A 104,039-nucleotide genomic window follows, 5' to 3' on the forward strand; every position below is an offset into this window, starting at 1 on the left:
TACAAGTCTGGACGCAGGGAATCGGATGCATTCTTACCAAAGAAGAAGAGAGCAATGCTACAGCTTACTCGGACACGTCTGGTTCGAGTGGCTCACAGCTGAAAGGCGGCAGGGGTGTCAGTTGATTGGAGGGTCGGATGACAATCCTTGGCGTCTACTTCTTCTGTTGTCTAAATAGCTTTTTTCTGCTTGGTGAGCAGGGCTTAATACTCCACTTACCAGTGGTGGCGGGAAATTCAGTTCACAATTTGCGTCATGCACATGGTGCTGCATGTGCGCGGAACGATACCAGGGCCTTAACCTAACCCTAAAACCAGGTCTTAACCTTGAAAAATCACTTGAAAGGTGTTGTATTATACCCTATTTCTCCAAGTTAACCTAGTTCCCTGGTGTCCTAATGAACATGTCTGTGAAATGCTTTGGTCAAAATATCATAAGGATGAAGTACCACAGCAGTTCAATCACCCTGTCATAACAGCCCTGTACAGGACGCTTGGTTTAGTAGTATCTCTTTAGGTCCACCTTAAAAAAAAAAGGTAAAACGAAACTCAAGGGACAGGAAATGACATCAGCCACAGAGGCTACTGGGAGCTAACAGCAGTTAGCATTTGGAAAAGTGATCATTTGCAGACTCTAGCGGCCACATTGCCGTCATATATAACATGTATCCACTGGACAGATAAATCCTCTGAGGCTGGAAGTTTGTGTAGAACTCTGTGCTGCACTGTGGAGCCAAGAATAGAACTTTTTGCGGACTTCCGGTTTTCGGATTCCGTTGCCCTGGCCTGCACTCTCGCGTGTTTTATAGGACCTCAAGAGTCCCAATTATAAGGATTTAAATGATTAAACATTTGATTTTGCATAATATGTCACAAAGATACCATGGGATATGAGCAAGGGAAAAAAAACAACATCTTTTTCGCATTTGCTACCGTGACCAAACTCTTCTCCAGACACGTCACATGATAACGATCTTACTGTCAGTTACTGCTTGCCGACTCACTGTTACACGCCACACACGCAGCTCCTGGAGCAGGTCAGCAGACAGAGGTCAGAGGTCGCTCTGTGTACCTAATGAGACACAAAGACGGATAGAGTTACCACAGCAGAGTGAGATAATCTGTATGACATGAAGTTTTGAACATTGATCATCTGAAAGTCAGATTCAAAGTGTGATTTATTGCGTTTGGACTTTTTTAAGTCTAATCAAGTATATTCCGTCTTCCGTTGGACAGTCTCTTAGTGAAAAAGGGGCCCACACAGCGAGAAGACGGATGCATCCAGTGCTGACATGCAGTTTGCACTGTTGACATCATGGAAGAAGTTGGATTCAGTTTGAGGAAATGTCACGCATTAGGCTGATGAAATTTCAAGAGCTACCTCAATAACACGGGTGTGGACAGAAGAGTCGTGACAGAGTCGAGCCTGAGAAAGAGGACGAGAGAGATGTGAGAGGATAAACAGATGTGAGCGCGAAAAGGTGCTCAATTTAAAAGTGGAGAGGAGGAGAAGACAAAGGAACGTGGGGGAAATCAGTCAAGTGAAGTGATTTCACTTCGTGTGGCTGAAGCCACGGTGCGACATTTAAATGAATGCCGTGAAAATGTTTTCCACCATTCGAAAGCTGACTTTATGGCTTTGTATAATATTGAATTTCCAAACTTTTTTTTTTTCCGCTGCTCACAAACGACTTCATGTTTTTCACATCAGATATATTCATTGTAGCTATGGAAACATCATCATCATCCGCAGTTTTTCCCCCATTGTTGATTTAGAGGCAAATGACTGAACGTCAATAAAACAAATGTATGCAGTTGCAGTGTTTTTTCAGCCCTTAGCAAAGTGCCACCCACTGGTGACAGTGATAACTGTGAGTGCATGGTATTCAGTCACATGACTGACAAGACTTCAGGAAAAAAGCACTCTTGCTTGATTAGTTTCTGAAATGTTCTGAATGATTGTTGTGCAGATGAGTCCGGAACAATATCCAGGGGCACCATAAGGCTCACATGTTTTGTTATAGGTGACATTTCTCACTAGTTATTAATGTCCGGTACAAATGATTATGAATCCTGTAATCTGCTATTTTGCACAAGCATCTGATAAAAGATCAAGTAACTGAAGAAAGTCAATCAGTGCATTTTCATGCATGTTAAAAGTCCGATTTTAGTCGTTAATCTAAGCTAGTTCGACTAAAATCGTGCTAGTCTTAGTCGGACTTACATACCTGGATAATATGATTCATAGTCTGATTATTCCTGCATGTATACACATGCTTAGTCGACTTGGCATTCTGTGCATGTACCAACATTTCCTCCCTCCCTGGTCTCCCGGAAGTAGAAGGAGCTAGCGTATAATCTGCGGCGGCGAAAACGCCACAAAAGCAACGCTCGGACTAATTTGTATCGCAAATAACGTGTACCACAGCACGATCTATCCCACCGTAAAGGTCAACCAGAAACTGATTCAATACGCACTAGCTTATAGAGAGATACAGCGCCACCTACGGAGGCGGAGCCAGATGTTTACTCAGACTCTGTAAGTAGTCCAATTGTCTTAGTCGGACTACGGCCTTAGCTTGATTAAAGTGGGCATGTCATGAGGAAATGTGAGCGCGCTTCCTGTACTAGTGGGAAACTCAACATCCTCCACAGTAAAAGTGAGCATAAACATCTAACGCTAGTAGAGTAAATCATCTTAGCCAAAGCTTGTCATTATGTGCTCACTCTTTAAAATCCGAACCATCACGCCAAAGCACTGCATGTGCTCATGAAAAAAGGTGTTTGTCATGTTGTTTTTGGCTATTTGATGGGCTAAAACCGTCAAAGTAAGAGGCTAACTTACTAGCCTAGCCTCGAGACTTTCCTTCCACAGGTACAGTAGGATAAAAGGCAAAGGAGTCCTGACATGGATCTTCTGCACCTGAACAGCTGTCCATGTTCAGTTCTTGTTCGCTTTTGTACAACTGACATCCGACAAAGTTTAAATTCTTAAAATCGGGTCAAAACAGGCTAAAATCGTACCGCGTATGCCCAATATCGTCAGGTTTTCATCAGGATCGTCACGGCACGCCGACATCCCCATTTACGCACATGGCCCAGCCACACAGTCTCTGTAGGACTCTTTAGATTTGTTTTTCTTAATCTTGCTTCAGCGTCTTTTTAATAATGTTTGCGTCCGTTTCTGTAAAAAAGTCAGAAATAAATCTTGTGTAAAAGTTAACTGCTCATGACAAATGAAAGCATTTCTTTATTCCACAAATGCTGCTTGGATTTATCCTCTGGCTGGAAAATACTGTAGAATTCCTCTTTACTAAAATTAAAAGAGACGGAAATAATTTTTTCCCCCTTGACAATTTCTATGGAAAGATAGATTATTTTTTCCTAAACACATTTGGTTTGCATTTATTTAAACCCCAACCAACAGAAACCAACTTAATTTAGACTTATAGGCACGGTGTGTATAAATAAGTGGACATTTTTCCTCGTTTTTCTGTCCTTGTGAAGACCATCAGTCGTCATAAGTGATGACCAAACACTACACGTGCACGATGAGAGCGCAAAAAAGGGGGGAAGATTAATCTGATTTATCACAGTTGAACGTTTGAAGTTGAAAAGCTGAGAAAGGGGAAACATTTTCATTAAGCACAACCATTAACATTAACAACAATATCAGTCGTTCTTCGGCGCGCAGTCCCGCTGCTTCATGGGTATTGTGTTCGCCAAAGAAATAATATTCAGTGTCTCACTTTGCGGTGGATTTATGACGTTGGAAGGAAATCGTTTTTTTTTGTTTTTTTTGGTTCACCAGGATATGAGGGGGAGTGCGTATCACATACGGTCGTCTACGCAAATATATACATACACTTGGGCCTCTTTTGGGGAGATCCCTGCAGTGTGTCTGTCATAAAGGAATGAGCTCAGACTGATGAAAGAGGAAGAGAAGGTCACATTAGACGGCTTATCGTTATATCACCGGAGAGAAGACGAGCAGTCGCTGAGAGAAAGTGAGGGGGAAAACACCGGAGGGCATCGAGAGGTGAGACTGAAAAGGCCACGGGGCATTCCTTCAACATTTATCAACGCACCAACTTATGATTCATGGTATTGCCATTAAGAATTTCTCCTCCCCCCCCCCAACTTTAAATGAAACCCCCCCAAGATACTGACAGTTAGACGAGCCAAAACCAGTCTCCCTCTATCTGTCTGTCTGTCTGTCTGCTGTCATGGAAGATGCTTGACAGACAGAAATGGGTTGAAGGAGGGGAAACAAAACAGAGTGGCAGACGGTTTCACGGCTGTACCGACAAAGCTGATCGACGGGGAGCAAGAAGGTTTAAAATGATAACTGTCAAGAGAGTGCAAAAACGTCTTCTCATGAACAGCACATGTGTGGTTGTTTGTCAAAAACTTACTAGTATTTTACGAAAAGCTAATGGGTGTTCTGTGTTGTTGCAGTATGGAGTCTCCATTTGATGGAACTTTAAAGTTGGATTTGTTTTGCAATTGCAAAAAAAATTGCAACAAAACTTAAGGGACAGGAAATGACATCAGCCGCAGAGGCTACTGGGAGATAACAACAGTTAGCATTTGGAAAAGTGATAATTTGCAGGCACATTGCCGTCATATATAACATGTATCCAATGGACAGATAAATCCTCTGAGGCTGGAAGTTTGTGTAGAACTCTTTGCTGCACTGTGGAGCCAAGAATAGAACTTTTCGCAGACTTACGGTTTTCGGATGCCGGTGCCCTCGCCAGCACTCTCCCGTGTTTTACGGACAAGAATTTAGCGCATTGTGACGTCCCAATGAGTGCGGAAGTCAACATCGCGTGTTATATCTCCTATACTTAGACTGAGGAGGACCACAAAAACATGAGTGAGTCATCTTTTTTTCACACCTAAGGGCCTCCAGAGTCGCAAATATAAGGATTTAAATGATTAAAAAGTTGATTTTGCATAATATGTCCCCTTTTAAACCCCCCTCAGCATTTATACATAAGAAGCAACATTGTTCTATCGCACCAATAGTGTTTGAAATATTTGAAAAAGTGTACAGGGTCAAATACACGGCAGCCCATGGTGAAGAAAGGAAAGGAATTGGGCTCATAAACTGAAGGTTGCTGGTCCAAATCTTGGGGAGAACCAAGGGCTAGGCACCCAATTTCTTGATTGTCCCCCAGGCATAGATACGTGATGCCCGCTTGTGTGTGTTCACTATAGCCTACCTGTGTATGGAGTGTGTCTTTGGAGTGTTGTTTTCTTCTTTTGCCAGAGGATTCTGTTCATGACTTGGAGATGGTTCAGTTCTACACCTCACACATTGGTTGTGTCTTTGCGTTGACGAGTTGTGCGCACTCCATAAAAGGTGAGAATCGACATTCTCCGAGGAAGAGCTGGACTGGAGAATTTGCAGCAGATGATCCTCAATTTAGTTTTGAAAACAAAACCTTTAATAAATCTTTGAAACACTCACACACAAAAGGGAAACAAAATCTGAATGTATGAAAATAAAAAGAAGATTCTTGTGAACGCCTGCCAGTTTCTTCATTATGCCTTACTTTTTATTTAAGAAATCTGTGTATCCGTGTATAAATATTTAAATCCTAACCGTCTCCCCGATGCTCTCGTCCAAAGTGATCTACAGTGAGCGCATCAAAGAAGTGAGCGTCATTTCTCAGCCAGGAAGTCCATAGAATAAATATTTCCTTTTATTTTTTTGGGCCTAACCCTAACCAGTGATCAAAGCGATCACAGCTGAGTACGAAACAAGTCCAGTGGACGACGACTCCAAGCAAGAGACACTAAAAAAAAATGGTGATTGTGGCGCAAAAAGCAAAGAAAGAAACACAAGAAGGGGAAAGTTAAGCCACAGTCAACACAACCATGTTGAAATGATCAGATAGAGCTCGCAGCAGACATCTTATCAATCAGGGACAGAAGACCACAGAGTGTGTGTGTGTGGCTGAGAGAGAGAGAGAGAGACCATGTGATGTGATCTGCCAAGAGATGTTTGTCTTAAGGCTGAGTACAAAGAAATGCTAACAAATGCTGTGGCAGAGGTCCGAGTTGAGTGAACACAGACCGAGGTTTCAACACACACACAAATGTTTGCGCAGCAATCGTAGCGAGGACACTCATCACGCATTCCCTAGCCCCTTACCCTAACCTTAACCGGGACAGCTAAATGCCTAAGCCTAACCCTAACCCTCAAACAATCCCTTTTTCCAAGGGGACAATGTGAGCAGCCAAAAGCTCACAAAGACACCGAGTTGAGTGAACACAGACCAAGTTTCAACACACACATACATGTTTGCACAGCATTCGTAGCGAGGGCACTCATCACGCATTCCCTAGCCCCTTACCCTAACATTAACCAGGATAGCTATACGCCTAACCCTAACCATAACCTAACCCTAACCCTCAAACAATCCTTTTTTACCAAGGTGACAGAACGTGAGCATCCAAAAGCTCACAAAGACACCGAGTTTCAACACACACATACATGTTTGCACAGCATTCGTAGTGAGGACACTCATCACGCATTCCCTAGCCCCTTACCCTAACATTAACCAGGATAGCTAAATGCCTAACCCTAACCCAACCCTAACCCTAACCCTCAAACAATCCCTTTTAACAGGGTGGCAGAACGTGAGGAGCAACCATAAATGTCCTGTTGTAGTCGTTCGGAGCTCGCAAAGACACCCATACAAGAACACACACACAAGCAGTCACAGTCACACTGCGAAATTGCCCTCTGAAGTCGGTAAATTTGATAGAGATCTTGCAGATTCAGGGCACTTAGCCTTGGCAACTGAACAGAGATGTGTATTTGTGTGTGTGTGTGTGTGTGTGTGAGAGAGAGATTTTCTTGTATTTGTTGTCTCTTTAGGACCTTTTCTGGCATAAACACTGGCCTCGACGGGATCAGTAGAGCTTGTGTGGACCAGAACTGGTCCGAATAGGGCTAATGGAAGTCAATGCAGTGTCCTAAGAAGCATTCTTTCAAGAAAACGATGCTCCAAATGATCTCAGTACTCAATATCTAGAGCCAAGGATTTAAGTTCTCCAATTTAGCGCCAACGTCTCTACCCATACATCACTCAGTGAGGTGAGCACAAGGATTTGTCGTCTGCCAGATCCAGCCGAATGCTCTCTACCACTTTGGGAATCAATCACTCTGACGCAAGCAAGAGGAGAGATATTTAATCCACGGGATTTGGGGTTTTTTAAACTCACAATCCGTGGCTTTAATTTAGTGCGGAGCCACACTTGGCCAGCCTCTCAACAAGGAGTCCATTCTTCACGGATACAGGAATAGTTTGTGTATAATAGAGTGGACGTCTGCGATGTGCTTGAAACTCATCCACCGACATTTCATCGCTCAAACAAAGATCTCGTCTGGCGATTTAAGAGCCATTGTTCAAACATTGTAATCCTCCTGGAAACATTTTTGAAGTTGTTTAAGCAGGTGAACATGTTTCGGATTGTAAAGCAGACACGGCAACGTCGTGTTGCAAGAGGATCTTTGTTTGCGTTAAACCACTTGGAGTCGGCGTGTGTAGCGACAGATTTACTCGACATGTCAATTAATATTTGTTTGCTGAAATGTTGCCAGTAACTGTAGAGCGAGTTCTTATTCTGATATTTATTGCATTTCTGCTTTTTGTTTGAAGGAAATCACTAAGCCTGTGCTGCTTAAAAATATGGCCTTTTTAAAAAAAAAAAATTCCGTCAACATCGGGAGAGGTTTTGGCAAGAATTGGGAAACACTAACAACTGTCAAAGTTGCGGCAGTTCTGCAAACATTCTGTAAATGTGAACATAATCTGTGTAATTCAGTCACATTTCCTTCACCGAAGAATGACAGACGGCCTGGAAACCCTCTGCCTACTTTTTATAAAGTTATATTCCAAAAGTTTTGGCGAGCCTGAGACTGCAGTGAACCAATTTCGCACACAAAATCCAAGTTTTTTTTTTGCACATAAGAATTGAAGATTTTCAAAAATCAGACCTTAACTCTTCAGCTTCAGTGACACAAATTGGTGCCAGATTGAGCCAAGGTTGACAAACTACATGGTTTCATGTGGAATGAGTTTATATACATTCATATCATATATACTCAAATTCAAGAAAGTATAAAGCATATTTTTTTGGGGTCATTTTGCTTCAGTTATGTTCGTCTGGAATTCTATTTGGTATTTGGTAAAATTGGTGCCAGATTGAGACAAGGTTGACCAACTATATATGGTTGCCATTTAATGTGCAATATGACAATATGAGTTTATGAAAGTATGGAAATACCCTTGGATTGCTCATACATGAAGTTTATATACACTCGTATCATACATACTCAAATTCAAGAAGGTATAAAGCATATTTTTGGGGGTAATTTTTGAAAGTAAATTCACAGCGAACACATTGACGTGTCAAGTCAAGAGAAGCACAGGTGCAACTGATGAAGTGGCTCTGCAGAGAGGAACAGAGCTGTCGGTCATGGTCATCAGGAACACCTGCGTAAAACGTCTCTGTTGTGTGTATTTGTGTAAACCATGGCTGCTTATATGAAATTATGACTTATTTTGAACAAATACAAAGGGTTCATGAATTGATATAAAATGCTGAAACATCAACATGATGAAATATGTTTCAATGGTTCGGTGAACCTGAGAATGCATTAAAGTTTTTTTCTCATGAGAATTGAAGACCTCAACTTTTCGAGGCCAAGGTTGACAAACTTGCATGATTACAGTCCACATGGAATGTTAAAAAATATGAGTTTAATAAAGTAGATCCCTACTTATGAAGCAGTGAATCACAGTATAAATGACAGCTATGATTAAAGACATTGGCCCTCTCTTAGACACAAACACACCCATATCATATATACTCAATTTTAAGAGACTATAAAGCATCTTTTTTGCTAGTTTTCCTTCATGCTTTTTGTTTATTTCTGCTCGACAGAACAGAGCCAACATTAATGGTTATCAGGAATGATCTCACACATAATCCATGGCTTACATAATTTGTTTAATTTCCTTTTTTCTACACATTTCTACACATAAGGTAAATTCACACAGAGGTGGAAAAAGTACTAAAATATTGTACTCAAGTAAAAGTACCAATACTTTGATGAAATATTACTCAAGTAGAAGTAAAAAGTAGTTCATTTGAAACTTTTTTTTATTCAGTAACGGATATGATTTATAAAGCAAAAGAAAAAAAGATTCAAAATACACAAAAAAAAGTATTCAATACAGTAACTAAAGTAAATGTATTTCGTTACTTTCCACCTCTGAATTCACAGCAGACAAAGCGTGTCACGGTAAGAAAAGCACAGGTGCAGCTGATGAAGTGAATCAGTGGCTCTGCTCAGAAGAAACAAACAAATCCTCTCAGAGAGATTCTGATCAAATACAAAAGGACCCATGCACTGATATCAAATGCCAAAACAGGGCAAAAAATAGAAAAAAACATATTTATTGTGAGCCTTGTTTTTTGTGCAAATACTGTATTTGTGTATGCATACAACTATTGTGTAAGTCTGATTTGTTTTGACATGAAAACATTACAAAGACCACAAGCGAGTGTACCATAAATAATGTTGTGACAATGTGTTCTACATCTTTAAAAAGTCTCTTTATTCACATTTTTCCCCTGAGGACTTTGTCCACTTAACGTCTTCATTAAAAACACCTTGTGCCTCTCACCAGCCTCCTCCTGATTGGCTGCTTCTCTTTCCATGACAGCTTACTTCAGTGTGGAGAGCCAGTTTGTCTGTAAGCTTCGCCGAGGCTGGTTCTCTGTGTCTTGAGCAGCTCACGACCTTTACTCGCTCTAATTTTAGCATCTGAAAACAAATGAGTCTTCTGTTATTGTGGGGAAAATGTCTCTTAATTCTTAAGGGAAGCGGCTGTTTTCACCTCAGTTAAACAGATCTGATACCGCTTTCTGGGACAAGGGCAAACATTTCCGTTTTCAATGAACGAATGAATGCAGAACATTTGTGTGCATTCACTGCAGCACCAAGCTTTTATTTATCATCAAACTGCTGAAATGTGTGGGTTTTCTTTTGAGAAAATGTATCACTTCCTGTGTGCACTGTAAGAAAATCACCAGGGCAACACGAGATTCTAAACACCACATACGGATTGTGGAGCCTTAATCCCATTTGACAAAGGTTTCAATGCAACAGACATTTATTTATTTATATTAAAGACTTTTACTTTTCAAATATTGCTATAGTAGTATTTTCTAATCTGTATAATCCCCTACCAGATTAAACCCCCCATTAAGAGTGTTTAGCTTGATGATTTGTTCATTTGACATGTCGGGCTAATTAAAACAATTTTCTCTCGCTCAGCATATTTTGTCTGCATGTTGGACCATGTCCTGTTTCCAATTTCTTTGTACGTTCGCTGTCATCATGGCATCCATATTAAGTAGATGGACTTAAATATATGATATTGCCAACTTTCTGCATCAAAGTAGCTAAATACAATGAGGTACTCTCATGCCATTAGTTGAGTAGTCTTTAAATCCATCAAATTCTGTATTCTGATTCAAGATAACGGACTATTTAATTTTGGTCACCTTTTAATGATGCCGTCCGCTTTATCTGTCGCTAATATAACTTCTGGGGAACATTTGGTACTACTTTTTGTGTGTGTATTTGTCTGGAAAGGAGCCAAAGGGGCGGTGTTCTATCCAGATTTCATAATACATCCATGATTCCCACACATGACAGTCAACCATGGTGCCATTGAACCAGTAGAGTTTAGGGTTAGGACCAAACTAACCCTAACCCAGACATCTTTCACCAATAATGACATATATAAAAAGTTTCAATATGGTTTTAAACCTTTTCCATATCATCGAAACAACCACACTTTTTCTACAGTTCTGCCTGAAAGAGTGCCTGTATTGAAGGTGTTGCCCTGAAATGGTTCCAATCTTACCTGGTGTACCCCAGGGCTCCGTTTTAGGTCCCATCCTATTTTCTCTGAACATGCTGCCTCTGAGATCAATATTTAAGAAAATATCGAGGCCACACGGTTGCCGTAGTGGTTAGCGCTCTTGCCTTTGCTGCAAGAAGACCTGGGTTCAAGCCCCGGTTGGAACAAATGCCGTTCTGCATGGAGTTTGCAAAAACATGCAGATTTGGGGATTGGGTGAATTGACCCTAGGTGTGAGAGTGTGAGAGAATAGTTGTTTGTCTCCATGTGTGGCGCTGCGATGGACTGGTGAACTATCCAGGGTGTACCCCGCCTATCGCCCTATGTCAGCTAAGATAGGCAGACCAACTCCCGCGACCCTCCGGTGGAGGATAAAGCGGTAGATGGATGGATGGTGCAAATGTATCTGCCACAAATGCAGGAACAGGGACTCTCCAGCCCTTACTACAATGAACTAAACAAGGCAAAAATTCCCATGATTCCACCCTGGTTTCCTGATGTCTTGTTGTTTTTTATAAAGACACCCCTCATAGCAGAAATGACATACTGTGCACGGTATGTTCCTCAATTTGGAGACAGTTAGCCATTAAGGAGGAATGGAATGAGACTTGACCTTAAAGAAAAACTTACAAGGACGCAAACACAGACAAAAAAAAAACAACAACAACATTTCTCTGTTTGCAATGTTCTTAGCTAGAAATGTTTGAACTCCAGCCAGGATGCCACATTTTACTGAGGCCCAAGCGGTTGACGAGATGCAGATCAGACCATCCTTATTTACCAGCACTCATGTGGATCCAGCGATTCTCCACACAGCTAAATGCACTCTTATGGCAAGAAAAAAAGGGAAAACCCCACCACACTGTCTCACCCCCTCCTTCCCTGTCTGCGTTGCTTGTTCCCCTACATTTTAGAAATTGCAGCCACATGTCTGAGCCGGGGACCCCAAGTTCAAACGCGCACCTTGAGAAAAACACTATTATCTGCAATTGACTTTAAAGTTTGGAGAGGGAGCAATCTCTCGGGGATAGGAGAGGTGACGGAGGGTGGAAGGAGATAGAGAGATTAAAAAAAAAGAGAGACGGACGAGGTTAAGAGGGGTGATCTTTGCATGTGTGTTTATGTGTGTGTGTTAGCCCCCTCTCGCAGTCGTCCAAATCCTGGGGAAGATTGATTGCCTTCCAAGGATAATCTGTCCCAGACACTTGAAAGCAGCCCCCTCCTCCTTTTTTCCTCCCCACCTCCCATCCAATCCATACTCTCACTGTCGTCTACCTTCCCTGCCCTTTGCTCCCCCAGTTTCTCTAACCTCTCCATGCTGTCTGAGCACCCCCAAACCTCCTGATCTCCATGTAATACTTATCTCGCCTCCCTTAATTTCTTCTTTTGCACAAACGCACAGATGAGTGTGGATCTACCTCTCTGCGTTTCCTCAACTTGGTCTATTTCGCTGTCTCACAGCAAATGATCTCTCTCTTTCCATGGCCGGTGTCTTCGCTAACTGTCAGTTTCCTTCTTTCCATGCCCAACTCGGAACCTATGTCTGAAGAATTTGTACGACAGGCTGCCTGTAACAAAGCTCTTCCATCTGGATGTAAGACAGAGAATGAATAAAACATCTGACAGACAGAGAGGCACCTTGACGCCTCCGTGTCCTCTTCACCCTGCCGCCAATAAAGAAATAAAGACGAGGCAACGCGGCATAAATGCATACATTCAAGGGAGTGACTAAATCTCTGGGGAGAACAACACTCGTTCTCCGTCGACGCTTGACACTTTCAAATGTCTGGAGTCTTGGAAAAAAGAAATTGAATGTGATTTGTTGGTCACAAATCTGATTGCAGTATGCTTTCAAATAATCAGAGTCCATCCCTCAAGAAGAAAGATGAAGCCCCAAATGTATATATTTATATTCGTACAGTTTTTGAAAACTGTCACCAAATCGTTTCGATCCATGCTCCAACGAAACATTTCAGTCATCGAGTATGACCACAAACCTCCAGCCGCCTTTCAGATGCCAGTTTACTTTGCATCATTCGGATTGGTAGTGTCAGCTTGTTTATTTGTATTTATGTATGTGCCATTTTGTTGTTTTGATAATCACTGAGTGGACAGTGGGAGCGGAGGAAATCAAGGTGGTCTATGCGTCACATGAAACCTTCAAGGAAGTTGGAGGAGGAGCAGCCTTACCAAGGAAGCCCTCTCCTCAGCCACTTCTGTCAGCCCCTCCAGGGGGATCCTGAGGTGTTCCCAGGTCAGCCAAGAGATATAATCCCTCCAGCGTGTCCTGAGTCAGCCCTAAGGTCGCCGTCTGGTAGGACATGCCTGAAAAACCTCCCCAGGGAAGCATCTTAACCAGATGCCTTAACCGCCTCAGCTGGCTCCTCTCGACGTGGAGGAGCAGCGGTTCCGGAATCGCCCGGAATGGGCAAATTCACCCCGAGAGGAACCATGGCCATAGATTTGTAGGTGCCGATCCTCATCCCAACCGCTCCACGCTCGGCTGCAAACATCCCCAGCAAGAGCTGAAGGGCGTAGTTCGACCACATCTGCAAAAAAGAGACCAGATCTCCTCCCGCCACCAAAATTCGACAACGCTCCACAGGGTATAAATGGCTTCAGTTATTGTCATCACCCACGCAGGCTGGTTACCCATCAGGGATCAAATGGTCTGTGGCTTGCAAATGATAGTATGTTTATATTTAATTGAGGCTGTTTTTTCTTGTTGCTTAAATAAGACGGACGACGACCACACTGTCCTACTGTCCCCAGTCTGGAAAAGGATATCTGTATTAAGGGTGTTGCACTGAAATGGTTCCAGTCCTACCTGGCAGATCAGAGCTTCTGTGTTCCCCCTTACTTGTGGTGTACCCCAGGGCTCCGTTTTAGGTCCCATTCTATTTTCTTCTAAATGCGGCCTCTGGGATCTATATTTCAAAAAAAATATGGTGCATCCTTCCATTGCTTTTGCTGATGATGTGCAAATGTATCTGCCACTGAAACGGGGGACTCACTCTCTCCAGCATTTGAACATGGACGAGAATAAAACAGAAGTCGTAGTTTTTTGTCACCCTGATCAAGTGAATGTGGGTCTCTATCTCCAGAAATCTCACTCTTCTGTTAAAAGCCTCGGTGTTGATGGTGGTGATAAGCGAATCTAGACAGTTAAGTTCAGCTTCTTTCAACTCAGGCTCATCGCCAAGGTGAAGGCCTATCTCCCTCTCAAAGTTGTAGACACTGATCCTTGCTTTTAAAACATCTCGGCTGGATTATTGTAATTATGTGTATGTGGGATTAGACCAGTCACCTATCCAACGATTCCAATGATTTTAGGACTGATTTTAACATTTTATATTTGTTTTTTTAAAGCTCTTAATGGTTTGGCACCATCTTACCTCTCTGAATTCCTTCTTCTTCACGCCCCATCCCGAGCTCTGAGGTCTAATAACAGGTTGATTTTTAGATGTACCTAAAACCCCAGGTCGATCAAGCACTATGGAACACTTGTTTTTATGTTCAATACCTTGTTGTTATGCCTTTTACTTTATTAAGCTTGTTTGTCAACCATTGTTGTTTTTAAATGTGCTCTAGAAATAAAGCGGAGTTGGAAGAGGTTGACTATAGAAAAGATGACAGGGTATGTATTAGTATTACTTCTGATACAAAGTACTCTTTGGAAAAATAAATAGTATGGGTGAAGCCTAGTTTAGGGCGTTAACGTGCTAGCTCCTGCAAATTTGCACCGAACACAAAGTACTGATGAAGTTACATCATTACATTTTAGCCTCTGGGAACCATGGATGTCTGCACAAAATTACATAGCAATCAATTCGACTGTATTCAGAGATTCCCATTATGCATCACCAACCATTTTACTGCCCAGGCATCGCCAGGATGAAAGCGAAATGATGAAAGTGTCCTTGAATCTGCGATATAATTAAATGGCATAATTTCTGCATGCAAACACCCTACTTATCAACTCTTGACACAATCAAGCACATACAGACATGTAAGCGCACCCATCACCTGAGGTGCGACTCCGACACAGAAACTAAAAAAAAATGGAACAGGAACTGGTCAAACCAGATCTGATTCTGGCCTAATGGAGCTAATAAACTCAAGAGTTCATCGCGGCAAAGGCCCTTCAGCAGTTAATAACGAAAAGGATGCCCCTTCTTCCCCTGAACTACGCGTGAACCTGCTCGTAGCTATCGAATGATGCCCTCATGTTTATGAGCCTTGCGTGGAAATAACTCCCCAGTTGTCCTTGGGAAAACTGCAGGGCTGGCTCCACAAGTGGAGCGCGAGCGCGCATATGGCTATCGGCTGCAGAGGCGTCTTGCGGGGGAGATTAAAAATAAGCACATTGTTGCCATTAGTGTGCGACTCTGACTTGAACAAACGGCTGATCTGTTGTGACACGCTCTTCCTTTCCCCCTGTAGTTGTGTGACATCAGCGATGCAGCGATGGGCCGCTGTTGGCTCGGCACGGCAAGCCACAAACTTGCATGTTTCAGCTGTGGGGTGACAGGAATCCAGCCAATAATATCCACTTGCCTTTAAACAATGGCATTTTAGATGCCAACAATTGTCATATTTTGAAGTAAAATGAAGATACATCTGTGAGTTGTCCTTTATAAAGTCAATGTTTTTGCATATATGTATGATGTGCGTACATACATAAACTCTTTTGCTCTTGGTGCATTGAACTCCACATGCCAGGTGTGCACGATATGACGCATGGAATTTATCTGCTGTTGATTTAGCTCTGAGATGTAAAAAAAAAATATCTATCACTTGGAAAAAAGAGGTGACGGCTGCTCTGAGAAACTGATTTATACCAAAGCACAAAATGAAAGCACACTGAGGTGACTGGAGTGGGTAAACCAGGAGTCTGTTATAGACCAATGATAAACTCATTGACAAAGGTTTCCTTCACGGGAATCTTTTAGCGTACACGTGTGTTTCCAATCTCAAAGGACGTGTAGGACGTTAACGTTAAATTTAATTACGCTGATGGATGTTTCCGTCCTTATCTCATGCGTCAGGTGCCTTCAACTGCACAGTCGGCTAATTCTATTACAGCTCTATAACGGCTTTAATTCCCCGCAAAGCATTTTCAAGTCTAAGTGTCACTGCTGTCAGATGAAGGATATCCTGTGGTATGTTGGCATGAGCCTGGGTTTTGTCTAAAGTTATAGCTTCGAGCCCGGGAGTCGGATCTCAAGATAAAGCTTTGTTTTGGCGTCGGGAGGAGAAGCCTCCAGATGCACTGTAAAAAAAATGAGTGTTTCTTCAATTTATCCAATTCGTGACTTTTACACCTTTATGTGATGACAGTGTTTTTGGCAATATCATTTCTTATGTTGGTTTTCTTGAAGAACACAATTAAGTGTACTTGATTTCATTGCTTACTGCACCTGTGAAACCACTTTATAGAACTACAATTTATTTGATTTTGATACCAATGTTAATGTTTTTTGAAGGGAGACTGTATTTCCTTTTTTTTTTCTTGTGCAACGTAAAAAAATGGCAGGAATATTTGACTGTATTTACTGAAACTTAAAGGTGCCATATGTAAGAATGTGGCAAAAAACAGTTACTACATTCACATTCAAAATACAGAGGTCTTTTAGGTTTCGTTTTCTGACGTAACTGGCAACCCGTGGTTGCTCGGGAAGCTGAGACTCTACTGACTGAAATGATTGGTAGATGGCAGTAGGTGGCGCCGAATTTACTGAATTTACTGAAACTTAAATGTGCCATATGTAAGAATGTGGCCAAAAACGGTTACTACATTCAAATTCAAAATACCAAGGTCTTTTAGGTTTCGTTTTCTAACGTAACTGGCAACCCGTGGTTGCTCGGGAAGCTGAGACTCTAATGACTGAAATGATTGGTAGACGGTAGGTGGCGCCACATGCCAAAACATGATATCAAAACATTAAACATGATTTGCAGTCTGCAAAATGTTTTTTTTTAATGCAAAAATGTTGGCTGTATTGTTGTTGTTGGTGAGTTCAGTTTGTTATATGAACATTATTCCTGAGTCTCTGTGACATATTAGTAGGATTTTATGGCCAGTTGTTTTAGATTTATCACATAATGCACCTTTAATGGTATGATAATCAGTATTTCATGTTAGTGAAGGCTATAACAACTTTATATGAATCGTTAGTTCTTAATGATGAACACTACCGTGAAACTCAGTGGTTCCCGCTTTCTTAAAATACTCGAAAACAAATGTGAGATACCTTTAAGGCAGGTATACAGCGACAGGCATTTGCACATCCCACATCTCTAACACATGACAGAGCTTGGCAACGAATTCTCATATTACTGAACAATAACATCCATTAGTGACGGAACTATTAACATGATCCAGTTTGGATTGGCTGGCTGTGCCTTTCACATGGCCTAGGAATAAAAAGTCAGAGGCATTAAGGCACTACCACACGCTAATTTAGACACATTTCACTAAATCCTGTCGTATGGAGTTTAGTCTGGGACATTGCTCAGGCTCTTTAAGGAGATTTAATCCACGCTGAGAGTGATGGCCTGTGACACTAATAACAAGCCACCCAGTGACATGGACCACTTAATTTGAAGAAAATGTCCTTTTACCACTCTTTACTTTTAAAAAAAAAAATCCAGACTGGATTTAATGTTTTTGCCAGAGAATGAGATCATTTTGTTTTTCACTCTCAAACAGTGGTTATCCTCAGTGGACACGAGGTTAATCGCAATTTAAGACCACCATCTGACTGTCGCGGTCCTGCTGGATTGACCTAAAAAGAATATTTTCCAAAAGTTTCCGTCACATTTATCCCCCATGTTGAAGGTGCAGTATATGTTTTAGATTCCTCGCCTCAGGACAATACAGCCAAAGATGTATCAGTGACATACAAAATAACAAGCTACTTCCCCACACACACACACACACACACAAAAACCACCACCTTTGAGCTATTTAACAACTGTGCAGTTGCTCTTTTTTTCCCCCCCTCAAGTCTGCTCTATTGTTACAACCAGATCCGTCTATAATCAACACTGCTCCGATGGGGTCGTTCGACAGTAACTTTTCATGATGAAACTGTAATGTAAAAAAAAAAAAACCCAACTAAGAACCCTCAAGCCAGAAACAATAAACATCACAAACATGTCTGTTTACTCGCCAGCCATCGCCGAACATGTGGATGCGGTGTCGTAAAAAACCGGTGGTACCGAGATGTAAGGGGGGGGGGGGGGTCTTGATGCTTGTGGGAAATGGATTACATACAGATTTAGTGAAAGTCCTCTCTCTCTCTCACACACACACACACACACACACTCAGACACACATGCAGTGAATAGAAGTCTCTAAAAAATCTGCCCTCAAAGGCATGTGTGATGCCATTCTTTCCGACTGTAAAACGTCCTTTGTCAGTCCGTTCACATGACGGGGTCGAACTCTTTAACGCCCATTTCTCGCCCTTTTCTGTCGACCTGTGGAATAAGAGTCTCATGGGGCTGTTGTAAAAGCACAAGGAGGTTTTTTTTTTTTTCAAACAAAGGTCGCATTAACGTCACAGACCATTCACAAAAACCTGAGGAACTTCACAGCGCTGGACGTTAAGTGGCAGAATTTGAAAGTTGAGCACTTGCACAACTTTAGCGTTAAAGTCTTAAGAACTTTGTTTTGACAGAATAGTTTTGGACAAGTTGGGAAATATATTTTCTTTCTCGCCAACGCTGACTGAAATAGATATCGTGCTCAAGGCTATGAAGTTGCGGTTTAGGCTCCCTTTCAGTGACTAACATCACTGAAAAAAAACTAAAACAAAGACAAATGGATTTCTTGCACCACAAATCTAACACCAGTTTTGCTGCTTCGTCAAAAAATATCAAATCGTCTGTTGTTAGGGCCAATTCCAATTCCTATCTTAACCCTCAAGCTCAACCCTTAATCTTAACTGGCCCTCAAAACCAAGTGTTGAGGGTTATTTTGTCACTTAGAAATGGGACACCCCTTAAATGCAGATGCGTCTTCAGACTGTGGGGGGCAGAATAACGCGAAAGCTGCGTCAAGTCTGTCAACTCCAAAAAAGAGGAAGAAGAAGAAGAACACATTTACGTCCCGATTATTTATTGCGATCCGTTTGTCAGTCACTTTATAAGTTGTCAGTTAGTTATAAGATGATACTCATACAAATACCACAACCACGGACATATTCAGCTGACAGTTACCACACACCACGACTTATTGAGAAGTAAACGATAGCAAACGACCGCTTGTCCGCACCGGCCGGCTATTGACAAAAGATCGTAAAATAAAATAATTAATTTTACGCAACAATGACGTCAGTAATCCATAATATGGGCCTAAACTAAGATAATACAATGGTTTTCATAATTTTTTATATCTCTATTAACAAAGAAAATACTTAATTTGTAGCGTACTCGTTTCACTGCTTTCGGCGCCATCTTTGTTATGTCAAAACACGCAATGGATTCTGGGTAGCCCTTGCTCCCAAGGGTGGTCTCGGAAAATCTCAATATTGAGGGCGATACAGCCCTTAAACTTGGCCCTCAAATTAATTTTTCTGAGAATCGGGACAGCACTTGCACTAGAGGGAGCACGCATTTTTGAGATTGAGGGTTAAGATTGAGGGTTAAGCAAGGAATTGGAATTCACCCTTAATGTGTTAGTTTGACTGGACTAAATGGAACATCTCAAAGGGTCACAGGGCAGAGCAGCGGGCTGGGATTCTTGCCTCACGACAAGAAAGGTTACAGGTCAAACCGGACCGGGTATCCATGCTCTAGTATTGGCCAGCCGCTAGCATAAGTCGTTTTTGTCTGGGACATAATATATATCAAGTAGAAAGGTGACATATCGCAATTGAAAGTCTCTTCAATTTCTTTTTTGTGTGGAAAACGTTTGGCCCTCTGCCTCGCGAGGATCTGCAGAGCATCTCGACCAAGTCGTCAGTCTGAGCTTGTCTCCTTCTGTCTTATCGTTTTTGCACAATGAGATGCACCTTTTTCTTTTTTTTCTTTTTTTTTACATGCTGCATACTCTTACAGTTTGCACACACACACACACACACACACTTGTGTGCGCGGACATCTCTGTGGATAATCTGTATAGGTGTCTGCGCCCCTATCTATGTGGGCCAGTTCTGACAGAGGCAGCATAGCCACGTGAGGCCAGATTGGTGCCATCTCATCCACCCCACTCTCCCACGCCCGAATGGGAGTGCGAGAATGTGTCATCCGATACTATAATTCCTGCAGGACCTGTGTGGACAGGGAAGGTAATGCAGCAGGGGGGGGGGGTAGAGGGTACGTGTGTGTGTGTTAATCTAATCTGATCAACACATCAGCGCAGATGCTGGAGGAGTCATATTTTATAGGATGCTACTACAGTTTACCTCGTGATGCAACGTATTTGTCGGTCATAACCCCTTAACGCGAAGTCGGGTCTTGTTTTGACAAGCTGAAACAAAAGATCCCCAGCAGATGAAGGCACTTGGACTCATTTAAATTCTTTTAAGAGGGGGGGAGTCGACAGCTGCTCGGGCGCTGCAAAGCTGCCTCTCCAGCCACTGCGGAAAAAACGCAATGCGTAAGTTTTCCAAAGAACCTCAAAAGCAAAGGACTGGGGATCATTTAAATCAGTGTCACTTTAGAAAAGAATCAAAGAATGCTGATTTGGCAGGTTTGCACGGCCCTGCACTCCCATGTGTAGGTGTTTTCTTGAATTTCCTTTGGCTCTGATCACACCATTATAGTTTGATGATATGCATGTGTTTATATATGTATATAACCATCATAAACCAGCACACGTAGTGAATGGATGTCATTGTACATCCTCAAAAAACGAGGAATGAGGCACAACAGGATGGGACATCCAGTTCCTGCAGACTCGGCCGAAAGCTCGCGCTTTCTTTCAAGTTTGATCTGGATGAAGTCAAACTTTCCCTTCTTTAAAGGAGAAAATAATATCCACTTTAACACAGATGTTTGACAACACCGCTTCCCTGACCATCGCACACTGTCCAAACCACAGAGGCCTGGCTTTATTCAAAGTCAATTTAGTCGCTCACTTAGCAGAGGAGACGAGGAAGAAGAACACAAGAGCAAAAACGAAGTGTGACGGGACGCAGGGGTGAAGTGAAATGAAAGTGTGAAGTTACACAATCCAAATCGCAAATGAGCTGTTCACAGAACAGAAGAGGCGCGTTGTGCAATCGCTCATCAGCTCATTGTTTTCCTTTTCCAAGTCATACCGGCCCGCATCACTGAGGTAATGTTTCTTTAACCGTTGCGTCTAAATATAACCAATTTAGGGCAATTTCCTCTGCTCCCAGTGGAGCTGCAGGGAAAAGGCATGAAATGGGTTTGACGCAATAACCTAGATGTGACAGCGGCGGATAAAAACGTGGATGTCGACCCCCCGTGCAAGACGTTCGCTTATAGTCGCCGTCGATTAATCCCACGCGAGGCTCTGAAAGATTAAAAGCATTATTATGACACAAACTGAATCCTCAGATGAGAAGTCCTGCACAAACTCAACACGACTATGTCGTCCGCAGTTATCCAGCCCCCCCCCTTATCTTGACAAATCGCAGGCTCGAAAAACCTAAAGTGAGCATCAAACTCGAGCGCTTCAGTCTTGAGTAATTCCTGCAAAGATCGCATGAGCGGCTTTTTCCACCGCTTACATTTGATTAAAAAAAGTAGGAGAATCTCAAAACCGTAAAAAAGTTGAACGTTCTGTTTTGCTCCGTTGCTGTGCAGCCATTTAGTTCGTCACATTATCGCGTGTACATAACCTGTTTGGAGTTATAGAATAATATAATATAAATAATACATTTCACATCCTGGTCTTCTGCCACATCTACGACAATCAAAAGGTCAAATACCGGATGACCTGAAGTCAAATGACTCCACCCTCTGGAGATCATAAAGTAGTCGTATAGTGGAGGTTAATTACCATTGTTAAACGGAAAAACAATGAAATTACAGAAGAAGCTACTCGGTGCACGTTTCACAAAGGGGCTATGTCATTTAAAAGTACCTTTGTTAAGTTTAAAATGTGTAGAAATCTATTAAGAGTACAAAAAAAACTGCTAATGAAGGGAGTTTTATATAAATATGTGTGATTCTCTAGTTGGGATACTTCACTCTGCACCAAAATGGTGGAATGACTGCATTTGTGTCCAGTAAATTCCTTTTTTAACTATCTTACCGACATTTTTCATGTCGAAAATGTTCCTTCACTCGGAGGACACTTATCCGGGCAATAAGTCAAGCTCGCGTTTATTTTACGGGGCTGTGTGAGAAACGTCCTCAATTTTTTATCTGCAGTTTTTGCGGGGGCTGCGGGTGAAAGTAGTAAAAGTTAAAACAAGTAAAAGTGCATCGTGATTCACGGTCAAACGCGCAGTCAACAGACGACGCTTCTTTGCGCTGATGAGGGAGATGGATGTATTGAGGAGAAATTGGCTGAGACGGATGTTCTCGCGTCTTCTGTGAATGTGTTGAACCCTGCGAAGACGATCGCTGAGACGTGCAGCCTTTGTGCTTCATCAAAGGACCATGACAGTGAATAAAAAAGGCCATGGCGGTCCATTGAGCCTGTGTATTTACACAAATTACGCAAAAAGAGCTGATAAGAGAGTTCAGCAATACGGGGGGGGGGGGGAAATGGCTACGGTGTTACATAGTGGCCATGTTGTTTTATCATCATCTGCATCTACAAGCGCTTTCGCATCTCTCTCTCTTCCTGTGTGGTCGTAACTGTTTTTCTGCGCGGATCGCACCGTCTGCCGTGCTCACTTGTTTCTACTCGACGTTGAGCCACATATTTAAATGTGTTCACGTCCATTTACGATGACAAATGCCTTCCCTCTTTCTTTTTTTTTTCTTTTTCTCCCCTCTCCTAAACGCACACCAAATCTATTTCCTCTGCAGCGGAACAATGAGTTTTTTCGAGGAACCGCACGCAACACATGCATGTCAGCTTTTTCCAGATGCCCCCCAAAAAACAATGTCTCCATTCTTGGTCCCGTTCCACTCACTGTAAATTTAATTAGACAACGAACCAACATGTACTTTCTGTACTTTCTGTTCTTGCTCCTCGGGGCCTTTTCTTATTTGCTGTGTCTTCCCTCGGCCACTGCTATCTTCTCTGGTAGTCCATTTGCATTTTTACACCAAGTGATACTCAGATTGTCTGGACTGAGTACACATTTGTCCATTTTCGTGAGTGGTGGCTAGCTATGAATGTAGCCTAGCTGTTAAGCGGTGATGACACTTCTACAACTGCGTAATGCAGTATACAACTGCGTAACCACGGAGACCCCTCATAGTTCTCCGTCGCGGTGCCGGATACGCAATGCAATTTCCCGGTTGATCGGTAGGGGTCGCTACGCAAGACTGGCCTATTCCCATGACGCCAATGGTCGGTAACGTCGTTGGGTGTTGTGCTTCCGGCTACAGTGAGCAATGGTGTCTGAGAGAGAAAGACTGTTGTTGTTGTTGTTGAAGCTGAAGGTATTTACTCACTTCTTCAGCTAGGCGTTCTTCAATTGGATTCATCTCGAATTCGTCTTCGTGCTAGTTGTCTGTGTTTTGAAAAAATGGCGCTACCAGTGTTTACGTTGTGATAGTAGTCGAACCGGAAAAGTAATTCCCGTAAAATGATGTTTTTAGAGGACCAATCGCAGCCCTTGCCGTCCCTTGACGGAGTGACGGACACTTAAAAAATATTTTAGGCACTCCGACAGGCTCTCCGGCAACGTAGAGCACTTCATGCAGGAGTAAAAATTGGCCACCAGGGTTGCAAGAAGACCTCTGTAAGCCTAAATTGTAAGCTAAATTTTGAACCGTCATATTCTGGATTGTGAGGACGAGTGGGAAGTAGAGGAAGTATGGAGAAAAAGTGCCGGTGCTGCGTTTACTTCGGTCTGAGTAACGCGGAATAACTTCCTCCCACTTTGGTTCCTCTTAAACTGGTGCGAACACGTGGGCTGGTCCTAGCACCAATCTTCTGAGGTCGCTTTCAGACCTATGGTTCGATTGCTTTGGTCCGCACCAGTCAGAAAAATGTTACAATATAGCAACGCCGTAACGCGCCCGGTTGGGATTGGCGCCGGGCAGAGGACGTTGGTGGAAATCTGGGGTAATCCCGTATCTCATCTGGTACCCATAATGCTTTAAACTATACCGTTTCGTCCCATTTGGCTTGGTTGCTTTCCACACCAGAGGAACCGTACCAAAGTCGGGCAGATAAAGCGGTCCGGTTGATTTGGTGCACACCAAAGTGCTGAGACTACATTCACACCAACGCAAACGAATCGACCGGGGGACCAAACACGTTTTGGGGCGCACCAAATCCTGTAGGTGTGAGCACCCTGAGACTCCACAACAGTCAGTTTTGTAAATGTTTATAGAAAAATGGATCGTCCAATACGTGCCTGACAACTGTAAACCAAAAGACTATGTCTAAGACAAAGACACACACAAAAATAGCGCTCTGAATGTCTTGTCTGGTGGAATATCTCTGTAATGTTTTACAATGTGGATCACATGTTTGGACGGGGAGTGCTCGGGTCCATCTTGAATAAATCACCGAAAGGAAAAATAGTGGCTGTCTGGATGACACCATATTAAATCACACTCCCCCCGAAACAATTTTTTTCTGAAAACGAGCTTAAGAATTTCACCTTCCAGCAGTGTTGGCTTTCGTTTTTTGTGACACTATTCTAAACAACGTTGGTGCGTTTCAGTTCCTGGGAGGTAGAACTTGAAGACACATGAGACTCGATATCTGAGAGAGTCCAAAGGCATAAATATTATTCAACGGTAATTGCATTTGAAATGTTTTACCAAATAAATGTATCGCGTTACCAAAAGCGCACAGGGCAAGAGACAAATATATTGGATTATTAGAGGACTGCATAAGATCTGCTCTGTTCCTTAGGCAGCATTCAGATTAATTTTCCAGTAACAGTACATCAGCACCCGCTTGCATTTAGACACCCGTGTCTAAAACAAAAATAATAAAGATGATTTAATGTTCATTTCGTGATGGATTCCTGATGTCAAATTTGTGCAAGTTCATACCTTTCTTTAAATGAGCTTAAACCAATGTTTGCCTGGAAGGTAGGAAGTCAACTTAAAACCTTTTGGTATGCTTTGGCAGTCGTACAAAACACACACACACACGCTTTGTGGTTAATGGGCTAAAAGAAGCTCGTGGCACTTAAGGTATGGTTCTCAAATGTAAAGTAATACTTTTTTTTTTTTGTTGCTTATTTTATTAGACACCAAGTCGAAGTTTTAATTGTTTCTCGACTAAATATTTGGACATTTTTAGGAGTGTTGCCAACTCACTTTATAGCACGAGTTTGCAAATGATTTTCCCAAAAAACGCAGAGGAATGCTTTATGACTTTGTTATAGAGCAGATGTGTGTGTGGGGGGGTGGGGGGGGGGAAGAGAGAATGAAAACAGAGGATAAAACTTACAGTACAAAGAGAAGGCAAACATCGCTGTAGACACACACAGAGAATAACAGCAGTAAGTACGCGCCAAAGCCAATTTTAGCCTACATCTATGATAAATATTGTTTTTACTCTCCTCTGCACATTATCTAATGGTCTAAGCATGGCTGGATGTGAGATACTGTGTAGATAATGTGGTGTATGGAGATATCAGCAGGCCATATGTAAACAGTATCTGTCATTCCCTTGTAAAACAAGAGGGGGAGAGTGAGGGAAACGGGGGGAAAGTGGAAAAAAAACATTGCAGGGGCCGTATCGGATTGGGGGTATTTTAGAGCATCAGGAAATAACGATGGTCCCTCAGAGGTCCTCAATAACCTCCACCAGGGCAGGAAGCTGCTTCATCAGTCACCATGAGGACACATACACACCGGTGCAGCTGCTCCAAAGTGGCCTGCCTCCTATTTTCATTCCTATCTGTCGATGAACACACACACACACACACACACACACACACACAGAGAGAGAGAGAGCGAGGATTTTGTCAACAAGGTAATTACAGTGCTGCAGTCGTTGGACAACCAAACCCCGGCTACAACGCTGAGACACTGACGGATGTAGAGGATGCCAAACCTCAGCAATGTGTGCACCTCTTGAGGTGTGTATTTGTTTGGAGGATATGGAGATGGAGCCTGAAAAAGAGCAGGAACAAAACAAACAAAAAAAAACACTACTTATTTAAAGCTGCAGCACATAACTTTTTGTTGTTGGTCTGCCTTGTGTATATACGGCAGGTTTTTTTTGAGAAGTAGAGGCCACTTCTGATACTTTTTGTCTGCACTTCATTGTGTTTTCAGTGATATTTGCAGCCATCTTGCTTTACTAGCGCAATGCTGCTGTTGCCTCCATCTGTCTTGACCTGCAAGCCTGGGAATGTCACCAGGGGATATACGATCTAAATCAAACCTGGTCATGATATGATAGAGCTTAGATCGGGCCAAAAGAATCAAGCCCGACCTGAGCTTGTTGTACCTGCTACCACAGTCTAATTTACAACAATGACAGAGCCGCTGAGATCCGCTTCCATGAACGCATAATATGTCGCTAATGGCGATACACTTCCTGGTTTTTTAAATGATGTGTTCACGGCCGCAGGTTTTTACACCTTCACACAATACGACGCGCTATAACAAAACCACGCGAAACATGACGAGGGAGAAAAAACCCAAACGCTCGATCAAGGGCCTGACCCGGCCCGGCCCGAGGATAGTGGCGGCAACTATCGACCTGACCCAGCCCGCGGCTCAGGCTCAGGCAGAGAATCTAAACTTTGGCCTTGGCCATTCCTGATCGAACCTCGTAAGGGTGATCATGCATACTTACATTTTGAAGCCAACTTTTTCCTTTCAATTTATGTACATACAGTATGTGTACTTACGTCTGTATGTACTTGGCGGTGTAAAGAAGATGCTCCTCAAAGATGTTAAAAAAAAAAGGGTAAAAGAAGAAAGCCATGTGTTTAAGATAACTATTGTTACTATTGTTTTGGGAAATTTGGATTGAATGAACAGTATACTGTTGGTGTTTTGGAGCTGATGTGAACTCCTTGACACACTGACTTAACACCCGCTAACATCTGATCGTTGTCTCCAATGTGAGAAGGCGCAATCAGCATTCATCCCCGGGTCAAATGACTCAGCGGTTGTCATCGGCACTCATAAAGGAGGAGATTAAAGCGCCCTCAAGGATCCAGAATGGAATACTGTGGTCAGTAATAACAGTTTTATGACGCATGTCACACTTGTGTGAGAGAGCTGGTCATCTGCTGAACCCGGGAAACACAACAGTCATTATGTCCAGCAGGGGGGGGGGGGGAACAAAGTCACCATGACTCGCGAGGCAGTTTATTTTTAATCAGATTTGAAGGATGTGACTGCAGTTTTGAAGTTTTGCTGTGGCCACTGAAAGTTCAGCCCGGCTCTCTCTCTCTTACCCAATATAGAAATGACTGTCTTACAGGTGTGCGCCTGGCTCGGTTCAAAGCGTTCGAATAAATGAGTGGAGCGGACTGACTCACACGAGCCTGGCACTGAAGAGTAGAGATATGGCAGTGGTATTAATCTTGGAATGAAAGCAAATGGGGGGAAAAAATTGTACATTTTTTGCAGATATGCATCAGAGGTTCTTGAGGCCTCCTCTCAAACCTCAAAGCCTTCCACCTAAATGGTTTTGTAAGTCTGGTTTTGTAAGACTACACTTTGACAAAACACCTTAAGTACTTGTCTCCAGGTGAACCGGGGAATGTCGGCTGCACATTCTCTAACTTTATCTCCATGACTTGGTAGCTAGCAACATTGGCGCTAACGGAGCTCTTAGCGAGCCACAGCACCTGTTTTATCACCAGTGCGGTTGCCATGAGATAGCTTTGCAGCAGCCTGTTTTGAATTAGCATTTTTGATTTGAGCTTCAAAGCAGTGTGTTAGAAATACAGAAAATTATTGAAAAAGAAGGTAGGATGGGCAATGGAAACAGTTTTTAAAATAAATATATAAAATAAATGAGTACTTTTAGAATTCACATGACTTAAACTTCCTCCCACCTCTGCATTCCTGCTGTGGAAAACACATTGGAAATGGCGACGAGAGGAACGTGTGGACGGATGATAAAAACGCATCATTTCTCAACTTCTTAAAAAGATTGCAAGAAGCAGATATTGCTGCAGCAAAGAATTGAAGCGGAAATGAAGCATGACAATGTATTAACAGCTACTGGCCCTATTTAATGACACCATCAAGTTGTGGTGTCACGGACTCCCACTATTTTAACCCACTCATTTCACGGCAGTTGACAGAAATGCAGATAAATGTGAATTTACCTTTATCCAAATCTGTGAAAATTGATGGAATTCATGGAAATTTAGCCATAGAGCTAATGAACCACCATCATGGCAGCCTAAGGTGTAGCAAAAATCAGCCTGTCAGAGTTCACAGCTGGAGAGGACATTATTCCAGACCTGCAGTAATCTGGACATCTTCAACTTCCTTATTCATTTTAGCCCCATAAAGTCACTGAAAGTTTACAAGAGCCTGGAGGGGGTGAAACAAATTCAATCTGGCTTGGTGACAAACATTCACGAGCCGTGTTGTCACTGCACATTTAAGACGGAGACGGCCTTTTTCGTCCGTCATGGTACCATTACGATTCCGCCAACTTTTTGAATACGTGGCCTTATTTGCGGGTTACCGTGGCGGCTCCAGCTTTATTTATTGACTGACGGCTATCATAACATGACGATTTTACCAAATAAGCTACAGTTGTTTGAGAAACAAGCGACTGAATCTGAATGGGTTTTCATTTGACAGCATGCGTCTCACGCTTGCATTCGCTTTGACAATGTCTCAGTGTTGTAGCCTGGAGCTATAACTAAGAAAGTATAAAGATTCATCTCTCTCTCGCTCGCTCGCTCTCCTCCTCTCTCTCTCGATCAGCACAGAGACGCCATTAAAAATAATGAGCTTTTCCTTTACCTCCCTCTGCTTTTGCAGCCAGTCAACAGATTCCTACATTCGGGCACAGAGTGCTCACTGTACCCATGCAGAGGTTTAACAGGTTTTTTTTCTCTCTCTCTCTCTCTCTCTCTCTCTCTCTCTCTCTCTCTCTCAACATTTACAGTGTGAGAAAATTTCCCCAAGTACAGTGAGGAACCCATTAACGGCTCACATGCATGCAGTTTACCTGGTGTCCTGCTTTTCAGCATGTGCAAAATGTCGGGGTTGTTCGTCGGGGTCACAAACGGAGCAGGAAATGAACTTTTTATTCCCCCCCCGTTGACTGGTGACTATGGTGACCAAAGTTCCACAGCCAATTTTTTTTATTATATTTTAGCACCCATATGTTTTATGACACCTACATTTTAGTTTGTCTGTTACGGCCGACAAGGTTTTATTTTCGTTGCAAGGAAAAGGTCAATCTTCATAGCAGTGATCCTTGCTGGAGAAAGACCCCCGAGCAAAGTGTGCACTCCACATTAATACCCTTTCGCATTCCTCCAATAGACAAAGACCCTACCTCTAGACGGTGCTTTCACACCTCTTTGTCTACTGTAGGTATCGGGGAGCTGGCTCCCTGCTGGTGCTGCAGGAAGCAAGTGCAGGCCAGACACAATACACAATATACAATACACTATACACAAAGAAACTGGTATTCTGTGTGCGGTGGGGAATGGGTGATGGGCAAATGTAGCTCTGAGACAGAGAAATTACATTTTGCCATTACACGTGAAAATAATTAGAGTTCTCACATTTGCTGACAACTCTGTTGTTCCTCTGTTGTTTAGCTCCGGTGTTGCCGGGCGACATCCCCACGCTGCTCATCAGAAGTGATTTGTTTTATGTCAAGACACAGCGGCTTTTACGCTCGTAAAGGGAGACAGCTGCAAACAGGCTGGGAGTATGAGTGAAAACACACAAAAAAAGAAGTGCCCATGAAAAGTCAGAAGTGAATGCTAGGCTCAAAAAAAAAAGCCTGGCCTTTCACTAGTTTGATGCCAATATATACACACACACACACACAAATTCTTCTGTCAGGTCTGACTACATCGCTGAACCAAGCCTTTTTTTCAGATGTTTAGTTCACTAACACCAAAAAGGCAGAATTCTAACGTCAAAAAAACGCTTTAATAGTCTTTATGTCTGAATGAATCATCAAATAACTTGATACAGACACATCTGAAGCATCCTTAATCCTTAGTTGCTGTGGTAATAATACACAACTCCTTATATGGACATCCTGGGGGTCTGTGTTTAATAGGTCACATCTTCAGGCTTTACAAAATGTGTTTTCGTGTTCGTGTAGACCTATTTTTGTCTATTTTATGTTCATAAAAACAAACCTAGCTACAAATTTAACAAATGTTTTGGTTTTTAAAAAAAGATTTGTGTACTTTTTTGCTCAGGTGTGTTTATATAGTTGGTGAAAATGGAGGAAAAAACCTCTATGTTGCACATTCTTATATATGTTTTAATATAGTAGCCTAAATGCTCTGTGTTCTAAGGGTTAACTTTAATTGGGCTTCAAATATGAACTTGACACTGACAACGATACAAATACTACTCGTAAAATGCTGAAACACTGCCTCCAACCTGCCTTTGCTTCGTGAAAATGATGCACAAACATTAGTTCCATGACCTAATTTCCCTATAAATGCTTAATTCTTTTGATAAAAGCTGTGGACATTATGAGAATGCTTTGTCCAACATGACGTTGGATCCAGCTGCTCTACATGTGCAGGAGCTGCTGACGCTCTCAAAGCTTCGCTGCAATTCTCTCCTCCATGAATCAATCTCATTTCACACACATTTTCCCCCCCCCCTTCCTGTTCCGCTGGTCAATAGCAGCGCTGCAGCTATCGGGTCAATGTATTTTCCACATGCAGGCCTCGTAAATGTGGGACGTACTGAGTGGAGTACACTAAATGACAGTGACAGAGCAGCCTCTGGGCAGCAGAAAAGATCCCATGGTTTTATTGCTGAGTGACACTGTCCCATAATGAACGGGTCACAGGTTAAGCATGAGCACGTGGCTCGCGCTCACATGTGCGAGCTATATTCGCGTTCGCGAGTTAGTACAGTCACCCGGGAGCGACCTAGAAAAAAAACGATGTTGGCAAGCGACGGAATCGTCAGCGTGAAATTTGAATCACATGTGGTAAAAGCGTTTCCAAATTATTGTTACTACTTTCCTAACAAATGCACCTTTGTCCGCTTCATTTGCAGCATTCAGAGTGCCAGAATCCGACCCAAGAGCCCTCCGCGAGTGACACTTATGTGTGACAGTTGAATAAATCACTTAAAGGAGAAATATAATACCCTATTTCTCCAGGTTAACCTAGTTCCCCGGTGTCCTAATGAACATGTCTGTGACATGCTTTGGTCAAAATACCTTAAGGATGAAGCACCGCAGCAGTTCAATCACCCTGTCAAAACAGCCCTGTTCAGAACTCTCAGTTTAGTAGTATGTCTTTAGGTCCATCTTAAAGGTCCACCTTAAAAAAAAAAGGAAAAACAAAACTTAAGGGACAGGAAATGACATCAGCCACAGAGGCTACTGGGAGCTAACAGCAGTTAGTATTTGGAAAAGTGATCATTTGCAGGCTCTAGCAGCCACGTTGCCGTCATATATAACATGTATCCACTGGACAGATAAATCCTCTGAGGCTGGAAGTTTGTGTAGAACTCTGTGCTGCACTGTGGAGCCAAGAATAGAACTTTTCACGAACTTACGGTTTTCCCCCGGATACCGTTGCCCACGCCAGCATTCTCCCGTGTTTTACGGACAAAGCGGAGCTCCGCAAGACAACAATTCCAGGAATTTTGCGCATCGTGACGTCCCAGTGAGTGCGGAAGTCAACAATGCGTGTTTTATCTCCTGTAATAAGACTTTTTAATACTTTGCCGACTGATAGGACCTCTAGAGTCCCAAATCCCAAAGGATTTAAATGTTTAAAAAGTTGATTTTGCATAATATGGCCCTTTTAAGTAAATGCCTGAAATGTGCGCGAATGCACTCCAAATCCTGAAGACAAAATAGAGGATATAGACATGCTGTTGTCGGAACACTGTATCAGCAGTGTCGCTTGATGTTAGCCAACCCCGCTCAGACACCTTGTGTACACAGACTGTCAACCATCAGCGGTGACTCCTGCTGCAACATGACTGACGGGGGCGAAAAGAAAAAAAACATGCGCTCATTCTTTCACTTTCTCTTTCACAGGCATGGACAAGCACACACACTTTTTTTTTTTTTTTTTTTTTTCAAAATTCCCATATCAGCAAAAGTTAAAAACACAGTGGAGCCACTTGCCAGTCAGGTGAACAAAAGACAGACGAGGCAGGTCAACAGAAAACTGGATCGTCTTGTCTAATCTTTGGCTTGAAGTGTGTGCATGTCTTTGTCATCACGTTGATGCAATTGCAAGTGTAAGTCTGTTTTTTATCAAACCACAAATGGGTTCCTGACAGCAGGCATGTTGCCCTCGAAGGCCCGGTGTGTGAAACGTAGGTGAAATTTTGTGTTGATTTGCAGAAATTGAAAATAGCGCAGATCTACGAAGGCGCCATTTTGGACCACCGTGTCCTCCAACACAGGGATATTCACCTTTATTTTCTTTAGCAAGTTACGCGGCAGAAAAGACTGGAAACGTGGAGAATTCACGCTGGGTCTCATTCTGATCTGACTTGGTCACATTATTGAGCAAAATTAAAGGTGCCATGTGTAAGAATGTGGCCAAAAACGGTTACTACACTCAAATTCAAAATACCGAGGTCTTTTAGGTTTCTTTTTCTGACGTAACTGGCAACCCGCGGGAGGCAACCAGGCAGATGAGACTCTACTGACTGCAATGATTGGTAGACGGCGGTAGGTGGCGCCACATGCCAAAACATGATTTGCAGTCTGCAAAATATTTTTTTTAATGCAAATATTTTGGCTGTACTGTTGTTGTTGGTGAGTTCAGTTTGTTATATGAACATTATTCCTGAATCTCTGTGACATATTAGGAGGATTTTATGGCCAATAAATAGGAGCAATAATACAAGTAATATTCCAGTAGAGGATTTGCTCTGAAAATGTTCCGGTTTTTACATTTTTCCACTCCCCCTTCTCTCCCTCTGTGTCATTTTGTAACCAAATTCCTTCGTAAGTGAAGAAAGTCCTTACTGCTAATGGGTCTTCATGGCAGACAGTGTCGTTCACAGGCAAGGCACTTTATCACACGTCGATGACAGACTGGCGTGTCGGAACCCAACATCCGACCAAACAGTCATACAGTCTGTTACTTTCCACACCGCTAATGTGACTTATTAATGAGGGAAGCTTCATATGATGCTGCAACTAAGTGATCTTAGTTGCCTAAATGAGTCACGTTTAGTGCAATAATGTGGAAAAAGCTCAATGGATTTAGCTGAAACACCCTTTAGCTTTGAAGCCACATGATGCAGGAGCATCCACCTTCATATCATTCCAGCATGACTAAGAGGAAAATGGTGGAAACTTTACTGACAGATTACTTATGGGAGCATGCAAGATCCTGCTTCTAATCCTTTGTCGCCATCTAGTGGCGATAGGTGGTGAATAACACACAATTTCAAAACTCACCAAGCTGAATTTACACTTGTTTATTCAAGGCACAAAACACAAATACTGTTGAACATGCGTTTACATTTAGATTCGTTAACATTTTGGGTGATTTTTTTTATTTTTATTATTATTATTATCATTATTATTATTATTATTATTATTAACTGTTGTTTTTAATTCTATGTGTGGCTACCATGTTTTGCTCAGTACAAGAACAAACTAAAGGACTACCGATACATGTCAGACATTAGGGGTCAAGTGAAGTTACAAAAAAAAAATGTTGGCATAATACAAAAAGCTGCCTCTTTTTTTCCGCACATGGGACACACAAACACGACGGGAATAAAGACTTCCGGGGACGTCTACAGGTCGCACTTCATGATCTCTCTGAGGCAGATGGTCGCATAGCAAGAAGAGTCCAGGTCGAAGTTTAAAGTGAGAGCGAGCGAGTCCTGCTTCCTTTCTCCCGTTACCTCTCCGCCTGCTGCTCCTTGGAGCTGGTGGCTGAGGTTGTGCGGCTTGGCCAGCAGGGGGCGATAGCAGCCGGGTATGTTAAGTTTGAGGCTGCCGACTCTGAAGCGACAGTTGTCCAGGCCGTCTCTGGCCAGTCTCTCCTGGTACCAGGACCCCATGGCGTTTTCCGGGTACTTGACTGTGTTTCCTGGCATCGGCAGCAACACCTGGTGATGCAGTAAAAACATCAGGGATGAGTTTCTTTTAAAACCATTGTCTGAATATGAAAAATGGCTTTTGGATTCCTCTTTCGTAAACCCCCACCGAGGCTCCTCAGATTTACAGACACAGTGTTTCTCCCTTTGGCGATAACCTACATCATACATTGGAAAACTAAAGGAGGTATATCAGTGAAGGAGTGGTTTGAGGACATGTCTGAGATGAACTTTTATGAAAGACTATGCTACAGACACAAGATGGAGAGATTTTTCCTATATATGTATAAAGCGAATAACAAAAAAATACAGTTTAAAAAACATGTTTCCACCAAGTACATACTTGTTCAAGTGCATAGACTCCCCTTTGCTCCTCTTGCTCCATCACCACGTGGATCTGGGAAAATAGAATGAGCTTTTAAAAAACATACAATCCCGAAAAAGTAGTGACCTCGATTAAACCCCCGATTCCTGGTGAAATTAATACCATTTACACGTCCCCATAAGTCGGCTAAAATGCATTAAAATAACCGATGTACTGTGAAGTTTGTGTAAAAACTACAATAACTGCCTCATATCAAGCTGGAATATAAAACGGTATTTATTACTAATATTCATAGAATCTAGCAGGGACTGGCAGCCTGAAAGCGACATCAACGAAACATTACAGATAGAAATCAGAGCACATATTTCAGCGCTGCTGTCATTTCCTGTGTTCAATTGAATTACTCAAAGAGGCGAACTGTCTGATGGTTTCCTGAATGATCCTCTTGTTACTTCATGAATACAATCTTTCTATCTCATGAGGGAGCCAATTCTGTGACACACGTGTGAGATGTTGGTTTTGATCTTTTTTTATAGTTGTATTGTATGACGTGTATTTGTGTTGTTTTTGTACTTTCTACAGAATGTTGTGTTTTATTTATCTCTGACGTACAGCACTTTGTTTCAGCTGTTGTTGCTTTTTAAAGTGCTTTATAAATAAAGTTGGATTGGATTTTGAATCCAGGCATTTCCAAGAGATGACGAGATGATACGGCAGTTTCATTTTGTGCATTTGTGGTTTTTGACCTACTCTCTGTGAACGAGTGCATGAGAGAACTAATGGGACAAGGCAAAAACATGTTTATGATACATGTTTTCTCTATTTTGATGTTTCCTTAAACTGCAACAAAACATTGTCTATTGTTATTAAATACACTGTATTTGTAATTCCAACATTGCTGTGAAAACTTTCTGTTTTGTAATTTTTCTCATGTAAATGATGATTAAAGACGATCTACTGTATTTTCCCTTTGTTCCATTGTCTGTGCTGTTGCCTCCTGCTGGTAATTGATATAAAACTTTCTGTACATTATCTTGATTTGGACCTCAATACCGATCCCGTGAACGATACTTTTCTCAATAGAAATGTTATTTTTAGATACCCAGTCAAGTGTTGAAGCTAGATTTCCAAGCCCTTCTGTGTTACCTGAGCACAGCAACTTTCTCCACCGTCCTCTGCTTTGCTTTGGCCTGCCTGCGTCCACACCAGGTCTCCTTTTCTGGCTCTGTGGCCCAGGGTGGCCAGCCTGTGAGCCGCCGCCTCGTTCCACACCCTGCCGACCAAAAAACAGCCACTAAAAAGTTATTAAGTTACAAAAAATTTAGATATATAATTAAATGAATATACACTTTTTTTTTCTTTTAGCACACATTTTAACATGCTTCCCCCAAAAAGACCAAAATCCTTATTTAGTAGTTATTCTTTCTCTGATTTTTTTTTTTTCTTAGTTCGTCAGGTTCCCATCAAACCTGTCGAAAACAGGAAGCAAACACGTCACATGTAACGCCACACAACCTTTCTGAGGAAGACCACAAGAGGGAAAATGTGTCATATGTAACCAAAAAACTTCCACCACCTTAACGGTGAACGTTCTTGCTGCCTGCTTTGTTCTGCTGAACATTTTGTCTGTGTTTACTTTATCGCTTCGTCTTGCTCTTGTCACGTATACGTGTCTATGTCCTGTATTTACAGTATCTTTGTACATTTTAATTTGTTTGTACGATGAGTTTGAAGCTTATAGGAAAAGGAGCTTTATAACACAAAAGCAACGTTTTCCAGAGGAGGTAGGAGGTCCAGAGGCTGGCATTGTCTAATAAGAGCCTCTAAACGTCAACGTGGCGTGGCCAAATCACAAAACTTGGAGGCTTGAACACATAAAATGATTTAATAAATAAAGAAAAAAGTGTGACTTTTTTTTTCCGGCTGACCTGCTACAGTAGGCGTGTGGGTAGAAGACTCTCATGCTGTGGGGCAGGCTGAGCCAAGCCTGGGCGCAACCGTCTGCACTTGTGCCGTAGCGGTTCAAGGCTCGAAGCATCAGCCGCTCTCTGGCCTTCGACAGTGGCATCAAAGCCAAAGACTCCTTGGCGTTATCTGGTACAAAGACAGTTATTTGAGGGACATGTTGGTCTGCATTTGTTTACTACAGTTCCATTCTTGTCAAGAAATCTTTAATATTTGATCAAAAAAAACTAAAAAACTGCTTACCTGTTTGGAGGAAGTGTCTCTTTGCGTGACTCTGAGGATCATCGCCTTCCTCCGGAGTAAAGAACAGGCGCACAGCGCTCACCTAACATACGAGTGTACAATGTGAGAGTGATATATGATAATGATATGACAGAGGTGAATGCACGATTGAAGTAGCCACTGATCACTTACCATATCTTCTTTGAGTAAAGCCAGTCCCACTCTGTCAGACTGAACGCTCTGTCCAGTCCCAAACCTCTGTGGTCCATAGTAGTTCACAAAACCTCTGGCCTGCAACAACAAAATATGTGTCAGTCTATTCATCAACTTGACATACTGTGTTGTCTTGTTTCTGTCCCCTGAGGATGTTTTGGTAGCACTTTTTATAGTGGTAACAATAATATGGTAATAAAAACGGTGGTAAAAGATGATAATAAAATGGTAATCTTTGACATACAGACATTTTATTATGGTAATAATAAGGAAATGAACAGAGTGAGGGACATACAGGAGCGCAAAATTATAATATAACTCACAAACATTTGTATTTGAAGGTGTTGAATTGATGCTAACCTACAGTGATTTTCATTACCAAGCTGTGTTACCTGAATATTATTTAAGAAATCACAAATTACTGTCCTATTATCATGTGCTTACTGTACTTTAATGTACAGTGCCACCTCAGTGTTTTTGATTTGTCTGTAAAGGCACTTTGTAAACTTGTTTTTAAAAGTGCTATAAAAGTATATTATTATTAAAACTAGGGCTAAAGGGACAATCTTAAAGCCAAAATATGTCTGAAATTACCATTTCGTTAATCGTAGTTTTACTGATGTAAAAATGACCGTTCCCTCTCATATTGTAATCGCAAGTCAAGAGTTAACGTTTGGTTTATTAATTTAGTGCAATAAAAATACCTTCACATTCTCCACAGCCTCCTTTATCAGCGCTGCCAGTCGACTGTGTCTGTCTGCATCAGAGAAGTGAGTGTCACTATTCGCCGTGTGAGGCCTCAGGTCACGGACCACCAGGTCAAAGTGGTTCCCCTGCAGTCGCCCTATCCTCAAAGGCTCGCCTACGGAGCGGACTTGAGACAGGTGCATCCCTCTCTTCTCAAACTCGGCTCTCTTGTCGTTCAATCTGATCACACACACGCAAGATCGCATCAATACATACTGTTTGGCTTTTAAAGCGAACAAATCCATGAAATTAAAACAACAAAAACCAGATTCGTTACCGTAGTGGTGAGACCTTCTTGACCACCATGGACTGGTAGGTGATGGCTCTCTTATCCTTGATTCCAGCATAGGTGAAATCTGACGGTAATATGCCGAGAGCTGCTGCCATGTAGCTGATGGCCTCCAGGGTCTCGAGGTTCTCTTTACGCAGAGTGAACGCTGAACACACAAATCACAAAAAAAAGATGTATTAGCTGGTATTTTAATGATAAGCCAGGTAACCGGGGGAGTATTTTTATTTTTCAGACTGGATGACTTAGTAATGGACACGTCTCTCCTCTCTGCAATTTGATCTTTTAAAGATCTTGTGTTAAATGACACCTAATTGTGATATTGCAGACAACTCTTCCATCAGATTTACGTGAGTGTGGCTGTTCTCCCTCATGCATGTACTGTAGGTTCTGTTTGGCCTAAAGTGCACATAAAAAGCTTAACATAAGGCATCAAAAAAGGCTTAGAAACAAAATTTGCTTAAATTCCATAAGCTACTTCCTACCAGTGTAAACGTCTTCTTCCTTTCGCTCATCTGCACTTCTCTTCTTCGGCCTCCCTCGCTCCCTCAGCCTCACCGAGATCGCCGTACTCCCCTGGTCGCTGAAGCTTTTCGTCTCCACCAGTTTCCCGAACCTGCGGCTCAAGAAGTGGTGGACCGCCGTCCTGTGATCCTTGTCGTCGTCGGGGCCGAACGTGTAGGACGAGCCGCGCACTTTGGCGTCGATGAACCTGAAGAAGTCCTCCGCCTCGTCTTCTGTGACCAGCTGGGACAGCTCTCTGTAGTCCGGGTCCTCCCTCACCCTGATCTCGGGCTGAATGGTGACAGTCATGAGGAAGGGGAAACGGTGTCTGACAGCCCGGTGGACGTTGGCTCTGTGGTGTTTGTCAGCAAATGATCCCAGCGATAACTCTTGCTGGGTTGGTTTTTCGTCTTTGAGGGTCAACACAAACTGTTCAAGCTCATCGCTGACTGACTGGCCTAAAATCACGCCCAGATCAAAACTGCCTGGACTCGGCAGGGCGACATCTACATCACAATCAGCAGAGACATACACGCTGTCTGAGACGGAGAAATTGTTATTCTGTTTACATTTAGCAGTGGTGTCGTTCATTTTATACGTGGAGGCACATGCTGGCGTATGTGCTGCTGCTGCCGACGACACCTCTTTGTTCACCTGCTGTCCGCTAATGTCTATCTCGGTCACGACAAAGTCTTTGATAAAGTTCTTAATGCTTCCGAGAAAACCCTCATGACTGGAGATGAAGCATACAGGGATGTTCACACGATCAATGTCCTGCTTCATGGTCATTTAATCCAAACTTTGCAGATCCTCCACTCAAACCTGCAAAGGACAGAGTTGAAAGGTTGGATAAACAAAAAGAAACGTGTTTGTAAAGTAGGGGGCGATAAACTACATATCTAAGAACAGGTGATGATGCAATATATTAGACAGAGAGATGGATACTTTATTGTCCTCATCGGGAAATTTGGGAAAACACTATAATAAAACAGTAGCATCATAAGAAAGATAAACATAGACAGACATAAATAAGAAGGAAATAATAAAATGATTTTTTGGAAAAAACATTATCGTAAAAACTTTATGTGTACAAAAATACAGAAAAACACAGTTTTTATAATTTATTGAGAGGAGCGGAAGATGGGGTAATGAGTAAAATGGCTTGAATAAATATCAAAATATGAATTTAATATTGGAACCATTTAGTGAGGCAATATTCTTTCACACCCCAGTATAACTGTACCAGTTATTGCCAACAAAAAAAACATGTTTTTAATGGATTTATCTGTAATCACTATGTTAATAACAAGTTCTCATAAGCAGCTTTCTAATTGTTTTCCGTTTTATTTACCGTTTCATAACAAAGAAACCATAAAAGTGAATATCTTTGATTTTTGGACAACATAAGACATTTTGAGATTTAAGAAAAAAACATTATCATTTTAACTAGTTTTCTAACTATGTGTGTCCCCAAAAACGCAAGATTAAGCCATGGTGAAAATAATTGTTAGTTGCAGCCTTATAGTGTATAGCACAATTCACACACTTGAGGCAACAAAAGGATACAAACGTCTCGTGAATATGATGCAAGTATAGATTTAGAGACACACCAATAGTAAGCAGAAGATAATAATTGAACTGCTCTTAGATATAGTCAGCGCTGGGAGACACTTTTAAGATAATATATGCATTATTTAAAATGTGACAGTTGCTTGTTTTCCTGCTTATTTATGTGTCTTTGCAGTGATTGAACCGTTCTAAATAACTGTGCCTCGACATTTGGAGACAGCGAGCGCTGTGTCTAATGCAACAAAGGCAGCAGAGCACATTTTTGTCATAAAACGGGAATATAAGTGTTTCACGAAGGAATAAAAGGTGTTTATTCAACGAACCTGTGTGTGGTGAGTAAACCAGGAGCTGTTGATGTAAACACAACCACGCCGAAACAATCCCGAGTACTTCCGCACCATGTGACTGTCACGTGACTGCTCTTAAAGGGAAACTGACCCCCCCTTTTTTTTGTCGGCTAACTGTACCTTCTAAAACAATAGTACGTGAACATGGAGAGTTCCTTTTAACTGTTTCATTAAACACAATGAAATTACTACGCATAGATTATGTTACTATGAAACATAATCCAGCCCAATCAATAATCCTTAAAGATGTGTTACATTACTGAGGTTTTCGAAGCAGAAATTGAACATTAGCATGTTTGCACTCAAATATATCAGTGCATTTTCTATTGTTTATGTCTAAAGCCTCTATATACAATATATACAACACAAAGCTGGTGGTGGAGTATTGTATGTACAGTATATGTGTATATATACAAACACAACACAGCTTTTACCAGTGCCTTTTCTATTCCACACCCTGTAAAAACTGTTCATTTGTTGTCTTAGATTTCTAGATCATAGGTAGCATGTAGCATTACAAACAGTATGTAATGCAACATTTTTATGGTCTGTTTTTATCTTCAGACAGGTACTTGTCTTCTGTGACCACCAGCTGGGACAGCACTCTGTAGTCTGGGTCCTCCGTCACCCTGATCTCTGGCTGAATGGCGATAGCCATGAGTTAGGGGTTAAGGGTCAACAAACACGGCTGAAGATCATCACTGACTTACTGGCCTAAAACGCAAAATCAAAACTGCCATGACTTGTTAGAGTGAAGACAATATCAAGACCATTCAGATAGACATAAAGCTACATCACTGAAACAATATATCCACGATCATACACACACACAGCTTTTTTCGAGCATAGATGGGAAGAGCAACATAATCCCAAAGGCATGAATCTCCTTTGTTGATTTACTTGCAAACCTCCCACAAAAGCAGGAGTTTGTTTGAACTTGCCTCTTTTTACGTCATTGGTATCAAGCCTCTTACCCTTCCTGTGTATACATGTGAGCAACAATGATGTTCGACTGCTGGAATACTTTTAGACTTCTAGAACAGTATCTTCATATTCTTTGAACAGTCATCCCTGCTGGTGAAGTGAAAAAGAGATCGAGTGACAATGTGGGGTTTTACTTGAAATTTCTCTCAAGGTGGTAAATGAAGTAAAAGGAGTAAATGTCCGATTTCCAGTAGTAGACATGGATGCCCTGAACACAACTTCATCAGTCTTTTCCAGAACCTAAGGAACATTTTGTTTTAAATTACATCTCAAACTTGAGAACTCTTTCAATTAAAAATTTTGGGACTTTTAACTTAATTTCCAGAACCTAAGGAACATTTTGTGATAATTAAATCTCAAATTTGAACGTTATTTATTAAAAAATTGTTAATGTGGGACTTTTAACTTGAAATTTCTCTAAAACTGTACAGTAAATACATCTGATTTACAGTGTACTGGTAGACATGGATGTCCTGAACACAACTTTATCAATCTTTTCCGATACATATATAACATTTTGTTTTATTTACTTCTCAAACTTGAGATTTATTTCAATTAAAAAGTGCCAATTTGAGACATTTAACTTGAAATTTCTCTAAAACTGTACAGTAAACATTTACACTAGACATGGATGTCCTGAGCACAAGTTACTCAATCTTTTCCAGAACGAATACACATTTTTGTTTTAATTAAATCTCAAATTGTAATATGTTATTCATTAAAAAAACTGTTAATGTGGGACTTTTAACTTGAAATGTATAAATGCATAAATACAGAACTACAGAAATGTAGAAATAAATGTAAAGCATTTATTTATGCATGTATTTATTCCTGTATTTACTTATTTATTTATTGATATGTCAGGTTTCGTCCTCCATAATAAGGTCTCTGAAACGTTTATTTATTTTCCCAATAAACTAAACGTGCACTCGGAGACACATCCGGTATTTTATTTAGAAAACCGGATGTGTCCATCCTTACTACTCCGCCGTAAAAACCCTTGTAAGGAGTGTGTAATCATCATCGTCACCCTCCACTGCTCTTACCGCAGCACTGCTGTAGACAAAGGGAGGGGCGCTAAACCCGCCTACATGGGGCCATGACTTGTAAGAACTCCTCCCTTCCACCTCTATTTTGTTTTCTAACAGCACGAAATATCTGCCCCTCTCTCTTAGACTCGGGAGTTATTTTACTGCAGGTTTAATATTCGTAAATAATACGAACCCAGGAAAAGAAAATGGCGAAAGTGCACATTTGGTTGAAATGGAGTTTCATAGTCGTGACAAGTGTGATTGCGGTAAGTTTTTTGTTTTTTTTTACCTTTGTCTTTATGACCATGTTGTCAAAAACTTTGTAATTTGTGTTGCAAAAGGAGCACAAGATAAACAACACTAAACATTGTGGTTTTTGTAGTGTGTATTCGACAGTAAACGGGTTGTATAAACACTGGAAGGGGGGTGGGCGTCTGCTCTGGTCTGGTCCGGTCCCATAAATAAATCACAACATTGCCAACTCGTATCATGTAACCGACATCTGCCACACATCTCTCTGCACCGAGGCTAACATTAGAACGAGCTGATGATAAACAACACAGTGTAAACGTGTTGGCTGATGTGTTGAAATGTCCAGTAAAAGTGACGTGTTCGTAAGCCGCCCCTTGGTCCCAGCCAGTGGTGTGGTCTACTATCAGCACGGGTTGCCAGACCCGTGAAAACATCTCTACTCTTTATTTGCAAAAACAAATGGCACGAGTATCATTTCTGTCAAGAAACATATTCATATATATGTGTGAAGGCTCATTTTTAAGTGGTTATACCGAAATTCTGGCCTTTTTGTTGTGGGTATATACGTATAACTGCGTATCATGTAGACTACACCACCTTGTCCCAGCTCTCCTCGCCTCACCGTTGGCACGGTTTAGGTTGCCTTTTCAACTACAAAATAGTACCTACTCAACGTGAGTCATCACTGCACGGCTGTATGAAACTGCGTGATGTCGTTTTACGACACACACAAAGTGTAGCAGTGTAACTGAATTATTAGAATCGGTTCATTAAAAACAATTAAAAACAGTGTCTGTCAGAATCCGTCTGACAGACACTGGACTGAAATACAGCGGCAGGGTTTGTGATACCGCTCGCCGTTCACTGGGGGTCGTGATCAGCAGTTTTAGACATTTCCCTGCTAATTATCGGAGATTAACCCACATTTTTAGGATTGTTAAGTATTTTTAACTGAGCTACAGTTCCGCATGATTCTTGTGTCAGACGTCTCTTCCTGTGACGGCACTCTGACCAATCAGTGGCCGACAGTCTGGTGACATCACGCATAGAATCGTCAGAGCAGGTACTAAAAAAAAAGTACCAGGTACTATGCTAGTTGAAACGCAACTTAACCGTACCGAGTCGAGCCGGTGGAAACACGCCATGTGTGGCGAACAAGGAGAGCCAATTTTATTAGCTTAATTTTGATGTGGCCAATGACATGCTGGGACAGACTAGGATCGTACCATTATGTAAAGTGTAGTGGTACAGACCAGGTACATAGGACCAGGAAACATTTAAGAAAAATAGGCAGATCTGGCTGCATTTCAAAGATACTGGAGACTGCAAAGCTCAATGCAGGGTTAGGTTGGTTTGGTTCGTTGCGGGTTCTGTGTTCAGTTGTTCGTTTAACCCTCTTATGGCGTGCTAGTGAATCTTGTCTGTGATCAGATGGTCGTTCCTCATAAGTCCTAGTATATAAGTACATATATGTATTTGGGTGCAAAGCTCTATTTCTCAGCTTTCCAGTATCCATCCATCCATCCATCTTCCACTTTATTCTCCACAAGAGGGTTGCACAGGGTGCGGTGCCAATCTCCGCTGACATAGGGCAAAAAGGCGGGGTCACACCCTGGAATTTCCCAGATATCACAAACGGTCTCGGAGTTGCGGTAACGAGAAGTACGCATGCCAAGTCCTGACAGGATGGTCACAGAAAGGCTTGATTAAAATGTTTATTAATAACAATGTTTATGAATCACTGCTAAAAGGCTCTGAGTGAGGCTAAGTAAAGAGCCGTAAGAAGAGCCGAGCTGAATCTTTGAAAAGAGCTGGACTTCCCATCACTAGGATTAACAGTAGAGGATGTGTTAACTTGCTTGCAAATAATACAAATATTACAATCTTTATATGGGTAAAGCAGCTGCAGTTGGAATGCGGCCAAGCCTCCCACTGTCCCAAAAGAGATCAGTACAGTACCTGTGATCTATTTTCATTTTATCCACACAGTCAAACCACTTGATCTTGAATTTTCTGGAGTTTTACGTGATTTTAGAGCAGGGGGGGGAATCAGTGAAAATCCCAAAAAGCCCATTAAAGACAATTCCCTCAAGCTGAGGTATTATATTAAAGATAACAGTCACTGAAATGTTATTGTTAAGTGTGTCTAGCTATACACGGAATGTATGCTATCCCCCAGCACACGCTTCTAACTTTGCAACTGGCGTCATCGCCATTGTGGGCAGAAACTTGAACTGCATACTAAATAGTTTTATTTATAGACTACACTACTCTATGTGAGGAATTCACACTGCAGATAAAGTGTGAAGGCTCTCCGGTTACAGATACGTTTATTTCACCTCTCATTCAATAGGCTTCTTCAGTTCCGCAGATCAAGTATTCGGCACCTCATAGTCACAGTAGAATGGATTTGTCGTTTTGGCAGTATTTTGGTTTTTGACCATGGCTAAGGGTATAAATAGGGGACTTATTAAAGGAGCCATATTATGCAAAATCAACTTTAAAAAAAAATGACTCAGTCATGTTTTTGTGGTCCGCCTCAGTCTAAGTTACAGCAGATAAAACATGCAATGTTGACTTGCTATGTCACAATGGCGCATTCCTGGAATTGTTATCTCGCGGAGCTCCGCTTTGTCCCTAAAAACACGAGAATGCAGGCGAGGGCAATAGTATCCGGAAGAGTGGAAGTCCACAAAGTGTTCTATTCTTGGCTGCACAGTGCAGCACAGAGTTCTACACAAACTTCCAGCCTCAGAGGATTCACATATCCAGTGGATACATTTTATATATGACGGCAATGTGCCGGCTAGAGTCAGCAAATGATCGCTTTTCCAAATGCTAACTGCTGTTAGCTTGCCGGAGCCTCAGTGAAGTAGTTCCCTGTCTCATTTGCATGTAAAGAGACAGGCACTCAAGAGCGAGCGTTCTGAACAGGGCTGTTTTGGAAGGGTGATTGAACTGCTATGGTGCTTCATCCTTAAGGTATTTTGTCACAGACATGTTCATTAGGACACCAGGGAACTAGCTTAACTTGTAGAAATAGGGTGTAATATGTCTACTTTAAGAAAATTGCAGAATGAACACATTTAACTTGCAAGAGTCGGCTATTTATGTCCCTTTTCCAGTATGGTCCCAGCTCGCCTCGACTCGCCAACAGCACGGCACAGTTTAGGTTGGTTTTCCACCACAAAAATAGTACCTCCTCAACGTGGGTGGAGTCGTCACTGCGTGGCTGCGTGGCTGCGTGACAGTTAATTGAAACTATTTGTTCAGTACTTCCTCCATGACCGGAGTGCTTTCACTAAATACACCAGACTCCTGTGTTAAATATTGAGACTTTAGACATTTACCCTGGTAAAAGTCATGAATTTTGCTTGTTTTTTTTTGCAGACCATCAATGCCATCCTGTTGGTGTGCGTCATGATTGCTCATGGATTCTTCCCCGATGTTAAAGAGGTAACATCCTGTTGTCTGTTCCTACATTAATATAATTCCCACGACTGGCCACGTCGTGATTTAGCGCCAGTATTTTTTCCAGCGTTTACAAAGCCTCACACGACTTCTCCTTCAGTTTTCTTCAGATCTCAAATACATACATTTGCTGTACATCTTCATCATCATACCGCTGGTTTTGGTCATCTTTGGTTTGGTTGGTGTCTGCAAAAAGAAGAAATGGGCTGTCTTAGTGGTGGGTAATTTTTACGTCAGTGACTACATTGAAATGCCTTTCACGGGATGATTTGGCTGCTTATACATTTTTGTGTCTCAGTTTACAGTTGGAATGATCCTGATGAGCCTGATTCTGTTCCCCGTAGCAGTCTATGGATTGGGTAATAAGTCCGAGGTATTACTCTCTTAAATCTTATAGTATTGTCCCGATATGCCCTTTTAGAAATACATTACATTTCATTACACTACATTAAATTACTAATCTCCTTTTAAAGCGTTATAACAACCTTTGTATCTCGAAAATGACAGACACTGTTAGTATCAATGCTTACTTTGGTCTACATGAGTAGCTTATAAATCCCTGTACAATTTGAATGAATCAGTAGATTACTGAATACTGAATAGTTTTGTTTTTTTGGCTTTTTGTACAGATTGCTGACGAACTGAGAACTGAATACCTGGACTATGGACCACTGTCTGAAACCAGTGCCGGATTTCAAGAGGAAATGCACGACCAACAGAAGAAAGTATGTTAAAAAAAAAAAGGGGGGGTGGGGGGCTACATGTAATAAAACAAATGCATTTGTCCATAACAGACACAAATGTTCTCTTATGCCACAGTTTCAATGCTGTGGAATGGCTCGGGGCTACAGCGACTGGGGCGAAGATATCCCACCATCTTGTGAATGCTTTGGCCATCCGTTAACTAATCCATGTGTGAGTGACACTGTTTACACTCGTCTACAGCTGTACTATTGTTGTTGTTGCCGCATCACCTGTTCCAGCTAAAGATTCCCCCGCTGTGTATTATAGGTGGAGCTCCAAACAACAGACGACAAGGTCTTCATGGTTTATGAAAAGGTAATGAAAACATCACGGCGTTTTTGTGTCATCTGTAATTTAAAGATTATGTTGGTCTGCATTCAGTATGGTAGAGCACTTTCGTCAAAGAACCAGCAAAACTGTTGTCAGCTGTGCTAGCATCATTGCGCAAGGGTTTTCTAATCATCCAATAGTCTTCTAACGCGATTAGCGAACACAATGTACCATTAGAACACTGGAGAGATGGTTGCTGGGAATGGGCCTCTAGACACCTATGTACATATTCCATTAAAACCAGTTGTTTGCAGCTAGAATAGTCGTTTACCACATTAGCAATGTATAGAGTGTATTTGTGATTCACTTAAAGGTGCATTATGTAATAACTCTAAAGCAACTGGCCGTAAAATCCTCCTAATATGTCACAGAGACTCAGGAATAATGTTCATATAACAAACTGAACTCACCAACACCAACAGTACAGCCAAAATATTCACATTAAACAAAGTCTTTTGCAGACTGCAAATCATGTTTATGTTTTGAAATCATCTTTTGGCATGTGGCGCCACCTACTGCCATCTACCAATCATTGCAGTCAGTAGAGTCTCAGCTGCCGAGCAACCACCGGTTGCCAGTTACGTCTGAGCTACAATGGCGGAGAAAACGAAATCTAAAAGACCTCAGTATTTTAAGTGTAGTAACTGTTTTTGGCCACATTCTTACATATGGCGCCTTTAATGTTATATTCATTGGGAAAAAAAGACGACAAGATTCAAACGGCGCTCAATGGAAAAACGCAGAAAGAGTTGTGTTTTTATTGTCTTGTTGATATTTTAAACAGAGGTGCCACAGTTTTAAGTGGCAGCAGATGGGCTGATGTGAGTATTGCAGAAACTGCTGATATACTTAGATTTTCTTGCCCAATCCTCTTTTTGTGCAAGTAAAGGGCCGGGAAAAAAACCCTGTGAGCAGCTGTTCTTTGACTGAAAAAAGCCTTGTAGATGCCAGAGGTCATGATAGAAACCCAGGTTGTTACAAGGTCAAACCTTAAGACATACTGTATGCACGATAGAAGCAGTGTTAGTTAGTCGTGTCAAAGTCTGACTGGAGTGACAAGCATGGCAGTTAAAAGTATGGATGGATAACTGCTTTTTCTCTTGCAGCCATGTCTTCCATACTTGGTGGAAGAAGAGATGCAAATGGCGGAAGCTATAATAGGAGTGATGATGGCCCTCGTAGTGCTCTGGGTAAGTACTGTTGCTCTGTAGGATTGCATGGCTCATGTACCCAACTACCTGCCTCCCTGTGTACTCCAAATTGTTTTGCTTGAACCATCTAATATTATAGTGACACGGATGACATGTTTGCCTGCTGTACATAACTGTAGGTTCCCTTCAAGCCAGACACACTTACCTCAAAATATGTACAACAGTGACATTCAGTGTTTGAAATGTGTTACTGCAGTCCCATTGCACAACTTCACATGAGACGCTGTATTATTCAGTTTAAATATTTCTTCAATTCAACACACTTCCCTAATCTCTGATGATACACCATGGCCATTTATGTCTTAATATCACATATATCTTAGATATAGTAGATTATCATATGGCTTCAACTGCACAAGGAAGGATTTTGCTTTTGTGTGTTGACTCTCGCTGTCCTTTAGATGCTGTCGGTGGTGTTGTCCATCGTCATCCTGTGCAAGTTATTCAAGAAGGAGCATTCCCCAGGGGTGGTCTACCATTCAGGAGTACTGTGAAGTCACGGCAGCTGTCACTGTTGCTGCAGAGTCTGGGAAATCTCTCTCTTATAGATACTCTAAGCTTACTCTAAGAGTACATTGTCTATTCTGCATATCTAAAACCTACATGTATATATATATATATATATATACAGCCAACAAAAGCTGGTGGTACCTTGAAACTGTTGCAGAGTACTCTGTGTGTGTGTGTGTGTGTGTGTGTGTGTGTATAGCTTTTGCAGTTTATATGTTTTTCACATCATATCTGTATATATCTTATATGAATTTTTATTTGATTTTATACTTGTAGATAGGTACCACAAAATCATACATATTGTTATTTTTATGGGCTGTGTTTTTTTGGTTCTGATTCCAGTGTCTTTTATTTATTTAATTAATTAATTAATTAATTAATTAATAATAACAAAATTAAAAGTGAAAACTTGTATGCAACTTTTTAATTCCAGTGCATTTTATTTATTTAATTAATTTTAAAAAAGTGAACATCTGTATGCTACTTTTTAATTCCAGTGCCTATTAATGAATGAATGAATGAATGAATGAATTCATTCATTCATTCATTCATTCATTAATATGCAACTTTTTGTTTAAGGGTTAATTACATAAAATGAAATGTATTCGATGCACTTATTGTACATGATGGAAAAAACATGAAAACAGCCCATCAAGTGGCAAATTTTTATGCTCTAAATAAACTCAGAGACGTCAGTGATACAAGAATCACGTCGTTTATTCCTGGTATTTACAAAATGTTTTACATTATACTTCATTCCATAGATTAGGAAACAAACAAACAAAAAAAAAAATGCATATGACACATGAAAATCCCATACGACACAGAACATATACTGTAATTTAGGCATTAATGGCTAAAGTGCACAGGTAGACGTCGGACCTGCTGTTTTTCGTGTGATGAATTCATCTGATAGTACATTTGTCACACAAAAAAAGACATTTATTACTGCAGGCAGCTCGTGCAGTGAACGATGGCTTGGACAAAAAAAGGCTTCTTCGATGTCTTGAGTGTACAACCTCTGCAAAAAAAAAAAAAAAAACACTTAACGCCTCCCATAGCCTGTCTCGTCTGCAGCGGCCTGGCCCAAAAATCACATTCAAGAGAATTCACTAAGGATTTACTGCCGCGTCTACCGATTGTGCAACCAAACAGAATCCCCCATCTCCTCTGAATGGACGTGTCGCGTACGTCGTTAATGTGCTTCAAGGAAGACAAAAAAAAAAAGAAAATGGAAGTGATTCAGTTTCAGGTATACAATGTGCATAATAACAACAACAACAAGGCATCAAGACATTCTGGAATCCCCAGCGAGAGCTCGGGAACTCATTCCTATTCGTCTAAACCTGATTATTAACCCAAGAAAACAAACGAATAAATAAATAAATAAATAAATAATTGTGTGTATTTTTTTTCCGAGCACTTTGTAAACACCGTTTAAGAAAGACGCTACGTCAAAGTTTATTAATACTGCCGTAGTGCTGAAAAATTCAAAAAGAGTGTGCTTTGGACGAGTAGAAATATTTGCAATACACGGTATGTTCCAAAAGAAGTCGAGCGCGTTTTTTTGTTTGTTTTTTTTTTCTTGCGTGCATAATAACCGAGATTGTTAGGGTACAGTCGATGTTATTGGATTAATAGTCACAGATGTGAAGGCAATCGTGTCAGATTACACTTCCTGTAAATAACAAAAAAAGTATATATATTTATATATATATTTTTAATTATTGGTTATATATTTATTCTGGAAGAACCTTAAGAGGAATGGCAAAAGCATGTGAGAATTAAAAAAAAGTATTCATTTGAAATGAATCTATGCATGTACTGTAGATTATTTGTCAGCATTAATTACATGCATTAACACACACACACACACACACACACACACAAAGAAAACATAACTTAACAAAATAAAGCGAGGTTATGGCATACAGCATAATGTGTTTATATGTGCAAATCCAAACAGGAACACTTGATCAGCATTTTTTTAAATACGTATTTAAAAAAAAAAGGTACGAGGTTTACTAGAAGGCACCGGGGACGTATCTGTTTGAATGGAGGAGAGCCATGAACTCCTCTTTCCTTTTTATCTGGCCCATCAGCTTGATGCTCATCACGAGTAAAACCATCTGTGAAACCAGGAAACAGCAGGTTAAGAGCAAGCGCTGCAAATTAACGTAAAAAAAACAGCACGAGATAAAGCGGAAGCAAACGTACCCAAAACACCCCGCTTCCGAACTGTATCGCCATCGCCAGGGAAAACGCAAGCTTTAGCTCCGAGACGTAAATCGGCAGACAAGGCTGTGGAGGCGGAATAAACAAACGCACGTTTGTTCTAAATGTGGCAGCAAAATGTTAAAATCATTTTAAGCTTATTTATTTATTAAAAACATTTTTTTACCTCTCGATAAACGTAATGATTCTTTGGAGCCCCGAGTGTGGCGCTGCCCCGTAATCGAATCTGGTAAAAAAAACACAAAAAAACGTTAATAAGTGATAAAATTAATTTGCACATTTGACTCCAGGTGCATAAACCCATGATGACTTGCTCATAAAAAGTGATTTACTCACGCATTTCCCTGGATACTGACAGTTACAGGAGGCCGGGATGAAAGAGCCCCAGTCTTTATAGCCGTCAATGAGACCGCAGCACTCGAACTGGAGGTGACACACACACACACACACACACACACACACACCAGGTAATAATGAATGCAAACATAATAAATAAATAAACCTCACAACATTATATCAAACTAGCACATAAACAATGTCTACAATCACGAATAATGCATCCAGTCTTCTGAGATCTTATGATTTTGTGTCAGTTTTGTGCCACAGTCCTGTCTCTTTAAGAACTGACACGCCCACTTTTCTGGCCACACCCCAAAGGTGACATGAACCACCAGGTGTGTCTCATCAAGACTGATTGCCACCTGAGTCTATAAAGTGATGTGTGTGTGTGAGCCTGTGCATTTGGGGTTTCAGTCTTTGGGGAAAGTGTGTGTTGTCTTTTTCTGTCTTATAACAAAGTGTAGGAGTTGAAAATGTTACTATACCACCTATGTTACACGTGTCTTAAAAGTCCAGTTGATCTTTAAAAGTATTTTAAAAAAAAACAAATAAGGATACATTTGTCTATATGTGACGATGTTTGCAAAGCCAGTTGCATCATCAATGTGTGTCTCTAAATGCTCATATACCAAACTAGCACATAAACAACGTCTGCAACCACAAACGATGCATCCTGTGTTTTGAGATTCTGTCTGTTTAAGAACTGACACGCCCACATTTTTGGCCACACCCCAAAGGCTACATGAACCGCAGGTGTGTGTCATCAGGATTGATTGCCACCTGAGTCCATAAAGTGATGTGTGTGTGTGAGCCTGTGCATTTGGGGTTTGAGTCTTTGGGGAAAGTGTGTGTTGTCTTTTTCTGTCTTATAACAAAGTGTAGGAGTTGAAAATGTTACTATACCACCTATGTTACACGTGTCTTAAAAGTCCAGTTGATCTTTAAAAGTATTTAAAAAAAAAAACAAATAAGGATACATTTGTCTATATTTGACGATGTTTGCAAAGCCAGTTGCATCATCAATGTGTGTCTCTTAATGCTCATATACCAAACTAGCACATAAACAACGTCTGCAACCACAAACGATGCATCCTGTGTTTTGAGATTCTGTCTGTTTAAGAACTGACACGCCCACATTTTTGGCCACACCCCAAAGGCTACATGAACCGCAGGTGTGTGTCATCAGGACTGATTGCCACCTGAGTCTATAAAGTGATGTGTGTGTGTGTGTGAGCGTGTGCATATGGGGCTTCAGTCTTTTGGGGGAAATCTAGTGTGTTAGGAGCTTAGCTTAGCATAGCAGTTGAAAATGCATGTATTCCAGCTATTTTACAGTTGTCTTAAAAGTCCAGTTGATCCTTAATGAAAATAAAGCTGCATGTGTCCATATTTGACGATTGCAACTCCACTCCTGCAACGTTGTCACCCTACAAACATGCTCCGCTGTTTCCCTTTCATGACACCAGTTGCGTCATCCATGTGGGTCTTTTAAATGCTACTAAATAACAGGTGCCCAATATACTTTATAGACCAAAACGGGCCTCCAATGCAACGTTTTACTTGGTAGTTCCCGAAGTGGGTGCATTATAATCCTCCATATTTAAAACACGGGAATAAAAGGAGTGTCATGCACTGAATGTTTCACAATGGACACACATGTTTGTGGACAGGTGTGTCTCAATGTTCTAATTAAATCACACGATGAAAACCAGCTCCTATCAGAGAAAACAAATGGTTATGAATGATTATCAGAATTGGCCGTAGGTCAAACATCACTTGGATCGTTTTTCCACTGCACAAACACAGACCGGTCAGGGTCTGTTTTGCTTTGTATTTTGCAAAACAGTCGGCGCTTACTTCTTCTTGAATGCTGTACAACAGAGTCCTGTTGGCTTTGCTGGTTCCGGTGAGCGGCATCATGGCCCGCAGCTTGGACTCTTCACGTATCACACGTTTCTGAGCAGAAGTTAAAACACAATAAGGGCTAAATAATACATAATGTACAAAATTGTCCTGTAAAGGAAAATTGGGGCATCCAAGTACCCTACCTCGTAGATTTCTTGGTAGCTTAGCGCCGTCCTCACGATTATCGTTTGACTGGCTGCCGCCATCCCAGTCGCGTACTGCAAACGCACAAAATCAACATTAGTACGCGACGCGGAAGAAATACACATTCACAAAAACACAGAGCAGGTTTTTTTTTTTTACCAGAATTAAGCACCATCTTTTTCCTTTACAGGCTCCGAACACACCAAGCACTGAGAGCAGCAGGCAGCCGATCTCTATGACGTACATTAATACCACGGAGACGTTGGACACCAGCTGTGGAGCAAAAAAATAAATAAATACAGTGGTGTTAAAGGGGACACATTTTTTTGACAAACAATTATTGTTCAGTTTAAATCCTCCGTTCATTTATAGCAGGCCGCCTTTTCTGCCCAAACTCCTGACGTCTGTTTACTATGTATTGCTCTTTATATTCTGTTTTTTTTGCAAATTCATTCAACAAAAACAACACAATAAAAGGCTGCTCATAATGGTATTTGTTCTGCGTTTGTTTTACTTGACCTGCATTAGATTGTTTTCATCTAACTGGCAGGGTATTCTCTGTTGCTGGCCATGTGGTGTCCCCCAGGGCTCTATGTTGGTCCCGTTTTATTTTCATTATACATGCTGCCTCTTTGACAGATTATTAACCATTACAGTGGCCATTTTGTCCTGAGTCTATGCGGATGACGTCCCATAATCTCTTCTTGATACTTGTGTGAAAGGTTCTACTCAAATAAACTTTACTTTCACCACATTATTTTTGTTGTCACGGATGAACTGCTGACACAGCACTGCTTCAAAAGGGTGTCAAAGGTCAGGGTTTGCTACAGAGCAGTACTCTCCATGCAGCACGTGGAGATAATTCACTGTCCGACCCAAGGACACTTAAATAGGCAGATGCTTGTGGACGTCAGGGCTTGAACTCTGCTCCTCCCATAGTAATAACGACATATATATAGACAAAAAAAAAGATGCTGAAGTGTGTTTAGGGCAGTATTGATGGACAAGGGAGCATTAATAATTCTATAGCTGCACTTGGATATTGTTTTTTTTTTTTTTAAATCTGACTCGACAGATTTATTTCTGTCTCAAGTAAATAACAGCTGGAAAATAGTTTTCATCCAGTCAGAAGAAGATCTGAAGATGGTCTTACTTTGCCAGTTTGTACCAGGTCTCTGTGCCAAGCGACCGTCATCGTCAGCATGAACGAGCACAGTGCCTTTAGGGGAGAGAATTAACTTGAGGTGTGAAAGGGTTAAAGTATAAACAGACAGTGGCAGGAATAATAAAATATGATGCAAAATTATGATTCTGTATTTTTTTAGTATTTAGCCAGTAGAGCAGTTTTTTCTGAAAAGAAATTGTACAACATATACAATAAATATTTATTTAAAAAGCTCTTAGAAATAAGAGGTTGGTAATAAGGGGGGTATCTATCACCAGAAATCATTTGTCATTCAATCATTTTTGCATCTTATCTCCTTTTCTCATCACATACACAATTAATAATAAAACTGTTTAAAGGTGCATTCTGTAATAAATCTAAAGCAACTGGCCATAAAATCCTCCTAATATGTCACAGAGACTCAGGAATAATGTTCATATAACAAACTGAACTCACCAACAACAACAGTACAGACAAAATATTTGCATTAAAAAAAAATATTTTGCAGACTGCAAATCATGTTTATGTTTTGAAATCATGTCTTGGCATGTGGCGCCATTATGTAAAGGGTTTTAAAGCTGCAGTATGTAAGATTTTAGAATTTAGGTCATTACTACTGAATGAGCCCTTTATTTATCCATCTATGTTAGATATGTAACCACCGTGATTTTAAAGGACCTTTTGAGTTGTAATAATAATAAAAAAACACCATATTATGTTCTCTTATGCTTCAGCTGCAACATGCAACTTCACCAATAGGCTATTTTCCATGGAAAAAAGTGAAATATATACTGTATGTGAATGTCAGAAAGCCCTGCTGCAAGCAAAATAAAAGATTAAAGATATTCTGCATAGTAATAAATAATAGTAAATGGTAATAAAAGAAATAAATATGGCAAATTTCATATTATATAGAACATATTAAATATCTTGACTCGTAAACTGATATATATCTATATGTGTATGTAAATAATACGGGGGATTATTTTAATGTGATTTTATGTTTTATTTACACCCCTCGTGTTTTTGGTTCCTACCTGGCTGTGTTGTCAGGTGGGAGAGATTTCAGTGACGGAGTGAGTGTGTGTGTGTCCAATAGAACGCTACCTATCAAGATGCAGGGGTTACAATATTATTACTTATTTATTTCTTCTGGTGCCCCTCCAGTAGATGGCGCCCTAGGTGCCCGCCAAAGTGGCCAGGAGTTCGGATTCTGTTCTTAATCCTACACACTGTACCTTTAACACGTTCTTGTTGTTTTCTGTGCATATAAAGACGTTTTAAAACCAAAACCTATTGGTTTGTCCAACTTTCACACCAGAGAAATCACGACTTATATCATGTTACGTTGACTTATCGCGATAACTGGGGTTTTATCGCACGGAATCCCTACTTTGCAAGTTTTCGATAATGACTCTCAAAACAATATAATGATATTACTTATGTAAATGTGATTTAAGTCACTGTATATGACCTTTATATGTGTTTGTTGTGCTTTTTCTTCATAACCTTTTGGTCATTTTAAATGTGCTGCAGACGTTGCACTGCTGCACATCCCTGTGATGGAATGGAGTCATTGCTGCAGCATCTCTGTGACACACACACACACACACACACACAAACACACACACAGAGTTGTTCCTGCTGTTTGGGGGATATTTATAGACAGACTCGTGTTTTTTAGGTCAAAACAAACAACAGCAGTCATGCAAACAAAGTCAATAAATTCATATAGATCAATAAAGCCTCGTGGCTCCTGGTGCACGTTCACTCACCATATGCATAGCGTTGGCGAAGATAAACGGCCTTTTCATGGTGGTTTTATCCGCCACCACCACCACTGCACTGCTCCGCTGCATGATGACGGTGAAGAGGATGATGATGATGATGATGGTGGTGGTGGTGATGATGCCGTTTCTCTTCTCTGCCGCGCGTCTTCTTCCTCTCTCTGCCTCGGAAGCTGTCACACACACACAGCGGGTGTTAGCACAGCTGAGTGTCGTTAACCCGGGGGATTTTTAACAGTAAGGGCGTCTGCGGTCTGAATGACCGCACAGTCAGGGGAGAGGGGGGGACGTCACTGTGATGTCGTACAGCGACACACACACACACACACACACACAAGTAACGGCTGCGACCTGCGGGACGGCCGAGACTCCGCCCACATCCAGGAGCCTGTGCTGCATTCAGGTGCAGTAGGAAATCACATAGTTCTATAGAGGGGGTACAAAAAAAATACATGAATTCATTGGTGGTCACAGAGGTCACTAGCAAGGTTATTAGAGTTAACGAAAACTAACAAATTAACGAAAACTAAAATAGAAATAGAAACAAAACGAGCGTTTGCTCGTTAAAGGTAGATAACTAACTGAAATTGAAATTTGTGTTTACAAAACTAACTAAAACTAACTAAAACTGTTACGAAAATCTCTTTGTAATGTATTTCATATTCAAGTATGGTGGCCCTGAAGGTCAAAACACAACATTTCACAAACGTGTTTTGTAAACTGTAAACTTTATTTTTTCTCTTAAGGCAATTTTGAAAGGTCGTATTTTCATTCATAAACATTTAAAAAAAAAATGTGTTTCTGTTTACATTGTGGCACATAAAGTAAGGCTACGTAAGTTGAGTTGGTTCATCCAAAGTCAATCAAACCTCTGTATTAAATCTGGATTAAATTCATATTAATCATAATGTGAAATACTAGATTATTCAGCTCTAGATGTTTGTGCCTTTTGTAGATCTACTGTGATCTGTGCATTGTTGCACATTTATGAGAGAAATTTCAACCATATTATGCTTCACTTTAACATTTAATGTTATTATATATATATATATATCAAGAAATTTGAGTTCCAAATTCAACCAAAAATCACTGGTTAATATTTTTTAAATCCAATACTGTCCATGTGTTTCACTATGCACAGAATGCATAGCAAAAGCATTTAAATCATGATTGGGGCTGTTTATTTCTTATTTTCGAGAATCGTTGGAGAAATACGTCTTTGAAATGACTCGGCACAAATGTGTTGTTAACAGCTTCATACGTTCATGAATGGAGTTTGTGTTATCGGTATCGGACACAAAAATAGTGGTAACGTCCCATCCCTAAAAAGAAAACCTCAGTCAGTTTTCCAAATCGGTGCAAAGGTCACTAAGGTCACAGGTTTTGTGAGGGAAAATGCACAAATAGAAACTCCTTTTGAATCAACTAATAAATCAATGAATGTTAATGCTTTTTTAAAATGTATTAAGCCACCCAATAAACACATAAAGTTGTCTTTGGTTGCAATAGAACATCAATTTAAAGGTTACGTGTTTATAAATGACTGACTTCCCATGATTTGACTGGTGAGGAACATGTTTAGTATCTGCTGAGAAACCTGCCGAGATTTTACACACTAGCCCTTAAATGTTAGGTTGTTTTTTTATGGTCTTTTCTGATGAAAATATGTCTTGTTCTTTCATGTTACTCCACTCCATTTGTAATACATTTACTGGAAGCCACTGTTCCTCATTTCAAATAAACTGAGAGGAAGCTCTGTACCTTTGACAGTTGATCATTAATTTGTGCGTCAGTTGTGCTGCATCTATTGTGACCGGAATATCACAGATGATGACTTTGAACACCCTAGCATTCCTGTCCAAAAAAAATGACTGCATTACCCAAGATACACCTGTGCTGCTGCTGGTGGTGGTGGTGGTGGGGTTGGGCTACACAGCAGACAGGTAGGGCGGGTTTCTTTTGTTACCACAGGTGCTTTGCTGTGCAGAGGGAGCGAGAGACCGGAGGCTGTAAGTCAGTACGAACAGGAAAAGGCTGATGAGAGGAGGACAGGAAATAAAGCGACACGTGTGAGCAGCAGGTGGATTGGACAGCAAACGCAGGAAAAGCTTCTTGTTTTTTAAAAAATCCTGTTTTATTTAAAGGAAGATACAGGTTGTTGGTGTTTCCCCCCCCCCCCACCCACTATTTGTGGCACGCTGCTAACCAGAACCCGTGCAGGAGGAGGAAGGGACATGAAGGATGCCTTGTTTTGCTGCGGGGTCAATAAGTGGGTCAACATTTGAGAAGGAGCCGCAGAACCGCAAAGGACACTTTTAATTAATCCCTGACAACTGGGACTATTACTCACTTTTTTTTTGTTGACTGTTACATACAGTAGATGGACGGCCGGGCCACTGTTTAACTTGCAAACAGGAGCGTTTTTGCATGTTGACAAAAACAAACTGTAACTGGTTTAACAGGCTGCATGTGAAGTAATAAAATGAACTCTGCTGCTGGAAATCTCACCTGGTGACCGAGCGTCAGCGGAGAAGGAAGAGAAGTGGGGAAGTTTTATTAGGTTTATTTCTCTTTTAAGCATAAAGAAGCAAGGACATCGACCGGGAGTGAGAGGAGGAGAGTCTCTGTGCCTCCACCATGCAGACCCCGGCACCGGAGCACGACGACTCCTTCGATTTCCTGTTTAAGATCATCCTCATCGGAGACTCTAATGTGGGGAAGACCTGCGTTGTGCAGAACTTCAAGTCGGGGATCTTTGCAGAGAGGCAGCAGAACACCATCGGGGTGGACTTCACTGTGCGCACCGTGGACATCGAGGGGAAGAGAGTGAAGGTTAGTCCATAAGTGGAATCACAACATTACCTGGAGATGAGTTTAAATTGTTTTGATTGTTTAATTAAACCAGTCCGAACATTGCATACTCCCAGATTACCCATCATACATTGCCACTTAGGGCCTGTGTGACACTGACAGGAATAATCAAGTTTTCTGACAATGACAGCCCGTGGTGCACAGTTGCAGGGCATTTATTTTTTTGGGTCAAATATTGAGTGAAAGCAGTTAAAAGTGGAGCAAAACAAAGGTCCAAGATTGACAAAAATGAAAATAGAGTTGGTGCATTTGGTGACAAAAGTCAGCTGAGTCCAAAACAACTCCGACGAGGTGCTCACAAACGTAACCTGTCCTTCAAGTTTCTCTGCTCAAGGTTTTAGAAAGGATAAAAATAACAATGGTATGACTCCCTCTCTCTCTCTCGCTCTCTCTCTCTGGGAAGTGCCACGTGCATCAAGTGATTACTCGGTGTGCGTTTTGATCACATATAGAGACACTATAGGATGTCACTATATCGTGTCAGTTGGTTTTCTCTCTCTACTGCAAAGCTAATTTGTCAATTTGTCATGGCCACAGGGTTTTACACACACACACACACACGCACACACACCTACACCTAGAGCAACTGTTAATGTTGTGTGGACGAGCCAGTTCAGTGAGCGAGGAGACGAATATGCGTGGCATGCGTTCCCTTTCCGCACAATCGCGTCATCGGCTGAAATGAAACGCAGGAGGAAATGCCCAAATAATCTCAGAGTGGACTTGTTGTTCAAAAAGTGTTGTGTTACGTGGCAGCTCACACGTTTCTTTTAAAGTCGGACCGAATTTGTCGAAGTACAACAGTGAAATGAAGTGTAAAGAAAGAGCTGCAGTTTTTTTTTCTCACTCTAACCAAAGTACAACTTATGTTTCATGCCCGAGGCTGCAAAAACTGAGCTGCCCGATACTGATGAGAAGCACGTCACAAAACGTCAATTTCTTTTCATGTTCATGTCAATGACACCTTTTGTAAGTTACTGCTATTAAACTGTGCCTGGATACGATAATACTAATAAAAAAAAGTCTTTAAAAACATTATAAGGGAGCAAAGCAGAGGAGAAAATCTTGTCGAGCGGGACTGAAAACAGTTGGGTTGAGTTGGGATTGGTTGCCATGACAGCCTGTTGCCATGTTAGCATGGTCTGTGAGATGCTTCGGGGAGTTCTCTCTGCACAGTGTCGGCTAATTCCTTGCTTTTACAATCTGTGTGCTCCGCGTGTGTGTTTTTTTTGCATCAGATCCAGGTGTGGGACACGGCGGGTCAGGAGAGGTTTCGCACCATCACCCAGAGCTATTACCGCAGCGCTCACGGCGCCATGATCGCCTACGACATCACGCGCCGCGCGACCTTTGACTCCGTGTCCCACTGGATCAAGGAGGTGGAGCTGTACGGAGCGACCAATGTGGTGCTGGTGCTCATCGGTGAGTGTGTGTGCGCCACTGTGCGTGTGTGTGCTGACGTATTTAAAGGAGCAGTGCGTAACTTTTAAGAAAAATAAACAAATGACTATTACACACAAGTGATTTGTTTTATATCAAGACAGATGGAGGAAACGCAAAGGAGCCCTGACTTAAAGGTGCATTATGTAATAAATCTAAAGCAACTGGCCATAAAATCCTCCTAATATGTCACAGAGACTCAGGAATAATGTTCATATAACAAACTGAACTGTGATGTTTATGATTTGAAACCATGTTTTGGCATGTGGCGCCACCTGCCGCCGTCTACCAATCATTGCAGCCAGTAGAGTCTCAGCTGCCGAGCAACCACGGGTTGCCAGTTACTTCTGATCTACAATGGCGGAGAAAAGGAAGCCTACAAGACCTCAGTATTTTGAATTTGAGTGTAGTAACCGTTTTTGGCCACATTCTTATACATGGCGACTTTAAAGTTTTAGAAAATGGACCCTTTATCACAGAGCGTATCCCAGACCGTAATTACGCGATAACGTGTATTTGGAAAAATTCCAAATTCCAAAATTCCAGCATTTCCTGAAAGCTGAGAAGTTGCACATCTGCCCTGCACTGCTGCTGTATTTCCACAAAAGCTCCCTCTGGTCTGATAGTATTGCTTGACAGAGCTTGTTGTTACATTATTCCTGTTCCTAAAAACCAACCAGAGGCAGAATAACACAGAAAAGTTACAGACCGCAACTCTAAGAATAACAATTATAGCAATACATTACGGCAAGACTACATTATAGAACTGACAAATTGCTGCATTGCAAACATGTTTTTGTTAATCCTTAAATCATTAATCATTAAAACGCCTTTCCTGAATGATTTTAATTGTTAACCTGCCATCTTAAGACAACAGAGGCATAATGTTCCTGTCACAATTGTTAGCAATTACTTTTGCGTCTCAAGTAATGTCTTCCTGGAACAACGCTCCCAGCAGACGGTCACAGATAATCGTTTTGAACCTCATTGTCGAGGTGTGGCTGTTGAAAAAACTAAAGCTCCATGAGGTTTTGAGTCCAGTACAAAGACAAAAACAAAGAATAGACTGACAGTAGATATATATATACATTGAGCACATATTGTATATATGCTCAGAACTACAGAAAAAACTTTCCATAGGCTTTTTAAGTCCAACACAAATACACCTAACACGCCACACAATGGAACAGTCAACAATAATACATCAAAGTCGAATGTGACTTGAGGTCAAATGAGTTTTTCTCGTGGGTTCTTTTCCATGTTCTCACCTCTGAGTGCCACAATATTGTCTCCGTCCAGGTAACAAAAGTGACCTGGAGGAGGAACGCCAGGTTCTGTTTGAGGAAGCTTGCAACCTGGCAAACGAGCGAGGAATCCTGGCTGCTTTAGAAACATCGGCAAAGGTAATGAGAGTTCACAATGTGTGTATATGAAACATGGAGGTTTGAACGTTGGTTAATGTAGTTTTTTTTTATCTAATCTAATCCAGGAGAGTCAGAACGTGGAGGAAGCCTTCATCATGATGGCCAGAGAGCTTCTCTATCGCAACGGCCACACCGTCCAGCAGGGGGACACACCCCGAGTTCTCCTCCGGGCCAACTCCAGGCCAGTCAACGGCGCCGCCGGTACCTACGCGCCGCCTGAGAAGAAGTCCTGTTGTTGATGCTGATGAATAACTCGAGCGATGACGAGGAAACGGAACGAAGGACACCTTTAAAAAAATCATGAACGTGCATGATGTGGATTACCGCGATCGAGGCCCTCAAGAAACAAAGAACGTCTGCTTTGATCATACTTAGACGATTGAATGGAAAGATCTACCGAATTTACTTTACTTTACTTTCTTGACGCGACGAGAATGACCGAATTGTTCAGCTGGTGCTGCAAAGACAAAAAGAAAGTCAATTCTTTGAGCGATCAGTGTTTCTTCTGTCAATTTCTTTGATTTTCGACTATATGTCTTAGTGGGTTTGCCATATTATGTGCAAAAACAAATGCAGTGGGACAGGTACCCACTTGGTTTCAGGTCTGCACTCTCGTGTACAATAAATCTTAATTTAAGCCTTTTCCAGACCTGTTCACCAACAACAAACCTATTCCACTAAAGCACAATTAATTCCACATCTGATGTCTGCATTTACGTTAGAATTGTCGTTTCTTTCGGGGTTTTTACGTCGTGTTGTTTTTGTCAAAATGTCCCCTCTGTTCTTCACTTGGCCAATAAGATTTTTGGAACTCTGCATCGTGGATGACGGATAAGGATCAATCGGAAATCTAGTGTTTATGGAGCCAAGCAAGCCACAGATACAACCTTACAAGTGCACCTTTCTATACGTCCATACTCTCTGTTTTTCTAATTTTGTGTGTTTAAACTGTGGTGGAATGAGCTGCCGTCGCTCACATGAATAAAACCATTCAGTGCCTGCATTATTTGTTGTCATTTATTCAGGTTCGTCTTCATCTTGAGAGCCACAAAGCACGGCCACTAGATGGCACCGTGCATTTACGCATGGCATTGGAGCTGTAGGTTTGAACGCTCGCTGCCATCAACGGTAAAGATCCAGTTAATTTAAAACATATGGGACTGCATGCAAGTTTATGTGCATCCCTGTAGGATGGGGAAATTATGCCAAGGTCGCTTCCTGCAAACAAAACATCCAGACTAAAGTAGGCTGTAAAAGGCTTTCATCCAGGATTTGAATCTCTGTTTGTGTCCAGTGCCAAGTTGGAAGGTTTTATTTAAAACCTGGACACAAAGTAACTGGACTTGAACTGATGGCTAATTTCAGTTCAGTGATATAACCGATCTGCTTTGGCTTTCATCCACGTGGTCATTAGCGGAACGATCCAGGTGTAGCCTTAATATGAAAGTAAAAACAGCACTTGGCGAGCTGCAGATGATCAATCACTGACTATAAAAGCCACTTTATTTCTCTTCACTTACACGCTCAAATTGAGTGCCAGTGAGTTCCCGCTAAACTGGGTTTTATTTCTTCAGTGGCAGCAGGAAATCGGGGTGCCAAACTAAAATATGAGCGTCACAGAAGGACCATTGGAATCGTGAACGCGTCTCAATCATCGGCGTGACAGATGCTCGTCAGACTGGGTTTCTCATCAATAAAAAAAAAAAAACATAATTGGTACAGCATCCTGTATTGTCTAAATCCTGTTATTCTCATGCTCTGAAACTCGTAGTTTCCGTCATTTCTGGATTGTGAGGTCACGTGTTTGACGATTTCACGTCCCTGTGAAAGCAGCGAGTCCATGTACAGCACATTGACGTCTTATTCCCATTCATATATAATGTCCAAATGTCACTGCTACAGGTAAACAACTTTAGTTTGCGTTTGGGGATCGATTGCGGTTTTTACGGAATCTACCAATTTGCTAATTTTCAGAAAAAATAAACCCAATTTTATTTCCAAAAAGAAACCAAAAAATAGGAAAACAATGTCATACATTCAGAAGATTTCGAAAAGACGTTTTTAAAAAACATAACAGAAAAGAAGAGAGCACCTGCAGAGACATTTTTGTTGGGGGGGGGGGGGGGTTATTTCGACCTGAATCTGACTGGATTGAGAATGTTCTGCAAAAAAATAATAATGATAAGAAGTTCAAACAGCATTTCCTTATTTGAAAAGGTAAACTTACTCAATACGTCACACAAACTTATGATCTTTTAAGAAAATGTTCCAGGATGACTTCTGTTGTGATCCACAGAAAGAGGAAAATGTTTTTTTTTTAAAAAGCCCAAAGAATGGATTTTAACGCTATTTGTAATTCTGCTCCTGACATTTCTTAATTCCAACATCATATCGTTGACTCTACCCTCACTGATCCAAACTCCGGCCTGTCCACAGGCCACCAAGTGACTAAAACCACACCAGTCCGCTGATCCACCTCCATTCTAACTCAGCCTGATGATCTCAAACCTGTTGAGCTTCTTTTCTTTCAAGGGCCGAGGCAGAACCTGCCCGTCGCTCGTCTCCGGCCCAACTTCCTGCGCTTCATTGTCCGACCCTCCCTGTCCGCCCTGTCCCGCGTCGACCCCTCCCGTTTGTCTATCCTTGGGACACTCCCCGTTGTAGGTCTTGACGTAGTCCTTGACGCGCCAGCCCCTGAACTCCTGCGGCTCGGCGCAGGTCAGGCCGGTGACCTCGACGGCAGGGTGGTGTTTCAGCCAGTACATCAGGTAGTGGATGTTGTAGTCGCAGATCCAGGGGTTGTTGGCCAGTGAGAGCTTCCGTAGGAAGTAGAGGTCCTCAAGTACGCCGTAATGGAAGTAATGGAGGCTGTTGTTGGACAGGTCAAGCTCATGGAGGTACAGCAGGCCTGCGAACGCAGCTGTGAGGGAAAAAAAGGAAAAACAATAAAATGAGCTGACATGCTAGTAACTTCCAGTTTGGAAACTTCCAATTTGGATGCTTGTGTGAAATGTAACAAGACGTAATACAGCTTAGATCAAAATAGAGATTACTTTAAAGGTGCCATATGTAAGAATGTGGCCAAAAACGGTTACTACATAAAAATCCAAATACCGAGATCTTTTAGGTTTCGTGTTTTGACGTAACTGTCAACCCATAGTTGAGACTCTACTGACCGCAATGATTGGTAGATGGCAGTAGGTGGCGCCACATGCCAAAACATGATTTCAAAACATAAACATGATTTGCAGTCTGCAAAATATATATTTTTTATGCAAATATTTTGGATAAAAACGTGACTTTTGGTGGTATCTGTAAAAGTTTTCGAGCGCTCTATGCGTTGAGTAATGAGACAGTGGAGTGTTTTTTCACACTGTCCACGAACCTCGAGCCAAGCTTTTATCTGTAAGAGCGGAAGACGGGAGGAAAGAGAGAGTGGGAGTAGAGTGTGCAGAATGTAGAAACAATAATAAGGACATTGCCGAGATAAAGAATAAGAAAATTGACTCGAAGCTCCTTCCTAAAAATGCGTCAGCGGACCACAAATCACTGCGTTTTTTAACGATGATAGATCTGTGTCAGCTATAAGAGTATTGTGACATATCATACCATAGCAGCATAACGCAACCTGCCAATAAATTACGCAAAAGAAGTATGTGACACGGTAAACACTTCTGCACACTGACATTCGAATTCCCCCCCAAAAAAGGAACACAAATCATCTTGAGGCTTCTGTCGTTCTAAATGTGGTAAAAAATATCACTTTGTTTGTTTGTTTTTCCCCATTCAAATCCTGTCGTCGCCCAAATTTGGGTGACACCCAGTGTGTAACTGCGTTGTGTCGAGCTCTACCATTTAGTTTCACAATTTGTGTGTTGCTTACAACTTCCACTAAAATATAAGCTAGCTCCTTAACCTCCGTTAAAACTTTGGAAAAGTTGGTGAATAAAGCTTCCGATATTGCTCAAAAAAACCTGAATAAACTGACTCAAACGAACAGAGTAACAAAGAAGACTCTACAGCTAGCTACCGTTGACCACTGTTGCGTACATAGCCTCCGCTAAATTCTATAATTTGCCGATTAACGCTCTTGGTAACTTGTGCAGAAAAACGGATATAATTCCATAACCTACCAAACTGAACCAAACTGTGCTGCTTGGTGGAATAAAGTTCCCGTAAAGTCATTTTGAAAGTGGACGCACATGAAAATGCCAATGCTAATATCTAAATTATTTAAGTATAAAAGCAGAATGTTAAAATGACAGTTCATAACAAACACTTTTTTGTGCTGTTGGTATCTGGCTGTTTGTTTGTTTTCTGCTTTTGTGCCAAGCTAGGCTAAAATAAGCTATGGTTGAGCTGCACTGCGCTAAGCTAGGCTAAACTAACGGGCTGGTGTCTCTATTTGTTTGAATGTTTAGTTCATACTGAAATAACTATAAACTACGCCGCCGATTTCGTCTGGCTGTGACAGGTAAATGCTTCCTAAAATCAAAAATCCTTATGGTAACTTTTGCGAGGCTTGGTCCAAGGAACACGTACGTCAAGTTTCGTGAAGATCGGACAAAATTTGTGACCTGTGAAAGTTTTGTTTCTATTCAATCCAATATGGCGGAAGAACGACAAGGGTCAGTAACGCTATCTTCAATTTCCACACTACACCGGTTCCGGCCGGACGTTCCAGAGTTGGATCGGTGGAGATATCTCAAAAGGTCAAGGAGCAGGAGCTGACCAAAAATCTGCCTGATAGGAATAAGAAAACTTAAGAAGGACATGCTGCCTTTCAGCAAGCACACAAAAAATGTGCTTCTGGTTCAATGGCTCTTTCTCATAACACGTAGGGAAAGTACTTAATCTTCATGAAAATAATTGTACTTCAACACCAAATCAAGAACAACCGCCTCGCTGACTCAAATCCACACGAATGAATGGATCGCTACGATTAATGCCACCCTCAATATTGTGTTTGATGTACTGATCACGAGGCGTCGACGTCTACATCCTACTTTTCCATCTGCTCTTTGTTTCAACCATCCTAAATTCAACGTGGGGAAAGACATGCTGTTAACTGCAAGTATTAATCTGCGCTCCCTGTAGCGTGAACCACTCGGGCTAATGCTTCAAACCCTGCCGTTAATTTTTCCAGCTTAAACGTCTTAAGTCATCATAACTAGACGTTACACGGTAACAAAAGGAAACACAGACAAGTATTAAGCAATATTTTTTTATGCTGAGTTGGCGTTCCAGATAGGTGGAGTCCCCACATTGAGACAATTCCACAAATGTGAAGTAATTAGTTACAGGAATATGCAGCAAAAATGAACTTCAGATACACTGTAGTATGTTTTCTGTAACAGGCTAAACTATTGTACTCCTTATGTCCTGCCAGCGAAGAAACAAACACAAACAACTGGCACAGGAATGAGCTTTTAAAGTGTTTCTAATGTTTCAATAAATATTCCAAGTGGCTTTTCATCTCCGGTCACACGTTACAAAGCCTTTAAGACGATCCTATATTTCTTTTATTTCACAACACGATGAAAAGGAACGATCCATGATTGAGACAATATGTCACTGGCAACCATAAATGTTCAGAGAAACAGAGTTTTCTCAGTTCCAAAAGTTTTTCAAATAGTTTCCAAATAGTTTTGGATGCGCTGGGGGCGGGGGAGAGCGACGGAAGATTGTTTACATCTGTTGCAGGGTAATGAATGAATCTGTAAGCTTTTTGTAAAGGATTCCCCTCTTGGACAGGAAAACATGAACCCAAACATCATTAGCCTGGGAAGAGTAATGAGTCTGCACTTTTCTTTTTTCTGTTGTTGGTGGTTATTATCCAGTGAAAAGTGTTGTTTTGATGTAAAATCATGAAGAAGAGGAGTTTGAGAAGAAGTGGTGTTACCTGTGTCGATACGTTGCAAACTGTTGCTGCTAAGGTTGACCAGTTTGAGGTCTTTGGACAGCAGGAACTGCTTGGGCCTGAGATGTTTGATGTTGTTGCCGGACATGTCCATCTTCACGATGTCAGACGGCAGGTCGGACGGGATGTGGTTCAAATCTGCAGAGAGGAGAGGGAGTGGACAATTGTAAGAAACAGTGTTATACACTCTTAGAAATAAGGGTTCCAAAAGGGTCCTTCTACAAGGGCTTGAGGTTCTACCTGGAACCATTTGCTTCTTGAAAAACCCTTTCTTTGGGGAAAGGGTTTTTCAAGGGTTCTTGGTAACACTAATGGTTCCAGTAAGAACCATTTTGATCCAGAGAAACCTTTAAAACCCCTTTGCTGAATAAAGGATTTTAAAAGGGTTCTTGGTGGAACCCTCCAAAAGGGTTCTCCTATGAGGACAAGCCGAAGAACCATATATGGTTCTATTATATGGTACTATACTACTATCCGACTGCGTAACCACGGAGACCCCTCGAGCCTTCATAGTTCTCCGTTGTGGTGTCGGATATGCACTGCAATTTCCCTCCAGAACAGTAGGGGTCTCTACGCAAGGTTGTTGTGCTTGTGGCTACAATGGTGTCCGAGAGAGAAAGACTGTTGTTGTTGTTGCAGCGGAATAACATTGAAACAGTGGCCGATTTTCACCTGAAATAAAAAAAAAATGTTGTCCCAGAACGCAGTTTTAAGATCATTTGAGGCGAGAAATTAGCAATTTAGAGTCTAAACATGTGGTGTGTCTATTAAGATATGACGTATTTATGACGTGTTTGGCAGCGATGCCACTGTGGGCGCTCGGTGCGCACTGTGAGCCGGCACGGAGCAGCGTTATCTCGGCCTGTCCTGAGGACCAATCGCAGCCCTTGCCGTCTCCGGACACAAAAATATATCGTGCAGCCGGAGACGACATAGAGGGGTCTCAGTAACCTACGTAGAGCACTTTACGCAGAAGTATACATTGGGCTTAAGAGTGTAAAAGAAAGCATACGAGCACAGATGATGACTACATGGATTGAGGCAAATGTGCCCCCCCCCCCCTCAAAAAAAAAGTGAAATGAGTGAACAGAGCGCACGGCAGCCTCCAGGGTGAGATGGGAACCAAATCTGTCTGCATCTTTATAGATTTTCAAGATGTTGTGTGGGCTGTGTGCAACATTTTAACCTTTTCAAGATGGAGTCCTGAGTGTGACAGTGTGTTTAACACTGTTTCCCCTCTTCTATGTCGGAGGGGAGGTTTCCAGTCTTATACAGACACAAAATTCAACCTCTTTTTTTCCCTCCGAGGTAAGAGTGTCTTTGAAGACTCTAATGCATGCAACAGTGATTTACTCCACGTATTCCCATAGCTGACCTTCTCTTGAGATTTTAAATCAAAGTCCCACGCTGAGGCAATTTCTGTATCATCCCAACATTCAAGTGCTGGGAGGAGGAGGAGGAGGAGGGGGACAGATAAAATCGAGATCTGTCACAGCTGCCAACAAGCTAAAAAACTAAAGAGCAGAAGCTTGAATATGTGGAGCTTCTCCATAGTCTGTAAACGGATCTGGATTCATGTTTGGACCGTTTCTACTTTCGGGGGATCGATCCGTTCCAACATATCGCGAATTAGCGGACGCAATCTGCATTTCAAAACTCACCAGAAAGATTGTCTGCATTCCGTGGTCCCAGATGACACGACGAGATGCAAAATATATGTGCACACAATAAATAAGTGTGCGGTTGCAGACTCGTTTCCTGCGTATACTTATTTACAATGACTTTGATTTGTGCAGAAGAATGCTTATGGGCTCTTTTATGGTGCAGTCTTCTTCTTCTTTTTTTTTTGCATTGAACCGCCACAGATGTTGCAGCCAGTTATCGTAAAAAAAAGGCACGTCGCCGTAAATCAACGCTGACTTTGATAAACACCGCATCGCACGCACGCGCGCGTTGTACATGCAGGAGGGCGAGCGCAGCTCAGGAAATGTAATTATTGCTGTTCAGCGATGGCTGAAGAGCGGAGCAGCAGGCAGAGACATTAGCAAAAGGCAGGGAACACAACATTTGGAGGCCGTCGTTGCTGCACGTTACAAGCCAGCCGTCTGTCCGTCATCTGAACATCTGAGAGGTCTAAAGAGAATCCAGGGCCTAGCTCAGGTGTACATGTGACCGCAACAACAACAAGAAAAAGCTGGAAAAACACTGGTTGCTGACACCAAGACTCAAACTCCCAGACATATCAGACTCTTAAAGGTGCATTATGTAATAAATCTAAAGCAACTGGCCATAAAATCCTCCTAATATGTCACAGAGACTCAGGAATAATGTTCATATAACAAACTGAACTCACCAACAACAACAGCACAGACAAAATATTTGCGTTAAAAGAAATCTTTTGCGGACTGCAAATCATGTTTATGTTTCGAAATCATGTTTTGGCATGTGGCGCCACCTACCGCCGTCTACCAGTCATTGCAGTCAGTAGAGTCTCAGCTGCCGAGCAACCACGGGTTGCCAGTGACGTCAGAAAACGAAACCTAAAAGACCTCGGTATTTTGAATTTGAATGTAGTAACCGTTTTTGGCCACATTCGTACATATGGCCCGGTCCGGTTACGTAAACACTGGTTCTCCGGAACAGCAGATCGTCCTGATCTGTTAAAACAATGTTTTGATAACGAGTAGCAGTGCATCCACCGTTCCAGAGGGGGGAGCTGTGCTTCTGAGAGCGGGTGTGCTGAATATGTCACTTCCTGGTACTTGCCAATCACAAGACTCTGTCTTTTGGGTGAGAGAGTTGAGTCTCAAATCTCGCTGCTGGGAAACAGCGTCAGAAAAGAGGATTTCTATCAGCTCGTTTACAGCAACTAGGAGGTTTTTGACCATAAAAACAAGTTAATATATGCAAGTAGACCTCCATAACTAACATATATGTGCAACAGGACCACTCTATGTGAGCTTTAAAACCAAAAAAAACAAGGCCTCTCTGTTTTAGGTTTTACAACCTGACGAGGATAATGTCCCACTGTGTCCAGCAGCAACAGTGAGTCAGGACTGCGTGAGTGATGTTCTGCGTCCTGACTCCTACAGAATGTTCCAGTGGGTGAAAAATATTGAGCCAAAGAGCAAGAACAAGGGCTATTATCTTGTGTTGAAGAGCGTCCTCTTACACTTCACGTCAAGATAACAAATTTGGCTCTTTCCGACTCCAGCATCTGCGGAATGCATCGGAGAGAGAGAGATCATGAAGGATGAGGATGAACATGTCAGCAGAAGTGAAAGTCATTCATTCATAACTGGGGCTTGGACCTGGTTTCTGCACAAATCTGCATCTGTCACTCTCAGGGGTGGCGGCAGATGTGTCCTGCATTAGAAACTGCTTCATCTGATTTCAAACTCCGTCGCAGCTTTAATTCGGACCATTAGCAGTGATTCATGCTTCTGGGGTTTAAATTATAACACCTAGCTTGGAGTCAAAAGTGTCAGACCTGGCTCACATCCGCGTAGCAAAGCTCCTCCCGTGATTTAAAGCTATAGATGTGCACTAGCATTAATCTGGACTTTTATTTACTGCATCCCCGCCTCCGTAAGGCATGGGTCATCTTACTCACGATGTATTATGAACACATAAATGAATACAAGTTGAAAGAAGGAGTAGTTTCCCCTCGAATATTGCATTCCATAAAACGTCGTTCGGCGGTGCATGAGGTAAAATATACAGCTGCATCAACGGGACGTGTACATCTTCGGATCGTTCGTCGTGAATCTGTTTTGCAGGAGCAGGTGGTGCGATATGTTTGACGATCTCTGGACTGGAGGTTGGAGCAGCAGTTAATGTGTTTTACAGCACCAACGTGATTACTTCAGGGTCTGCTCGTGTGCATCGCAGTGGGATTTTGTGGTTCGGAGTCAAGTGATTAACAACTGGAGCCTTTATACGTAGAGCGCGGTGGCTTAAAGGTTCATGTTCATAACCTGGGGCCTCCCTTATGTAGGTCACTTGTGCCAGTTGGTAACCTCCATATGAGGAAATAAAATGTATACAGCTTAGTTGCTGGTCAAATATTCCAAATTATAGTCATGTAATGCATGAAAAATAGCAGAAATTGGACAAAACAGGCAACTTCAAATACTCAAAATAAGGGATTGCTAAGCTAAAGAGGTACAGTAGGGCTCTGGGTTTTGTTTGGGCTTTACGTAATGTACACTCTCTGTCATCATCGTAGCGGGATTGTAGTGATATAGAAGCAAGAGGCTTTTCTAAACACGCTGACAGCTTTGTTTACATGATGTCACCGTTACGACGACCAGAATAGCGCTAGTTGTCATGAGCCCCTTACACTGATATTCTGGTGGGATTATGTTTTAGCTCACAGTACATAAATACCACCAGCAGACAGTTAGAACCATGGTTGTGTTGTAAGAAATGGATAAAACATTGCTGACTCTGGGGCTTGCGGCTACTTTTTCCCGGTGGCCACTCATGGTACTGCAAGAAAAAAAAAATAAATCATGTCGGCCAAATAGCAATTTTCTTATGGATAAGAACAGCAAAAGAGACGCATGTAAAACTGTTCACGGGACACATTGAGACATGGACGCAGGCATTTCTAGGTCTTTATATTTAGATATTTTTGTAAAGGCCATAAAAAGGTTGTCTTGTCCTCACTATCAGATCAAGGAAATGACTGAAAAAATGTGATAAACACATTAGAGTTGAAGCACTTTGAGTGAAAGAATCTGGAATTGTAAACATTAGAGTCTGCAGGTTTTCTGGCCTAGCTTTATTTTAAAGTTGTTGTTTTTTTTGTTTTTTTTAATTATAGAAGTGTTTTTTGTCATTATTTTTTTTGGACAATAATGTATAAAAACCCTGCTTTTGTGACAGCAATATTTGTGGGGAATGAAACTGTTGTGGAAATATAAAAAATGGGTTGCCTGTTATTACCTCGAAGTTTGATATGTATATATATAAACATCCAATAAATGGAAAATAGTTCCACAAGGTACCCACAATGCATTTTTTCTGTAGTAGGTAGTACTTTTTACTTTATTTAACTTTGATTATTATCATCAGAACTGAGGCAGACCAACATTCTACGGGCAGCACAACCTTCACAAAAACCCTGAAGTCAGAAACCATTTTGCCCTATGTGCTGGGTGAGCAACTTCATAGGAATGAATGGCACCAAAGGGGAGGAGCTCTATCCAGCTCTTATAATACATCAATGGTTAGCACAGACACTGGAATCCCACCCCACCCCCAAAAAACCCAACGTAGGCTTGTTGTTTCCATGGTTTCAATGGTACCATGTTCTGTAGGTCACACAGGAAGTGATGCAATAACGCGTTGTGCAAAACGTATCTTTAACCTTTCATAATCTGTGCAAAAGCGTACTTTATATTGAATACTAGAATAAATACATTGCATGAAACAGCCTCTTTTTTCTAATGTGGGAAGAACACAACACAATCAAAGACTCGGAGGATAATCTGCCCCTTTGTCATCCTTTCAAACTGGTGGTTTTATTGGTTCGTGTTTAGTAGCTTGTAATTTGTTCTTGCATTGTTTGGAGTAAGCGTGTCTGAACCCCAGAAGTCAAACATCTGCATAAACAGCACAGGATTGTGCAGTTTAATCCTCTTCTTATCGGTCAACAGACGTCTTGACGGTGTCCTGTTTTTCATTTTTACTCTATTTACCCCTGCTGCTTCTTGCTTAAAAGACACGAAAGGGGTTGTTTTTGTTTCCTAACACTTTCTCTGTGCACCAGGACGTTCCACAGAGAGTCTGACCTACATGTAACTTCATGCGTAAAGGCATTAGTGGGTCTGGGAATCAGCCAAAACAGTATATACTGTACATTTGGCAGCCTGCACAAATGGCCTTAAATTTATAAGGGGTTCATGTTACTTATAAAACATATACTTTTTTTTGTACCTCATGAGCACAGTCTTGGATAAAAGTCAGCCAAAGTAGGATCATACATCAATCAAAGGAAGATCGATATGAAAAAACCTGAAGATCTTCTCAGCGTTTTGTATCGAGAAGTCATCGCATCGCTCCAATATTTTAACTTTGACCGCTGAGGAAGGCATCGATCCTCCGGAGATGGAACAACGTGGAGTCTGAAATCTGCTGTGGCTCACCTCAAAGAAACCGTCCTCCAACCATATGAAAGGGAGACATTGAGTTTAAGACGAAAAAAAACAGGGAGGGAAAATATAGGGTTCACAGACCGATGTTTCCACTCTGTTTTCTTTCCTGCTGTCTGCTTGCCTCTGAATAAGAAAACCTCCCAACACTCATTCAGTGTAGACCTAACCTTTTGTCTTTTTTGTATATTATTATATACTCTTGTGTGTATATGACGCCCCTGTGCCAGTCTGGATCATAGTAGCTTTCGTTTTTTCAAAAAACGCCTGTGCGTAGTTTCCATTTTTTGGTCTGTTTTTGGCAACTGGGACAAATACTCCAATTTTTTGTTATTCCAAATGTGTTTTATACTGTTCAAATTTCAAATTTAACACACAAAATCTGGCGCTCTAGTACAACTACAGTGTATTTCTCTATTTTACCATGCAGTACATTGTAAATAACTGCCAGAAATGGGCAAAAGCGCTGACTGGCAGGACATTTTCTGGCCCATTTACGGTTAAAATAAGCAACATAAGGACCTTTTGAGGCTTCTGTGTTAAAGGTTTAACAGATCTTTGACTAAAATAATGTCTCATTATCAAATTTGTTGGCCCCCATGTTTTTTGAGGCCATGACGTACCGCAGCGTAACCAAAATCTGCCAACGTAACATCTGTAAGTGTTTAGAAAGGATAAAATAATAACATCTATTATTTATTCATGATTGACAGCTGACTGACTGACAGTGAGTAAAAACAACAACCGCTATCGTCCTTACAAATTAAAAGCATGGAAAAGCTGCAGCTGTGTTAAATTACACAACATCCACACATCTCCGTCGCGGCGTGGGATTGGTCGAGACGAAGGGAGGACGGAGAGAATTATTACCGCGGTGCAGAGAGATGAATGGGAGACATGAGCCTCACAGAAGTACAGAGGAACCTTGTAGTGGTTCAGATAAAGAATCGATTCAAAACCCGTGCTGCAGAAGAAGAAAAAATAAATAATTAGGAAAATATGCAAAAAAGCTTTCTCAAGCATTTTACACGACACAGACGCTGCTTTGTGTGGCTTTGGCTTGTCGATCCTCTTTGAAAGATTGCTTTCTCTCTGGGCGAGGAATTACTGCAGCTCACCATTTATAGACACATCCAAGCGCTTATTCCAATCTGGGAGCTGACTTTGATTTGAGTCGCGGACAGAGACGATCTTTCAGTTTTTTCGATGCGTTGACAACGGAGGCATCAGAGGCAAAGTTTAACGGACGCAGAAAAGTGAGGATGAAAAGGATGAAAGCGAGAGTCGTCCGTCATTATCCCCCCAAATTAGAGTGATTTGACCTCAAAGTGGCATTTTTACACGCTGAGAGAACCAGATGTGAAAACTGAAGGAGCTAATAGACATTTGGCTGATGTCTGCAGCGTTCTGCCTACGCTGACTTACTGTTTGAATTGAAAACACACACAAATGCAGCGACTGTTCCTGTTATCCTACACAATACTTCGGGAAATTATTGAACACATTATTCAATTTGAGGAAAAAATGCTGCTGTATTTGCAAAAGAAAAAAAAAAGACCACACAAGAAGACGAACACGTGAAAATGCAACTCGTTCGACTTTCCTGAAATAAGTTGAGATGCACCACGTGGAAAAAAAAAAAAAAAACCTGAGAAAACAAACACGACTCTGCTCGCTCAGCCTGGCTGAAACCAAAACACGAGACGGCAAAGCGGAACTCTCGACTGGAGAGTTGCTGCGCAAACCTATACACAAATGTACCTTGTACACTGGATGCTCCTCTGCCAGACGAGAGGTGCAGTTTGTTTGCCAGGAAAACTACATGATAACCATCGAGAAAAGTAGCAGAGCCTCAGCTGACGACACAGGAAACGACTGTTTTCGAATTGGTTTTGGCTGCAATTTAACAATTTCTGATGCAAGGAAAGTGAATTGATCCCTTTGTGTGAGTTGATGCCAGTCACTAATGGTGTGTTTCCATCGTGGTACGGTTTGGTTTGGTACAGTACGGTACAGTTTGGAAAGGTAAAGTATCTCAGTCAGGCTGGTGTTGGGATCATAACTTGGCGCGATTTTCTAGCGGTGTGCTAACATCAAACGCGACCCAACAGACAACAAAGGAGGACATCCAGTAGCTCGTTTTTCCTGCTGAGTTTCTGGCTCAGTTGGTGTAGTGGTTAGCAGTGGTTTGAAGTGCAGGTCATGGCATAGCAGTTGTGTGTAAAAAAAAACATAGACTGTATGTAAATTGGAAGTAGTCTAATGGTTTGAAACTTGAAGCCCAGGATGTAGGACAGAAGTAGTTAGCAGCTGGTTGCAAATGACCCTTAATCTGAAAGGAACTCTATGGGAAAATGTCTCAACTTCTTACTTTACTGTCACCAAATCAGCTGACTCTTCCTGGGTCTAGCTCCACTCGCACCATGGTACCCCAAGGGAAGGCTACCAAAAAATGGAACAGTTGGCTATTTTGGTACTATTCCTAATGGAAATGCAAAAAAAAATACATGCCATACCGAGCCGTACCACTAGGTGGAAACACGGCATGATATTTCGTTTGTGTCTTGTTGATGCTTTTGTGTGGACATGGCGACTAGATTTCTCGCTCCTCTGGTCATAACAAACAAAAGGCTTAATAAGAAACTACTTTTTATTGCCAGATTAAACATCCAGTGTGTATGAACCCGTGAAATCTAACCGTGGACCCTGCAAATTGAAAGAAAACAAGGAATCCTCTGCTCATCCTCCTTTTACCCAAGAATGTCTACATGCAAGCGGCCTTGGACAAACCAGGAGAGCTACCAACACGCGTAAAACTCGGCCCTCAAAGAAAACAAGGAAACGTAAAGGAGGACAAACCCGCGGTGAGAAATTGCCGCGACTAAAATGGAATGTGAGAATGTGGAATGCAAAAGTGATTGTACAGATGCATGAACAGAACTGCAGGCATGTACGCGGATGTGGAAATGTGACCACAGCTCTCTGAGGAAACATGGCAAAGTATGACCCAGCCCTTATAAAAACATAATATGGGAAGAATACTCCTTTTCTGCCACACTGGATCACCCACAGCTTTTTAGGACTTGGTGGTCTCTTACCTTTTTTGCTGCAGTCCAGCAGAGGTTTAGGGAACATGTAGGTGTGACACATGGATGTGGCCTCTGACTTTACTGGCTTGAACGGTGGAGGCCTTCGGTCCCCGCCCTCCCTGTCCCCGGGCCTCCGGTCCACCTGGTTGTCACCCTCACACAGCGGGTCCACGTTAACCTTCTTCAGCTTCTGGCCCGAGAGCGAATGAGGCTCCGCGCACTTGGCGTAGTTGCCCAGGTTGCGGTTGCCCGGCACCTGCAGCTTCCTGATCAGGCTGTCCAAAGAGCAGCGGCAGCTCCAGGGGTTGTCGTAGAGACGGAGGTAGGTGAGGCGGGGCAGGGGGAGCAGGATCTCCTCGGAAGCGGTTTTCAGACTGTTGTGCTGCAGGAGCAGGGTTTTGAGCTGGGAGAGGCCGCTGAACGCGCCGTCCTCCACCATGGAGATGTCGTTCTGCTGGAGGTCCAGGCTCTTCAGCTGGGTGAACTGCGAGAACATGTTGTCCCTCAAAACCTAAAAAGACACAGAAAGGACGATTTGTGTGGTTTGTTTTCCTTTCAAAACCACGATTCGTATGGACTTTTTGAGTTATGATAACAAAGACTGTTCTGTTACTGCAAAACCTCAGTCGTGCTCCAAACGTATATTGGTCCACACCCAACAAAACAAGTATCGTATAGTTATTTGTCCTCCTTTGTTTGATGATACAAAAAGCTGTAGTGAGGAACTAACTACAACTAACAAAAGGAAAAATCACCAATGAATAGATCTCGTGTCAACGTTGCGCTAACGAAGCTAAAAACAGGTTTGAGTATTCATAAAAACGCAAATAAATTGTCCAGAAAAGTGTCAGAAGTAGACATTTAGTACAAGAAAAACCCTTCTGTGCATCCGTATGATGGGATATACACGTTTAATCCCCCTCTGCCTCTGCACTGCTGGTGTATGCACACAACTGCTCCCTCAGTCAGGTCTGATAGTTTTGCTTGACGGATGGAACACGCGGCATACAAAAGTTCCAGACTGCAGCCTTAATTACACAATAACAAGTAAAAAAAAAAAAACCTTCATTTAATGATATCTGTGCTTAGTAATCACGTAATGAGGACCTAAAAATCCACTTATTTTTCCTTCCCTCATTAATCATCCGCTCCTCAACCCCCCGATTCTTTGAAGTCGAACGAGCGTAATTGCACTTTATTATTGATTTCGATCGTTGAAATCTCACTCCCTCTCGTTTATTTCCACCCTCAACACCTGTGACACACATCCTGTGTGTGCTCAAAACAACGTGCAGAAACGCACACACACACATAAACACATAGCATAGCAGCGCAGTCTTTGATCTCGGGACCAAACGAATGGTGCACAGATGCTCGTGGTATCAACAAGCTGCCTGCTTTTGTTTCAGAGTGAGATGCTTCGTCGAGAAGCTGCTACATTAAAAACACTCTTGGACGTATTCTCAGAATCGGTTAATCATTGGTCGTCGGAGTTTATTGTCTGACTGCAGCAGGTGGTGTTTGTCTTTTTCCTCGCTGCCAGTAACGTACCTGAATCTTATTCCTCGCCAGCAGCAGGTGGTGAACGTCTTTGGGCCAATCCTGCATCACGGTGGTCAGCTGCCTGTCCTGACAGTCCAGGTACTTCTCCCCCGCCTCCATGTACTCCTTACACTCCTGGATCTGGCGCCTCGTGACTCCCACCCTGCCTCGGCCTCGCACGCGGCCGCCGCCGCCGCCTCTCCGGGGCTCGGCCGACCTCAGGAGCAGCAGGAGGAGCAGGGTGGTGAGGAGGCGCATGATGATGGGAGACAAGAGGCCTCTGGGTAATCAGGTCAGCGTTGAAGGTGCAGTTGCTGGACGATTTGTGGGATGGGACACGGGAGGCCAGTCACAGCTGTGTCTATGAAGAGGGAGGGGGGGGGAAAACAAAGAGAGGGAGGTGAATTTTCAAAGGTCTGCAGTGGCGAGCTCACACGATATTTTATCTTTTAAGGGGCGGGGGGTTTATATCCGTACAATGACACTTGAGTTATTGCGCCGCCAAAAAGATGGAGCGACTAGATGAAACCGCTATAAAATTAGCAGATGGATACATTTATGTTGAACAGAAAGGAAAAGTATGACATATAAATATCTCTCAACAAGTACGGGATGGGTTTCCGTTTAATTTCATACAGACACAGTCACACAGTCACACACTCCAACCTTTATAATATTTGCAGCAACGGATCTTGTAACTTAAATGGTGAGCGTGCTAAACCCTGAATTTAGAGCCACCATATGTAAGAATGTGGCCAAAAACGGTTACTACACCCAAATTCCAAATACCGAGGTCTTTTAGGTTTCGTTTTCTAACTGGCAACCCGTGGTTGCTCGGCAGCTGAGACTCTACAGACTGCAATTATTGGTAGACGGCGGTAGGTGGCGCCACATGCCAAAACATGATTTTAAAACATAAAACATGATTTGCAGTCTGCAAAATATTTTTTTTAATGCAAATATTTTGGCTGTACTGTTGTTGTTGGTGAGTTCAGTTTGTTATATGAACATTATTCCTGAGTCTCTGTGACATATTAGGAGGATTTTACGATCAGTTGCTTTAGATTTATACATAATGCACCTTTAACTTCAAAGCTGTTGGTATGATCTGAGGGCTCTCTGTTAACTCAGTGTTTCTTAATCCTGGTCCTCTGGGACTCCCGCCCTGCCTGTTTTAGATGATTTTAGAACATGCTCACAATCCTGCTCCATCATAATCAAACTTATCTTAAAAGATAAAGGGGTTTATCCAATGATATCGTCTAAAACGAACCAGATGAAGCTCATGTAACGCAAGAACGGACGGGGGGGGACCAAAAGAAATACATTAAAATGGCTTTATTCGCTAATACAGTAAACCATAATGGAAAAAATGGTAACGCCGCACATGTTGAAAGATTTAGCGAGGAGGTAGCGCGAGATAAAAGTTATGACATGGAACAGGAAAAGGGGGTTTTAAAGGAAAGAAAACAGTTTTGCATGTTAACAACGTGAGGGTTAAAATGTGGTTGGAGTAAAGAATTTCATTGAGTTGCTGCCATGTGTGCCTCGGCTTATTAGAATAATAGCGAGCAGTTATGAAACAAGTGTGCCTAATGAAGTGGTTTGACTTTCCCTATCTGGCTGTCCCTTCCTTTCCATCCTCGCTGCTTTTTGCATCATTCCGTCTCTCGCTTCTTAATCGCGGCCAAAGTCTTCCCGTTTTGTTCTGCCAGAGTGTGAAACTACTAAATTAAAAAAAGAGACACCAAGGCTGGAAATAATCATATTTATAGCACAATAATAATGGAATGGCTCCTTTTTTTCTCTCTCTCTCTCTCTCTCTCTCTCTATTTGCTCTGCTCTCCTTGTTCCCACTGATAGCGGGAATAATGATGAATGCACACAATTTGTACGAAAAGAAATAAATGAGTCATGTATCCCTTGTGCGATGGGAGAAAAAAATAGAGCTAGAGCCCCCCCAGGTCTGCCAAGAAACGCACACACACACACGGACTGATTCCAACTGTACCAAACCGCAGCTCACTCGCAGTCTTCCAGTCTTAAATACAGTGGAACAAGCTTGTCAATGCAGATGTGTTTTTGCTCCGTTGCGAATAACGGACGGTAACAGCTGAGAATGATCCCCCCGTTGAGCTCATCGCGCACACGCACCGTCCCCCAAACGATCAATTGTCTCACATTTAAGAATCAAAGTTTCCGTTTCCTTTTCACGGCCCGAAATGCACCTCCAGTGAGCCGCTCCGAAATCAAAACAGAAACTGAAATGGGTTTTTTCTTTTTTTTGGGCCTCCGACCATCAGTGTGTTTACAATCGAGTCTGCGTTTCATCTTCCCCTTTTTGAGATGTGTGTGTTTGTGCCTTGTGTGTGGGTGCCCAAATAACAGATTTGACGAGACTGGCGTGGAAAACATAGGGCAAAGAAAAAAGAAGTCTTGAAAAGATCCAGACACACTCTGGTACAGGTCTGGCTGCCATGCATTGTGGGAAATGCAGTTTGTGGTCAACGCACGCCTTAAAGCAGCATAGACCTATTTTAACACAGATTTTTTAAGACCAATTAATCACCGGGCCTTGAGTTTGACATATGTGGCAAATATAATATTCAGTCGCAAAACCTGGAGAATGTGCCGCCAAGTTTACCATCGATAAAGTCCAGTCCTCTTATTAAGCACAGATTTGACTATCTTCTGGAATATCAACCGTTTTTTCATCAATCATGGTCACTGACGGTGACAACAAACCACACAGAAAGCACAAAACAACAAAGTGTATTTAATTATATGAGTTACAAAATGCCCCCAAAAAAATTATGATTCACCTCATCTATTTTCCTCCATTTCCCTCTATAATTAACGAACCATCTCCAAACCTTTTTTGGACCAGTTATTGCGACAGATCTCAGATCTTTTCCACATCACAGCTGTTCAACAGGAAACGTCACTTCTTCTTCTTCTTCTCTGAGAAAACTCGAGCCATGGTCAGTCCACAATGTCCCAACTCGCATTCCAGCTGGGACCAAAACAAGTCCACTCAGCCAAGCCCAACTCAGTGGTTCACCTCATGCCCATACCAGTTCAATTTAGCCCTTCAAGTCTAGTATTATTTATTTCCCTCCCCCTTCTTGGTAATTCCATGCCAACTCAAAGAAAAAAACTGACTCTGGGTTTTAAGGCAGCTATTTCCTCCGTGGCACTAAATAGTCCAGTTACTGCTGCCGCTGTCGTCTGACCTGGACCAGAATAAAGACCGGTCTGGACGCGGATGTGGCACCGAGACGTGTTTCAACAAGCTGAGTTCACTCTATTAGAAGTATGACATATGATGAGTTATTATATGATATGTCTCGGTGGTTAAACCTTGACGACAAAGTTCACAGTGTGGTTTCAGCGACAGAAGTGCCAGTGGCTTGGTCCAGACCATAAAAAGACAACTATGGGTTGTTGGGTTAATATTTTCTAGTAACTTGTTTTTTAGCATTTATCGCCTACTACTGCTGTACTCCCGCCTCTAACGTCTGGTCTTTATAAAGCTGTAATCAACTGTTGTGCTATAAATATTCCAGTAAGTGTGGTGATCTCATTACACATGCTCATTATCTGCCTGTTGAGCAAATATTCGAATGCTATTCTGGCATCGCAGCTGTGTTAGCGTTACTGCAGACTATGGGATGTGGTCTTAACCCTTGAAAGCTCCAGTTGACCAAATAATAGAAAATTCTATTACTGTTGCCGTCTATTTTAACATAATAAGCAATATGGTGGAACGATTTTGGGGGTAAAATATTACATTGACGTTTATTTGCGATTATGATTGGATTTAAATCTTAATGCCAGGAAGACGGGAGAGATAAGCCTACAGTCACAAATCTGGGTTTTAAGATGGAAAAGTCCAGCTTTTTTTCATTTAAGACAGTTATAGCAAAAGGTAAAACTTATACTTTCAATGCAGTGCTTTGAGACAGTAATCCATGCCTTCAGCTGGATTACGGGCAATGCACTTTATTTTGGAGACAGCCAGTCTTTCCTCGCACGTCTCCGGCTTGTTCAAAGCACGTCTTTTAACTTGAGCACGCAAGAATGCACGATTTTGACCTCACTCCCCTGGCTGCCTGTCCATTACAGAGTTCTATTTTAAAATTCTTTAAAAAAAACGTATTTGTTTTTGTATCTTTAAATGGTATTGCCCTGCCTTACCTCACTATTCCTGATGTATAGCACTTCTACAGTTTCAGCTGTTTTTGTTGTGCTCTGTAAATAAAGTTGGATTGGATTGGATTGGATTCGCGATAAATAACTTTTTCATCAAGCTTTATAGTTCAATATTCACCGTTATAGATTTAAAACAAGACATTACCACATGAAATACCACCACATTATCGACCACACTACTCCAGAATGCAAAGATTAGAAGTTGATAAATGGCAAAAGCGTCATTGCAGACTTCAAATCCAGTAGTTCGTTCTGTAATCTCGCTCACAATCAAACTGAACCAACAGACAGACATGGGCGAAAACATAACCTCTGTTTGCATGGGTAATAAAACAGACTCCCGGGAAGCCTGTAAATTTGAAAAAAATATCTCAGAAGTCATATTTGAATGCCATGTTTTGTCATGTTTGGCTGACAGTTTTATCGCTTTGCTCACAGTTTAGTGAACAACAGTGCAGTTAAAATGCCTCAGGGTCGCCCTGTTAACACGTGTTTGGTCTTGTAATTTCCTTTTTAACACCCTTTCACTGAATGTTCAATACTTTCATATTTAAAAAAAAAAACACTTAAGGTGTTTTATAGAGGGCTGACCGCAATTGGAAAAATGTCCCTGTGACCAGTTTTTGTGCTCCAGCTCGAGTTACCCTCAGCTCACACTGAACAGACGCTAACTTGTGGCTTGAGATGCAGAACCAAATGGGAAAAAATCATTACTGGGTCATTTACCTTAAATCTGTCAAATGACTTTTGAAAACCAAAACAATTTACCAAGTCAGGAACATTAGGAGTTCAGTGGTGTGCAACAGTGGTGTGCTCTCAATCAAAACAAAACCGCAAAATAAATGCCGAAGTCTGTTTGGAATTAGTTTTGGGGAACTTCTCGTAGGGGAGTGCAATCGTAGAACTCATCTCCAAATGTATCTCCTGCTCGACGATGGCTTCAATATGCCAACAAATGTCCGTTATATTCAAACTGTTGTCAAATAAGATCGCAAAACGCTGAGTTAGCCTCACAGCTCCACGTGGCTCGCACTTGTTCGTGATTAGATCTTGTGTCGACAGGTGAAATTGACTGTTTTCTTTCACAAAGACCGAACAGAGGCAGATCAATCATATCGACAACAACAGAAATTGTCAAAAGTCGTGGCCCGCAGCTTGAAAACGACCTATTTTTCCAATTGGGGCACGTTAGCGGCGCCAACGTTGACGCATGGCGTCTGACTAGAAAAAGAAGCGCTTGACGTCATGTTAACGTCACTCCCAATTGTTAAAATTAGTCTCTAAAGTAACGTCGTTTTTCGTGCCGCGGCACCAGAGTCCAGGCACTGTTTACCAGTTAGCTCCTTTAGCTCCCTTAGCGCCGTTAGCGCGCCAACAGTGGAACTGGAGCGGTGTGTTTATTAAATGAACAGAACAGTGCTACAAACAACCAGCATACCTGTGTACTGCGTATGTGCCTCTGTTTTTAACGTTTAATGTTACTTTAGAGACTCATTTTCACAATTGGGTTAGGGTTAGGGTTAGTCACGTAAGGGTTTAGGGTTAGGGTTACGTAAGTCACTTTTTCCGGTCAGTCGTCAACGTGCCCAGCACTACTTCTTATACAATGTGTAAAGCGGTACATTAGGACACCACTAGGCATTAAAACATACTCAATGCAGGCTGGAGAGTGTCGGACAATGAAGTGGAATGTATACAAATGAGCCAGGTCACGTTTGAGGACTTCAGTGGGGGTTAAGAGTACATTATACCACTCCGTCAAAGAACCAGAGGTCAGAGGTGGACGTTTCTCCAAGCACAAAGGGAAGCACATGTCCTGCAGGCAACCCTCGCAGAGACAGTTCATGGAGACGAAACACACACAGGAGACACCCGCCGCCACCCAGCTTGTTTTTCCGAACAGTCTCTGGGCTCAAACGGGTCATTTGGCTTCAGCAGACCAGAGAGAACACGGGCTGGTTGGCTTCAAACAAAAAGTTATCCCTTTACCACCTACACCAGGAAGAGGAGGTGGGAGACGAAGACGTCTGAGGTTAAGAGAAATACAGATGGGGGCAAGCTTATAAATTCAAAAAACATTTTCAAAACATTGGAGAAAGTGGAAGATGTAAGAAGACCAGGATCATGATTCATGTCGGGGGTGAAATTTGCGGGGGATAGAAAAATATCATGATGTCAGCTCAAGGGAAAGTCCCCCTGGCAAAGACGTTGTTTTGGTGTGCTTCTGTTAATCCACAAACACATGAGAAGACGTTTAGAGACAACTGCACATATTCCCAAATGTAAGATTGTAAATTTGCAGACACATGTGCATCTGCGGGACTCCCATCTCCAAGCTTTTTGGAGATCCATTTTCACTTTCTCTCAGTAAAAGCACACGTTATGCTTGATAAGACAATGTTTGGTTGCATCTGGTCATGGAGGACAAGAGTTACACGTCCAGACTAAATCACTTCAACACGATGAAAAGGGGAACTAAATCTCTGCAAAACTGATTTGCAGGTTGAGGTTTAAGCAACATCTGCCTAGATGAGAAATCTTATCCGCGTCATCGCCTCCTACCTACAAATCCTTGAGGCTGCACAGTCTCTACATTCCCTCAGAGTTCCTTCATTCCCTGGGAACACTTGACATAACTATTGGGGGGGGGGTTGAGCTCAGATTTCCAGAGGTCACATTTCAGAAACACAAGGAAAGAACGTGAGGAACAAGTGAATGAGGCCTCAAAAACAAAAGATGGGCCTTTACTCCTTGGCCGTAACGAGACAAACATCGCTGCCATACAGCCTACACTCTTAGAAATAAGGGTTCCAAAAGGGTCCTTCTACAAGGGCTGAGGTTCTACCTGGAACCATTTGCTTCTGAAAAACCCTTTCCCGAAAAAGGGTTTTTCAAGAGTTCTTGGTAACACTAATGGTTCCAGTAAGAACCATTTTGATCCAGAGAACCTTTTAAAACCCCTTTTCCTGAATAAAGGGTTTTAAAAGGGTTCTTGGTGGAACCCTGTAAAAGGTTTCCAGGTGGAACCTTTACAAAAAGGTTCGACCTAGAGCCAAAAAGGGTTCTGCTATGAGGACAAGCCAAAGAACCTTATACGGTTCTACTTCATACTTTTATTTCTAAGAGAGTACAGACTCTTCAAAGCATTGCTTCTCAAAGTGCGGCCCGGGGCCAATGGCGGCCCGCAGAAACTTTTCTGGCGGCCCGCAATGAATTACAGTTGATAGTTTTAATCCAGGAGCTACTAAGCTTGTTAAATGTTTATTGGACATTACTGGATACAGACCAATAAGTGTAAACTGCAATCTGGTCATTAAAATGATTACAAATGGGATTTCTTTCTGTTTTTTTTTTTCCTTTGGCGGCCCTCAGTCCAACGTTGGGTTCCTAAATTGGCCCTCAGGTATCAAAACTTTGAGAATCCCTGCTTCAAAGTCTCACTTTGTGACATGGATCTAATAATCCCGGCTGAGACATCAAGTACAATGCATACAGACCCATTGATTATAGGATATTCGGTAACAGTCCATCGGCTTTGATGCAAGTTAGCGACGTTATCAGCGGTGACACAAGTCGACAGCGTCGTTAGCTTTTGACAGCGGTAAACAGCAGAAGATGAATCGCTGTCTGGCAATCGTTGCGTGTATGTGTGCAAAAGGCAAATCCAAAAGAAGGAAGCTGCAGCAGATCACACATACAAGCAATTTTCCGACACTGCCAGACAAACTCGACGACGATACGCTTCGAATCTCTCTCACGTATACGACTTGGACGTAGCATCCTGGCATCTTTTTTTTTTTTCGTCCGAAATTAGGAGTAGTTCTCTGCCAGCGAACCTCCCAGCGAGCCGCCCTGTATACTTTGTTTCCTTTGGGCCGAGTTTCCTTTGTGTGTGTGTGTGTGTGTGTGTGTGTGTGTGTGTTTTCCCAAACGTCTGTGGCTCGGCTCACTACCACGTACCAGCCTCGCCATCCAGCTGAGAGGAAAGAGACGGGTAAAAGGAAGGAATGATAAACGACGAGAACGTAAAGAGAGAGAAGAGGATGGAAAAAGAAGCATCCAAACCCGCTAAACCGGAGGATGAGAGAGAGAGAGAGACGGGGCTCCGGGGGAAGAGTTAAGCCTCGTATATGTCTGTGTCTAAGTGAAACCACACGTTAAAGTTCATTTCTGTACGAGGAGAGGTGAAAAAAAATGACCCTTGTTTCAAACATGGAGAACTCACAAAAGCAAACACGAGCCAAAACAGTGATCGTCTTGTGTTTCTTTACAGTAAACCCACAGGAAAGTTCTACTTAAGCCAAACCCCACAAGAATAGCAACATGCTACAACAAAAAAAAAAAAGAGGTCATTGTCTCATGCAGATCTCAGATCTGTGCCTGTGGTGTGGTCTCTCTCCTGGATTCTTGGCGGCACCTACTGTATAATCATGTGCTGAAACATCCAGCGCGCAGTCAGCTCCATCATAAACGCATCAAACCCAGGATTACTGCACAGCTGAAAAGTGTCAGGTTTATAAATCAGCGTTGTTGTGGGCGGAACTCTGTGATGCAACGACCCCACCGCGTTCCCTGCTCTGTTCTCCGTGGACGTCTTGATCGTCGGGCACGCTGCACTTTCGTTAAAACAAGGGAGTTCAAAAACTGTCATGAGATGCTTAGCAGAGCTCAAACACCACCACCACCACCCCCATAGTGCCAAACAGCGATGTTGATTGGTTTGGTCTGGCGCCAGACACATCTGCAACTTTTACACACACACACACACACACAGTGAATTGTTGCTCTTCTGACAACAAAGTGTTCCACTTAAATGTAACCAAAATCTCAGTGAAAGGGTCTTTCACACTCAGGCAATCAGAGTTATTTTCCTTCTTCTTCTTCTTCTCCCCCTCCTCCCTCTCTTTTCTTTCATTGCAAAGACCCAGAGTGAAACCACACGCTGCTCTGCGCTGCATGGGGCTGGAATTTTACTGAAAACTTACAACACAGTACGTTGCATGTAAGTCCTGGTACAGCTGTGTTTTCTAATCTTAGCCATATCACTTTTATTTGTGTGTGTGTGTGTGTGTGTGTGTGCTGACACCGGATTCTCCAAACCCTACTTTTTTTTCTTTTTTTTTTGCAGCTTGTAATGAACGCGAGTCATCACGGCTAAGTTTGTTACAGTACAGAGTGGATCCAAGTGGGTAAATGAACCCCTCGCTCATTCCAGAGGTGTATCCTCAGAGCTTTTATCCGCCGTGTTCAGCGTCTTGGAGTCACGGTGCCCCAATGAGATCACCAGCTGAGTCGTACGACAGATCAGCTAAAGGCAAAATAGCTCAACTCTCAACTGTATATTGAACCTTCCAAGAGTTTGGAGAAGATGCATCTTCAACGCTCTTATTGCTTGTTTGGAGATGTCATATCTTGCAAAGATATTGCCTTTTGATGCTAAAACGTGCAGGTGATCGTCTTGTGCAAACATCTGAGCTGCAAATCCAAGATGCGATAGTGGACACGTGTTGTGATGCTTTGTTGCTGCAAAATCTAATTATGCATCAGTAAAAAAGAAGAGTGAGTTTTCAGCACGACTGCATTGCATCCATTCTTGCACGTCTACTGTACAATGCCTAAGAAACAAAGAGGGGAGTCACACTCCTCGTAAAAAGGGAGGCTATAATTCAATTACATATGTTAAACCATTACAATCACTTCACATTAAGATTACACTTACATGTAATGGGGTTTTTTTCCCTCCCCCTTGAAAGGGCCTTAAGATTTTATCACCTGGAATTAAAAAAATCTTGTGCCAAACTCAACTCCTCTTGCATGTTCAGTACAGTATCGGATGTGGAATTGGAGTTTCTTTCAGCTGCAGGATCTTTTTGCAGAATCGGGATCAAAAAGTCCTACCTGTGCAGAAAAAGAGTCTGGCTCGGGCTCTTCCACTACGACCTGCAGATCTCCGGTTGGTCCCGCGTCCCCGGCTCCTAATCCTGTCATGGGCGCTGCGTCCAAGCCAAGAAAAATCCTGCCTGGCTGCCTGTAAACTTAGAGCCTGGAGTGAGGCACAAATGACTGGTTGCTTCTCCAGCCTCCCTCTCTCTCTCTCCCTCTCTCTCTCTCTCTCGCTCTCTCTCTCCCTCTTCCCCCCCTCTCCCACTCTCTCTCTCTTTCACTCACTCCCTTGCTTTTCACCCACTCAGCTGGATTGCAGCGAGAGTGTGAGGAGGAGAAAGAGACAGAACGAGTTTGTGAGCAAAAGGACTGAATCTCAAAGGGGCCACAAGGCAATGATTGGTTTAGCGTTACACACACACACACACACACACACTGGTTTGCACAGCTGTTCTTCTTAGGACACTCCAATGACTTCCACTCATTTGGAACAGCTTTAAAACCTAACCTTAAACTCACCAAAATTCATATATTCGCCCTCAACTTCAGCAGTGGACCAGGTTTTGGTCTCCATGAGGATCACTGGTGCACATGCAAGGGCTGCAACCTTGTAGAATTCCTCAATAATGCAAATGCCAACATGTTTTCTGTGGTGTCATCATGCACTTTCGTGTGTCCAGCTCCCACCTCAGGGGGAGGGCAGGTTTTTTTTGTTTTTTTTTGGATCCAAAATAGCCCGGGTCCACTTCCAACATCTGCCTTTGATCTGCACTGCGCTGAAACATCTCTTCTGCTTTGTTGTCAAAAGTTGGACGACTTGATTGAAACGCAATTTGTGAGTTTCACGCCCGTTGTTTGTAATTTGATTAATTTCCAGTTGTGAATGAGGTGAATTCCAAACCATTTCCATTTGTCTTTTATTTTCCATCCCAGTTGCTTTGTGACGCAACTCTGGTTGACGCATCTGTTGATTTGTAAGAAGTCAGCTTTGGTCATTTATTATCATAGACATTTCTTAAAGAAAGTGGCAAAAAATACCAATTTTATACAGATTTTGTAACAAACTGACCTAAGTCTCCGCCTCCTTCTCCTGCATGCAATCAGTTCACCTGTGTCAGGAGCACACCTGCTCCCAATCCCTTCATCAAGCATCTACTTATTTCCTGGTTCTCCAGTCGCTTGTTGCCAGAGTGTCACAGACCTCTGTGTGGTAAACATCATGGCTCTCCTGAAGAACACTTCTCATTCTAGTGTCTAGTTATTGTGTGTTTCTCTGCTCAGAACTCCGATCCCCGCCTTCACCTCTGATTCCAGCATTAATTCATCTCATCGGTTCACCCTGAAAACAAAGCTCCTTATCTAAATAACATCAATCATTTCATTCAACCTTAGAAATATTGCTAAAGTGCAACAATTTCTAAATCAACAAGATGCTGTGTTCACTTTAAGCTAACTCCTCCTTTTAGCTAACTCCTCCTTGTAGCCTATACAAAGCAATTCATGGGCTATAGCACCTAGCTACATTGCCAACTCCCTTGCTAGCTGTGTACCGCAAAGAACTTAAAATATCCAGTGTATAAGAATGGCTGACACCTAATGGTGTGACTGCAGGTTGTGTAACAAACCGACCTACGTCTCCGCCTCCTTCCCCTGCGTTAATCTGAAGTGCAAACATTTCAAAATCAAAAATATGCTGAGTTCACTTTAAGCTAACTCCTCCTTGTATACAAAGCACTTCATGGGCTAGCACCTAGCTATATTGCCAACTCCTTTGCTAGCTATGTTCCGCAAAGAACACTGGAGGTTCCCCACAACAGTCGAAAGTAAATTGGGGATATCACCTTTGTTATTAATGCCCTTAAACGTTGGAACACACTACCCTTAGATATCAGGGAAGCTAAAAGAAGACTTAAAACCTAGCTAGCCTTCCACCGTGTTGTGTTTTATTTGCATTTTTAGTTTATTTTAAAGTAAAAACAGGGTTCTCTAAAGCAAACGTACACCAATATGAACACTGATGGGTTTTATATTACATAATAGCCCAATAAAACCTCCTATATATTACTCATTGAACCTTCAAACAGATCCACTGTTCCATGAGCCGTGCCTCATCCTTCCACAATTTTATGGAAATTGGTTCAAGATTTTGAGGAATTGAGCTAACGGACAAAAAACCTAAGGTAGATATAAGAGGTATGAGGTTTTCAGATGAATTTGAATGATGTGTCATTTCTTACAAGAGGCAACAGACAATTGAACTTCTGCTCAGAGTCGGTGTTCTATCATAATCAGCGTTCCTGCTGTGAAAAAGGATGCACTTCCTTTGTGCCGTACATCATTGCACTGTGACATATTTGTGAAAAAATAGTGAAAGCAAAGCAGAAACTGAAAAAAATAAGCTGTTTCCTGTGCTAAATCACCTGCTGGTGTTTGTGTGGCGGTTTGCACTGCTTCTGTCTATACCGCGTCGTGAAGTGGTGAAGATTCCCACATTGGGCTGAACATTCCTTATCGCTTTGCTGCTGCTTAATGTGAGACAGTCAAACTCTCTCAGACAAAATAGCTCTCACAGGAATAGACTTGACTACTTGTGAGAGGGGGGGGGGGCATTCGGTGTAATTCCGTGGGGCGCCAGAAGACACAGTGATATCCTGTGGTCTTCTCAGGGGCGATTCTAGAGTCTGTAGGGGCCCTAAGCAAAAATTCCCAGGGGGGCCTTCCAACTAGTGTTCATCACCATTATGTTATAAATAATCTGACACCAACGAAAAAACCTTGTAATTAAAAAGTTTGTGAAAATATAAAGGTAAAGAGGCTCCGAGTGTCGGGGGGCCCCCTATCGGCTTGGGGGGCCCCAAGCAGTAGCCTGCCTTGCCTGTTCACAAGCTGCGCCTCTGGGTCTTCTGGATCAACACTGAGAGGGACAAAACACAGCTCCTTATTAGGAACGCCACTCTGCGCCGTCTTAAATGGATTGTTTACTGTCAAACACACAAAAAAAGCTTGAGGGCACCAGAGTAACTGTCCCCCCCCGCCCCCCCCCCCCGTATGGAGGAGGAGTTTAAATGCAACAACATAGTTCGCTCTGAGTGCCTGTTGACCAGCACTCGGTGGACACACTGTTGCCCCCGCCCCAACCATGGAAGCACTTCCTGCATCTGCAAAAACACACATGGCTGGATACTTAACCAAGCGCCTGCAGAACGTGTGTGTGTGTGTGTGTGTGTGTGTGTGTGTGTGTGTGTGTGTGTGTTTATGCCCAGAGATGAGAAGGCCTGTGATTCATGTACCAGGCCTGCAGCAGTGCCAGCAGAGAAGATGAAGGCCGTGCACCTTGTTAAAAAACGCTTCGGCGCATACTTCAAAGCAGCCGCGGTCAAATTCTTTTTACCCCCGTTGCAATATTTAAGCAGATTTTCATCGCGGCTCTGCTCCATATAAATGTCTTAATAAGTCTTTTAATAAAAGAAATTATTAAAGCGAAACGTGTGAACATTAACTTTGTGAGACAAAGCAGTTTATGGCTGTGTTTATGTGATCGATGTCGTCCGTACTGGATAACATCAAAACACTCCGGCTGGCAAAGATCCGAGCGTCTTAACGCAAAGTCCCCGTCGGGTTGGCGTGAATGGAAGCCAATATGGAAGCCGAGAGAGGCATCATAACATTCATCAAACTGTCTATATAATTTATTCTCCTTTTTGGAGACAGGGAGGCAGTTAGGGAATGTAAACAACACACACACACAACAACAAAAAACTTCCCTCTAATTAGGCCAAAGCTGCATTTCCTCCACTCACTTTGCCTTCGCCAAAGGGGGAAATATATTGTGATTGGTGGGTGCACTGACTTCCTGGCCATAGATGTGAAGAACAACTCCCTAAATCTTGTTCGATAAACTGCGCAACGTCTGTCCGTGCCTCAGCTGTCAAGGCCAACGACAGGAGAGAAGTTATGCTTCTTTTAATTATGTGTTTCAGGGCGCGTTTATCTGCACATAAGAGGAATTTTGAGCAAGATATTTCTAATTTACCTTTGGTGAATGTGTGTAAACTCTCTTTGATGATGGGATTATTAAGAATTATATTAATCCAGAGTTTATTTCACTACGTTTGAAGGTCATATAGTATTGGCACACTTTAATCTATAGACGAGTCAGACTTGAACTGTAAAAGTTGCAGGCCAAGTAAAGGCAAGTGGAAGAATGTGGTTTGTATTGTCTCAAGCCTATGATTCGAATTGGAGCGAACATATATCATCACTTAAGTGTGTCCTGTTTTTTTTTGTTTTTTTTTTCATTTCCTGTCTCGATTTTGGCTTCCTCGTCAAGGTCTGTCTGACTCCCTTTGCGCCTCAAGTCGGTGTCCCATGCTTCTCGCTCTGGCCGCAATCCATGACAGAGTGGAAACACATCGGAGCAACACATGTACACACACACATAGCCGGAAACAGAATATTTAGACAAACCAGATGAACCCATATGTCCCCGTCTGCGATGGCTATAAACCTGGACTCAACTAAATCAAAGCACCATATGCATAAAGTCTGTAAACTGGTCCGGGTCATGCTCTGAAGGTAACTTCTCACTTTAATAACAGTTTTATTAGTGTTATAAAAGGAGCCGTCATATTCCTCTCACTCTAACATTCACATTTTTTAATCTGTCCATCTTTTCCACCCACTTCACCGAGCCAGAAAAAAGGGGGAGAAATGAAGGATATTTGGAAGAGTGGAATCAAAGTTTCAAAAGGGGGAGATAAGGATCCGGCAATAGGAGGAGGGGACAAGATATTATGTGAGCCAACTGCTGTAGAGCACAAGGAGAAGGGAGAATGAGAGGAAGGAAGAGGAGAAAGGGAAGAAGGAGGTGAAAGAGAATGAGAGGAAGGAAGAGGAGAAAGGGAAGAAGGAGGTGAAAGAGAATGAGATGTTCCCTGCTTTGTATGTGACCAGGGAACATAGGACCATTTTTTAGAAAAGGTGAACAGGGAACGTGTATGTGAACGGGGAACGTGTATGTGAACGTGGAACGTATGTGAACGGGGAACGTGTATGTGAACGTGGAACGTATGTGAACGTGGAACGTATGTGAACGTGGAACGTATGTGAACGTGGAACGTATGTGAACGTGGAACGTATGTGAACGAGGAACGTAGGACCCTTTTTTAGAAAAAGGGTTGTATGTGACCTGGGGAACCTGGGGAACGTATGTGACCTGGGGAACGTATGTGACCTGGGGAACGTATGTGACCTGGGGAACGTAGGACCCTTTTTTAGAAAAAGGGTCGTATGTGAACGGGAAACGTATGTGAACGGGAAACGTATGTGAACGGGAAACGTATGTGAACGGGAAACGTATGTGAACGGGGAACGTAGAACCTTTTTTTAAAAAAAGGGTCGTATGTGACCGAGGTAACGTATGTGAACGTGGAACATATGTGAACAGGGAACATATGTGAACGGGGAACGTAGATCCCTTTTTTTAGAAAAAGGATCATATGTGACCGGGGTAACGTATGTGACCGGGGTAACGTATGTGACCGGGGTAACGTATGTGAACGGGGTAACGTATGTGAACGGGGAACGTAGGACCCTTTTTTAGAAAAAGGGTTGTATGTGACCTGGGGAACGTATGTGACCTGGGGAACGTATGTGACCTGGGGAACGTATGTGACCTGGGGAACGTATGTGACCTGGGGAACGTATGTGACCTGGGGAACGTATGTGACCTGGGGAACGTATGTGACCTGGGGAACGTATGTGACCTGGGGAACGTATGTGACCTGGGGAACGTATGTGACCTGGGGAACGTAGGACCCTTTTTTAGAAAAAGGGTCGTATGTGAACGGGGGAACGTATGTGAACGGGGAACGTAGAACCCTTTTTTAGAAAAAGGGTCGTATGTGACCGGGGTAACGGATGTGAACGGGAATGGATGTAAACGGACTAAGTAGGACCTGTTTTTAGAAAAAGGGTTGTATGTGACAGGGGGAAAGTATGTGAACGGGGAACATAGGACCCTTTTTTTAGAAAAAGGGTCGTGTGAACGGGGGAACGTATGTGACCGGTTTCCCACTTTCCCCCAAAAGTCACATACAAAGGAGGGAACATAAGACCTTTTTTGGGGAAAACCGCGGAACATAGGCACGACCCCGAGGGGGAGAACAGTGGACTAACTAATTGTGCGGTTCACTGGAAAAATGTGCAAACACAAGCACCAATTTGTCATCTTGCAGGATTAATAACGTGTCGTGTCGTGAACTTGGTGTTATGGTAAAATAAAGGGCAGCAAAGAACGACTGGGCGACGAAATGATAAACAGAGAGGCATTAAAGTATTATAGAGACATCACAAGTGTCAAAGTGTATAATTACACAGCCGTGTGTGTAGTCCTTTGTGCTGCAGCACGATTACAAGAAAATGACTTAATTGCAATTTTGTCTTCGTATTAATGACGGTCATTAATCTGAGCTCACAGCGCGTTTGGACGGGAGATTGTTTGGACAAGTTTTTATCCTCGGCCTCTGTTCTAATTTGTCATCCTGAATGTTAGGAAAGAGAAGTTAATCCATCATATTACAGTTGTGCAACACAGTGTAATAATGAGCGTAAGTTCACCAGACAACTGGAAGCAAGAAAGAGCGTGGGGAAAACTGCTGTACGATGTCTCACGTTCAGTGGAAATGTGTATATATAATGTATAAAAACTGCTTAAATGTGCCGTAATTGTGTGATTTTTTTACCAACAATAAATAAAGAGGCTATGCTGCTGGCAATAACAAACCCACAAAAACATTTTTGCACATTGTTTCCTCTCTTTTTGCGTCTTTCAGCTCATTGTTTTGGTTTTACAACTTAACAAATCATCCGTTTTGGTCCATTGTTTTCCAACCGCAACACATATGTAGAAGATCATACCAAATGATGAACGTAAGCAGAATATCTAAGAAGTGCTTGTGTCTCATTCATGTTCTTGAACACAAATCATTCACCGAAACCAATCGATGCCTCGTTTTGTGTCGGAACTGATTGGGCACCATTTAAACATGGGTGCATATGTAATTTCTGCCACTAGGGGTCTTTCTGTTTTAAAAACTATCAAAAAACCTGATTACCTGGTAACTTGGAATCATGGGAATTGTTGGTCTTGTTGTTCACCTGTGAATTTGCGCTTTACCAGGAAAGCTTCGGTGATACTTCGCAATGAGTATTTTGTGATCCAATATGGCATTTTTGCGTTTCCATTAGGAAAAGTACCAAAATAACTGGCCTCAACGGTTCCATTTTTTAGTACCCTTCCCTTGGGCCACCAGAGTAATGGTACGGTATGGTGCCAGTGAAGCTAGACTTACGACAGTCGGCTGATTGGGCGACAGAAAAGCGTCATTCCCTTCCCGCAGAAACAAACTGAGCTGCTGGATGTCCTCCTTTGTTGTCCATTGTGTTGCGTTCGATGCCATTCGTTGTTGGTGTACCGGTACGATTTCGTGTTACGTATCTCGGTGATACGGCCATCTGGCACAGGGCACAACCCGCCTACCAAGTAAAGGTGCTGTTCTCAGTCTGACTGAGGGCTTTACTGTCCCAAACCGCACTGTACTGTACTGAAACTGAACTGTACTGAAGTGTCTGACAAAGCAAAAGTGAACACACAGGCTAATTAGTCATGCCAAATATTTCCTTCCTCACTCTGACAGTTTGTTGGGGGATTTCCCTGGAAGTTATAGCAGATACAAGTAAAGTGAATGACATGTTTTGGCTAATGTAAGTACACTACTCAGAAATGTTCCACAGCATATCTTTAAAAACCGTAAACGCTACCATGTTTCTGAGGGCGGTCTGCCGTTTTCAGAGATATAACCATTTCCGCAAAGCTCCTCTCCTTAATATGATAAAATCTCCCCATGCGGAGAGACTCTTCCCTCTCTCTCTCTCTCTCTCTCTCACTCTCTCTCACTCTCGGGTTCCTAATGGATAAAATTACACTGAACTAACTTTTATAACAGCTCCAGCTTTGGGGAGCAGTGGGGGTAGAGCGATTTAACTGTTCCCAAATGTTACCCACCAAAAAAAAGAAAACACCACAACACTGCTGAGCTTCGCGGTAAATCAGCATGAATTTTTCATCATGTGGATTCTCCCCTTGAACCAACAATATAAGCCAAAGCCCTGCTTGACACATGTGTGTGTGTGTAACCGTGAGCGGACCAGCCCATCAAAAAAAAAAAGGCGCTTCAGTTAAAGCCATTTTAGCCCATAGGCTACATCACTGTTCTCCCTGTGAGGAGTGCACTGCGGGGTCACCGGGACGACTTATCCAACACCGGAAATTTCCCCCCTGCCAAGCAAACATTAGTCCAAGGAAGTGCAATGTTTGCAGTGCCTGGAAGAAAAAAAAATGGTACATAAACTCATGTAAAACTCATTTACGTAGAGAGTTTGGCTGCGTCCAACCGACCTTGTGCTCAGCTGCCAAATCTGTAGGGGCTTGATTTAAAGGGATAGTTCGGAATTTTTTGACATAAGACCTATTTTCCAACTCAGCCGGTGTGATGGAGACGTTTTCAAGAAATTTCATTCAGCTCTTCTAGTTGCCGAGTTCGCTGGTGCTATGGCTAGAGCAAGTCAATGGTACAAGTTAGCATGGCATTAAAAAACACTCATACCGACTCCACAGTGCACCCAGGGCAAATCGATTGTAACGGCAGACTATCGATGTACATATCTGTGTTGATAGAATGTTTGAAATAAAACACAACCTTGCAATTTGAAGGATTTATGTCTCAGCAGCAGCAGCAGCGCGTCATACTTTCTATTAGGCTATGGCAGCGGCGGACTGATTCCGCTGCTGCTGAGAAAGTAGTCCCTCAAAAATGAATGCGATGCGAGGTTAGTTTTGTTTCAAATATTATCGAATGAAATTTCTTGAAAACGTCTCCAGACGTCTCCATCGCACCGGCGTTGGAGTTGGAAAATGGGTCTTATGTCCAAAATTCCGAACTATCCCTTTAAGTGAAGGAGTGTGGCTACAAGGAGGTGGAGTCCAATGGATGAGTCGCATCCTGGATGGATTCTGGTCAACAGGGATCACTGAGAACAAGTGATGTAGAAACAAAAGGCAATAAAATCATAATAATTAGTTGCAAATGTGTCTCTTATTGGAATCTGTATTTATGACATTAGTTCCTTGTTGTTTAAGAAGTGTTAAAAAATACTGGCTGCTCATTTAATGTTCCACTTCACGCCAAATGACACTAAGACAAATTGCTCGAGTGCCATCGACGTGCAGTAAATGTCGAGCTTGGATGCATCTGAGAACAGAATGTTTAAAAATGTGTCGCAGTTAAGGTTAGCATAAGGAAATCCTACGTTGCTATGGTTACAACGTTGCAGCTTGGGATCGCGGTAATGGGGGGAAAAAAAACCGTCAAGGGCATGAGAAAACGACGGCGTCATCGCCACAAAGGAAAACAAATGAGCGACTCCACATGTTTTTGCCGAACATCTGAGTCGTTATCACTCGCACATCCATAACAAAGACTGAAAAGCCTTTCAGAGTTTGCCCGGCAACAACACATATGGATCGAGAATGACAAGCGGGTCTGTCTTGTGTTTGTGCGATCACTGTTGTTGCTTCATTACACCTCTGCACGCACATAATCCCATATGACAAAGTGCTGGAAAGAGGGGAGAAAGTGAATTTTTGGCAATTTCTTCCAAGTGCATTCAGCTTTTGACGGAGGAATGTTTACCCCTGGATGAGATCTTTCAACAATGTTCACATCCTACAAATGCTTCTCTTTTTGGACGACTCGTCCAATCACCTTCAGACAAAAACACATGGGTGGGTTTTAAAACTTTGCATTTGGTACGAATCACAACGGGCCGTACCAATTACCATCCTCAGAGGAAGGAGCTATGGCACCGGTGACACCAACGAGAAACGTCCGATCTGATCGATGACCAATATGGTGGCTCCCAAAGCGTCACGTAGATTACGATATAGTTCTTCACTTAAATGAAACCCAAAAAAGAAATAAAAAATGTGTTTCCACTCTCCACATAACAATAGACAGATGGTTCATCCAATCACATGCCAAATACTTTTTGAAAGCACCTGGTCGTTTTTTTTTCTTCTTCTTCTTCTTCTTCAACTTCTTTTCCCAAACAGACTACAACAAAGCGTTTTATATAACATCCACGACCATCTGGTTCGTCCGATTATGACGCATCTGTCCTTCCTCATCACAATATTTCTGCCACTGATGGACACAGAGTGGAGGAAGTGTGAAGAAGAAACCAGAACATAACGCAATAAAAGTCTGTTTGATAGTTTTTCCCTCAGGGATCCGTACTGGGCCCGTTTATAATGTTTTTAGAGGTGTTTTCAGAGTGTAATTTCATTTTTAATCCCTATGTTATAGCATTTCATTGGATAATTAGGACTGAAAACTGATTATTTTACATGTTTATTAATTGATCTTATTTGTTCAAAAGTCATCCCTTTTCCGATCCTTACCTCCTGCTACAAGTTTGCTTTGTAGTTTCCCTTTTCACGACTTCGCAAATTAAAAACAGTTAAGGTCTCAAATATGTTTCACATTTCACATTTTTTGTATTTTTTTTTTGCTTAGTTCCTGTCTATTTCAGATGCTGCTTTCTCTGTATTTGCTGTATTTTCTGCTGTATAACCCATCTGGTCATCCTTTAGAGCTCGTATCCTGACTAAAGCCTGTCATCTTGCAGAGGCCTTTTAGCTGCAGAAGCTATTTATTTTCAAAAACGACATATTATATCATTTAATTCGATTTTCTTGACTGAAACATCGACACTTTTCCTCGTACTTTTACTCTATATACTCACCACTATCTGGTTTGGTTCGCCCCATTTTCTGACCCAAAATGGAGGTCATGTTACTCAAGCTCTGCTGCACCGTCCTCTCTATATCTTGTAACTAACGGGTGAGTATTTTTAATGCAAAAAAAAAAAAACCCACTATGATTAAAGGGTGAGGTGGTCTGCTTTATTTTTGCCCCTTTTTCACAGACCGGGACGTGGTCAGTCTTTAACCTGCTCTGCAAACAGACACCAGCGTCTCCGTCTCGAATAGTTTTTAACTGCATGCTTCTTAAATTGGATCTTTAAATTGGGGGCACTTTATGAAGTCGAGTTTTCTCTCATACGCTGCAATCTGTGACTTTAATAGAGCAACGTCACCAGAAACTTCAACCGCTAATGGAGTCTGCGGCGTGTGTCTCAGTGCTCTGATGCCGTGCCACTCCGCTGTGGGCCGTTTTTTATTAATATCGTCGGCCTTTTATAGCAGTTGTCACACAACAGCGCATCAACAGACGTAAACAAAAGTTTTTATATATGCGACTTTGAATATTTCCTGTGCGGCAACCAGATGCAATATATAGCATCGACGCTCTGTTTAAAGCCAGAAAAGGAAGGTCTATTTCTGTGAATTACGCAGACACACGATCTGCAAAATGCTTTAACAGGAGCATTAAATTATACGGAGCTTATTAACGGAGCTGAATGTGTGTCCTTAATGGCGTGAGCTGCTTACTCGAGAGTTTGATCCTGTTTTATGTGAGCTTGTGTTAGAAATCGAACCAAACTGCACATTGGATGAAAGCTTTCGGGCTTAAATTAATTCAGTTTAATTTAATTTAACGACAAGGGACCCGCATCAAAGCGCATTTCATGCCATTACTTATGCTTAAGCGCTGCGTGTTCTCTCCAAAAATAAAACAACCTTAGCTTTCAGGGAATTGGGGATTCTGCCGTCTCTGAGTGGTGTTTTTGCCCAATTGCTAATCCACTCAGGCCAATAATACTGCAGAACGGTATCTGTTTCCACTTGTGTGCGCATTAAAAATGCCCAATGCCCCCCAAAAAACAGTTAATTTGTTCTATACTTTTCTTTATCTTGACATAAGGAATTTTTTTTCTATCTGCTGAGGCGGCTCTTCCTCCAGCTCCCTCTCAACCTCCACCACCTTTCAGTTTCCTTATCTTTTTGTGCATATTATTCTTCTGTGACACACATTCATGGAGAAGCTCATGAGAAGTGCGGAATATTGGGAACTCTGAACTCTTCTCCTCCTCCTCCTTGCAGCAGATGCTCTGACGCGATCTCAAGAATCAGTCTAAGGCTCCTCTTCAGCCTTTGTTTCCCAGCCTCTGAATTAGTGATTTTTGCTCTCTGGGCCTCCAGCACCATGTGTCTTCACATCGAGGATCTTTATTCAGTTCACTTCCTCTTCCCCTCTTCAGCCTCTTCTGGATCTCTATTGAGCCTCATTATCTTCAAATGGATGCAACTCATACTGAATTTCCCCTCTCCACCCAATTTCCTGTCCACCCGGCCTCTTGCACTCATTTCCGTTTAGTTCCCTCCATCCTTACTTATGACCGTATTATCATCTGGTCATGCTTATTAATCCGAAAATCACATTTTGGTGCAAATCTCTGTGATTTATGGTGCACTAACGGTGTGGGTTTTGTCCCTAAACATAAGTTGCCATGACTCTGGAGCATGTGCTCACCACCGCTGACTTTACTACGTGCGATAATGATATGGATGTGTGCACCAGCCTTCACCGCTAGCTGTCTGTTTTTGTCAGTGCGGAAAACATCTCGCTCACGCTTGTCACAGTGAGAAATACTGGCAATGCAGTTGCAGGCGACTGGAAGTAAAGACCAGGGCCGTTTCTAGCTGTTTGGGGGCCCTATGCGATATACTATATTTGGGGGCCCCTATTTCTTTCAAAGTCGTTCTGATTACCCCACAGACACTTACATGCTTTGCAAAAATATGCATAATGAATGCATCCAATACATTAAAAAAAAAGACAGGTACTTGTAATTCTCAAAAATCTAATAAAATAGAGTCGGAACTTGCAGTTTGGGGGCCCCCTGGTGGCTGTGCGGCCCTATGCAGCTGCATAGTCCGCATATAGCAAGAAATGTCTCTGGTAAAGACGCAATATTATAATATTTGAGTCATTTGAAAAGAAAAGCAGGAAAAAATCAGGAATTAAGGTCATACTTTCCGCTTTCTGCATTTCTGCAGAGGTCGCTTGGGTCAGCGTAATGCAAATTTCATTATCCGCCTCGTTTCCACATTAGTGTGTGTCTTGGTGTTGGCGCTACACGCCGACTCTGCATGTTCCCTAACACTTTCCAGTCAGGCTGGTGAGCAGCTATAATTTTGGGTCAAAAGGACAACAAAGAAGACAAATGTACAACTTCTCGCTCATGGAATAGATGGACGTACAAAAAAAAAGGTGCACTGGTTTGAAATTTTGGCTGCTGGGATTGGGTTTGCACACGGACCCTCGTTTAAATATTAGTGCTTGCCACGTTAATGTTAGCGCACAATGCGTTTCCATGACGACTGACCGGAAAAAAGACGTGTGTGAAGTCATGTTTACGTGCCGCGGCACCGGAGCCCAGGCACTGTTTACCAGTTAGCTGCATTAGCTGCATTAGCTGCATTAGCTGCGTTAGCTCCTTTAGCGCCGTTAGCATGCCTACAGTTGAACTGAAGCGGTCTGTTTATTAAAACGAAAAGAGCAGCGCTACAACTAACCAGCGTACCTGTGTACTGTAAAGTTTAGCGTTACTTTTAGAGACTCATTTTAACAATCAGAAGTCACGTAAACATGACGCCACACGCATCTTTGTCCGGTCAGTCGTCATGGAAACTTGCCATGGTATAACCCTTTGCTAGCTTTTACCACTTGTTTTTGCTAGTAGTTTTGGTTTTGTTTGTTAGCTTTAGCCCTCATTTTTAGTAGTTTTTCCCTCTTGTGAGTGGGTTTTTCATTGCACTTTCAAAATAAAAGTTGGGTCCAAGTCCAAAAGTAGAAGGAGTCGCCAAAGGATAGCAATCGAAGCCTCGACCTGGCAACCCTCAAACTCGACTCCCCTGCCCGACGGACCTTTTCAGACGTGTCCGAGGGAGCTGTAGCATCGTTCTCTTCTTCTTTAGTAGGAATGCGTCCTATTCCCTGCACGTCCAGACTTGTACCGCCACCCGATGGTGACGTGAGATTCTACAGGTGACATGCGAGTATACCACGGTCCGCGATATATGAAGCATATACCAGGGCTTTAACACAGTCGAACTGCTGCACTTCCTGTGCTCAGCTCCAGGTGGGAAGAACAGGAAAGAGCTCAATGATCACACTGAGAGAATGTGATCAGGTCAGTTGATGATGTGATGATGTCAGAGGACATGTTTTCCTGACCAGGATGGAGAAACAGAGACAGGCACTCATTATGATTGAACAAAAAGGCTTTTGTCTTGTCTCGGTTTACTGCACACTGAATTGGCAAAAATCGAAATTACAGTAGGGCTCGTCACCAACAACAACAGTTGTGCAGTAGCGAAACACACAGATGTATTTTTTTTTTAAAATGTATTTCATGACATGTCCTCCTCCTCCGCAGAGGGACTGGACACACAGACATGTTCAGTTTCGTAACACTGCAACAGCAGAGAGTCTGTGAACTACACTTTTTTTTTCTTCTTCTATAAAGTTCATTATCCAAGAATACAAGCCAAAAAAGCTGAAGAAAAGCCCAATAAAGAGTTCCTGCGATTGAAAAGTTGGACTCTCCATTAAAGACGCCATGTGTTTGAACAGAAGATCTGCAGCAGCATAAAAGGAGGACAAAAAAGAATAGTTTCACTCAGATCAGAAACGGCACAGTCTCACGGTTTCAAGAGGGTGTTTTTTTCCTTTCCAAACGATTAATCAATGAGATTTTAAGACTGTTTTAATTGAGTTAAAAACACACAAATACTCCCATGTCTATTACATTGAAACCATTATCTAATGAGTTTACACACAACTCTCTCTGTGTGTGTGTGTGTGTGTGTGTGTGTTTCTCAGTGGAGTTCAGATCTGTTGTCGGCTGAGGCAACAGCAACATTGCGCGAGTAAAG

At 42.1% G+C, this 104,039-nt stretch overlaps 5 protein-coding genes across 6 annotated transcripts; 2 read left to right on the forward strand and 3 right to left on the reverse strand.

The window, feature by feature from the left end:
* Positions 1-33,943: 33,943 nt before the first annotated feature.
* pus7l (pseudouridine synthase 7 like) lies at positions 33,944-39,297 on the reverse strand (the record flags this gene model as incomplete). Its single annotated transcript, XM_083906640.1, has 9 exons — positions 33,944-34,261; positions 34,593-34,646; positions 35,721-35,847; positions 36,503-36,668; positions 36,783-36,864; positions 36,954-37,052; positions 37,679-37,901; positions 37,999-38,158; positions 38,496-39,297. The coding sequence occupies 9 exons, from the start codon at positions 39,295-39,297 to the stop codon at positions 33,944-33,946; spliced, it is 2,031 nt and encodes a 676-aa protein (XP_083762766.1).
* Positions 39,298-42,546: 3,249 nt separating this feature from the next.
* Positions 42,547-49,435, forward strand: LOC310941895 (tetraspanin-8-like). The gene is made up of 9 exons (XM_083907142.1): positions 42,547-42,711; positions 46,088-46,153; positions 46,269-46,385; positions 46,467-46,541; positions 46,798-46,893; positions 46,988-47,083; positions 47,180-47,227; positions 48,349-48,432; positions 48,855-49,435. The coding sequence occupies exons 1-9, from the start codon at positions 42,652-42,654 to the stop codon at positions 48,945-48,947; spliced, it is 735 nt and encodes a 244-aa protein (XP_083763268.1). The 5' UTR covers positions 42,547-42,651; the 3' UTR covers positions 48,948-49,435.
* A 1,552-nt stretch (positions 49,436-50,987) lies between these two features.
* LOC310941987 (tetraspanin-8-like) lies at positions 50,988-56,610 on the reverse strand (the record flags this gene model as incomplete). Its single annotated transcript, XM_083907256.1, has 9 exons — positions 50,988-51,092; positions 51,181-51,264; positions 51,365-51,424; positions 51,535-51,621; positions 53,395-53,493; positions 53,586-53,660; positions 53,746-53,859; positions 54,740-54,805; positions 56,527-56,610. The coding sequence occupies 9 exons, from the start codon at positions 56,608-56,610 to the stop codon at positions 50,988-50,990; spliced, it is 774 nt and encodes a 257-aa protein (XP_083763382.1).
* Positions 56,611-59,175: 2,565 nt separating this feature from the next.
* On the forward strand, positions 59,176-63,004 carry LOC310941701 (ras-related protein Rab-19-like; the record flags this gene model as incomplete). Its single annotated transcript, XM_083906912.1, has 4 exons — positions 59,176-59,370; positions 60,648-60,831; positions 62,149-62,252; positions 62,339-63,004. 4 exons carry the CDS (start codon positions 59,176-59,178, stop codon positions 62,510-62,512), a joined length of 657 nt encoding a protein of 218 aa, XP_083763038.1. The 3' UTR covers positions 62,513-63,004.
* A 1-nt stretch (position 63,005) lies between these two features.
* lrrc17 (leucine rich repeat containing 17) lies at positions 63,006-89,258 on the reverse strand. 2 transcript variants are annotated; one of them, XM_083906910.1, is made up of 5 exons: positions 89,093-89,258; positions 78,992-79,343; positions 77,450-77,951; positions 68,176-68,331; positions 63,006-65,193 (listed from the first exon to the last, which is right to left on the reverse strand). In XM_083906910.1, the coding sequence occupies exons 2-5, from the start codon at positions 79,238-79,240 to the stop codon at positions 64,757-64,759; spliced, it is 1,344 nt and encodes a 447-aa protein (XP_083763036.1). In that variant the 5' UTR covers positions 79,241-79,343; positions 89,093-89,258; the 3' UTR covers positions 63,006-64,756. The 2 variants fall into 2 exon arrangements, with proteins under 2 accessions (XP_083763036.1, XP_083763037.1); XM_083906911.1 differs by lacking the exon at positions 89,093-89,258 and adding an exon at positions 81,856-82,005.
* Positions 89,259-104,039: the final 14,781 nt, after the last annotated feature.

The sequence above is a fragment of the Microchirus variegatus genome (genome assembly GCF_963457635.1).
Source record: "Microchirus variegatus genome assembly, chromosome: 20".
Taxonomy (NCBI): domain Eukaryota; kingdom Metazoa; phylum Chordata; class Actinopteri; order Pleuronectiformes; family Soleidae; genus Microchirus; species Microchirus variegatus.

Bases quoted from the DNA above. Each gene is read 5' to 3' on its own strand.
- LOC310941895 (XM_083907142.1), top strand. From the start codon at position 42,652: ATGGCGAAAGTGCACATTTGGTTGAAATGGAGTTTCATAGTCGTGACA. The intron at 46,894-46,987 runs GTATGTTAAAAA...CTTATGCCACAG, and splicing joins TGCACGACCAACAGAAGAAA to TTTCAATGCTGTGGAATGGC. The intron at 48,433-48,854 runs GTAAGTACTGTT...GCTGTCCTTTAG, and splicing joins TGGCCCTCGTAGTGCTCTGG to ATGCTGTCGGTGGTGTTGTC.
- lrrc17 (XM_083906910.1), bottom strand. From the start codon at position 79,240: ATGCGCCTCCTCACCACCCTGCTCCTCCTGCTGCTCCTGAGGTCGGCC. The intron at 77,952-78,991 runs GTACGTTACTGG...GTGTCTTTTTAG, and splicing joins TGGCGAGGAATAAGATTCAG to GTTTTGAGGGACAACATGTT. The intron at 68,332-77,449 runs GTAAGAGACCAC...TCCTCTCTGCAG, and splicing joins GCTGGACTGCAGCAAAAAAG to ATTTGAACCACATCCCGTCC.